This window comes from Euwallacea similis, chromosome 2, assembly GCF_039881205.1.
Source record: "Euwallacea similis isolate ESF13 chromosome 2, ESF131.1, whole genome shotgun sequence".
NCBI classification, from domain to species: domain Eukaryota; kingdom Metazoa; phylum Arthropoda; class Insecta; order Coleoptera; family Curculionidae; genus Euwallacea; species Euwallacea similis.
The window spans coordinates 3,046,018-3,169,753 of NC_089610.1; the positions used below are offsets into that span (position 1 = coordinate 3,046,018).

Here is a 123,736-nt window from a genome sequence, read left to right on the forward strand (position 1 = left end):
GCTCTATGGACAGTCGTTAAGACTTGCGATCCTGTAAGATTAAAGACAGCTCAGATACTAACGCAGAATTCATTAAGAATCTCCGGTAAAATATTTCAAATCTAGGATAATCATATGGATCAAGTTTTCCTACGAAGAGGGTATTACTATAGCCTCCTTATAGCAACAGCAATCTCACAACAAAAACCTGTATTGAGTAAAAAAGCGGTGCGACAGGACATAATTTATAATCTTTGCGTTTTTTCAAATTTACTTTCTAATTTTCCTCTGAAATTTTTTGAATTTTCAAAATTGGTATTGAAAAAAAATATATGGGATTTGTTATGGACAGCTACGGAGAGTATTCATTTCGTTCTAGTAGTCTAAAAAGAGGAAAACCCATGGCCATTTCATGTTTACATGACATGTTTTGTGTACTTTTTAATTAAAATGTATCTCTATCTTTGCTTATTAGTAATAAAAACATCCTCATTAGAGCATGTTTACTGCTTCATGGCAAAAATGCATTATAGATTTTATGCCATATTTTGCTTTCCCTATGAAAACATTTCAATAAAAAAATGCAGTTATCATGGTAAATACTGACGAAACATAAATTAATAGAGATGTTTATTTTGAGTGCTAAAAATGCCCCAAAAATAAATTAATACTCTCTTGAATCACGTGGCCGTTTTTCAATTAGCACTGTAGACTTTGTATCTTCTCTCTGTCAATCTTGTTATATTATTTTGAGCTAAACCTTGCAGAAGTTGGAACAGAAATTGTTACAAATTGTCTCGAATTGATGAAAAAAATGCATTTTGGACACATTCAGCCTCGGAAAAAAATGCGACTTTGCTATATGCACTATAATTCAAAAATGCTTTCTCAAAGAAATATAGAATGCCTAGAGACATTTAAATGCAATTTAGTGGATACCAATAGCGAGAGAATGCACATATTTTGCAGTTAAAAAGTATTTTGTAGGTCCTCCAGTGACGCGCGTACCGGCACGTCATTGAATATTTTTGAGGGAAATGCTACTGTGCCACCGGTTTCTCAGAAAATAAAAATTATTTCTGAATTTCCATTACTGAGGAAAAAAGCTCTCTTTTTCTATCAGAAATTAAATTTTTTTCGCATGATACTAAGTTTTCGGGTAAAAAAGCGCCAATTTTTTTCATGCGTAATTTTTTTACAAAAATCTATGCTTATTGTATGGAACTTAGCTATTTCATCGTTTTTGGAATTTAGTGTATATAGCAAGCTAGGGCTATTTTCGGGCGGAGAATTCGTGATTAAATTGTCGCCCTGCAATTTAGAACACTTTGTATAATTGCTGTATTTAGTTTTATATCTTGGTTCCAACAGATCGAGCCCTGAAACCTCAAACGATAACTGAATGACGCATATTATGAATTCTCTTGATCATAACTGAAATTCCAAAGTCCAAACTAAAGAAAAACATCCATCTATCTTTCTTCTGATTTTATTTTATTTATAATCTAAAAATAGTAAAAATCCATTGATACAATGATACCTTTTGACGTACTTATACTACGTTATATCGTACATCTTCGCAATAGAAAAATAACAATGATTTAAGTATTTTTACGACGAATTGCAAAATGTTTATTGCAAGAACATGCACTAGCCGATAAGTTTGGATGCAAAATAGCTTCTACCTAAGAGCATTATCAGCTTGTTTGCCTCGGAGAAAGTTCATAAAAATATTACATTATCCTTTAGCTACCCAACAGCAGATTTCTGTTCGTACTCAAAACAATATAATATAATTAATTACTATACCGATAATAAATTAACAGTAAAATCCAGTATTGTGATTCAAGTGTAAACGCACATTTCTACATATTATTATAGGACGGACTACATTCACTACCATGATACCTATAGGCATATACAAATGATTTGTCACAAATCTAAGGAAACATCCATCAAACAATGCTTACGAATTTAGTAACAACAACTCTGGTCTTTTATCTCTCTCCTAATTCTACGAGCATTAACGCACTGGGGACGTCAAAGTCCTGGGGAATTGATCCTGTCTCCTCCTCATGAACCCTAGCATATTTTTGAAGGGCAGCTGCATGTGATAGTAAGCACAATAGGGCAAAGGGTCCCAGATTGTAAACAAAGCCTCTCTTTTGTCCAAAACAGTCCCAATTAGTTTCGTGACAGTTTCCAGAGAAGGGTTTCTCAATGTGTTGAGAACAGTATCAGGCATCCTGTAAGTGCCACATTCGTTGACCAAAGGCCCAGAGTTTTGTCGACTAAAGTGCCTGCAAGGCCTCCATACTAATCTAGGATGCACGTTGGTATAGCAAATATACGGCAAAGACACCCCAATGCGGCTGCTCAAAGGTTTAATGGCGTTGGTATCCTTGGAGACCACGAATCTAAAGCTTATGTGACCAGTGATGGGCCTCAACAACTGCAATTTCCTGAAGAAATTGGTGAGCCACTGGTTGATTTCCGCATAGTCCACCGGCATTAATCCATTGTTCTGTTTGTCCAGCTTACAAGTAACATTAGCAATCACTTGAGACTCTTTTACAGTAGTGCAAGTGAGATAGTGATCGCCCTCTAGGTCCTGGACTACCACCCATGGCTTCTGCTGGCTGATATCACTAGGCAGCTTCAGCTCACTCCTCGAGAGAGGTAAAACTACTTTTGCTCTATCCCTCAACCCGCTGGGCCCTGCAGTAGACATAACATAATTCCCGATCCTGATAGAACCTGTATCATAGAGCCTATAAACATCCTCCTTGGAGGTCACTACGTAATAGTTGGGAGTGCTAATATTGTATTTCTCGCACCTCTTCAACACCTCTAAAGTGTCATCCAAGACCCAGACTTCCTTGATTCCAGGGCAAAAACAGGTGCACCCCAAAAGCTCCAAATGGGGCTTGGCCACTGCGTCGTAATAAGCGGAAGTAGTGGCACTTACCGGTATGTAATAAACTGCTCCTTCCTTATCTACAATCTCGCAAAGGGCTCTGACGTAGTTCTGAAGCTGATCGCTTGTAGGTTTAGGAACAGTGTAGAACTTGCTAACAGCAGTGGAGTACCGGGCAAGAGCGAAAATCCCTTGGACTTCACACACTACTACCCTAGCGCCTGCAGAATAAAAGTTGCGAGCCAAATGCAAGGCTTGAATGGTGCTACCGCCGCTGATGAGCACTGTTCTCTTCTTTTGCTTTTTAACGGTTTTAGAGTTAAAAACTACAGACAAAGTGAATTTAAATAGAGTCATTGGCAGCTGGAAAAGCTGGGAGAAGCACCAGAACCACATGGAAATCCAGAGCATTGGTAGGGCTAGAATCAGTTGTTTCCAAGTTTTCGGCAAAAGTCCCACGATAATTGCCTTAACGATTTTAATGAGGAACATGGGGTACCATCCGAAAATTGCTGATAATGGAGAGTACGTATCTTCCTCTTGAGGGCTATGCTGGGGCACAGGACTTTGACTTTGGCTTCGCAAATCCCTGGCGTCAGATTTAATCACAAAAGGTTCTCGAATGACGCTCCCCAAGGACGACGTCCTCCTGATCCTCCTTTTCCGTAAAGTGTTATCCGGGGAAGTTGATTCGGGGGTGAAACACCCCGGGGAGTTGGGGCTTTGCAATCCAGAGCCGCTGGAGGTGCTTCCGGCATGGATGCTCTCGTTGCTTGGCCACGACACTCGCGACAAACTTTCAGAGTTGCACGTCGGCATTTTAACTCACCAAATCATACAAGCTCTACAATTTAGTCTCGACGAAGTAAACGATTAATCAAGCGCTCCGAGATCTTATAGCCGGCGTTCTTGTACTATGACCGCCGGAATGATTTAGTTCCCCACTCTTCAATCGCTTATTGTGGAAGTCCTCTCTTAACAACTCTTATTATTTATTAAAATTATAAACGACTGTTATTACAAGGTGATAACGCGTTTTACGCCTTTCGGGCTAGAGGCAAAATGATGCCCGATCAAAGATGAAGTGATAGTGAATGAATGAGCCACTATGCTTAACAATTATTCAATTCATGTTCAAGTATAATACCTATTACTTTTTAGATTTATCGAGGGTATCGCAAAATCTGTATAAATAATATATGATTCTTGGGCGTGAGATTGCACAAGGAAAGTTGTTATTTTTAAGAAATTTAAAGGCGAGTTTTTGAGATATTCGTTCATTGTTTTATATTACAGTCGTAAGCACTGAGAATCAATTTGCACAAAATGCATTGTTAAAGGAAGTCACAGAAACGGAAAAAGTAACCGATTTTAGAATTATATACGTATCTGAGAAATTTTTGACATAGTCTACATGTTGGAAATGTGACGGAATAATACACTGTTTAGTAATAAAGCCGACCGAGCGAATCTTAAAACTATTGTCTCGCTTGGGTTGGGATGTATAACTTATTTCATTTCCGCAATAAGTAGGAATGAAATAGAGCTATACCCGAACTGTTCAAAGTTAAAATTCCAAGTAACGAAACGAGACCGCCGTGCGGACCATCGTTTTTTCATCGACTTCCAATTTTTGGAAATAAGTCCAAAAACCAGTATTTTTCTAATGATTCACTAATTTTCCAAAGAAATCTATTTTTAAAATACCTACCTTTATCCCACTACTATCCTACACATGTAAGTATAAATTACCCCCTTATTTTCCTTTACTTACCCAAAATAATATCATAAACTTACCCCTTAAAAACCCACGCTACACTGCACCCACCTCACATTCCCTGTACCTTCACTTAAATCCGACAATATCCTCATAGAAGAAAACGTCCTTTATGACCCTTTAATTACATTATTTCAATGAATCATTTTCAGATTTACTTGGATATTTGTAAATACAAACATAACTTTCTCTACCCTTTGTCTTTAGATGGAAAAAGGCGGTAAATTTAAAATATTTCAATGAACATGGAAGGCACTGCCTTTAAGTTGTATTCGGAAGCTGCAGAACTGTGCGAAAAAATCAATAAGAGTCCTTCAGACTTAAAGCTGCTGGAAAACTTCAGAATATTTGTTGAAGGGGCTCCAAATAGTTTTGCAAGTGGGGCTCAGAAGGTGTTAATTAGTTGTTTGTTTCCTTATATTGCTGCTATTTCAAAAGACAGGAACAGGTTAGTTTAAAGGTAGTTAATTATTTTTATTATGTCTTAAATTGAAAATTATTACACTCTTTTAAGCATTGCTAGCCAAGGAAAACATGTGTTGGTTCAAACTTTAGATGTACTTTTCCCCAAAATAACCATTGAAAATTCAAATGTTTTTAACAATTTGTACACATTCCTTCTTCTGGAGTTGTACGATTATAGACAACACAAAGGTAACTCAGTTTAAAGCTTTAAAAAAAAAAACACCTTAAATTTTTCAGTTCTTCCTATTTGTGAAGAATACAAAACATCACTACTTAAATGTATGACGAGCCTCATGAACTCAATTTCTTACAAACTAATTGAAGAAATTTATGTCAATGAATATATTCCTCAATTTTCCCAAATAATCTATGTATGTACTGAGCTTGCAAAGCATGAGCGTGCCAGAAATATTAGGTAAGAAACTAACTGCACTTGATTTCCAGAAGTTGTTCATGATACAAAAAATTTTAGATTGGAAGCAATTACCTGCATCATAGCCGTAGCTCGAGTAGAAAAGATTGAATCAGATCCAGTGTTTCTCAATCAATGTGCCAATATCTTCATGTTCTTCCTTCCAGGCTTATCTGCAGCATTCAGTGAAATTGCCTTGGAAGACCATAAAGCAGGGCACAAAATTATAATTGTAAGTTTTGAACAATTTTTTTCAAACTTATTACATTTGACTTCAGTTAGCACTCAGAGCCTATGGGAAAATTGTGTCGCTGGTAATGCGAGATTACAATGCCTCTGACCAAAAACTTAACATCACTGAAAGTTTAAATAGATTTACCTTAAAAGGGAAGCTTAAAGGTAAAAAGGAAATTGACCAATACCTGAAAAATACCATTAGAAATGGCGAGTGGTATCAGCACAATGACTCAAATTTGAATGTGAATTTGAAAAAATTATACAAATTAACTTATCATAGTGACGATAAAGTTCGGATAGAACTTTTTATGATGGCTAGTACTATTATCAGGGATTGTGCTGGGTGAGTGAGTAATTTTGTAACATTGAAATTGAAAAATTTGATTTAATTTTAGCACAATACCTCAATCAGTCAGTACTCTGTTAGAATACCTTATAATGCTTTCTCAAGACTCAGTAAATGACATCATAAATTCAAGCATTAAAGCAATACAATCTTTTTCTCAGACACTTTCAAGTTGTTATTTCCAATCCGTTTTTGAGCATTTAGAAGATGGATTTTATAAATCCCTCACAAGTTTACCAAGAACATTTAACAGCATAGGTATTCTCCTTCACATAACCTGTGATTTCTTTATTTAATAAATTTTTTTTTATCAACAGATGATGAAGAAAAAATTGCAAATTTAAACCTAATTATAGGTTACATTTATCTCTTTGGAAACAACAATTTAAATCAAATCGTGCTGTCTCCAGGCATATTGCAAACTTTGCTTGAGAACCTATTGCATATCATTGCATTGGAAGCATGCAATATTAGTTTATTGGAAGAGTACAATTTAAAAGGTTTGTGTTTGTTTGTTATGAGTGAAGGAAGCCTTTTTGTGACTTGAAATTGTTTCTATAGATCTAACATCTCAACACATATCTGGTAAACGCCCTTGGATCAATTTCCGTTATTTCAAAGATGACTGCATACAAGCCAAGTTGGTTTCTTTAGCTAAAAATCTTTCTAAACCTGAGAGTTTTGAAGTGATTTGTGATTGCTTGATGGGTAAATTCCGCTATGAAGAGGCTAAGAAAAAGGAAGTTATTTGTTTACTAAACACTTTTATATTTGGTCAGTTAATGAACAAAGTTTTATTGAGTATTTTATGAATTTAAAAATTTTTCCCTCAGGTTTAGAAGCAAATATTTCTTTAATAAAAAGCATTCTCAACTTGTACATGGAAGACCCTTTGAACGACTTAAATTATGTCCTTGACTCAGAGGAATTTACTTTAGAACAAATACAGAATAACGTTTTAATTGTTTGTTTGATAACAGAAGGTATTGGCAATATCAGTCAAGCCCTCAAACTCGATTTTCGCCCTTTTTTACTAAAGTCGTTATATTTGGTTTTAGAAAAAGCAGGTATTTATGCTACCATACATCCTAATTCCCTATTAAGTACAATAGTTTCAGGCAGTGGACATCCTCTAATAAAAGCGGCAGGTTTGCAAACCCTTCAGAAGTTAACATTAAATTGCGAGTATAACAACCTTACTCACTTAATAAACTCCAACTTTGATTTCTTTTCCTATCAAGTTCAAAGGAAACTGACCAAATTGGACGACAAAGAAGGCGTTTTAAACGTCCTCTCGATAGTCCTGCAGCATTGTAGCGAGGACCTTTTACTTCCAATGAAATACATTATTGAAGAGGTATCTTCACTTTAAACCCTTATCAAAAAGCCTTTTTAATGAGAACTTATTTCAGATTTTAGTGCTATCGTGCGACAAATTCAAAGACCAATATGCCAACAGCTACTTGACTGTGTTTAAAATGTTCGTTTTGAGTTTGTGCAGATGGTATAAAATCGAAGTTAAACAGGAAAACGTGAAGTCTAGAGCTGAGAAAGAAGAGGCAGAGGAAGAGAGTTTTAGGGTTACAGGAATTGATTATAATAGTGGATTTACTGATGATATAATGGAGGGTAAAAGTGGTGAGGAACTGTATTGGGAAGATGTTGAAAAGAAGGCTCAGGAAGAAAAGGATAATGATCATATCAAGGAAGGTAAGTATTGTTTCATATATGAGGGGATAAATTTGATGAATTTCACTCAAAAAAGTATCTTTCCTGCAATAGTATGTTTTACTCCTACAATTATTATCTTAATGTTGAGATTATGCTGTTTTATTATCCCTTAAAGGTGACTTCACAAAACCTCAACCGCCCATGCACGTAGAACTCGCCTCCATAATACTCAAAAGAAGTCTCCATTTCTTGCCCTCCAAAAACCAATCTCGAAGACTGTTGGTATTGGAGATTTTAGAAAACGGAATTGAACTCCTAAGAGATTGGGAGGACGAGCTTCTTCCTGTGGTCCATCAAATATGGTCTCCTTTAGTGAGGAGATTCCACGTCGATTCTGACCACGTAACTTTGAGAGTTTGTGTTCGGTTACTTACAGCTTTGGCACGATTGGCCAAAGATTTTATTCGTTTGAGAGTCGTAAAGTGAGTATGTTTATCTCGATTGAAGTTTGAAACGATAACTAGTTGTTTTATTAATTAAGGCATTTGCTGAAAAAGTTAATAGAGATTCTTGAGTACTCTGCACAAGCCAGTTATTTGCAAGATAAAGGGGCTGCTTATCGCTATAGTCAGCAGTACAAACTTCAGCTTGAATTATTGTCTTCTATGGGATATCTCTTGTATTATCTTGGAGTGGATAAAGTTGTTTTAAAGGAAGTTATTGGAGGAATTAAAATGTATTTGTCTGATAAGCATCCACTACAGCTTCAGGTATATAGGGGTTTGAAGATAGAGTTTTGACAATAAACACTAATGATTTTCTAGATCGGCGCTATTGAGTTCTTCAAAATGATGTTGATTTATGACGAGGAATCTATTAGAGAGGCAATTGCTGGCTTAAGGGGAAGCTTAAAGGGTGTGGAATTTGACAAAAATTTGAATTACTTACAAAGTCTGTGATAAAAAATACTATTGAAGTTACTCAATATTGTAATATATGTGTTTGTATTTACAATAGAAAAAAAAACATTGCACGCCTCTCTGACTTACCGACGATTACAACTATTTACAAGAAGAGTTTTAATACACTTATAAAAAAATAACAACAGAGTCTTACTCCGAATTACCGCTATCCCGAAGAGGGGCTACTAAAACAACGGTACAGTCTTAACAAACTACTACGCCCATTTGCATATGTCTAACTAAATTGTACTACAATGATTTTTACATTATTAAGAGAGGAAGTAGTTGCTTGTTCATAGGAATATTTAAAGGTATTTCTTTAACGAACTCCCTTTTTAGAGTCAAGATTGGACATGGCATCTTGACTGATTAACAATTTTACTGCCTAAAATTAAACCATATTTTAAGAAATAGCGATGCATATTAAAATTATGAGGCTGAACACATAAATATAAATTAGGTGTTATCACAATAAAGATATACTCAGAGTTGACCTTCAAAAGTCAACTAAAAATGGGAGGCTTGAAAAGCAATTTATTGTCGATATTGCTGTATTTAATAAAACTTTTAGGTCAGTAAATAATTATTCAATTACGTGTTATGTACAAAGAGTTGTAAAAAGTAAAATTACCACGTCAAAAAAATGAAATCTAGTAATGGCAAAAATGACCACGTATATTTTTTACACGATGGTGAAAGCACAAAAGATAAAGAAACTCTGAAATCTAATAGTAAGTTTTTGCATATGTCCTTCCCAAAATAACAAAAGCATAAAATAAAAGATAAACATTGCGTGTTCTAAAGAAGACTGTGTACAAACCAGAAGAGAATATTAATTAAAAACGAATACTTCGTATGCCAAATTAAAAGACATTAAAAGTGAATAAAATAAACCGGGTCAATAATATTATTTTAACTCAATGGATGCTTCCCGCGCTTTGAATAATACCAAAGTCACTTTAGTTTGGGTCTAAGTATCTCGAAAAAGCATTACAAAATGTAAACTCTTAGAAGATATTGCGGCGGGAAATACTCATCAGTCAAAATACGACTCCCCTTGTATACTATCCATCCAATCACACAAATCCCTATAAAACGATTTATCATTAGCTTAATTTTCAGTACTCACAGGTTCCCTGGCATGATGTATTTGCACGTGTTTGTTATGGTTCGATTTCGTGGTGGACGTCTTACCGCAAATGTGACAGGAATACGGCCGATCCCCGCTATGCACCCTCATGTGATCTTTCAAGTAATATGACCGATGAAACGACTTGCCGCACACGTTGCAGTTGTATGTTTTGACGTTTTCGTGCTCGCGCACATGTCGCTGACAATTTGACTTTCGAATAAACTGCGCACCGCAGTAATTGCACGTGTAGGGGCGCACGCTCTTGTGCGAGTGCATGTGCGAAGTGTAGTCGTTTTCGCGGATAAAGGCTGCCCTGCACAATTCGCACTTAAATGGTTTCTGAGTCCGCGAGGCGTGCGTCCATTTGTGCAGTTTCAAGTTCCACTTAGTTGTGAACTCCTTGTTGCATATGGAGCAGCTGAAAGGGCGCTGATTAGTGTGGGTTTTGAGGTGCGCGTCCAGAGAGGTTTTCAGGTAGATGCCCTTGCAGATATGGCATTCTGCGTTAGACTAAAAGAAAAGTAAAATTGATTGAAGCAAAATATTGATTAGATTAGACAAAGAAAAATCCTACCATCGAAGGATTTCTATTATCTGGCAAATACTCTGCATTATGCGCCCTTCGCATATGCCTTGTCAAACTAGCCATATGTATGAACTTTTCGCTGCATTGAGTGCAAGACTTCGGTTTCGCATCGTGAATTTCCTTATGCCACGCCAGTTTTTTCTTGGAGTGAAAAACTTCTCCGCAGAAGCAAATCAGGTCTTTAATTTTCCTCTTAATCTAGACAACAGACCCTGTCGACTTTTTGAGGAAATATACATATGTCATCCAAAATTTACCATAAAGTGGTGCTTATTGCGATGCTGCACCAGATTGGAATGCCGTCTAAAGGTCTCAGGGCACATGGAACATTTTATGGGCGAGTTTCCAGTATGGCAATTCCGATGCTCTTCTAGCTTTTGCTTCACCAAAAATGCTCTATCGCACAGCTCACATTTGAAGGGTTTGATGCCTAAATGTCTTGCTGTATGAAGCTTTAGTCCTTGTTTTCTGAAAATGAACATTTAATTGATATGCAATGTGCCAAATGGGAGAATAATAAAATGGTTAACAAAATTTTCTAAATTAATTTTCAATTTGGAGGTGTTAAAAAGGTAGATGTATTTTATTTTATTGCTTGCTTTTGTAGTTTTATTTGAATTTTTATTGATTGTTCTCAGTTTAATAAATGGAACAAGGCAGAGACTACCATTTTAAGAATGTTTATAAATGGTGAATCATCTCGATGATTATATTATGTCCAAACTGTTGAGCCACAGGAAAAGCTACGTAATTTTCTCTTTAAAAATTATTACTTGCTTCAGTTTGTTTAAGTTCTTAGCAATATAGAAACTGAATAATTTGATCAAAATATAATCATATTGCAGTGTGCGTCCTAAAATGGTTTGGCACTATATATAACATTATAGTTGTCGATTTTCATTTTTTTATCTCGACAATTTGGCGAGAAAGTAAAGCAAAAAACACATAATACAAACAAGTGTCACTGACCCAATGAAATATTTCCGAAATTTATTTTGCACTCTACTCACTCCATTACTTTTTAAATTTTACACCTGTTCCCTTATTTAACCAAAAACATCTATTGTCATTCCTAAGTTAAAATTAAGCGCTTACCTATAGAATAACTTGCCGCATATTCGACACTCCAAAGGATGGATTTTCAAATGTGCATTAAACTTGTGCTGCATGTCAAATGTTTCGTCGCATATCTGACACTTGGACACCTTTGTTTTCGGCCTATGTAAATCGGTATTATGCAATCTCAGCTCTTTCTTTGTTTTGAATACTGTGTCACAACTTCTACACATGTTTATGACTGAGGGTTTAACTTCCTCCTTTATTTCATCTTTGCTTTCTGCAAAAAAAGAAACAATGATACATGAATTAAAAGTTTAAAAGTGTTCTTACCCAGCCCTTCGTCATCCACTAGCTCTTCAGCATTCTCCACCTTAAGAATACTTGTAAAAACGCTTTCAAACTTTGGTGTTTCTTTCTTAGTTTTCTTGGGTTTGATCACCAGTTTTTTAACTTTTTTCCTGTTAATATCTAGACCAATTGGCTTTAATGAGGGTTTTTCCTTATCCATTGTTATGGTGCTCTCTTTGACTTCTTGTTTCAATGCCGACACGTCTACAGTGCTAATATGGTCTACAGAAACAAAAAAATATAAAATTGCATTGAGTTCATAGTTTTTAAAATCACCTTTCCTATCCCCTTCTTCCACATAGGGGTGCATCTCTTCACTACTGTCCCAAGAGTTGTTTTCATAGCACCCAACGCTACTTTGATCTTGATAGTGTTGGATGTGATTCCAAGTGATGTCACTTGAACTTCCCATGCTCTCTTGACCTAGAAAATCTTCCTTAAAAACATTAAACAAAAAATAATTATTGATTTACCCGAAAGTTCTCCTCTCGGGGGCATTTTTTCATCCGATCGAATGTTCACCCCTTCAACGCAACTGTCCTCCATCCCTCCCAAAATGCTGTGCTCAATAATTTCAATATTTCCATCATGGGGCCTTGGGGACACTACTGAGACCCCATTGATTGTCATTAAGATAGGGGGATTTTCTCCACTTAAACTTTCATGAGAGGCTATAAGAGGGGAATTTGAAAAATCCCCAATTATCACTTGCATTCCTTCAATCTCATCCATGCTCATAAACTCCAGCGCTTCAGTGTTATTGATTATTTTTGCAGAAGTATAAATGGGCTGTGACTTAAAAATCCAATCATTATCATCATCAACGTCAAAATCACCACTTAATACCTGCTCATAACCCTGATGATCCTCATGATTGTAAACCGTAGACATATTACTTCTCTGATCAACAAAAACGTAATCTGATCGAGACTCAGATTGATGTTCCTCATGATGCGACCTAAAAGATAGTTTTTACTATACATCCCTTAAGGTTATAAATTTTTTCTTGCCTTGGAGAAAGATTTGCGCATTGCTGCGTCTGACAAGCCTTGTTTAAATCTGGCGAAAACCACTCTGAATGCGAGGAATGTGAGGCAGGAGTACCAACGCATTCTTCATGATCTATGAGGTTACTAGTATGATACCGAGAATCTTGAGTTGTGTTTGAATGCTGGTCATGTTCAGTTGAATTCTCATTAGTTGAATAGGTCTGTTCTGTATTAATTTCATTTTTGTACACAGATTCAGAATCGCTGTCTATATTTAGAGGATCTGTTCAACAAAAAGGCGAATTTAGAGCAATGAGATAAAAATCTGGTCAAGATAAATCTCACCATCTTCCAGAGAAACTTCTTGATCTTTGAGAGAGACTTTAAGTATGTCTGAAGGTTCAGGAATGCTTTCATTGTTGGTCTCCTCTGGTAATTCCTCTTCATTTTCCACAGTTTTTTCTATTATTTCCTCTTTGTTAGATTCTTTTTCTTTTGAACTGGGGAGTGATAAATCAGTGGGCCTTGTAACTGCTGATGAATTATTCAGCTATGAAGAAAATTGAGATTATTTGAAATCTTTTGAATGAATAGAGTAGAGAAAATTGTGACATATTTGCGTGTACATATTATATTTAACTAATAAGTTTGATCTATCATACAATGAAAAATTGAAGAAAAAAACAAGTTTCTAAAGAAAGAGATACTAAAAGTTTAAAAAGCCACAAACACAATATGTATTGTGTTTTGAATACTGCTGCACTCTGTTACTTTACATTATTTTAATAAAATAAAGTATCTAATACCAAAATATACAAATATGCATTTCCTATAAAACAAAATTTTGACACTGCAATAAGATACCATGTAGTCTGTATTGACAAAAATGGAGCAAATATAATATGAACCTACCTGCCCTGAACTACCAGCCCCATCAAAAGGTAAAGCCCTCACTGAAGGTGGCATACCATTACTTGACATAATCAGCTGCTGTTGCTGGTAAAAATAGGGCATCATCTGTGCATTATAGACTGCAGGCACCAAGTACTGCTGAGCAAAAGGATTGAAGGGCATTGGAGCCACACTGGATTGATGTGGAGATGATGTGCTCATACTTTGTTGGTACATAAAAAAATGGTTGCCTGGTGTTGGTCCCATGTTGGCAGGGTGACCCAGAGCTACCTGGTTTGTCATATAAGGCCCCATTTGGGGTACTGGAGACTGAGTAATTGCTGAAGGAAATTTTGTGTTTTAAATCCCTTTACAAATATATAGCAATAAAATTTACCTTCAGCAAGATTTTCCTGGCTTTGAGATTGCTGTGAAAGCTGGGCTTGAGGTGCATCTTCTAATAGAGACAATTTAACTAGGGCGTCAATCACCTTTTGTTTGGGGTGACTGGCTAAATGTTGTTTCAAGGTAATGCCAGGTCTGAGATAGAGTGTGCATACAGGGCACATTGTTTCTGTGTTTTGCTGCATTGTGGCTTTTTTTAGTCAATTTTAAATTAAAATAAGCTTTATGTTGCCATGTCTGTAGATTTTTTGTCTACATTTCTTAAGACATTTCTATGTCTGATACACATATTAAAATACATCTTGCTGGAGGAACCTATAAGAAAATATATTCTTAAGGCTTGTAGACCACACATTAAGTTGCACATTAAAAATCAACAACTAACAGAGTAGAGCATATACAGAGAAATAAGCATTGTCATTTAAAATTGGGGCATAGAAAGTGGTCTGAAGTGAGAGTAAGAAGGCTTATTATAAAATAACTTATTTTCAAATAAGACATTTTATAATCTGTTGCTTAAAAGGTGTTTTTTAGAAGGTTTAGGTTAATTAATATCTAAATTGTAATATGTTGAAACCTTCCTTGTAGGCAAGTCTAAAATGGAGCCTGGCCATACAAAGTGTAGTATTGATTTGCTTGGTAAAATCAATGGGAGCCTGTAAAAGCAAATAGAAACATTTGATGCCACTCAAACGCCCTTTTCTTCAATAAATGAGACGAATTTATATTCGAATCTCTTAGGTAAAGAGCATTTGACAAAATCTGCTTCTTTGTAAACAAATGGGAGCTACTTACCTGCTCTTGATTGCCTGTGTTCAAGGTTAACTTTTACGTGGCCCCCAGACAAAGAAAAAGCCTTATTTCGTATATTATGAAATGCTCGTATCTTAAGGTAATTATCTAATAAAATACACTCTACAAACCTGTTAAAAGCGAAGGGTTTTCTACAGTTTTAAGGATAGAATTAAATCACTATTCCTTCGGGTTTGGATAATCAACCAAACTAGTGACTTTTTTTTACGTCAGTGACATGTCACTGAAAGATGACCAAATGACATGTTTCTGACATTTTTCAATTAAATTCGGTAGACTATGTAGAAAAACATTATTTGTGACATTTGAGAAAAAAATGCTGTTTTATATACATAGTATACATTGTTCATAAAAATTCCCGTCTCAAAAACGGTCAAATAGTCACTGAATTTTATTTCATTATTTTGAATTTTCTTATTAACATATTTAAATCATTTAGGATACACGTTTATCATGTCTAATTCACATTTATTTTTAAATTCAGCGTTTATCACCACCCCAGGGCAAAATGGGGTCGGTCGTTATGTGTGTCAATTGCAAAGAGTTGTGTTAAAATTCTGCATGAATCATGGGGATAGTCGGGGAATAAGGTAAGTAAATGCTCATTTTCTACCCTATTAAATATGTCTTGAGTTCTATTTTGTGCTCCTATAGGGATTTCATTGAAACAACATTAATAGACTTCACTAAAAATAGTCCAGAAGTTGCAGTGTACCTTAAACCTCGCAGACATAAAATACCTGTTATTAAGGCTGAATACTGCAAGTAGATGAATTTCAGGTCTATCAACATTTTTTTACTTTCATTTTTTATTAGTAAATGGTCATTCTCAATGGATAAATGCCAGACAGTTCACAGAAGACGAGGTATTGAAATGGCTGAAATTGCTTAAATCACAATCTAGTGATAGGACAGGAATAAGGATAAGGAAAATGCTTCACACTGAACATCCATCAATTCAAGGACCGTGGACTCCATACACTTTTAGGGACCCGAAATTAAATTTGGCAATTTTTCCTAATAAAAACTTATCAAAAGCTGAGAAGTTTAAAACAAGTGCTACTGAAGATCTTATGGAATTATTCAAGAAGCAACAAATTGACGACTTAGGACGCCACAGGGCAGAATAGTGTTGTAGACATTGTTTAGGAAGTAAATAACTAAATTAAAAAAATATAAAAAATTACTTATTTTTTATTTTCCATTACTGAAGTTAGAGCTTGATGCTAAATGCAGTTGAGGTAATAAAAATGTCTGTAATGAACCATAACAGCATTTGAGCAACCAAAACTTTCTCAGTTTTTAATAAAAGCAAAACTCATAAATTAATAATTTTCTTGCCAATAAATCAACCACACTCACATGAGTCATTATTTCTCTGTAACTATATGACATACAATTAACTTTAATTTATGCTCCCTGTTAAGAAACCAAAACATTCCCTCGTGATGAACATTCTCCTGTCTGTGCACTGACAGCCTCCTCTCCTTTCAGATTATCTAAACCCCTAAACCTGATATTGAATTTCTCCCTGTATTCATTTATCTCTTGTCCTTTTTTAGTAATTTGTTCATTGAGCTTTTCAATAACTTCCTTGAGCTTTTCAAAGTTTGTTATTAAAATGGGAAGTACGTCTTTTACTTTACGTTCAGCCAAAACTCCTCCAATAAGTCGGAAACACTTTCGTTCCTCATTTACATTTTTCAAAGTTTCAATAACCATTCTGAAATTGAATTTTGGTAATTTTATAAAGTTTTAATCAAAGAAGAGCTTTGAAATTGAAAGGGGATATTAGAAGTAGCCTAAACGGGGAGAAACTGCAACATTTGGGCTTACTTGTGTTCATTCTGGTCCACTTCTAGTTCGGATAGTTTGCTGGATAAACTTCGTTGCTCTGTACGGAGGGCCTGGAAGCCAGCTAATATTTCCTGAGGGTCTGGACCTTTTGCAGCCTTTTTGTCGGTCTTTTTGACTTCGCTTGCCATATTTGGTAAATATTGAATTGCAGATCTTCCAAAGGAAAATTTCACGTTTCGTTTCCTTTAGTTTTTTAATATATCACAAAATGGCAAATATGACATTGACAATTCAAAAAGACAATCAATCTTCAGTGTATATTTAAGATTTTTCTACGTCTCTATCTGGTCATATACATGAAACAAGGATAAAACATGTTCTCGTGGATTAACTGTTTCTTAAATAAGTTATCTTTCTCAAAGTCCTCCATATTGACATAACGGGAATAACTTCGGCAATTTGTTTTTTTCATTACAAGACTCTTCATTTACGACAATAAGATAAAAAAGGACGGGAACACCACATCACTGCGAGTTAAATACATACCACATTAGCCTCATATACGATTATATTTAACCATTCGTATTGACTATAGTTAACCAGTAGTGCCATTAACCCTACTTTCATGTTTTTATTATTTGAAATGTTGTATGAACATGTGTTAATTTAAATTTTTTCCTTTCCCTTTTAATTAGTGTTTGTACGCATTATTTTATCAAAAAACTATTATACTAAAGCTACTTTAGTACCTTATTTAAAGGAAAAACAATATGAAATTCTCTTACAAGGTAAAGATCAACATATATCAAAAAGCATGTACTCCAATAGATATACTTATAATTTTTTGTTAAAAAGAGTTCTAAAATAAACACTATTAGTACATAAAGAAAAAATACATATTTTTATTGCATTTTCCATCGCAAAAAGAAATTTTTTTGAAGCCAGCTCTATTTATCTCTTTGCTAAAAACTAAAATTGAACATCTATCATGAGAATTAAGGGACCTTAACCCTCTTAGTCAAAATATTTATAAAACAATTATAGCCATAAGCATCTAAAAGCCATTTCTTACTTCAGTTCAGCAATCTCCTGGGCACAGCCTATCGCAAAGGCAATATTCTTTTCACCCCCGATGGCAACTGCGTAATCAGTGCAGTGGGAAACCGAATCAGCATTTTTGATATCAGAAAGTAAGCTCCCTTATCTTAAAATAAAAACCAAAGACTTTCTAAGTCTTAACCTGAACTAATTATTGTTTCAGTAATAAATCCAACACCTTGCCTATAGAAAGTAGATTTAATTACATCGCTTTAGATTTAAGCCCTAATGGCTGTACATTAATAGCCATAAATGAGGAGGGAGAAGCACATTTGATTAGTTTGATATCACAGACTATAGTCCACCGTTATAGGTTTAAAGGCAAGTGTAGGGCTGTGAAATTCAGCCCTGATGGCAAGCATTTTGCAGTTTGCAAAGATAATAATGGTAGATATGTTTAATTTGAAAATTCTTTCATCTAGTAGTACATAAAATTATTTTTCAGTGTTTGTTTTTAAGGCTCCTGGCCCATTTTCTGGGGAATATAATGCCTTCATCATGAAACGGGTATTTCATGGGGCATATGATGAGACTACTTGTTTGGATTGGTCTTGTGATTCTAAGATTTTGGCTGTGGGCTCTAAAGATATGGCCACAAAGTTATATCCACTGGAAAAGTATTAAATTATATCATTATTAGAGACAAAAACTAACTGAAAATTGATTTAGATACAAAAACTTTAGAATAAACTCACTGGGGAGTCACACTGAAGGCATAGTGGGCTGTTTCTTTGAGAAGGACAGCTACGATCTTATTACAATTTCCAGAAATGGTCAGACTTGTGTTTGGGAGTGCACAATTGAGCCTGGTGCTTTGCAGACTTTAGATGAGATTTCCATTAAAAAAATTGTAGGTCATAATAATAGTTGTAAAAAATAATGTTTTCAAGAAATTGTTATTAGAAATCCTTTGATGATATTGAAGAAGATGATGTAAATACTGGGAAATCTTTGGAACAATCTCAAGCTGAGGCTGAAAAAGCTTTGGAGGAAATAAATGAATTAAAAGAGGAAGAAATACAGAGCAATAAGTTGATGTATAAGAGAGTTGCAAAACATTACTTAGCAGATGAAGTAAGGAAGGATAATAAAGAGGCCTTGCTTGTTTCATGTGCTTATAACAAATCTAGTAAAATTCTAGTTACTGGTAATTTACCTTTTTTTGTAAACCTTCAAATGTTTCATTATATTTCAAATATTCACATAGCATATTTTAGGCTTTTCCTCAGGGTCCTTTTTTATCTATGAAAGCCCAGACATGAACTTAATCCACTCATTGTCGATTTCTCAAGAAAAAATTTCCTCCCTAGCTTTAAATCAGACAAGTGACTGGATCGCTGTGGGTTGTACGGGAATTGGACAGTTATTAGTTTGGGAATGGCAAAGTATGTTTAAGATGTTTTTAGTTTGAGTGCTGAAAGTGTTGTATTTAAGGTGAGACTCATGTAATGAAGCAACAGGGCCATGCAAACAACATGTCTTGTGTGGCTTATTCTGGAGATGGGCAGCTGCTAGCCACTGGCGGTCAGGATGGAAAAGTTAAATTATGGAATATTGCTTCAGGATTTTGTTTTATAACTTTCAATGAGCACACAAGCTGCATTAGTGGGGTTTCATTTAGTGGGAACAAAAAGTTCATTGTTTCTTGTTCCTTTGATGGAACTGTGAGGGCCTATGATGTTATTAGGTATGTGAAATACATATTTTTGATGTTATTTCCATTTAAAAACGGTATTTTTAGATATCGAAATTTCAAAACTTTCACCTCTCCAAGACCAGTGCAATTCTCATGTGTGAGTGTGGATAGTAGCGGAGATTTTGTAGCTGCAGGAGCGCAGGATGTTTTTGAGATTTACCTTTGGTCAGTTAAAACAGGGAGATTGCTCGAAATTTTATCGGGCCATGAAGGACCAGTTGTAAGCGTTGAAGTGTGAAATAAAAGTAATTTACAAACGTTTCTTTTGAAGGCAAGTTTAACATTCAGTCCCAACTTAACGTCGACAATCATGGTCTCGGTCTCTTGGGACAAAACCTTGAAAATTTGGGACGCCTTAGAAAAAGGCTCAGCCCATGAAACTGTTCAATTAATAGCCGATGGCATGTTTGTAACTTTTAAGCCCGATGGTCAGGAAGTAGCCGTGGCCACTCTTGATGGACACATATCGGTTTTTAATGTAAAAACTGCCAATCAAGTGGTGTCTATTGAAGGTAGGAACGACTTGGGGAGTGGAAAGTCCGAAAGCGATTTAATTACTGCGAAGAAGAATCTAGAAGCCAAGCAAGTTGTAATCAAGATAATTGAAAAAGCAATAATAACGTGTTTGTTTGCAGATCGTTTACAACTCTATGTTACTCAGCAGATGGTGAACATATCTTAGCCGGAGGACAATCAAAGAATGTGTGCATATACAATGTAAAGGAGGTTTTGCTAGTGAAGAAATTTGAAATTACTCAAAACCGGTCATTAGATGCAGTGGATGTATGTTGTTGAACTATAATCAGAACCAGAAAAAAACTAACTTTTTTCTCTATAAGGACTTCATAAACAGACGCAAATTAACAGAATTCGGTAATATCTCTCTTGTAGAGGAAAGAGAGGAGCGTGAGGGTGGCAATGTTGCTATTAAATTGCCGGGAGTTCGAACTGGAGATATGTCAAGTAGAGCGATTAAACCTGAGGTGAGAGTATTATCTCTACAGTTCTCCCCCACTGGACAACAATGGGCATGCGCCTCCACAGAAGGACTGCTGATTTATTCCCTAAATTCGGGACTTGTTTTTGACCCTTGGGACCTGCAAATCGGAATTACCCCCGCCTCTCTTCGGCAAGCGCTTAACGACCAAGATTATCTTAATGGTTTGTAGTTTAAAATCCCTTTATAAGATTACAGTTTTTAAGGATGTTTTTCAGCTTTAACTATGGCAATAAAAATCAACGAGGCAGGACTTATTCAAGAAGTTATAGAGAGTGTTCCTGTTAAAGATGGTAAGGTGTTGAATGGATTATATAATAATATATCATTAAAATACATTTAAAAAAATAGTTCAACTGATAATATCTAGTCTACAAGAGAGATTTATCGAAAGATTGCTGTTAATTATTGCCAGTGCGTTAGACACTTCCAGGCATTTGGAATTTTATTTGTACTGGATGAAACACACACTGACCATTCACGGGCCGAAAATTAGCGGCCAAAGGAACATGCCCGCGCTCTTGGCATTGGAGAAAAGTCTGATCAGAAGATACGAACAAATTTCAAAGCTGTAAGTTGTTCAATTTGTTTCTGAAGTCCAGTATCTAGAGTTGATTTTAGGTGTGATTATAACAAATATACTATTGAATATGTGATTAATTTGGCGAAAACCATGAGTGAAAAACGCTTTAAAGAGGAGAAAATGGAGGAGGATATGAACGTTGTTAATTCAGACGATGACGTAAGCATGGAGAGTGAAGATAGTGATGAAAATGTTAGTTTTGAAGATTTATAAGATATTTCTTAATATTAAATTTTTTTAAAATGTGTTGAATGATTGCGTTTTAAAATTTTTAATTTGTAAGAAATTAAAAAAATGTAAGACTTATCTAGTTTAATTTTTTATGCATACAGAAGAATATTCACTTTTCCTGGTGTATTATGGGTGGAAGATGCTTTTTCAAAGTCTTGGTATCCTCTGAAAAATATTTTTTTTTATTCTAAATTGAGTTAATTAAAAATAGTCCTGCCAGTAGTTGCATATTCAAGCCCAATCTCCATAATGTTTATTGTTTGTTCCATAGCAAGACCCTAATCCATCTATAATTTATTTTTCTTAAAAAATAAAATAACATGAAGTATAGTATTTACCACAAAAGCGCAATTACTATTGGATACAATAAAATTATGCCTTTTGTGTTCATTTAATGCTCTTTGTGAGAGACTGTGCTGTTTGGAAAGCACTTTTACATTTATAGAAAAATTTCAAAAACTGATTAAGATTACACATTTGGAGGTTATAATTTTGCACATCATTGTCCGAGTTATTGGATTCTAGTTGTATCTTTTGCAATGACGATGAAATCTTCAGGCTTTAGTAGAAACGTGTCAGTATTACAGTTGTTTAGGTTAGGACTAGTAATAAAAATCCTCTAAATTTTCATATAAATAATTCACTTTATTTATTTTATATAGTTCTTTTGCTTTGTAATGCAGCCTATTTACTAAAAAACACAACATTAAACCTAACAATACTCCACTGAATACAACAAAAGAAATATTATATTTCAAGAGCAGCTAGAGCAGTAACAACTACATCAGCCTCAGTGTATTTAGTTTTTATTTCTTTTATACTCCAATCCACCAGTTTGGCTGCCTCTCTTTTCTTTTGAGCTGAACATTTGGATGATGTAGACAAAGCTGAGGCAACCAAATATAACCCATAAAGAGCTCTCATGTTTTTGGGATTGATCTTCAAGGCATAAGAATAATATGACCTTGCAGTTTCTAAATTTTCCACCCCCCCTTGAGTATACTTTATATCTGCATATCGTTGGTGCAGCAAATGGTTATGAGGGTTGTGCAATATAAGTTCCTCCACACAAAATGCTGCTTTATTAAAGTCCTGTTCCAAGATGTATAATTCAGACAACTCTTGCCATGCTTCAAAATCAGCCATAAATCTGAAATTATTATATTAATTTAATAATTAACATTAATAATTATTGAAGGTTTACATTTTCAAATAATCAGTCAATTCTTTAATTGCTTCTACAGTTCTTCCTTGAGCTTTCAAGACTGCAACCTTACGTTTCCTGGCAGTGCTATTAGTCTCATCTTTACTAATGATGGTATCCAAGAGATCACTTGCAGTCTCAAACTCCTCTTTAGCTTCGAAACACATTGCTTGGAGTTTTCTAACTCTGAGGCTGCTTGGAAATTCCTCTAATAAGCTGTTAATGCATTTTTCAGCTACTTTTATAACATGACAGTCTAAAGCAGCAATGCAGACTTGTTCAAGTATCAAAAATTCTGTAAAACAGAAGAAATGACAAGTGTATTTTTTTGTGGATTTTTCAGGTATTACTTTCATTTCCTAGATTGTTAATTTTGAGCCAGAGGCCGTTGAACCATATATCTAAAATTTCTCTGCTTTTTCTCTCGTTGTTTTCTCTCCAAGCTCGTAATTGTTCTATTTCTCCTGAAATGATTTTTTTCGTGAAATTTAAAACGTTAAGGAAATTCAGTTTTTTATACCCATGATAAGTGTTTCCTTTGATGGAGTTAATGGGAGTAATGCAGATGGTTTAGTAAAATTCTTCCCTAGTTTTTGAGGGAAATAAGTAGTTATATATTTTGATAAAAATTTAGGGAAAAACTAGGAAATTTTATTGCAATAGAGCAAAAACATAGAAAAGTCATTAACATAAAGAAATTATGTCGTTTGTGTCAGGATCACCTGACTAGACGTCAACTGTCAAGGAATAATTTATTTACATTCTTTACTAAAGTCAAATCTTCTACATTCTATTTTCAGACCTTTTTCTGTTAAGAGAATAAATGTCACACGTTTCTCTTGTTAAAAATGAATAAAAATATTTGAAAAAAATAAATTATTCTACAAATCTTTATTCTGTTCTTTTTACTTTTCTACCCCAGCTGAACACAAACTTGCAGATGGCACTGTAAAAATGTCACTTCACTCATGCATGACGTCACAGCATACGTCATCAATAGGTCATCAATACGCCGAATTTTTTCATTTGACGCTTCCTTTGCTATGAATGTCTAAAAATCGTATTATTTAAGTAATTACTATCGTGGGGCCCGTCGTCGAGTTAACTACTGAAATATCTGCTACTCGAGATTTCGAGAGGGGACTTAATGAAGCTGACGGAAACATAGCTTGATCAAGACCAACACTTCTAACCCCTCTATTCACACCAAAAATAGCAGTTAAGTTCTTCCCAAATGGCTGTTTTGGTGTTGGGGCTCTTGAATTTACTAGCTTCAGTTATTTTAGTCCCGTTTATGATGCTGCTTGTGGGCATTATGTTTTTGGCTTCAATAGGAAGGTCTTTGGGAGTGAGGCGACTTTATGTGAAAGTGCTATTGATGATTTTTGAGGTAAGTTGCTGTTGAGAAAGAGTAAATTTTTGTAAGGTGTGGCTAATGCTTCACGTAACATTAATCAACATTGAGGTCTGTAAGTGTCCTTATCAAAAGTGAGGCGTAAAATAATGTTTCGAGATCTGGCATTAGGGTGTTTAGTTTTTCAACAGGCCTAAATTTTATTTTAATATGAGCAGAGATTTTTAGTCTGAAGGCATTGAAGCAGAGTGGTGTTTTGTGTCTAAATTTATTCTTATGCATATACCTATATATCTATTTATGTTTAGCTTGATTTGTTGTTAATTTATTCTAAATTGAGGCTTTATATTTACTTATAAAAAGTAGTTACTGCCATTTGGCCTTTTTTGCATTCTTCTCTCTAATGACTATCATCTTTTTTTAGTTATTTTTTAAATGATATTTACTGTGTAAATATTAAGAAAATTCTCATAGTTATGTGAAGCTATTGTGTGTGTCTGCCTTTGTCATTTATTTATTTCAGATTTACCTAAGTAAACCCTGACAGACTTTGCCTGAAACTTTACATAATTTCTTTAATGCCCAATTACAATCAACACTCAGTTACATGATCAGTAACATGACCCATCACTAGACAATCAGGCTCTCCTTGAGTGTACTGAAAAATTATACCAAACTGGACTTTGATTTAGGCGGCAATCACATAAAGCTGTGATTTTTGAACTTTGAACTGCTTTCATTACCTATAAGTTTATTTCTTATTGTTGATGTGCAAAGCGGAGTTTTTAACAACAGGAAGTCTAAAACAATACGTTGAATTATCATCACATGCCCTGTTGTATCAAGAAATTGTCAGAAGTTGTTTACATTGAGGTATATTGTCTAGTCCTACTCTTTCTTAGAAGAACAAATCTGTTTATGAAAACTGCTGTGTACTTAAAAGATTCTGCAATTTCTAGCTATACAAAAGTTTATTCAATTTTGACTTGGTAGATTTTTTTTAAAAAGTGATCTTCAAAGTTTGTTATTCAAATCTGGATCACATTTATCATCAGTTGTTCAAAGAGTTTTATTACACACTGGTTATAGAGAATGACACGTGCTATGTAATATTTGAATCTACCTAAAATTCTTACTATTCAACAATTATTGTTTAGTGGGTCATAGAAATTTGGCATGTTACTTCTGTATAATATGACATCTCAAGAAATTATTTTAAGCTTAACTTTCCTCTTTTTGAAGATATCACTTTGTCTTTTGTGGACGTCAATCTACTCTAAAATTATGTAAATTCTTAACTTGTAACTTTTATCAACAATTTGACATCATTTGTGGATTTTTAATCTGGAATCTCCTAGCATGAAGGAAATAATCATTATTATTAAGCATACACATGTATATGACAGATAAAGATGATAGCATGTGATTTTTTGTTACCATTTAACCAGACAAACAGTGACTGGTATTTAAATGGTATGAACGCGACTCACTCATTGATCGATTACTTCATACTTATTTCATAGACATCTACTTAAACCACTATATAGAGTGTCTATTTAACAGCCCCTCAGACTCCTACGAGTTTATTTGTGATTTCATTAAAAACTAATTATGAGGATGTATATGAGCTCAATAAGGGTAAATTTTAAAATTAGTGACAACCCTACTGGACGTCTCAAAAGAGCGAGGCGTGATAAAGTGTTTTTGCTTTAAATGGGATCACTAGCATTTTTTCACCTGATAGAATCCTCTTTTGATCCTGTTTTACTTTCTAGTTTTCTTTTGTTCTAGGATGTAGTGACTCAAAGTTATAATGTATTAAAAGAAATTTTAGACGTTTACAGTGCCTTATAAAAACATTAATATTGCTTAAGTTAGATTTTGATCATTTTAGGATAAATTCTCATGTAAGATTCACCTTAGCAGACACGAATACTTACTTAACCAAAAACCCATACAGAGTGTTCACAATAACAACTTTAATCTCCATCGTTTCAACTTCAATTTTCTTGATTTTTTCAGTAGAATAGTGTGTTTTTTATGCCGTAGGACGAAAGAAAATTCAATTTTCTTCATTCTAGTATAAAATAATGTCATTTATCTTAAATGTTAATGGAATTATTATTTATTTCGAGAAAACCTGCATTGATGGCTAAGTACCTGAGTGTTTAGCATACTTTGCCATGGTTTCAATGCTTTTTTGTGTTAAGTTTTAACGGCTCATTAACGGTTTTCTGCCCTTTCAAAGTCTGTTTATTATAAAATTGACCATCAAAATGAAGTGATTGGTTTATATAATGAAAATTGTTTATTAACATGTAGGGGTATACGCACACCGATTTCCTAATAAACGACATCCTGATGTAAGAGGCTTAGAGAGTCTAAAGGGGCGTTTTGAATGGAAAGGAAATGTTAATTATGAAAAGAAAATGGTTTTAGCAGAAGAAAATGATTTGGACATCACCTTATTAGTAGTAGAAAACCTTAGAATTAGCACAAGAGAAATTAGTCGGGAGGTCAGTGAGTTGTCAAAACTCAAAACAAAGAACGACGAAACCATGACAATGTATGATTAACATTCAAGTACTTATACACATGAACAAATGATTTATACATATACAGTAGTGGAAAAATGTAAAGCAACTTTTAAAAAATTAATATAATTAGAGTTGTAATAGTTATAAATATTTAGGTATAGGTTCAATATGAAGCCAGTGTATGTCCAAATACTTTTACAAAAAAAAATCTTTATTTTTATTTTTTTGTGGAATTTTATATTAACAATAGTATTTTTTGGTGGAAAAAAGTAGAGCAACTTATCAACTTATAGCAAATATTTGCCTTAAAATTTATTTCATCCGTGGTATATCGTTGGTCAAAATGCCTCGAGGCAAACATTTATCAGTGGAAATAAAAGAACGTGTTGTTAATTTGTATAAAAGTGGCCAAAAGCAAGCAAATATTGCAAAAACATTTAATTGAAACAAATCCATTGCTTGTCGAATTATCCGACAATATCGAGTGTCCGGGAATATTGATGTAAAAAAGAAGTGTGACAGACCCAGAAAAACCAATCGTTATCAAGATAAACAACTTTTAAAAATTGCGAAGAATGAACCATTTCTAGGATCGAACAAAATTAAGGGCCGTATTTCTGATGAGCTCGGTGTTGAAGTAACATCTAAAACAGTAAGAAACAGGTTACTTGAAGGTAATTTATTTGGAAGAAGACCAGCCAAAAAACCGCTTTTATCCAAAAGAAATAGACGTGCCCGACTTAATTTTGCGCGACAACCTTGTCATTGGACAGAACAGGACTGGAAAAAAAGTAATCTGGAGTGACGAATCAAAGTTTTGCTTATTTAATAGTGATGGTATCACCTACGTGAGGAGTCCTAAAAATGAAAGACTCAATCCAAAGTACACCTGTCCCACAGTGAAGCACGGAGGTGGGTCGGTAATGGTATGGGGTTGTTTTTCCGGCTAAGGTATTGGCCCCTTTTATAAAATAGATGGTCATATGAATAGATTTGAATATAAGGAAATCTTAGAGAATCAAATGGTGCCATATGCGGACGATGTTATGCCCTTAAGACACATTTTCCAACAGGATTACGATCCAAAACATACGTCCAAATATGTGAAAGAATGGTTCAGGAGAGAAGGAATACGCGTTTTGGAATGGCCTTCGCAATCCCCCGATCTAAATCCTATTGAGAACCTCTGGAAAATCTTAGATCGGAAAATTAGAGATAGGACCTACAGGAATCAAGACGAACTGTTCACTGCTTTAAAAGACGCATGGACGAGCATGGATCCAGTCATCCTGACCAAATTAGTAAGGTCTATGGCAAAAAGATGCGATACTGTAATTAAAAATAATGGATATTTTCTAAAATATTAACATTTTTTAATGTAAATTGTTGTTTTGATAAATTTTAAGACAAATATTTGCTATAAGTTGATAAGTTGCTCTACTTTTTTCCACCAAAAAATACTATTGTTAATATAAAATTCCACAAAAAAATAAAAATAAAGATTTTTTTTGTAGAAGTATTTGGACATACACTGGCTTCATATTGAACCTATACCTAAATATTTATAACTATTACAACTCTAATTATATTAATTTTTCAAAAGTTGCTCTACATTTTTCCACTACTGTATCTATATAAATGCAGGTTTTCTCCAAATAATTAATCATTCCATTAACATTTAAGATATATACATTATTTTATACCAAAATGAAGAAAACTGATTTTTTTGTCCTACGCCATAAAAAACTATTTGAAAAAATAAAGAAAATTGAAGTTAATTGGTGAAAATTAAAGTTGTTATTGTAGACACCCTGTATAGATTTTTGGCTACGTGAGTGTTCATACCTGCTAAGGTGATCTTGCATGAGAATCTATCTTAAAATTATCAAAATCTTACTTAAACTAACTACGACATTAATGTTTTAACCGCATTTTTTTTACATTCTATAAAGAATATTGTTGGAAATCCCTTGATGTACAATTTTATTGAAATAGGACCGGCCTTCTTTGAAATATGAAATTTTAAGTGAAAATGCTTAATTTAATATACAAGTCATTTAAATTCTGTTGTTACTTTGGCAAAATGAAATAATCTTGACTAAATCAAAATTGTAATTTAAAAATACTCAAATGGTCTAAATAATTGCTTGATAAATAGTTAGCATTGAAATGTTTGTAAGGCCAAAAATGTCATGATGGCCATCTTCGCAATTACCATAAATTGTATGGACTATAGGAAAGGAAACAGGTAGTAAATTCACTGAGGTAGCAGGACGCCGTTGAGATGAGAAGATGTTTTAATATACAATAGTTTCTATTAAGATCTATTCAAAGATGTATCTTTGGCTTGGAAAATGTTTAACTTCCTTATTTTTAAACATAAACCTGTCGATATCTTACTGATTTTTAGCAATTTTTTCTCAGAACAACAATTGTCACTATTACTCTTGGAGTAGCAGTTAAACACTTTGAATTATTGTGACACGGCATATTCTATAAATTTATGTAGCCTGTATAGTTTTTTTCAAGTCTGGATAATTGGGAGTTAAATAGACTTAAAGGTGCACTGATCACTCATTGATTGTTATACAAATCTGAATCACATTTATCATTATTTATCCAAAGAACTTTATTGCTCGCGGGTTATAGAGGATGAAAATTGTTATGTAGTTTTTAAATGTAGATGTAATCTCAGTGATGTAGTAGAACGCAATTGAGATGAGAAGATGATTAATACAGCTTCTATGGAGTCCCATTAGAAGATTCATATTTGGCTTAATTGCAACATCTAAAGCGGATTTTGTGTCTAGATTAGAACAAAATCTGTCCCTTGTAGACGAAAATGGCTCATAATATTTTTAATATGTTATATTTTCCTTTATTGCTCTGTAAAAACGTTTTTTTTTTATTACTAAATTAACACGTACAAGTTGTTACCTGCCAGTTTTAGAAACTGATCATCACTATCTCTGCCATACCTATAGATAGGAAAATAAATGAATTTATATTGGCAACTTTCGACTTTGTCCTCGAACAACGTTGAAAGCAGGATGCCATTAACCACAAGGTGTCCAAAATCAATAAATTAAAACCTCAGTTTTAGCCCTTGTTATCATTCTAATTCCATTTTATTGCTGAATATACTTTAATTAATGCTATAAATCAATAAATTATCTGTTTTTGTTTTATTGACTAATTATTTGTAACTGACAGGCAATATATACTATTTGGTCTCCCTGGATATTGGACATTGAATCAACCGATTTAAAAAAAAATTCCTTTATTCGCTGACCGATATTTATAAGAAATTATGATTAAAAGTGTCCCTTTTCGGCCTGTACTACTGAATCATTGAATTGTGGTTAATGGATTCATAGAGAGAATGATGAACTTATGCAAATTAAGACCCGCATAAATAATAGAAAGTTAACGCATACGTTACTTAAATTAGTATGGAAGAAAAGACATTGAAACAGCCCAAAATGAGAAGCGAAAACACAAAATAGAATCCAATTTGGAGGATGAGGGCTACAGCGAACCTCCGGAGGTCCCTCATGAAACTCCCAAAAAGCCTCGACCAAAACCAGTATCCAATGGTCATGTAGCTAATGGAGGGAATAATCTTATTAGGTTAGTTCATTGCAATTTGCTAATGTATTTTCCTTTATGGTCAGTTTTATTACAGTCGAGAAGAGAGACACATTTTGCTGCCAGAAGCTGTAAACGTTCCAGTGGTACACGAAAATGCTCTGGAAGAGAGCTTGAAGGCCAATAATGTAAGAACCCTCAAAATTTGGTTTTTCAAATATTTCAGTTTTATTTTAGGATCAAATACTAAATTTCGAACTTAACACCATTCTGGACTACACTAAAGCCGGAATGGAGGCCATTATCGAGGACCAAGTTACCTCTAGATTCGAAGCCGAAGAATTAAAAAATTGGAACCTACTCATAAGGACCAACAGAGGATATGAATTCATATCATGGAAGTTAACCTTTATTTGGATGTGCGGTTTCTTTGTGCGCTATTTCTTCTTATTTCCTCTAAGAGTTATCATCTGTTTTTGCGGGGTAAAAACCGACCTCCATCTACTCTTCCTTACAAATATTTTACTGTAAATTTTCAGGTACTTTGGCTGACTATTTGCACAGCCCTAGTGGGTTACATACCGCAGAGAGATCTGAGACGTTTAGTCAACAAATATGTATCGATAATGTGCTTCGGAATTTTGTCTCGGGCCATATCAAGCGTGATCACATATCATAATTTGGAGAATAAGCCAAAGGAGGGTGGAATTTGTGTGGCCAATCATACATCCCCCATTGATGTACTGGTGCTAATGTGTGATGGATGTTATTCGTTGGTAAGTTTTGTTTATTTCGGTGTTTGAAAATGCATAAATAAAGGAAGTAGTGTGGAATAATTTGAGAGGTTATCAGGGGCACATTATTTATTGCATGAGATGCGATTAAATAACTCGTTTTTGTCATGCAAACAATCAGATTTAATTTGCACGCGGCGCTATTTTGAGGTGGACTTCGAATTACAGAGTATCAAAAAACTCTGGAATCTCGTTATTATTTCGACAACTGCTTGGCGTAATTTAATCAAATTTGGAGATTGTTATAAGTAAATATATCGAACCTGATGAAAAGTAGCCGTTCGAATTTTTATAGTAGGAATGGCAAAAAAGTAGTTTCTTGTAATAAAATTGAAATAACTGTTTTCATCAAGTTCGGTATAGTTATTTAAGATAATAAATTTTCAAAGTAATGATATTTCAGACTTCTAACACTAGATGTACTGTCTTATAAAAAAATTTAATTGAAAAAATGTTTTTGGGCATTTTTATTTCTACATGAATCCTTGTGCTATGTTCTGTTAGATAGTTGATTATTAATTATCTAAGTTTTCAAGTTTTATTTGAACACAAATTCATTGAAATTTTATTCTTACGGTTGTTGTTATAATCGCTTGTTTCTTCACATTTTTTGCCATTGGAATTCTAATTCTCAATTTAAAAAAAAATGGAAATTTCGAAATATTGCAATTTCCCTATGTTTAAAGATATACCCCTCGATATGCTACTCATTGTTGGATAGTTTTGTGTAAAAAACTGTCGATTTTGACATAACCAATACGAAATTTCATTCTATGGGACTCGATCAAATGGCTCTTTTATAGATCGATAATGGCGTCAATTTGATGAATGTAGATTTTTCTTTAAAATCGAACACATGGATTATGATTTTAAGTGGCCCTTTGATTATCTTGCATTAATTATCTCCTAATTAACGCTTGTCAAGTGTCATACTTGTTGATAGCATCGTGCCTAAGTACCTATTCAAGTGGTTTCACTATTTCCAGGTCCTCAAATCTTTAGAAATATAACACAGTTAATCGTTATTAATCGAAGTAAATCGAGAAAAATCCTTTGGTTTCATAGATCAAAGATCTAATGTTAAGAATACGGGATAACAATGAGGATATCAATTAAACTCAAAAAGGCTGCAATATTATGATCTTTTAAGTGTTATCTTAATAAAATAATAATCAGCTTAATTTTTATGCTTAATAATAAATTTCCTTGTTACCACAATTTTACCAGTTCCGATTCATTATTTACACACACTTAAATTTTTTAGATCGGACAAAGGCATGGCGGTTTCCTAGGGCTTCTCCAAAGAGCCCTAGCTAGAGCATCTCCACACATTTGGTTCGAAAGATCTGAAGCTAGAGATAAGAAATTCGTCCTGCAAAGGTAAAAATGTCACTCGCAACTGGTTACTGTTCGATTCATTATTTTTGTGAATAGATTAATTCAGCACACGTCCGATCCAAAAAATCCGCCGATCCTCATTTTCCCAGAGGGCACTTGTATCAACAACACGTCCGTTATGCAGTTCAAAAAGGGCAGTTTCGAGGTGGGAAGCGTAATCTATCCAGTAGCCATTAAGTACGACCCGAGGTGAGAATTGAATAATTATTTATAATACTAGAAAAAATATGTTGTTTTTTTTTAAATTTAAATTAAAACTTCTGTTTTTATTTGTTTAAAACAGTTCATTTTTATCTTACACTTTGCCAAAACAATAGTTTAAAAACAAATAAAATATAACCAAATTTTTTGCATGTCATATTTTGCTCAGTGTTCTGACAAATTTATCAGAAGGATAATTTACATAAGATGACCTAAATATGTTGGTTCATCATTTATTGATATATATGTTGATATGTCCTGGTAACTCCCTGTCGACAGCAATGTTTGATGTGTCGTCATATTAGGGCCGGTCATATAGAAATATTTTTTTCATGCGACGAAGGCAATGATTATTTAAACAGGCGATATCAAAATTTTCAGAAATTAATTAGTAGTTTTTAAGAGTAATTCTTCGAAATTTTATACCACCTTTTTAATCATTTTATTGAGAACTTACTGGTTTTTAAAGATTTGGAGATGCTTTCTGGAACTCCAACAAATACTCAATGCTGCAGTATTTGTACATGATGATGACCAGTTGGGCGATAGTCTGCGACGTATGGTACATGCCTCCAATGCATCAGAAAGAACACGAGAGTTCCATTGATTTTGCCAATAGGGTGAAGAGCGCCATCGCTAAGCAGGGAGGATTGGTCGATCTTGTTTGGTAAGTGTTTGGAAAAATATATTGTGAATCTCCCTTTCAAGGGAAACGTTTTTAGATCTGATGGAATATAGTTTCAGTTATTTAAGGGTTGTTTTTTTTTTTAGGGACGGTCAACTGAAACGATCGAAACCGAAGAAGGAATGGAAAGAGCGGCAGCAAGAAGAGTTCAGTAAAAGACTAAAAGTAGAGTAATTGTCTCTTTTAGATATCAAAGGTATTAAATTAAATAGTTTAATCTTTGAGCGTGAAATTTGGCAGAAAAAAATTATGAAAATCTATCATAATATTTTGTTACCATAGTTGTCTTCCTCATAAGACTATTTTTTAATTTTTATATGTGTAAGTGTAAGTATTGAATTCTCAATGTTTTTTTATGATTTTTCTTAGTTTTTTTATGCATCAAATTTGGGGTTTATTTATTTTCTATTAATGCGAAGGAAATAATGTTTTATCTGGTGAACTGCCTGAGAGATTAGAAAATGAAAGACTGGCTAACGTAAGGTTAAAAAGAAGCAGAAAATGGAAGAGATACAGAAAGAAACAACTCTAGTCATCGCGAGTTTTAGTCTATAAGTTTCCTTTGTGATATTCATCAGTCTTTGTGAAGATTACAATCCATCATTTCTTATTATTTTCATCCTATATCCCTTTATAAGTCTCATAAAATTAACTTTTGCCTTGATTTATAAATCGTTCCACACACAATTGACCCAAAAAGTATTGGAATAAATTCGTACACACATTAACATGTTGAGTGTTGATTGTGATGAGGCCTTTATATCACAGTAATTTAAGTAAAATTACAGCTATTTCTAAGTGCCCAGTTATTGTATCGCCCTGTAATATAGGAAAACATTTTTTGTATGATTATTTGGAAAAATAAAATTTTATGGAATACATTGGTCTTTTAGTCTTGGTTTAAAATAATTCTTAATTTATGCATGCTGCATCATCACATTTTATTTACAAACAACATGACAGTCTAAAACCTAAAAATATCCGACACAAAAGGAATGCTTATAAAGTATACGTGTATCATTAATATTCTATACTGCAACTTGAAAATTTGGTATTCAAATATTGTGAAATTGTGAAATAATTTAAAAAATTGGCTTTGAAACGTATAAGTAGATGACTTTCACAAATTTGATAATCAAAAAACCAGTGGCGTACAATTTTACGCTAAAAAATTAAGGGAAAATTGAGTGCTTTGATTTCAACGAGATTTGGTTCCGCAGTAGGCATACGATACAGTATTGATATGCCACGGTCAAAATTTCAATCGAATAACTTCGATTTTTTGGTCCAAAAAATACCATGGACTATACATCATGAAAATTTTTGGATCAAAAAATCAAAATTGTCCGATTCCAGTTTTGACCATGGCATATTAATGCTGTATCGTATGCCTACTGCGGAACCAAATCTCGTTGAAATCGAAGCACTCAATTTTTACTTAATTTTTTAGCCTAAAATTGTCATGTACGCCACTGATTTCTCGGGAATGAAATTTTCAAATTAATAATGACAATTTTAACCCGAAAAAATGTAATTATTCCAATTTTCAAAAACTACGACTTTGAAACACAAATACTACATTCTACATTGTTGGTAAATACATTATTTCTATACAAAGTAAATTAGAAAAATAATTAGATGACGATTAGTCTTTAACATTTTAATTACTTTTTACTGGTAATTTTAGGAAGATTGTTCTCCAGATAACGTAATAATTGAAGATAATAAAAAAACAACGATAATTTAATTAATTTATTTTTTAATTAAAAAGCTATAATTTTCTTCATTAAATGGAAAGAAAACGAAATTATTTAATATTGAGAAGCAATTATATTTTAAAGCATAATCTAAATTGTCCTGTAGCATTGCATGAGTGCAGTGGTGGGATCACGTGAAGGATTAATTCGATAAATATTCCTAGATTTCTTCTATCTTATAATACTTATTGTATAGATGGCGCCACATAAAAAAATAATATAGATTCCTTCACTTAAAAAATGCCTACTCAACTTAGTGTCATGTAAATGGCGCCACATTATAGATTTTTTTATTAAATGAGCCCCGCTCTCAAAAATTAATTTGTCACATGACTGTGACCGTATTTATTGGTGAAATTTCAAATTTTGTACTCGGTGATAATCTGAACGTTTAACTAGTTTCTACCTGAAAGTAGCGGTTATATTATGATCGAAAGCAAAAATTTAAGTTTCATTTTTCCATTTTGATACGTCTACAGTCTTAGCGTTTTTGTTCCGTTGCATGCGCCTTCACCATTTCTCCACAATTTAGACTCTGAAATAGTAGGGTGAGGATTGCTTATCAAATAAAACAAAAATATGATTTTTATTTTATTAGGAACCCTTTTATTACTTTAAAATTGTCACATTCATATAAATGAAGGAGATACATGCGAATAATTGGTTTTAAATAACCAAGTTTCTTTAAGTAAAATATTACTCACTCTTGTTTTCAAGTAATTCACCGCGCTTTAATTTTCGTTTTGTTTCAAAAACCTGCATCATCCATCCCAAATATAGCGCTCTTGATGGACAGAGCTGAAGGACGACAAAGTGGGGACCAACCTACTCAGTCTATATAAACCAAAGTGGCCGTGGTCTTGATATAATTCGCGATACTTTTGTACAAATTCAAAATGAAAACGTGCAAGGTTTGCTTGAAGATCCCTTTAGTTTTTGTTTGTTTGTTATGGAGCAATGAGGGTGCGTCAGTATATGAGAGAAATCCTTTCTTCCAAGCAGGTAAGAATTCTCCTTAATCAATCTTTTAGCAATTATATCGATTCAAAGGCCACCATCCTATATAATGTGGGAATTATACAATTATTGCGTTTTCAAGGACTTCAGGATTTTCACAGCTTTATACAGATGAAACCTGGGCCATTTATCTTCTTGATTGCAGATAAATGCAATTGCGTACTGCTTTATAAAAGTTTTAGCACACTGCATGTTAAAGGTTTTTTTTCTTTCCAACAGTTTTGAATATGAATGAAATTTATCTTCGTGAGGGTGAGCCTGCTGCAAACAAAATTCCAAATCGGACAATCATTTTGCGAATTTCATCTTTAATTTGAAACCTTTTTATCTTTTAATAGGATCAGTGGGAGATGCCACAAGATCTACCTTAAAATTGACCTTTATTGTATCATAACGGTAAAATGTAGGAAGCTTATAATATAGTATATGAGTTATTATTACTTAGATGGTTATTATTGTGTAAAAGAAGTCAAGTTCATGAAACTTACTTAGGTCACGAATTCTCTACAATTCAACCTTTAATCGTCTCCCCAATCACCGTCACCACCACCACCACATTACCATCAAGACAGACGCTCAACGAATCAGTATTCACCAATGAATCTTCGCAACTTAGTAAGCACCTATTGTAGTTCTTAACGAGAAATTTAAATTCGTCTTTTTCAGAAAATGATTTAACTAAGTTTTGCCTCCAACCCAAAGGGCAATTTCCAATTAATAACTCCTGTAATAAATACGTCAATTGCTGGAATGGAGTAGCAATCGAACAATCTTGTTCCAGTGGCTTCCATTTCAATCCAATTAAGCTTTACTGCGACTACCCTGCTAACGTTGACTGCAAAGGAGAAAAAAGTAAGCTTTATAGAGATACAAAAATTTCCTATAATTAAACTTTACATCTACCCACAGATCATGTACTAGAACTTCCTAATGATAAACTCTCTCAGAGATCCCTACAGAAATTTTGCTTAAAATCAAGAGGCCTCTTTCCAGGGAGCTCTTGTGGCAAGTTTGTCAATTGCTGGGAGGGCAATGCTGTAGAGCAAGACTGCCCTGTAGGACTGCATTTCTCCCCAGCGGGATTTTGCGACTATCCAGAAAAAGTGGCTTGTCAAGAACTGAATGACATCAATGGTATTGAATTCTTCTCGAGCAAAAATCTGCCCGCTCAAAATCAAGAGTGCCCATTAGAATTTGGAATGTTTAGGGACAGAACTAATTGTAGTCAATACTATACATGTTCTTTTTCCAATATTGTGGCAAGATATGCTTGTGCTAAAGGATTTAGCTTTAGTGATGTAAGACGAATTTGAAGAGTAATTATTGTTTGTTATAGGAACATTTTTCTTTGGCAGGTTTTAGGCCTCTGCGATTACTCTTATAGAGTCGACTGTACTAAGCACCCTCAAATCTATCAGCGTAAAAATTTCAGAGGTAGCGAGTACATCCTAGGCTTTATTAGGAATTTAGCTATACCATAAGTATTTTTTAGGGAATGAAGTTCTTTCAAATAATGTTTTTGCCCCGGATCTGGCTTATTCTAGTAAATATCTATATCATCCAATGCAAAATTGTAATATCTATGTTTATTTTTAGCTCTAATAGGAGATCCTCGCTGTACAGTACTTTTCGGGTATTCTCGGGATGCAAACGACTGTTCAATGTACCACGTATGCCAAAAAGGATTAGTAGTTGCTACTTATCGATGCCCTCAAGGATTTAGATTTAATAATGTCAGTAATGATCTAAAATATTACGTCACATGAATATCATAAAGTCTTTTCCAGAAAGACAACAGTTGTGACCATAGTGGAAATGTCCAGTGTGATTCAAGTTCCGTATTTTTCAATGGGGTTAGATCTGTGATATTACCTAATATTCCCAAAGGTATGAAATGGCTGGTGTATATTTAAGAAATGAAAATGCTGGACGAGGAAATTTGCAATAAACTAAACAAAATAAAAAATTGTATAGAAATTTCATTTATAAAAATCTTTCTTGATATAATGGTGAATGATAATTATTCTCTGGTAAAAAGAGTAGTTTAGAAGCTAAAACACTACTCCACAAGTTTTAAGCATAGATACATTAAATTTCATTACCTCTTCTACTGACATATAATTCCCATGTACGATTAGATACCTTTTTCTTGCAGAAATCTTCTACCAAGTGAGAAACTGTGTGCCAGGTACCATTTTCAGACTGAATCCTCAATGTACCAGCGCTTGTCGTTGTCAGACGAGATTGGCAGAAATTATTCAGTGTTCCGAAGGACTGGCTTATGATTCTCAGAAAGATAAATGTGTGCCCATTAATGTTGCTCGTTGGTAAAACCATTAGAACGTCATCATTTTAAATAACTTTATTAACAAATATTACATTTGTAGTTAAAACGAAGCATTTGGAAAAGTAACAAAGACTGACTGCCGTAATGACTCATTCTGATGTTGAGAACTTTCGATTTGATATTTACAAGCATAAGGAATAGAATCTATGTTCACATCTAAAATTGTTTAAAAATGTTAAATTAAAGGGATAAATATACGAATTTCAATACTAATTTCAATACTTTATTTATGTTTTATTTATAGAAAAAAATCCCCTTCACTATAATGCCAAAAATGTCTCTCGTTTTAAATATACCCAGAATTTTCAAAGAACTTAACTAACTGGACTAACTGGTTATTTTAAGTATTTTAAAACCACACACAGGGGCATGGTACTTCCAAAAATTAATTCAATAAAAACTTTCATTTAGAAGATTAATTAATTTTTATATCTATTCGTAATTCGTAGGTTTACTTACCTATAGTGGATTTATGAAGCCCCGATAATAACCAGTTGACTCGTATCTAAAACTACCTTAGAACATAATAAATTAAGTTCATATTATCAGTATTTCAAGCCTACTCACAAGTGTTGGTTATACTCAAAAATTCAACTGAGACTTTCATTTCTAAAATAAGAACTTTTACGTTACACAACAACGTAGACTTATTATGAACTTGGGCTGGGTCTCGAGAACTTTTTAAGAAGTCAATAAATTAAACTCATATTTTCCGTATTGCAAGGCCACACATAGGTTGTTGCCATGCTTAAAGAATAATCGTCTGGAACTTCCCATTTTCAAATTGAAAACAATGAGATTTTCTAGTTAATATACATATGTAGAGAGATAATCATTGATGTTCAAATCTTGGAACACAAAGAACACTCATCATGTTATTTACGTTTCGGATCTAATGAAGTAGAAAATCATATTTTCCATATTGACAAGAAATTGGTAGCTCCTGTTTTTGTTTGAAAAAGAATTTTTGCAAAATTATCAGGAAGTGTGATTTGACATTTATTGTCAACTAAAGATTAAAAAATAATTTATGTGAGTCAAAACCTTTACGTGTATATTAATTTGGAAAACTGCATTATATTAATATGAAAACTCGCCATCCTAGTACTAATAATTCTTGTAGTATGATTCGATACAATGAAGTAATTTTGTTCATCATATTTACCAGAAAATGGTAACTCATTTACCCTAATGTCAATTACAGATATTCCAGACAAGGACCAATAATTGTATCTTTGTATTTAGTCGAATATAGAGGTATAATCACATTCGGCAGATTTTGAAGAAGCGCGACATTATAGACAGGAATCCAACGTGCATTCATCGTTTTGTCAAAATATTGCATTATTGCCTCGAATTCTATTCAAATCAAGACAAATAATTGATTTAAAAAAAAAAAATGTTTTCTTAACTTCTTGAATAATCTTTCATGATGTTCCTGTTTCTGGAAACCAGAAGTACGGCTCTGTCCCGGGGGGAGTTCTCACCGAATCGACTGCCGCCGACTGGTTTGGTGTTATTTCTGGCCTGGCATCCTGTTTCGTTGCTGCACAGGGTCTGGCCGTTCCGGTCCGAGATTGTCGTATCGTGAGAGCTTTTCGAAATCCATAAGAAAAAACTGAAAACCAAATTTTGATGCGTGAAGCTTAAAGTGGGAAAAACGCATGAGATTTGTGAAGGTCAAGTGTTGTAAAGAATGATAGTGTCTTCTAAATCTGCAGCATCATGATGTATCTTTCTAAGGTAGGTATACAATACCATGTGTAAGCTTGCTTAATATCCCAAGAACAGCCAAAAATCGAGAATGTTGTTAGAGTTGGGTGCTAAATTAAAATATCCGTTTTAAGAATGAAGGGCTTAGAAGCAAAGTGCCATTAAGGTCCCCCAAGACTAGAAATTCATCGAGAGAGTGAGTGCCCTTTTAGTTTTAAAAGCTGCTTCAGACTTCCGCTCTATCTCGTCTCTCAAGAAGCTTTATTTCACTTTTTTTTCACCCTCAGGGCATATGCTTTTAAGATTACAATCCACCAAGAGTCGCTATGCGTAAGCACTGAATTCTCTTGAAAAAACGACAGTTGTGCAGTGAAGAAACTTAATCCTTGGATTGCGTGCTCGGTACTTAAACAACCAGCTTTATAATCCTGCCAGGTTCTTTTCGTAACTACACGGTACCCGTTAAACGTATTATGTTGTTTTAGTATTATTGACCGTGCAGAAAACTTGTTTCAAACACATTTTCGTTTCGCTTGAGCGAACTGAAATTCTTGAAAAAATCTGTTTTCATAATATATTTCTTGCACCATCGATATTGTCAACCTCTTTGGCAGATACATAATGGTACTACGGCATTTCAACCGACAGAGAGTGTTAAATGCCTCTGACGCTTCTGTTGTTAAACCTAATAAAGGGATATGAAATGGCAACAAAAGGGTGTTGAGTTTGAAAGGGTATATTTTATTAAAAACTGTCACGTCTAATTGGAGAGTCTTACCTAATGGAAAATTACTGGGTAAATTCGTTTCGACGGTATTGGAATTTCGGCTATTTGGTTTTATTTGATGGAACAGAAATGGATCCGTTTTTCTCCCTTAAAAACGTATGATTTGCCTGTACTTTACCCAAAGTTCAAATTCCGTCGAAGCTCGGATTAAAGCGCAGTCTAGTTGACGATCAATCAAGACTCGTTAACACAAAAACCCCAAAGCAAAGAGAACTTGATGAATGGCATTTATTTCAATTCAACTTTCCCAGTTCTTTCAGCCATTTAATTAGACCGAATCCACGTTCCTGGGCAAAAATTAATTTTATCCAGTAATTTTCTGTATTTTTTCTTTTTTCATCTCTGGTGCTCATTCAAAATGGAGAAACCCCTAAAAACCATAAGATACGAAAGGCATGACGACAAAGTTAATAATAAAGCTAGCAACGTTCTCTGTAAAATGAATAAGGGGTGTATATTGGGTTGTCTATGCAGCCTCCTTGAGAGTCCATTCATATGTTGTAATTAATGTTGTGTATGTTTTTTTCATGTTGTTATTTACTCCGATAGTCGCGTTACTTAGAAATTTTGAGTACATAAACTTTTAAAGAGAGATATGAAATAACCCAGATTTGTTGGATTTTGGTAATCATCAGTTTCCCGTGCCCAAAACTTAAAATTCGAAGATTGAAATTTTTAACTCTTAAAACAAAAGTAGGAACGTACCAGGATAAACTCAATGAGGCACAACAAATAGGTATTGTATACTAAGTTGCCTATACAGTCTCCTTAAAAGGCCATACATATGCATTAAGCAGCATTCTGTTTCTGTAAATTTAAAGGTCAATTTTCCTTGTGAATTAGTTTCAATCGTCAAATTTTCATGGAAACATATTTTCTGTCTCTCATGGAACTTTCCTAGATTTCTAATGTCATAATTATTTAACCTAGCTTTCATTCTTTCTCTCAGTAATTGCATCTCCACTTTTACTACAAACGTTGCCTTTTACTGAAAGTGTCTTAAAAGCCGAAGTAAAGGGAAACGTTTAAAAGGTTGTGATTGGCTTAGACAATTCGGACTAAAATCAATTGCAGTAAAAGTGGAAACGACTTCTTGAATGAACTGGGGTGGCTCCGATAAGTCCGGTAGAGTCGTAAATTTTTATTTCAGATTACCGAAATAGCCCTTTTATTCATATCTACAGTAATTTTCCCAAATTTCTTTGGAAAAGACGAAACATTAACTAGTAGTCTGTGTATTGATCTAAAGGCAATGGTAACTCTCCTATAAAGAGCAATGTTATTAAATTAATTATCAACTTCCGTTTCCTCACAGTAAACATTATCGTTGTCACTACGTGTATAGAGAAGATTAATTGCTGTCATTAATTACGTTCAGTGACATAAAAATTCATTAACATAATCTCGTTTGTTCAACTTGATATTTTATTATGTAAACATTTGAAAATGAGCATTGGTAGTATACACATCTTTGTCAGGATTTTTTGTGACACTTTTTCCTTGTAAAGCTCCCTTAAAAAATACATCAATACTACATATAAAATATCCAAGGAACGTATAACACCTGGGGTTATAAGTAGAAGGGCCCCGACAGGTGATTAATGATATTGAACCATCCTATGTAATCGAGTAAGTTATAAAATATTCAGAATAGTGTTGTCAATAATGTCAATAAACATAAAAGGGGATTGTGGTAATTTATCAATAACTTTGGATTCTTTGGCAGGACTAAATTTGAGTACACGAGGTCAGAGGACGAATCAGGCCGGTAAGGTCAGGTCAGTTGCAATATTAACAACTCTAACCTGAATTCTTCACTAAGTCAAATAAGTGGTCTGGTTTGTGCATATTTCATTGACGATTCACAGTAGTACTATTGATCTTGCAAAGCAATTATTAAAGAAACTCAAAGACCCTTATAGAAGAAATTTTGTGGCGGCAATGCTGTTTTTATATAGAATAGGGGATGTATGCGGGGCTGCCTACTTAGGATCCGTAGAAATGCGTGCTGACGCATCGAGTGGTGCTGCCGTCGTTAGTTTAAGTATTCCTAGATTAGTTTCGACCTAAAGGATATTAATGTTTAATAAACGACTTTAAAATGGATTAACTCCTAAATTAATTAAATTTACTTAAATTTTATACGATTGATTTGATATGATTTATATGTCAAGATTATAATTTCTTTTTGGATATATTTAATCTCTTTATGAATGGACTAAATCCGTCCTTGACACGATAATTTCAAGTCTAAGAACCTCGACAATAAAATTTTGATCATATGCCTTTCTCACCATATTGGATAATTAAATAAATTGCAGTTATTCGTCTGCTTACAACCGTAAAACCTAATTACTTACCCAATTAATCGAAACCGATCCAATTTGGGAACAATTGACTCATTTCCTCTATAAACAAATTTTAGCGCGTTCGCTCCGCACTCAATTTAATGGTAATTGTGAAGTAATTTCATTGTGGACGGCCTGAATTAAGCACCAAGAAAAATTAATAATAACTCTGGCTAAAAGTTCAAGGTTCTTCAAGGTTCAGGAATATTGAAGCTCAAATCGAATATTTTACCTTTGGGGTTTTTGTCAAAAATTATTATGAAAGTTTTTCCTTGTATAATAGTAACCAAAAATTTGAAAGAAGCGCCTAGGATCGCAATAATTTTATAGGAACACCGGTATTACGTTTTTGGTAACGTTTCTTAAAATATCAAGAAAAGGATGTATTGTAAGTTACGGATGTAAGGTACGTAAAAGTACGTTCTTGAGTAATGTCCGAAGTTGCCGGTTTTAGTGAATTGTTCTAGGCCACTGTTAAAATAGTGATTTTAATTTGAAACATTTCCCACTATCTATGAAGCATGATTTCCCAAGTAAAAAAAAGCTTTCTTGTAGTTCTTTATTATTTTTAACATTTACGTTGTATTTATGTACGATTAGAGAATGTAATCAATATATGATAAGGGACATCGAAAGGGGCTAGTAGGAGACAAGGAATAATAAGGGTTTAAAATGAAATAGCAAGTCATTTTTAAGTTTGAAATTTTTAGCGTTTACGCGGAAGAAGGAATAATGTAATGAAATGGAAAAATTTTCAAGCAAATTTACATTGCGGCTATTGTACTGGGTGCAATTGATCATTACACATACTATATAGAAAATTGAATTGAGTATTAAAACTTATAAAATAAAGCAAATAATTGAATAAATTAAAAAAAAAAAAGATTAGGTTTTGAAATGTGAGTCAAAGTTAACACAACATGCGGAAGGAACAGATTTTGGAAAGAGTGAGTGTAAAATCATTTTCTACATGGGCATAAGTGCATCTTCTTATTAAATATATTAACGCCATTTCTATGAATAAATTCGAATAGTAAAAACAATAAATAATTAAAAATGTTGATTAATTGCTTTTTAAAAGTAGACAATAAATTCTTTAAATTTCCATATGATACGTCCCTGATTTTATCCAGAAATTATACCAAATTTTAGAATTTGTTTAGATAACCTTGGACTTTAAAATGTTCATTCATCATTGTCGTATCGTGTCTAGAAAGGTTGAAAAAATAACAAAACTTGTATTATTTCAGTTTTAACACGTCTGGTACCACCCACGTAAATTTCTATGTGATTTAACACAGATCTTTGTATTTATGTCTAACTTCTAAATTTTGCAGTCTAGAAAAATAACTTTCTATATTTCATTGAAATTTTTTATTGAAACGCGAATATAGGACTAATTAAAAAATGTCGAGCTATAGCTTCAGGCACGCATGTATCTTTATTATATATCTGTATAATATATCTATATTATACATATATCTAGGTTATCTTTATATTATAATTCTTTCCTTAATCTTGGTTTTTCAAACTCTTGGTAACTTTGCCAATAAAACAATTTCCGTAGAAATAGTAGGTAATTGACCAATGTTCTACTCGATTTGATTGTTTCTATTGAAACTATTTCGCTGGCAAAGTTATCAGGAGTTAGAAAAATCGAGCTTTAAGAACCAAATTATTAATGCTGTTTATTTTAACATTCAGATAGTTTAAATAGAAACCAAAAATCTAACCAATACTTAGACTCTATTTCAAGGTGTCTATAGAAATTAGCTTGTAGTTGAAGTTGACAAAATAATAATTTGGTTTCAATAGTCAACAAATTCTACGTACATAAAGGTTCCAATCTATCCGATTGTTGTCAATCAGATTGACTCATGAAAGTAGCCAACCAATCCCATTTTGGAAAATTCAACCTACAGAGATGAATCTGTTCCAAGTCATAGTTTCGAAAAAGGCCATTTGCCCCTTCCGATTATATCGTCTCGAGTATTTTCGGCGACTTGAACATGAAAAGCACAATATTCGCTGAAATGTCAAACTGAAGCAAATTTTGAAAATGAAATTTTTAGCTGTTTACTACCCGACACGGTATCCTACGAATACTCACTACATTTCTGCGTAATTCAACTTCAATCTACCCGTAATCCTGTTAAAAATTTTTGGAATTTTCACATGAAATTTGATATTTTTCACGCGCGCGATGGCTAGAGAAGCCAAGATGTCATTAGCGGCATTGTTTTGTTTGAAAAGCCCACTTATCAGAATTGATGTCCTTGTAGGGACAAATTTTTAAGAAGAATTGACCAAGATTCCTTGAAGAATTGATTGTTATGAATCTAAAATTTAACTTTAGTTCACACTCTATATGGAAATTCACAATTAATGCAGAGTCTAAACTTTCCCAGGACTAATATAATGACATCACTGACAAGGCCGCCTATGCAAATAAAAAAGGAGTGTGGGTTATGAGGAGTGTATTTTGTCCCCCCACGGTGTTGTCAGCTTTTGCTAGAATTATTATTTTATTATTCGCCCTGGAGAAGGAATATGTAAACAATGTCGAAAAATAACGATTATGCCAAAGTGTTCTAGAATATCAAATAAATTTTATATGGAGTAGTACACAAAAATATTTTTAATGCATTACGCATGTTTCAAGATGCACGACTTTCGAATAAATTATGCCGTGTTTTCATAAGGAGGAGTAGCAACAAGATTACGCCCTGACATGCATTGTAACGTGCCAATAGCAATTTACTACCCTTCGTGACTCGAAACACGTCAAATTCGAAATATACACTAAACCTGCCCGTGTTAATCATTAATAACATTTTTTAAGCACAATTAACTAAATTACTTAGTTCCACCTAGAAGGATGTTCCACCTACCTTCATATACTCCAAAGCAGCCTTTTTAAGTCAAATTTTGGAGAGTAGACATCTCTGCAGTTGATGAAAGCCACTGCTAATTAGATTTCTTAACAAGTTTTTCACGTAAAAACGCGTCACTAATCGGAATTCATTAGTCTAGTTTGTTATTAGAACGGCGGAATTTAAATAAATAATCTATCTAATTTGATCGCCAACGAAATTTCCATGACGAGATGAGAAAGTGTTAGTAAATCAGGAACCATTTCCTAATTTAAACAAATTGGTTTCTACTTATATGTGTAGCCATAAATTGCTCAACCTAAACAAATTACTTTAAAGCGTATTGGAAGGTAGTATTGAGAAGGCAAAAATGGACTTAAATGTCAGAAGATGCTCTTTTAGTTAAAATATTACTCAAGATTTTAATATTATTTAGTATTGTGCCGAAGTAATTTGTTCAAATAATATTTCTATTGGGAAATTTACCGTAATTATAGTCAAGGGGATTTCTGTGGTAATAAAATAAATTCTTTCAAGTTCACCCACATAGTCATTGTTATTTCTTTAGGCTTCGTGTTCTTTTCATATCAACAAAATCCTGCGGGAAGTGATATTTATAAGTGCTCGTTGAATATTAAACATTACAAACAAACGTAATCCGATATGAGGGAATCCATACTGTGGTTTGATGTAAAACCATCCTAATGAATAATAAACTGGTGTCAAATTCTAAAGCTATTACTCCTTTCATTCTTTCAATGAATATGCCTATTAATAATGACCTATTTATAGCTAAAACATGGAATACATCAAGTATTTTGGGAGTGGAAATTTGAGCTGTTGAGGGCGTATTATGATTTTAAACGGGTTTAATTTTTATAAGTTTATTCTTAGTCCTACCCTGTCTTTTATAGCATACGCAGTCGCCACATTAGAGCATTGAACGTCTAAAGTTGGCTTCTGCTATCAAACATCTATCTAAACTGCAAGCCGATGTCATCAGATTGAGGACGATGCTGCCTCTCAATTCGAATACTAATAAAAGATGCATAAAAATTCTTATAAAAAAATTTGTTTAGAAGCATCCTTCAAAAAGTTCGTGCCATATAACTTGGACCATAAACTGGATCAAAAAGTTTTCCTCGGAGAGACTCGAAATGCGCTCTTTTACATAAAACATTAAGCTGCAGCAGACTGGGATTAAAGAAGGAAAGTTTCCTGCAATGAAACATGAACGTTTCCAGAAACAACATCTACACGTTTTGTGACTCTTGAGAGAGTTACCTTTTGTGTTAAAAAATTTACGAATTTGAAAAATTGGTCAATTTATGTCATTTTCTATATATTACAAACTCTAGAATGCATATTAGAGAAATAATAATTTTTAAAATAACCCGCAACACTGCTATCAGGATAATAACACCCACTATTCTAGTCCTGGATAGCCGACCCACAATCCACTCCCTACTCTTTGTATAAGCAGAGTTGTCAGTGATATCACTAAATTATTCCTATAACGTAAAATTTAGGATTTACTCTCTAATTTCGTTTAGAGGTAGGTCCAAACATCTTCTATTCCGGGATTTGAGTTGATAGGTATTGTTGAAAATCCTTGAAAAGGGCCTAGAGAAATACGAACTAATCGATGTGTAAAAAAAATGTTTCTTGATCTGACTTCAGACTCTTTAAAATATCTACATACAATTTGTCTGCTGAAGTCTCAGATGAAACTGATCCAGAATGATTATTGAAAATAGTTAAGAATGCTAAGAACTATGCTTGCATGCATACATTTTGATTATTTATGTATATAATTAATTGAGTCTTAACGTCGTTTATAAAACATTTTTCTTTCTTTGCAAGAAAATTGCTTGGTTTTTATTAGGTACTTGGTACAATTCTTTCATATTACAATCATCGTAGGCGATCCTTAAGTTAAATATTGCGTGATTTCTAACAACAAAGCGATTTTGGTTTCTCCTGCTAAGTCTTTTCGCATTGTTTCAAAAGGAATAGTTTATGGTCACTGCATTAGGACTTAAATTCTTGGGCTGGAGCCAGAACTCTGTCACCCTTAAAAATTCCTCAAGCCTTAGAAATTCCAACTATAACGAGATAAACGTACAGGCATGTTCAATAATACAACCTTGCTATTCTTAGAATGTCAAGTTCAGCCAGTTAGTTATTACCATTTCTTTGCCATGTATACGTATACGTATTGATTATGATTTGCGGTGTATTGAACGTGACAAGTCGAGCGGAGATTTGTTGGTATTAGTGAAATAAAAGGTAAGTCCAATTATTCATCCCTTAAGCCCTTCAGAGGTTACTAACCTCTTTAACAAATCACCCTCTTACTAATGAAATGATTATGATTAAATGAAAAGAAACATTTTCTCCAGTTTTCCTCAGTGTGGTAATGGGAACAACGTGCTTATTATAGAACAATCGGTGCGGGTCTGTGCCAGTCTGCGGACTTCCTTTATGTAACGTAAAAGGAATTTTACTTATGTTTTCGTCATAAAAATACGAAATATATTTCGAAAAATTGGTCCTAGCGTGTTTTTCGATAATCATAAATTTGCTTTTCAAGGCGACCAATCAGAAGTAGGCCTTAGTAAGTATTTTTTTAAATACGCAACTAAGTTCTCACATTTTTTTTACGTTTACTTGTTATGTTTTAAGTCATAAATAAATTAAATTTTTAATGCTTATGCTTAAAAGCAAAATTTAAAACTTGAAGAAAATATTACTGCGTTTCTATCAAGGTTTATTCGGATTTAATTAAATCTGTGTGTGACATTTTACTTTTTTTTACCTAACGTTTAGTCGAATTTTCCAGAATTTTTAAAGATTTCTCTACAAATAACTCAATAAATTGTTATAGAAGTTACATGTCACTTAAGCGCCAGCTGGGAAAATCGACGCTCAACTCGTCGAATTGCCAAGTGTAATTGCAAGTTTCGTCTCATGTCGATAAGATTACAGGTTCAAACCCCGTTATTTCTATTTTATATATATATTTTTTCGTTTCCTTTATACTTTTATGTTTCAGTTAATACTCATATTAATTATTAAACATTAAATTTTACTGTTAATTCTACAAATTATGCCATGATAAATCCCTTGAAAATAGTAAAAAAAGCGTTTTAATTGTGTTTTTCACTTTTTATAAGCTTGACCGTGAAATTTTTTTGAAAACTTTATTGTCGATGAGTAGTGTTTAAGTGTCTGGTTGAATAGACGCAAGAAAGTTAGCCGATGAAGAGTTGGCACGAGTTCGACCTTGCAATGGCGATGTCTTGTTCTTAATCCCCGAAATAGATTTTTTTATATATAATTTTCTTTTATATTTTATTTTTAATTAAAAAACCGCTGTTAATGATGAAATCAATTTATAAACTCAAATTCATTATCTAAAAATTTTTCGTTTGCTCACTCATCATCACGAGCCTATTTCCGTGTTTCCACGAAAGTTCCAATTCGTGCTTAATTTACGTCTACTTACTAACATTGTGCAAATACATTTATTTCCAGAGTTAGTACAAATTCTCATAAATTCCCATCAGCAAAAACTATGGGTAACGGTAGTCAAAACAATTTGGCATTCACGGCGTATATAATTTAAGGGGAAAGGCGTAACGATGATGGTAATAATGATGATACTTAAAAATTGCCGGTCCTAGATGTTCTTACTCATTAACTGTGACGGGAGAAATTACCATGGCCAGGCGTTGACCGCTGGGCAAACTAACTGTAACTCGATTTTGAATTTTAAGACGTTATTAGAAAAATATTAAATTGCTTTCCAGCGAATTTATGCAGAGGCGTAGTTGGGCTTTTAATGATTACTTAAGGCCCCTGCGTTAAGGTTTATGACGCTAGGTAATAGACGCACATAGTTGTTGAGATATTGCTCCAAGTGAGCGATCTACCAAACCAGTTTATGTATATTGGAATTTTAATGTTCTATGGGCTAAACATAGATTTCAAAGAAGGACAAGAAGAGTAGTCTAACTGACAACCTAGAAAATAAGACTAATTTGGCGCTAAACTATTTCAGCTTACAATACCATTTTATAATAGTTTATTCATACTTCGTTATTGAGATACATTAATTCTTAAATACACCTATAATAATTTTGGTCCTAAATATGATCTTGATAGTCCCAAATTTACATTTCAAAGAGTATGTTTTCTACCTTACCACTGCCTGGATACCCACGGTGTTCGATTTGATTCAATTTTCAGGTTCTCTTGACTGGAATTTCTCATGGTGTTCTTTCCAATCAGCCGTGAATATGCAGTATATTTTATAACCGTTACGTTTAATGAAACGAGTTAAAAGATTAAGTGCCTATAGCCGGTTTTTTACAACTTTCTCATACTTAGACATTGAAATTCGTATGCACAGGGTGTCAATACAAAAGTCCTTGAGCAGGGACGTTTCAGGTCTCCATTAATGACGAATTCTTAGCATTTGTGTAACTAATAAACAATCAAGTTATCACTCGTTATTAGAGTATATATATAGTCGCCGTTTTAACGACTTGTACACACATTGTAAGCTTAGTAGTTTTGGTGGTAATCGTCATTAAATTTTACACCGTAGATTTTATGTCATTTATAGTATCCAAGACATTAATTATTATTGCTACTTCCACATCCCATCAGCAAGGTCATCTCTATCTAATACTATCTTTTATTAACCGATAACACGGGATCGAGCTATAAAAGAATGTTTGCTCAATGTCTTCATTAGCTGCTTTTAGAGGTTAGCCGGTCTTAATGTTTATTCAATGCAAATAATCGTGATTGCTAAGAAACGTAAGATTACCAGCAATTAAAACTGTGAGGCATTGAGAACGTAGTTCCGATAAAAACTAGTGGAATTGATGTTGAGGAGTTTTTTTACAGTTGAGGGAGAGCCAGTCCTTTTCACCATGAAATTGTTTTTTATAGCAGAATTGTTGTGTATATTATACAGTTTAGTCGAATTTATTTCAGGGTTTTCTATATAAATGCACAATATAGTGCAATAGACGTACAGGTTTAATTGGAAATGTTTTGTTTGAGAAATGAATGGGATTGATTGAATTGGGATTGAATGAAATTGACCCGTATGGAGCTTTTTTTTAAATATCATTCGACGAGAAGCTCATTTGAAAAGTCTATTTATGAAAATTAATGACTCCCGATTCAAAACGTTGTGTAAACCTAATATTTTTGTATGCCAGCAGGAATTTTAAACTGACCAATCATAGCTCGTTTTTCATATCTTTCCGTGTTTTATCGTATTGACGTATGATTAAAGATTGGTTTATGGGAAATACAATAATTGTAAAGATTTCAAATGACTATTTAATGGACGATTAGAGTTTATAAATTCATAATGATAAATATGAAAATTCGACATTTTGATAAATAGTTTAATTATCTGCATGGAAAAGAGCAGGCTCATTGATCAGTGGAATAATGGCGCGAATTTTACCGCGCGATGCGAAGATCTCGAATTTATAACCTGGCTCAAAGGTTTTATTTATTTATTTATATATTTATTTTGATATTTATCTATTTTACATAGATTGTTAACTATTTTTCAAACAACAATTTCTAATAATAAAAAATGAGATTCATAGAGGGTGTTCATTTTTAAAAGGGAAGTGTTGCTGACACTGAGAATTTATTTTTAATTTATTGCATATAAATCTGAACCGCAACATTCTTTTTGGAACACTTTATACCAGCGTTGTCAGTTTTCTTCTATTGCACTAAGATTATTATACATGAAGTGCAATTTTATATTACACATGGTTCAGAAATAAATTTTCTTTAATGCTAAGAGTGCTATGAAGCGGCAAATGCGAAAAATAATTCACTATCTCGTTTTTGACAGTTTGGTTACACATTTCAGATTTTTCACATTTAAAATAAACAACTACATTTGCGAAGCAGTTACAAGATTTTTCAGCGAAAGGTAACAAATCTCCATTATTCATATGCCGTATTAATTCGTTCGTATAAGACATTTTGGGTTATCAAAATGTCTCAGACTGTCAAACGGACTGGGACATTCAGGTGATAGACTGTTAAACACTGAACAAGGAAACATTTTTCGATTTTGTTGTTTCATGGCACGTTGAGCAAAAAAGGAAAATCTTTGCTGTAATCAATTTGACACTATTAACTATGACGTGCGTTATATGGATGGAAAATAAGGTTACATAAATATGCAATATGGGGATCATAAGAAAAATGAAAGTTGCATTTAACGCCTAGAAAACGTGCAACTAAAGCAATGCTGTTAAAAGGTATTTTAAAAGTGTCCTTTAGAATGGTTTGTTTCTATCTTCTTATAATTACTCGTTTCCCATTTAGAAGTAAAAAATGTAATCTTATAACAAAAACGTACACTTAATAAGACTTAAATTGCGCAACGCAGCCCTAATTTAACCGGCTTCGTATCTTTAAGATACCTGAGGTTCCAATGGTGGTGGTTCGTATCACGTACGCCTTGTATAAAAATGTTTCGCTCTAATGAAATTAATTCTAAAAGATCGTTATTAAAGAAACACCTCTTCTAAGTGATGGCATATCAGAAATATGTCTTGGATAAATTCAGTTATTTTATTATTAGTCGTCAATCAGGTGTTTGATGCTAAATAGTAAATTGCTCAGTCAATGCTGTGCATGTTTCATAGCCTATTGTGAGCTTTGTTTTTAATAATCTCCCGTTATTTGCATATTATTCGTAACAAATTCTCGATTTTTTATTTCATTAACGCTAAATTTTTAGTTATTTTATTGAAAATATAATATTTGCTAGAGATTTTTATGATATTTTAATTTAATCATGACAATAAAATTGTAAATTCAAAGCTTCTTCAGTTGTTGAAGTTTAAGTGCCTGCGGAAAAATGTGGAGCTGGAGTAGTGGGTACCTTTCGAATGTCAAGTTTCTGGTTTAATACTTGGTTTGAAAGTTTTTTATTATTTTTATTTTTAATAATTCTTTCGTATAAGAGTTGTTAATAATTTAAAAAGTTTTTTTGTTAAAAAATCAATTATGCATATTATTAAAAATAATTCAATATTTAATTTTTTACACTATTAGCTCGAAGACACCATGAACGGGTGCGTTTTCTCGTTTTTTTTTTTAATCAGTTTAATAACAGGATAATAATGACATGCATATGATTCATTATTTACCTAGCTAGAGCTAATCTATGATTCTCTATTATGTTTTTGTTCGTAGTTGCTATGGAAATGAATGTCAAATGAAATGTAATCGTTGATGTTATGATTAAATCGCGTTGTTAATTTGTTTTTTCGATTTAATTTATGTGTAATTTAGGCAAGTTTATAGTAATTTTATGAAATCTAGTAGTACCAAAAAGTATGCACACCGCGATTGTGAAATACTTATGATCCTCACTTTTTACAATTAGATTCGCCAGCGCTTCCAGGTTCGAGATTTATAATTAACGTTCGAATTATAATAACGTCCATAATATTCGTGGTGTATATACATATTTATGTTTACACTATTACTGTTAAATAGGAGGATACAATAAGTTATTACCGTTTTTTTTTTAATTCAGTTATCACTCAATTATAAATAGCATAAAATGGTAAATTAAATTATTAAAACTTTATTGGTCGATAGCTCAATTAAAACTTTTTTGGTATCAGCAGTTGTTAGATGGTGGTTTTATTACATATTTATTATAGATATTTTTTGCTAGACAAGATCCCAGATTCAAAACGCAGTATTAATAGGCGTTTTTTAAATTGAATTCATTTTTTTAAAATATTTTATTTCCAACGCACATTTCTAAAAGTAACAATTTTTAAAACCTCCCTACATTACAAACAATAACTGAATTGTGCTGTATTTTGCTGCAACAAAATATGAGAGGTTCTTTTCAGTCGGTTTAAATTTTATTACCCTCGTTAAAAGAGATTTTTCCTAACGCAGTCGAAATGGAGCTCAATTATTATTATATTAGTCTCCAGGGCGTTTCAATTTTCTGTCAGATTTAGGATTTTCTAAATCGTAGATCAAACTGTTGTGATATAGTTTAATTTCCCACGTCCCACTAGCATTACTAATGTATGACTGGAGCTTTGCAAACAACGTTAACCTCCCACAGCCTACAGGTATGAGTATATTTTTAGACCGAAACTTCCAACACACTCACGTTGTTTGCAAAGTTTATTATACATTAACATAGTTAACAATGCTCAATGGGGAGAATGAATAACACCCTCCTAAAGACTGCAATATTATCTGCTAACATCAGAAAAACCCAAATTTTTCTGCTTAAAATAGAACTTAAATATTAGGAAAAGTAACGTTCTATAAACATTTATGAACTATACAAGGTCGTCGTTTTCACGCAAGCCGATCTTAATTGATCGGTATTTACTCATCGCTTAATTATACTTTCAATTACATATATCGGTAGTTAGAAACGAATTTATGGGATTTATGCGGAGATTTAAGAACGGCCTTGCCGAAAAGCCTTGGAGATTTTTTCCCCTAGATATCAGAGATATTTTCGTTCTTGACTCGTAACGAGGCAATAAAATTTGCATAAAATAAATTAGGAAATGATTAAAATTTTACTAATTTAGTAAGGACTTTATAGAACCTTCTTAGAGCAAAACAACTTTACTGGAGGGGCATATCCCGAACGGATGATGTCATAGTTGTATAAGAAAACGAGGGTTTGAAGCCCAAGCAGCGACTTATAAATGGGGCTCAAAAACTGCTATTAAAGAAGAAACCTCTTTGTAGGGCAAAATTGGGAGTTGATTTTGAGGGATAAAACAACATATTCCAGGTCGCCTTTTTGCTATTTGCCGACCTTCACCCTAAAAATCTCGTTAAGAGTATTCGTTAAGGGATCGCCAATGTTGTTTTTCTGCCACGACTAAGGACTTAGTTAATTTGCTTCTAGATACAAAACAACATATAAGACCAGAGCTAAATTATAAGTCTTCATTTTTATTTTCTACCTTGATTTGAAGCGGGTTCAAAAGAGGCAAGATGAAGACTTCACATAGGGCTAATTGAGCTGTAATCTTCTAATTGGAAGTTACTGCTGATCAAATTATACATTGCGAATGACGGCGGCCAAGAATAGCTCGCAGGATTCACGCGAACAATGTGTGAAATTGCGGAAGATTATAAAGTTTGTAGACGAACGTTTAGGTGTTGTAATTGGGCCGGTATTTAAATAAGAGTAGATCGAATTAATATAGTCTAAAGAAGGTTTAGATTACCAATAATTAAATTAGTTCAGGCCAGCTAATTCAAGCCAACTTCATGTGTGTAGAAGAGACCAATTGAAGCTTTAAAAATATTTATTCGTAGATGATATTTTCTTAAGATTTCTTTATTAATTTAAGGTGTTCCAAGTTCCGACATTCGCCAATGCCTTAGAAGTAGTTGAGTGTATATCATGTTAATTCAAATATTTGCCAATTGCTCAAAGAAATAAATTATGGGCATAGACAAGGGTTTTCAAAATGGTGAAACAAGATCTTCTAAAATAGAGAACCTTTGAACTTTTTTTCTATCCAGGTTCTTTAACCTACGCCATTATCTTCATGCAGTATAGTTTTCACGGTTTCAATAGTGTGAAGTGTTCTCTGTAAATTCAAATAATTGCCAATTGTGCCTAGAAATAAACCAGGGTTGTGGATAAGGGTTTTTAATTTAATAATAACAGTTTGAAGAGTTCTCTGTAAGCTCAAATACTTTTCGATTCTTTACTGCCTTGCGTAGATAGGGGGTTTTCAAAACTAAAGAAAAAGAGTGAAAACCCTCTAAAACAGCACTATTTTAATTGTTTTTATCTAAACCGCAGGATCTACAACAACGGTTTTGCTGTAATTTTACGACGATTTGAAACTCAATTATTTGTTAACTACTCCTAGAGAAAAACCCAAAATTTTACTAACTTGATCTAATTTTTATTAATTCAAATATACCTATATTAAACTCGTTTTGTAAAACTAAATTTTTCTCATCTATGTCTAAGGTAAAAATAAATCCTATTGCCAAAATTCGAGTAAGCGTATTCTTATTTCCATAAATATCCCTCAAAACACGAATTTTGAGTCAGCAGATTTGAAATGTAGGAAGAAATGCTTATGAGAATCGGCGGGGGCATTAGGTATAAACAAAAAGTGTACTTTTTACCCTTGGACCATTTTTGCATAGTTTTAATGATTTGCTACAAGATTAGCGTAGAGAAGCCACTTTTCAATATGCAGAGTGCTGAAACAACTCTGCTTGATACTTTATTATGAGATGCAAAAAAAATTCTTACATTTAAATAGTGGTCCATTCATCCTTCTAGGAAGGATTGTTTTATGGGCTGCAAGATTTGATTGCCTCATAGTTTTATATACTCAAAACGCAAATTCCTCGAAGGTTAATATACAAGAACCATGTTAAGGTTAAGCATACAATTGTTTCGAGCACACAAGCCAAATTTATACCCCACGAAGGCCGCACTAAATGGTTTATACGTCCTATTAAACAATCCGAATGTTGTTAGGGATCTTTTGTTTGTCCGATTGATTTATTCGACTGTTTTGGATCGTTTTGAGCCCGCTATATTCTTCGATATACCAGTAGCTATTTGCTTTGTCTTCTTTTGCTGTAATTGTGGTAATGGCGATGCAACGATGATACCAACGACCTTCCAGTGGCAGTTAAGCATTCGAGGAACGAATGATTCGAGAACGTGTCAATAATATCATTAAATGCCGGAGGAAATCCCGATTTAGACACATACGCCTGTTAGTCATTAAGTAGGAAACTTCGAAGTCAAAGTTCTTTCTCGCACAGTTAGCACAGTACGGTAATTGGCTGGTTATTAATACGAAAAGTGCCGCATACGGTACAGGCGTAATTAACATGGTTCTGCCAATCATCGGACATGTATGCGACATTTCCTCGATTGGAAAAGTCAACATTTTATGGCAATGTTCGTCCAACTGCGAAGGTATAGAAATTTACACCTTTTAGGCGCGTCGTATGAGTGCTTAGTATGCTATCTAAAGATCGTTTACGACTTTTCCCAGGAAACCGCAAATAAAGATATGTGAGAAACATCTTTAAACTATTATAAGTTTTAGTGCTTATTTGATCGCGAATTAAACGTATCTACCGGTTGGGGTCGACGAGATATCAACGAAAAATTATACCAATAAATTAAATTAATTGCTGGGAATTTTCTAATTCAAATTAAAAATTTAATATGTATTTTATGCTAAGACTATTCTAGCTTAAACTATCGCTCAACTAAAATAACCCCTTATTTAATACTATCTCTTATGAAGACTATTTATGCTCATCCACTGTATCCAGGCAAGCCTTGGAATATCTCCCGTCGAGTGACAGGACTAAGATTGTTTTTGTCTTTATCTAACTGTGGTAAACAAAGCTGGCTTCCTGATCAAAAAGTAGGTGACGTTGCATAATGAGTAAATATAGCACAGTGGTTGCAATTTCAAATTTTGATAAATAAAATTACTATTTAATTTTTGTTTGTCTTTTGGCTTAATTTGAGAGGCAAAAGACAGGCAGAAAGAAAGAGTTTTAGAAAATGTTGTCATTGAGTTGTACATATGACTGTGTTAGTTCAGGTTACATTAAACATTTGAATCTGTTGATAGGTGTATGATGACGGAGTAACTGTCATAGCATACAAGGACACATATGGAAAAGTGATTTTCAAAATTTGTAAGGGCAAACAAAATAGGTTTATTTATTTTTGTATTGAACCTATGAAGCTTGAGAGTAGTTCTATAGTAGTTGTTGGATCAACCTTTGGTTATTTCTCTATTCATTTTCATCAAGAAAAACATCGCAAACAACCTGTTTTTCGATTCTTCTTCAGACCACAGTGACATCACCACTGCGTCACGTTGGATACACAATGGTGGATCAGAACACGCGGAAATACATAAATCCCTTAATAATCATTAGGTAATGACCCAGCTTTTGCATTCATGCTGGTTCTTTTTGGAGCCCATCTGCGCACATCTTGAATGGTCTGAGGTTGAATCTTCGAGTTCGCGTGATTTGAAAGGCGACCATAAGTCGAAGAATAACTGGCCCCAGACCCCCGCTAGTAGCCTGGTGCTGGTCTGTGGTAGTCTGTGGTAGTACGTTGCAGACGGTTCTGACGATCGGGACAAGCGAAATTCGGTTGCCAAGTGACACCTGTGTGTTTATGCTTTTCCCTGTAGCATGAAAATGGAAATTTAGTGGCATTCCGTGAAGATTTCTTTTACCCAGTATTGGTGATAACGGTGGTTTACCGTGTGACAGCGATTCTTGGTATGTGAGTATGTATTATGGAATTTTCTAGTTACGTCTGAAGAATTTGGTTTTTGATTGATGTAAAGCCGAAAATTGGGTAAATTGTGCCTTTATGCGAGTCTTAATATGGGTCGATTTTAATGGTTTGTTTGTATACTAAAAGGCCACTAAGTTTGTCGGTGAAATATGTTTTGAAAGGAACATTGGAACACTCCTAGTTCCTAAAGTATATTTTAGATTAGTCAAGTGATTTATTTGATTTTCTGGAGTAACACGGCCATAGCAGGGCCATATTTAAGGTAGATTCCTATTCTGAGCTAAATTCCCCTAAGAGAATAAGAAGATTCTCAAAATTCCTAACCTGTATCGAAAAGACGAATTTCATCTTTAAAAAACTTCGAATTTCTCTATAAACCGAGTCATTTTTGTCCGTATTTGAGAAGTAGCAGAGTCGTAATAAAGTAGATTCAAAATATACTTTTTGAATTAAATTTAGTTACGGAGGGCAACAAGAAAAATTCCCACTTGCGTTAAACACATCAACTTTACGTATATCATTCGAAAGTTTGAAGTTTTCTCTCCTATTTAAATTATATACGTTTGAATTCTACAAATATCAGAATTGAATACAAGTTCAAATTCAAAACAGATTTCTATTTAGAGTAAAAGTTTCTCAAATGATTAATAAGAGTTTCAAATTTCCGAATATCCCTAAAACAGAAGAATTTCACATATGTACATTATTAGGAAATTGGAAACATCTATAAACTAAAAGGGCCGTAATAAGGAGTTAAATAGGTAATAAAAATACCCTCAAAGCAAAACATTACATGTGCTCATTAACCCTTCCAGTGCAGTTTTACCATTTACGACTTTTCTTGAAATTACCGTTTAACTGCAATGTTAATTCTTAATTTTATTACACTTTTTAGCCGCGATTTATTACATACATCAGGAACTAATCTAATGAACAATCGGCTGAGGTTGGAAAGACGATCGATGACTATTGAAATTTGTATATGCAAACGTCATTTATTTTCCTATTATTATAATATGTTTATTTCATTAGGTGTATACGTGAGTAATACTTCATTGCGCACTTAAATATTTGTCTATATTATAAATGTATCTTGTGCAAGATGCGCTCAAGGACCGTATTAATAAATAATGTCTGTGAATACAATCACACGTAATACGTGTATTTGTGAGTTTCAATCCCTGAAGGGTTTGCTTTTGCTCGAAGTCCTGTAGTAAATGTTTAATCAACAAAACTTCCCTTAATTACAATCCGACAAAACTCCCTGATGTTTTGTTTAATTTCCTTTTGGGTTTCTTTTCCAATTAAAAGTATTTCAGTCGGGCGAAATCTTCTTTTTTGCTATAGTGACGAAGCAAAGACCGCAGTATATAATATGATATGTAATAAAATATATTATAATAATTACATATATCCTGTTCAACTGTAGCCTGCTAAATGTACATAAATGATTATGATTGTCAAAATTTGTCATTTTCACTGCTTTGCTACTGAACAAGGTGAATTGTTTCCTAATCATGTAGCCATTTTCGTTAATTACGTAAGGTCGGATAAAGAGAAAAAATAAGATCGCTGAAAAAAAGCATTTTAGTCAAGCGAATATAACTTAGACTCAGCAGGGGTTTTCGCAGATTTTTCTAATTAATAAATTAATTAAATTGTTTGAGGATGTGTAAAATTTGCCTTAATATCAATGTTATAGCACGGCAAAGAAAGTAGGGGCGACAGCTTAGATACTCTCATCTAGATCCTTTGTATCCTTCTATCAAAACGGATAGTTACGCCACTAGTTTTGCAGTATTTCAATTGCCTTCAATATTATGCCACTCGGTCAAATTCGCCATTAAGGCCAAAGACAAAATCCGTATAATAATGTATTATGTAAAACTCCGGCATTTTTGCTAAAAGCTCAGCTTTCAGTCTTCTTAATTTTTGATACTGTTGTTACATTATTAACGTTGGCCGACATTCACTTTTTTTCACGCACCTATCTATCTATCAATAACGCAGAAAAAAATGGAAATATCGTTGTGTAATATGGTGGTTCGGGCGCTGACAGTTTTGAGACAATTTTGAGCTCTCCCTGTTGCTTTTATAGTAATTAAAATTTTCGTGGAATCTGCAATCACGATAAGGACAAAAACACATTTCCGAGCAGATTTCAAGGTCTGCTGAACTGTTCTCTTTCTTGTTTCAGGCCTCTTTCGCAGAAGATGAACTCGACCAGAACGCACGTCAACGCTTTTCATGACTTGTGACCAATGGGCCAGCAAAAAACCCACCGTTATCTAAATGTTAGACCACCTGGACGTAAAAAGAAGAGCTTTCGTCACTGAATTGGGCGAAAAATGATTAAGGAGTAATTTTTAGGTGAGGTTATTCACGGTTGTTCTTCGCTTCGTTATTCTCTAGTGCGGTAAAACCAAGTTTCACCTCTAAGTTCCCTTGACTTTATGTTGGCCATGTTGCTGTTACTTTATAGTTGTTATGAGATCATGGTATTGGAGTGATTGTGTGTAGAAATAACAAATTTTGTCTTTAACAACTCAGAATTAAAATTTTGGTTCCGCTACTGGAAAATCAGTACATAGCTGAACATTTTTCTCATGTACTTCAGTAGATACAATATATGCTTTAGCCAATTTCATTCCCGTAGATATTTTTTTAATTAAATTTTAATTAAATATTATTATAAAAACAACTCAAAATTAAAAATTTGATACAATAAAAAGTTGAATATTTTTTCTGTATATTCTTGTAGATGCTGTACGTGCCTTACCCAAATTCATAGGTATAGGTGGAATTTTCCTTAAGTTAAAAAGCTTTAAACTTAGAACTTCGAATTGGCTAAGATTTGTATTCACTCCATGACCACTAAACAGCTGATTTGTTTTGTATACTTTTATAGATGCTTCATAGGCTATGTATTAACTCTACTGACGTAGGTACTATTTTCCCAATTTTAGAAATATTTAAGTACTTTATATTTATTAAAACTCTTATCCTAAACCCCTAATCAATCAAAATAATAAAAAATGATACTGCTACTGGAATATTGTTAAAAAGGGGAATATTTTCTATGTTTCGCCATAAATTCCATTTGCGTGGGTGTCTTGTTCCTCATCTTAGATTAAAAAAATATTTTATTTCAAAAGGCGTGGCAACCCTCAATACAAAAATTGACAGTGGAACACTGCTAAAATACTAAATATTGTTCTCTAAAATTTATTCCACAGGACCTATACTTCACCCTAAATTCCATTGCCGTAAGTGTTCCTTTTCTCATTTTAGAAGTTTTTCAATACTTTATACAATACTTTGGACTTGACAACCTTGATTAAAAAAATTCCGTACTGCCACCGGAGCACTATTAAAAAACTGTTTTTTTTGCAGCAAAGTTTTTACATGACCTTAATTGTATCCCAAATTCCATTGGCGTAGGTGTTTTTTTGCTCAGCATAGAAAATGTTAAGTATGTACTATGAAATTGATCCTTAATATACATTCAAAGTTTAAAAAGGAAACTACATTTATACTTTCTGATTCGTAATTTTATTAATTTCTTCATATTCATAGCATCTACTTCTGGGTAAATGTCAAAATTTAAAAACTTAACTTAAAAACAACTAATTTCAACATTGCATTTGCAGTGTTAGCCTGTACAAATCTGAAACACGAAAAAAATTAAGGATAACCTAGCATCTTATCCTCAAGATAATCAACAAGTTATTACATATAACGAGCTGATGAAACAAAAGGATTTACATGTTTAACTAACTAATTACAGCCATTACCCTATTTATTTATCTTAAAACTTTTATAATTGCCGCAATGGATTTGCCAATGTACCTATCTTTTTCGCAAATATTTAATCAGCAAATAGGAAATAGAATATTGCTTGAAATAACTAAAATAGTTTCTTTCAGAAAGTCAGCCACGACTGCAAAAATCCTGCAAAATGTACAACAACAGGAAAACTTTCATTATCAAGATCTTGATCATTCTCTGCGTGATCTACCTGGCAGTTCACGTGATCTACAGCGGCGGTCCCGTCATTCGGGAATTGCAGCAATCTGGAAGAAGTCTGGCATCCCTGGATAACAACATCGAAACGGCCCCATTAGTACAAGATGGTAAGCTTTAAAATTTCTATTTTATGATTGCTTTGAAGCGTGTTTCAGGTCCAGTAATCCAGGTGACGACTAACACTACCAAGCAACAGTCGCCTCCAGCAGATCCAGTGGAGGAGGAGAAGATCATCCAGCCTTCCACTCCTTCTCCCAAGCCAGAGAAAACAGTCTTTGAGAAGGTGAAGGAAATCACGCAGTGTCTGGATAAACCAATCGTGCCAAAGACCCAGCAACGTGGCGATTACTGGGTGTTATACAATTACGTACGTGCCGAAAGGACGTTTAAGTGTGAAGAGACCATTACGTATACTACGCACGCTGACTATTCTTTCTTGGACAATTTAGTGCCATTATTGGAGAAGTGGAGAGCTCCTATTAGTATCGCTCTCCATGCTCCTGGGACCGATTTCGCCAGCACTGTCGAATCAGTGGCTCACCTGAGGGATTGTACCGGTGGTTTAGTGCGCGAGTTGGTTACCTTTCATATTTATTTCAGCACGAAACATGTTCCCAAAGAGGTGAGTAATAGTTACATTTATATTGTTATGTTAGAATGTGGTCAAAATGTTTTGTCAAACAAGAATCGTTTTGACTGCATTTCTCAGCAGCATATTTTGCTCTTCACATTTGAAATACATATTATAAAGAGAACATTACCTCTATAATGACGTTAGAATAACGTATTAAAAAGCGCTGTTTTTCACATTGCCCACAATTATAAATCATTGGTATTATTCATAGTGTTCATTTTGCTTCACATTAATGAAGTCCTCAAAGAGTTACATCATTACGACGATGATAACGTTATAAGTGCGATGACATAAATTCGATACTGCCGCCGAACTACTCAAAAGTTAAATATTCATTTACTGAATCTACCATATTGGGACTATACAAATTTCATGAACGTAGGTTTTTTCCCCAGTTCAAAAATATCTAAAATCTGGCGACGAACTGACAAAATGAAATCTCTAGGGTCTTCACGATGAAATTTTATCCTGTACTTCTGAAGATTGTAGAAATTTCAATCTCAACACTTTTTTTGTTCATAATTTTAATTTGCATCTGATTTTATATTAAGTCATAGAGTCCCAGTAAGATGTAAAATTCTGAATAGATAAAATTTGAATGGAGTTGCAAACCTAGATGTGCAATGACGGAAAACGTATTCTGGAAGAACATGCTTCCCCATTGGTTTTTGTGTTGAATCATCTTCTTCCATGAATTCCCAATTTTCAGACTAAAGTTCAACTTTTGATATTTGATATACTATTGAAAGTTAGTGACGTCTCAAGCTGCAATATCCATGAAGAGAAGAATGTTATATCTATTCTTCTAAATTGCGGAAAATTATACTTAGTCACCACAAAGTAGGCTTTAGCTTTACAATTCTTCCAAAACGACTTTTTAATTACTGATCCTTTGGTTTTGTGAAAAGTTTAGTTATTTGAATTAAATCGTTTTAATCGTTACTTTGAGACAGCTGAAAATCAGAGGTATCGCAATGCTTTACGGAATAAGTAGCTCTTTCTAATTGTCAACTTTTAAAGATAATTTTTAAATTGTCTTTAAAAATCGTGTTCCACCACTGATGTTTCTGCATAATTCGTCCCATTAAAATTCTAATATGTCGGAAAAAAATTACCTTTGAAACAACCAAAATCAAATATTAGTATACACAATATATACAGTATATACATCATACCTTCACCGCAACAACATAGCAATTACGAACACATCTGAAGTAAGAGAAAATCTACCCCTTACGCGAAATACTATCACTAAATGTGGCAACAGGGATTTTGTCGATTGATAGCGTCTTAGAATTGTATTCTCTCTTACACTCGCAGGACGGGCAGATATATCAGCTATAATCATTTGACAGGTGAATGTCGTAACGTTGCCATTTAGAGGTAACAGTAATGTATTTCGTTGAAGTACAATAATTTATACTTTTTGAATGATTGTGAATTAAATTTATGATTGATGAAAGGAAACATGGAAGTTTGAATCCGTACAGCGGCTTGTACGTCAATTTGCTATGCTCAGGAATGAAATTTGGCATTATTCTGTCGTATGGGAACTCAGTTCCATTAGAAATATTTCCAGAAAACGTAGAAGATACAAATTAGGGCTTCCTACTTACCAATTTACCTACCCTACTGAGTTCTCATCTTTAGATAAATAACATCAAATTAACGACAAAATGATTGTTGATGATTGTAACTTTTAACTCAATAGCAAATAACTGACACTAATTAAAAGAAATGCTTTATGCCGCAGTATAAAACACTAATTCGAACTCATTTTTAAAGACGAAAACTATAATTAATTAACCGTCGAGGCGTTGCCTAATAATAACTCTTGCTTTCCATTAGAAACACTAATAGCACCCCCTTTTTTAGCGTGAGTTCTCATATACATCTCTCATCATACATGATGTATAAATAAGTTTTTTGATCAATAAAATATGATTTTGTAGTACTATCTTAGAAACACCCACATTATGGGAGACATTTTAATTTCCATTGTAGTTTCCATCACCGTGTTAATTATCGGCAAAAGATGAAATAGCTAACTGTACAAGAATATGTTTAAATACAAGTGAAGATTCATAGAATTTCTTCAGTTCCTGCTCTCACAGCTTGCGATGGGTGGATTGGAATTTTAATTCGAGTTACCTCTTCATTTGTTAATGTCTGCAAGAACGTTAATGAAAACTAGAAGTAGAACTTTTTTTCCTTCATATGGTGGTTAAGTCAATGATGGATGATGTTGCGCATGAATAGGGTTATTAGCCATGGGGACCTGGATAAAAACCGTTATGGACCATAAAAGGTTTAGTAGACTCAATTCTCAAGTTAACGGTTAATAAACCTGAGACTTGTATTGGCTTTTTTGATAGTCGACTTAATTTTGCCTTTTAATTACATTTTCCATAGGAAATTTAGGTACACGAACGAACGACTTCGGACCTCCCCAATAGTGCAATTACTGGTAATTGGATGAAATTAAATTCGATTTGCTCGAATCTGTGATGGAAAAGCATTTTGTATAAGGGAGACTTTTTCTATCAATCATCATTATTATCAACATTCAACAAACCAATTTAAGTACATGAGTCATAAGTATGATGGTGGCTACTTACGTATAATGTAGTATAATAATTGTCCAGCAGGCTTTTGACCACCTCGAAGGTCAAATAGGAAATTGAATTAACCGGATCAACACATGGTTCCGAAACAATTAAACTGCCACGATAATGCGTAGGCACTGCAGATGGGTTTATTGAAGCGTTTAAATGCAAATCCACTGGATGCCTATTTTAATTAGGACGAGATTGGTGTTACTGGTAAAAGTTGTTGAATCAAGAGGAAGATATATATTTGGTGCATACCTTGAGTTGACATTGAGAAAGTGGGTTAAAAATGTAAATATATTCGTACTACAATGCGACTTGACATACCATCAATTATTTCCAAATTTACATTTGAATTACAAATAATTCAGAATGACATATTATTGCACTATGAAGAAATATCTTACAATTGCCACTAAATGACAACATTGCGATGCTCACTTGTCAGACTATTATGGCGGATATATCAGACAAAATTGAGAAAAGAAGAGAAATGGCGATTCGGAAATTTTATCAATGGCCTATTGACTTACTGTCGAATTTGAAAAAATCTTCATTGAGTTTTTTAAGGGTGAAATTTTCCGAGACGTACAAGAATTTTGGTTGATTCATAATTCATATAAAAACATCAGTGAGGGAGCCCGAAAAATTGTTTTTATTAATACTTTGTCAACAATGAAAGAACCAGGGGAAATATTGAAGAGGATGATGGGTCGCTGCTGATTTTCAGTTATTCCAAATATCATAATTTCCTTGATAACAAAACGGTCTTAAGAGAATAATTGATGTAAAAATCAATGCCTGAACATGGTTTGTTTCGGATAATACATATTTTCATAAAACTAAGTTATTAACTACCTTTCGGTAAATCATAAGTGAAAGAGAAATTGAATTTCGTTAATTACAGTGTTTTCTATCATGAATCGAAAAAATGCTTCGGACAAATTTTTCTTATTTTTAGCCGTATTATCTGAATCTATAAAAAATGAGGGTTGCCATTTGAAATTAAAAAGTTAACTCCCACCCCGCCCACACAGATGGTGGATGGGAATTAACTTTAGCACCAATACATTTTTCCCTCAGAGTGATTAAAATTTGATACTAAACGTTTTTTTACAAAATACCTAGTATTCGAGATATTTCGATATTCCAGGTTAAATGTTACACACTATATATCCCGGCAATTTTTGCATAACAAATTGTTATGCCTATGGCTTCTGATGATTTCAAATGCCTTTCGTATAACCAAAGATTAAAAACCATTGTTTTGCGTGAAAATTAATTAGCTTTATTAGAGAGGCAGGTAGTTTTCGTGTCATTAGAGATAGTTGTAATTATACTCTGAGTATTTGCCTTGAAGAATGCCAAGTGAAATGGAAATTTACATCAGAGAAATTAACAATGTTGACTTTTTTCAATAATTTCACTTCATAATTCAGTTTCACCTTATAAAGACCATCGTCCCCTGATGCTTTTCTTAAGATATATTTATTTTGTAGTAATTTTTGAGTTTCAGAGACAACTTACTTTTTGTAGTTTTAACTGTTTTCTCGATAACATACAAATTTGATGCACCTGGTACAAGTCGTAGGAATTCAAGGAAACCTGGCATGTGTCTTTCATGCCTTTAGATTTGTATATTTCCGTCTTTGTCACTATCGTATTATCCTTACGTATATTGACCATCACACTTGAATAAATGAACGATGTAAGGTTGCCTTTTTTAGGTAAACACAGGTATTGGTATTTTACTTGTGATGGAGACATGTTTTTGTCGCTTTTTGAAAGTTTGTATTTTTTTGTATAGGTTTTTAATAAGTCAAAAGAAGCTTAATTTGTTCCCCTATGCATTGGTGCGACCCGAAAGTTCGTAGCCGTTATCATTGCACTTTTGAGATATTATCGTTTAAATGTTAGTAATCGAAGAAAAGTGGTAATTTGAGTGCCTTTTGAGGGAATAGAGTATTTTTTTGCATTTTTTTTTGTAAGGCCTAATGATTCAATTGTTTTGGTGATTTCACTTGCACCAAGACATATTTTGTGTGCATAGAGATTTTTTTTTCTAAATTGCGTCCTTACAGATACTGATAACCTCGATTTTTTCATACATCAGTCAAAATGGGAAATGTGCAATTGATTTAATTTATTCCGAGCATGTTTGGTCAACAATTTTCACCTTGGCCAGTGCGTTTTGCTTAACCGTTTGCCAATTAAAAGACAAAGCCAATATCTCTTAAGACATGCTTTAAATGACCTAAAACAAAAGCGATAGTGGAAACTGTTACGTACGACTGTATGCATTAACCGGTAAAAGGGACAACATTCGAATGCTATTTGCATCGTATATTTCAAGGCAATTTCAGGTTCGAATCTGACCATTTTTGCAGGTTCCAAAACACAGCAACGTGTTCGAGGAACCGTACAATTGCTCACTAACCCCGCCCTACCTCAATGCATCCTCTGACCAGATGTACAAAGCTCAGAAGAAGCTGCTCTATCCTGTAAATGTGGGCAGGAATGTGGCCAGAGAGATGGCCCAGACTTATTACATCTTACCCTCAGACATCGAACTGTATCCTAGTCCTAACATTAGTTCTAAGTTCCTAGATCTGATAGCCAAGAACACGGGTCCTTTGCTCAGCAAAAACCCAAAGGTGTTTCCTCTGCACATTTTCGAGGTCAGTGCCAATTCGCAGGTGCCAGAAACCAAAACAGCGTTAAAGGAGTTGTTAACCAATGGTAAGTTCAAACTCGATTTATCATATAAACCCTCAAACCTATACATCATTTATGTGAGGCTTAATAGATCGGTAAAAACACTTAAGAGATGAGTTTATAGTTTCGTGGTAATTATTTTCGATAAAAGGAATTTTTCAGTGTGAGTGACAAATTTTTATAAAATATTGTTTTTATATTCACTGCGTATTTCAAAAATAGTCTACGCAAATAGACAATAATCTACGTGATTTGCAAATTTCTAGGCTGCACTTTTGTTTCGGTCCAATAACTGATTTGTAACGCCACTTTTTTAAATTCTTTACTATTTGCCCACTGACACTAAGTTGAAGTCAGGTAAGACGTGTAAGTACATAGTTAAATATACTAAGTTATATAATACGCGTTCAGCGTATGGATATGACCATAAAGTTTTGCTAAAATAATGATGAATATGGCTCGGAACTTACCACAATTCCACTATAAATTGCCTTTAGATGCAATTATTCAGTTATCCAATGTCTTTCATTTGCAGGAGGAATTTTTTTAAGATCCTTAAAGAAGTTTCATAAATGCGCACGGCCTGCGACACTTCAAGTCTTGATTAGCAATATCTAGCATAAATAAGATACGAATATTCTGGAGTTTCTGTAGAGAATACTCGAAATACTTTATATATATTAGGTGTACAACTTTGCTTCCGCCGTTTTTTTTCCGAATTTCGCGATTTTATTGTAAAAAACTAATTATACCTTTAGGATCCAAAGTATTGTCCATCGCTGGCCACTACTTTCTCCCATCTTTCGGGCAGCATACGAATCCCGTGTTGAAAAAATTGGACATCTTTTGAAGCGATCCACGATTCTATCCAATTTCTTACTTCTTCATAAGACCGGAAGTGTTGGTCAGCTAGCCCATGTGCCATGGATCGAAACAAGTGATAATCAGAAGGAGCTAGGTCAGGAGAATATGGCGGGTGGGGTAGGACTTCCCATTTCAATGTTTCCAAGTATTTCTTGACCACTTGCGCAACATGGGGTCGAGCATTATCGTGCTGCAAAATCACTTTATCATGTCTCTCGTTGTATTGCAGCCGTTTCTTTTTCAATGCTCGGCTCAAACGCATTAATTGGGTTCGATAAAGAGCACCTGTGATTGTTTCAGTTGGTTGTAACAGCTCATAATATATTACGCCGAGTTGATCCCACCAAATACAGAGCATGATTTTGGAACCATGAATAGACGGTTTGGCCGTCGACGTGGAAGCATGGCCGGGATATCCCCAAGTCTTTTTGCGTTTGGGATTATCGTAATGAACCCATTTCTCGTCCCCAGTCACAATACGATGCAGAAATCCCTTCCGTCTTTGCCTTGCAAGCAACTGTTCACAAGCGAACAGACGCCTGTCAATATCTCTTGGTTTCAACTCGTACGGCACCCAATATCCTTGCTTCTGAATCATTCCCATGTCTTTGAGGCGTTTTGAGATTGTTTGTTGAGTCACTCCCAATGATTGTGCCAATTCTTGTTGACTTTGACACGAGTCTTCGTCAAGTAATGCTTCCAAGTTCGCATCTTGGAAAACCTTCTTTCTTCCACCGCTATGTTGGTCTTCGACGTGAAAATCACCGTTCTTGAAGCGCTGAAACCACTCACGACATGTCCTTTCACTAATAGTGGCTTCCCCATAAGTATCTGAGAGCATTCGATGAGCCTCAGCAGCAGATTTCTTCATATTGAAGCAGAAAAGTAAAACCTCCCGCAAATGACGAGAATTTGGCTCGTACACTGACATTTTCAATTGCGAATAACTTTATGATGAAGACACAAATAGACTAATATTTTTATGAGGTTATGTTAACAGGTGCCCAAGGCTCCTGCATGCCCACATGGGGTTATTTATTTCGATCATTACTTACCGCTACATACATCTATTCAAAAACGGCGGAAGCAAAGTTGTACACCTAATATATACTATATATATTCATCAACTTGAATAGCTTTCCCGACATGACACTGCAATTAACACGTAAAACTGAAGACTAAAATTATAGATTGTTTATGTAAAAAACAACTGAATTCCAAAGCTGAGTAAAACGCGAGTAAGCGCATGCAAGGCTTACTTAATGCATTAATTCTTGAATATTCTTTTCCTTAATGACAAATCCCTAAACTGTATCCGATATTCGAATTTATGTCATTGTTGCCACATAAACTTCTTGTTACAGGTACAGCGTTGCCATTCCACAAGAAACTATGTCCAGGGTGCCATAATATACCGAAAGCTAAAGAATGGCAATTAGCACCAGAATCCGAAGGCCTTCACATATTCCACGTTGGAAAAAGAAATGGAAGGTTTATACATTGGGAGCCCATTTTCATTGGAACCCACAACGATCCCCTCTACGACGAAAGGCTCAGTTGGGAGGGCAAGAGTGATAAGATGACGCAGGTAGGTGTTGGTGGGCCTTTAGTCTATAAATCAACAGTGGCGCCACAGCACAGAAGTTTCATCAAGTAACCTTACTGTTATGCCTCTGGTTTTCAAACGATCAAAATCTCAATTTATCAGCTATGTTAACAAAAATTAAATTTTTAAATGCGTAACGAGAAACTCAAAATTACATTTTTAATAAATTTCAGTAGCGGAGTACTTTTATCATTTGAGACAGTTCTTCTCTTTTTTACTTTTTTTTTAATACATGTTCAGACTTAATACAACCCAGTTATAAAGCAACCAGTTTTCAGGCTGTTTCACCAACGGAACTTAAGCGTTAAAAATAAACATTTTTCTTGGATTTCAGAGAACCGTGGAATCATAATTTCAGATAAAAGCTAGTGATTCGTAATAGCGTGACCAAGAAAGTTGGCCGCCACATCCTCTAATTTCAATCAATTAAATTGATTTTTTTAAGGATCAAAATAGAACCCTAATAAGGTCCCATGGTAATAATGCAAATACAGTGGTGGACCACATTTCTCCAAAGTCAATTAAATTTCAAAATGGTTTATTTTTAGTCATTTTTGTAGGATAATGAACTATGAAAACTCATGGAGCTTTTCCTTTGACGTTTTTCTACTAAAAATGTAGATTATAAAGGTTAATGTGGGTAAATAATAAATGTGGTTCTGATGTTTCACAACTCCATAAAATGTGGGCTTTGAAACAAAAGCACGTGAGACCGCTCAGTCTTCCGGGAATGTTTATCCTTAGAAACTTAAATGCTTTATAGATACTAAAAGGAAAAATTGACTGAGCTCCCTCTGTGTATATCTTAATTAAAGGAAAAACCAATTTACACATAGCTATAATAGACCTTCACTTTTAACTAGGACAAACCAGTGGCGGAACTGCCCTCTTTGTAATAAATTTACTGGCACAACAGTGGCATGATTGAAGTGGCGTAATGAACAATCCACTAGTGAAAAAAGGCAAATTACAGTTCGAGGAAATATTAAAGCCCTATTTAATGACGCTTTCGTGCAAGTAAACACATCATCAGCTTCCTGCATTAGGCAGTCATTTTAGCATCCATTAAGTGCCTTTTAGTACTCTCATGATAAATTTATAATACGTATATCGACATATTGATAGATAAAATATTGGAACGTGCAAGATCAGAAATTTAAATAAATGCTGACAAGTTTGTTCTCATTTCAGGGTTACGCATTGTGCGTCCTGAACTATGACTTTCTGATCCTGGATAACGCCTTTCTGGTCCACAAACCCGGAATCAAGATGTACAAAAAGGATGCAAAAAGGGCCATGTTGGCGGGCAAAACGAACCAACTTATCAAGAAAATAATATTTCCGGAATTGAAAGTTTTGTATGGAGTCAGGAAGGGCTGTGCAGTCTAAGATGTCTGAAGGATGGCATCTTTGGGGGGTTATTAATGATGAAAACAAGTCTTAGGAAACAAAAAGACTCTCTTCATTATTATATGCAATTTGTGTTAAATCTCGATTCTCGCCTAAAGCCATAAACCTATTATTGAGAATAAAGGATAATTTAGCATGAAAAAAAACGAATTGTGATTACTCTCTTTTAGCTGTGTAAACACTTAAATAGGCTTAGTGATTATTCGTATAGATTAAACAGCATCAAATACCTACAGATTTTACCTGAATCTGCAACGAATTCATTCAAAATGCATCTTTCTTTCCGCATTCACTGTATAACGTTTTTAAAACTATAAATTCTAACTAATAGGTGATATTTATTATAATAATAGAGTAAGCTCTAGATTAGGCCCTATAAATGTACATGAAAGAGGCTCTATTTTTGGCAGGAGCGAAATTACAAAGCAGGGTATTATAGTTGTTACAATTACTATTTGCAACTTAAAAAGATAGTTAAGGAAGAGATTCGTTAAGGGTGGTTTATTCTTATTGAAACTATTTAATCCCCGCCTCAAAACTTGCTGTTAAGTTAGTAATTAGATAGCTCTTACTATGCAAATGTAATCCTTTATTTAAGTGAAGCCATGAGATGACGATTATTAAGCTGATTTGGGGCGGGTTGCAGTGAGTCCTGTGTCCTTTGTACTTTTCTTGTAATAGTAATCCTATTTTTGTATATAGAATAGACTGGTAGCAAACTTTTTTACTATTATTATTACTATACTCAACGTATATTTTTATGAGAAAAGTATCTACGGCTTCTGAAGCTTTAAGTGTTACTATTCAACTTTTAACGATTATTTATTTAAACGACGTTTATGGACCTCGAATGTTTACTTACATTCAAATACAATATTACTGAAGATCAACATCGTTGATTTTGTTCAGAAAGAAAACAAGACACCTTCTGGCAATTTCTTCTCTGCAGCTTGTTTACTCACCCTGTCCTATAACACAGAAGCTCAAGGAAGGTCGACAACGTGGTTTTTAAGACTTTCGACCTGATTCTCCCTAGTCTTGTCTTCGTTGCTCTCTTACTTCTCCTTGATATATTGGTTATGATGATTGAACAAATGAACGCTGCTACGATGCCATTTTTAAGCTACCGTTAAGAACTATGTTTGATGTATCTTTACATTTTTCCGATGTTTTTTAAAAATTCCTTTAAATTTTAATTTTTTTTTTCAAATATGTAACAGCTAAAAAAATATATTTTCGGGTTCTATTTATCAGTGCTTTATGGAAGACTGTAGGTTTTAATATTTTGGAGATTAGCTTTTAAATTATGGAGATGCAGGAAAAGTGGTATTTTAAATCTTTCTGGGGGAAGTATGTAAGGGAAATTCCTTGCTAAGGGGTGGGGTTTCGCATTTTTCTTATGTACTACGATGACATCTAAAAAAATCAATCCATCTGCTAATGATTTTAAAACAACTGATTGTTGAAGAAAATTTTTTCGAATTACTCCCTTAGAAACGTTTTTAACATGTAATTTTCGATCTATTGTTTCTGTAGACATGTATTGAAGGACCATAAGGGTCTTAAAAACTTCAATTTCGGCAAAAAATCCTAGATAATTACATTAATAGTATGTATAGAAATTTGGAATTAGCGTCTACCGAAACAAATGTTTCGTAAATGGGAGTTATAAAGGTATCAAAGACGAAATGTATCTTTCGAATTAAAATCGTCTTCAAAACGGTATCAATTGGCCATTAAATTTCCTGCAACTTTTCTCGTTCAATTATTTTTCTATCTCTTACAGTTTTAAGATACCCATACATGTAGGCCCAAAATGGGCCACGCGATATATACGATTTTTGGATAAGTACCAAGTTGTTACTCTCATGCCTAACATGTCAACATCTTAACTATTTTAAAATCCGAGTACTTGCTTGGTTAATTCGGAACTAGACATTCGAATTGAAAGAAATGCTATAATGATCTTAAATAAGTAAATCGCGATTCTACGACTCTACAGCCTTGGGAAAGCATTTTTTAGAGTTTTTATTTTACAACACTTTCAAAATGGCAAAAATAGATACTAACGTAAGCCCATATTTCAGAAACCAAAAGAGATGTTACAATTACATTTCTATGGGCTTATAGAGTGCATCGAGATGATTAATTTGAATTATCTTGTTAAAGCAGTTGCTTCAGTGATTCCCTAAATATTGGTGTTTAAAGTTTGAAGACTGACAAAAAATAGGTATCCATTTTGGAAATTTTCAAGAAAACTTGAAAATTTTGAGGTGTGTGTTTTTTAGTTTAACAGCGTGATATGGATCTTACATTCATCCTGGGCGCCTCAATCGAAGTCTTGGAGTCTTGGAAAACTCTGAGAATAATTCCCAATTCCCAATGTCGAAAAATCTTAAACATCCTGCAAAATGTAAACCAGTAACTTTCTTATAAGGCATATTTAACTAAATGTTTTTGACCCTCTAGCACACACTCATTTGTATTAATGGTTTTGGGGCATCCTATATGAATCTCATGAAGCTCTGCTTTTTAACAATAGCGACACATAGTATTTAAACTCAACTCGACTTCAGAATTCTTTAATTTCTCTAAGCAATTGACTGATCATCTTTATAATTTTCATTATGGTGATGTCCCAAGGGTATCCTTCCAGACCTTTGTTGTTATACATTAACATGCATCTTCATATGACACCACAAATCAAATAATGGGTACCCATCTAATCCCCCATATATATTTATGTGGACGTTCAACAAAGGTGAATTTAACTAGAGTTAAGTATCTGCACGAGACGTTATTATGCAACACAATGAACAGAACCACGAGAGCGACCTTGATGGTACTTAATGGATGGTGCTGGCGGTAGGCGCGAAAGATGCTACTTCACTTTGGTACTGAGGTCCAGACGGAACAGTGGGTGATCTTTTATTATCTAGTGACAAGAAAAAGTAGTGATTAGCGATGGATTTTTTCAGGAGGCTTCTGGTGGTTGGGACCACTTTGATAATTGGAGGTAAATTTTGAGTTTTGATTTAAAATTTTATGTGCCGCAATGCTTCAATTTTGAAATTTTGTTCCAGTACATAAAGCAAAATATATGTATTTTTCTCAGAAATATCAAAAAAAGCATGTTTTTTTTATATATTTAACTGTTTCTCGACCTTTCATTATGCATCTCCTCCATTTATCCGCATCCATTCGTATTTTATACCTGCTAAACCATCCACTAATTGCCCATAAAATCATGTAATACCATTTTACCTTATTTATAGAAATGTTAAGATTGACAGTAACTTTACCATATAATTATTTACCAATGGTATTTAACGTTTCATAACATGGCATGCAGAAGAACTTTTGTTTCAAACGAACGTGACATACACTAAAATGGGATTTAACCAGCCCGATAAATAATTCAACCAGCGATTTCTGGACAATATACGGAAATGAACAATGCTAATTATGTTATTAATTAGAAGAACAAGCTTCATTAAGCCTTGGCACTCGCATTGCAATTTAAGCTATTGATGGGCACCTTCCCAAGCATTAGATAAATTCAAGATATTAGCAAATTTGGTTACTTAACGGAATAATTGAGCAACACATGTTTATTCGTTTTGGTTTTATGTTTTAATCTTCTTCGCTTTCACTTCATAACCCAATGTTAAAATCCTGGAATTTTGGCCCAGAAATTAGAAGACAGCCATTGCATCACGTAAGTCCCTTGTTAGTCCTTCTAATTGGCGAATTATCACATTTAATACAATTTAAGAAAGGAAATGCCTAATTTATATTTTTAGCACAGTGTCCCAAAAACAAAATGACTTAGGTGCATATCAACACTATCGAACTTGACAGTGGTTTATGTTGGTTTTAGTGTACTCACAGTATAATGGACAAAGCAACAATTACTACAACAATCAAGGATACAAATCACAACAATATCAGGCTTCTGGAAGTTGCCCTTTGCCCAATGGGACGTTTCCAACAGACACATGTGATGGGTAAATATCGGAAATTGGCGGATCTATATATTTTGGAAATTTTTAGGGCCTATAAGGCACTCCCACTGGCTTAAAAGTTCAATAATTTTTCTAAAGTGAAATTAGTTTAATTGGTTCTAGGACTACTTATATGTCACTGGTATTCACTTAATTAAATTGAATATTTTTCTGAAAATTAAACACGTATAGAACTATATTCCGCAAAAAGTTTATTATCGTACTGTAGATATTTCAATTTTAAGAAATTTTCAAATATTCGCTTGTGTGTAATTAGTGGTAAAATTTAATTTTATTAAATTCCATTGAGCACTCTCTACGTCGCTGTTATTATTTCATTATTTTACAACAATTTAATCATATTTATGGTAATTCTCTGTTAAAGAAACCATTGGCGTACTGCAGATATTTTATGTTTTATTAGTTTGAAAATTTCGTTTTTGTTTAATTTTTCATTAATTTCATGTAGGTAGTAATAATTTTAGGACAGTTGGCACATCACTGATTCATTTGATGAATTAGAGCATTTGTCAGACAATTAATTGCATACACATATAATATAGAACTATTCCCTGCTGCCTGAAAAGTCACTAACATACAGAGATTATTTTTAGGAAAAACTAAACTTTATCCAGAAATCATTGGTGTATTGCAAATATTTTCGAAAGTAAAATAAATGCTTGACATTTTCAATGTTAACAATATTCTTGGAACGCCCAGTCAGAAATCCAGATTTTTCAAGAAAAAAAAACAAAGAATTTCCTACTAATCTAAACAAGCCCGAATTGACCTTATATGAAGTCAGCGAATTTTAAATTTTAAAAAATCCGCTTTGAGAGTAAATTTTCATATTTAAGGTCAATTAGTGGAGGTATAATTCAACATTATTCTCAATAAATCCGAATCAACCTTGACAACCTTGCATCGTTCATTTGTCTAAAGTGTCATGACCGACATAGTCGATGGGTACATAAGAGCGACAAAGACGGAAGTGTCGTATCATTGTCAGGGCTAGAAGAGCAGCGTTGACAGAATTCCACAATTTTCCAAAAATCTGAATAAAAACCTACGTTCGTTCTAGATGACTTTATATGAGAATATACAATTTCATTAATATTTGCAGATATATTCAGTGCCGGAATGGAGTCCCCGAGGAGAAACTATGCCCCGATGGGCTGCTCTTCAATGCTGAAGCTGGACATCAAGTTTTCCCTTGCCAGTACCCCATAGATGTAGATTGCACTGGAAGAGAAGCAACACGTAAGCAATTTTTCCTTCTTCCTCAAACAATATTCTAATAGGTTCCCATTAGAGCCCGCTCAGGCAACAGACGAATGCCCCCATCAATTTGGCTACTACAAAGTTGGAGACGATCGGAATTGCGGACAGTTCAAAAACTGCGTGGATGGTCGAGGATTTATCTTTGATTGTCCGGAGGGACTTGCTTGGAATGGCGACACTTACAGGTGTGATTGGCCTGATCAGGTGTCTGATTGCGATGCTGAAGGTGATTGGTCAGAAACGGCTTTTTCCGATTATAAAATTAAGTACAAATTTTAGCGTATTTGGGATTCACCTGTCCTCCTGACGCCAGACAGTTCGGCTTTGGAGCTGAAGAGTACAGATACTTCAGATCTCCCAATGATTGTCAGAGATACTTCATTTGCATCGATACCAAACCAAGATTGTACAATTGTGGAGAAGGGAAGGCTTTTAATGATATCACTAGTTCTTGTGATGATGCTGAGAATGTCACCGGGTGCGGGCTTTCGCCTTATGAAAACGAACGCCTGAGCAAACTGGCAAAGTCCTCGAATCAAAATGCTTATAATAAATTTAACAGTGCTTTCTAATTTTATAAATAAATGCTTATGATCTGAAATTTTCGTAGCGAGTTGCCTCCTCCAGACTTATATACTGCATTTTGGATTCTAAAAGCCTGTCGAAAGTTTCTCGAAGCTCCTTGAAGGTCGGTCTCAAACTTGGAGAGGTTTGCCAGCAGCTGTGCATTATTTGATATCTGAAACAACTAACTTTTGCATTTGGAGGGTGGCAAGGGGGATATAATGTACAAGTCCTCATTGCAATTTGAGGGCCTCTCCATGCGATAGCCACCCTTGAGCCAATTCACCAGTTCTTCAGTGTTGACCGTAGGATAAGGGTTGCCCCCAAGGGTTACAATCTCCCACAGGACTATTCCGAAGGACCAAACGTCGCTTTCAGTGGTATAGATCTGATGTGTTAACGACTCAAGGGCCATCCATCTGAAGGGCAACTTTCCTAAAATCCCCATTACCTGTTTAAAGCTAAATTTTTTTTTGTGATTATGTGAGTACCTCCAGTGATTTTTCTATAGACGTTATCAGTGTAGATATCTCTGCTGAGACCAAAATCCGATATTTTGAGGATATTGTTTTCTGTGATTAAAACATTTCTAGCTGCTAAATCTCTGTGAATTACTTTGAGGTTGCTCAAAAACTCCTAAAATGTCAAAATCAAGCTCTATGAAAGCTCTAAGAACTTTGAACCTTACCATCCCTAAAACAATCTGCCTGGCAAATGAGAGCAAGTCTTGAGGCTCTAAGACAAATTTTTCTCTACCATCTAAATCGTAGGATTTGTTGTTGAAGAACTTTATACTCTCATCTGAAGTTTGTACAGGACTGTTACAAGTAAGTGAAGGTCTTCTCAGAGAAATTGATGCAAGGTGGAACTTACCATACCTTTCTTGTAGGACGAATGCGACTTGCCTTAAAAAGGACTGTAAATCACCCTTGGCGCAATGTTCTACCAGCATCAAAGGGTTGCTCAGGCGATTTTTGGTCACTACCCCTATCAAGCGCACTATATGTGCGTGATAAGGAACTGACTTCATTATTTCGATTTCGTCGTAGAATTGTTTGATTTGCTCAGGGGTTGGGTTGGCTGTAAGGACCTTCAGATAATAAAGGTTTTTAATGGTATAGTTCTGAGCACCTTTAAGGGTCTTTATTGCTATCAAGAACTTCTTGTCAGGCTTTAGATAATAATATCCCTTCTGGACTATTCCAAAAGCACCGAATCCTATTATTTTGTCGATGATCAGCTTTGATTCGCTAAGCTCCCATTTCGCTTCAGAGTCTTCCTGATCTGTTGCTGAGTACTTGACTATTGTATTTTCGACTTTCTGACACATTCTTTAGTTTTCCTTTGGATAATTTTGGTCTTAAGTACTTACCTCCCTAACGAACCAATTCAACAAAAACGACAACTTCTTGCGGAAAAACCACCATGAAACTAAAAGAGATAAACAAGTTGAAGCCCCTACTATCGCCCATATCCAGAAAACAGTTTTGTGTTCCACGTGTTCATCCATAGGAAGGTAGTGGAGGTATCCAGGAAGACTTGCTCCAGCTTTGGAAAAAGCAGTGAGTTTTACCATGAAAGAACTAGTCGTTTTTACATTGTTGATTAGCATGGAAATTTTATCCTAAAACACTTCGATGTAATTTGACAACAATAACACTGTGCTAATTGGAAAGTCCGTCAAACGGGACACTTGGGGGAAAATCTAATTCAAGTACACTGTGTCCAATGGTGCTAACCATAGAGGGCAATTCTTTGTCTTATGTTATGGCTAAAAGTTCATATAAACATAGATCTGCAAACGTTACTTACCTACGGGGAGTTCAAATTTGAAACATTTTTCAGTTTTTTCTTTATAGCTCCCGCAGTTTTTGAGATATTTAACTAAAATTTGAAATATAGTTTACGCTATAGGACTTACATCATTGGGAATAGCAAATGTTTTTGATAATCTACAGGGAGATATTTTTTCAGGGATCATGCGCACTCTTCCCTTCCGAAACTTTTTCGCGGTACACCACTGGTAAAATCTAAAATACATAATGACTTTTTTATTTTGTTTAGAAACTTTTTGGCTTCTTGTACTTTTTTCGTATCTGTATCGGTTATTAAGAAAACAATAAAAACTATTTTCTGCAATTCGCCGGATGAAATTAAAATATTTAAAATAAATGTGAAAAAAATGTGGTAGGCTTTGTGTTTATTTGGCCAATGTTTTGTTTTTATTAATTCTGACAGTTTCCATTTGAAAATGTAATTTGTGTCTGCGTATCTCATATTTAAATTGTAGCCTCCTAAGTCCCCTTACTTAAATAGCGTAGTTTTTTCCTATGATGGCAACTAAAATCTTTAGCGTATACAACACTAGTAAATATCGTTGATGAGTTACGAAATCGAATATTAGATACATTTGAAACCGTTAGAAGTACTGCGAGGGTATTCGAAAGAGAACGGACATCAATGAAAAATGGAGCAAACATATGTATGTGTAAGGGTTGAAGGAGGTCACTTTCAATAGATACTGTAACATAATTTTTTTGTTAAGGTTATTATTATTATTTAAGGTCATCTAAATTTTAATTTCATTTGGCGAATTGCAGAAAGTCGTTTTCTTGAATATTTGGAATCAAAAATTTGGATTTCAAATATATCGAAAATAAGAACTAGAAAAATGGTTAGTTCAGGTTAGAATTCAGCGTATTCGAATTAAGTTTTCCCCAAGATGTCCAGCTTGATAGAAAAAAAAGTCTCTGATTCTAGCACAGTGGAATGAGCGGGTAACACCAATTCACCCCTGATATGTTATAATTAATAGGGTTGCTATAGTTGCCATCTCGGTCAGAGGTTATTAGACTCAGGCTGTAGAAATCAGGCTTTAAGGGTGGTAATTTCCATTGCAGCTTTAAGCTGGTTTCTTTACGAGAACTTGTAGCTAGTAGCAAAAATTTTGCGGTTAAATTTTTAGGTTTGCTTGGAGCTAAAATCGGCGAAATAATTGGAAATTTATTCAATTTCCTCAATGCTAAACTAACGACATATAGACAAATTCCTGAAAGTTTCCAGACAGCCAGGCACAGCGATCTTCAACCACTTCTTGGGGCTCTCCAAATCCCCTTTACTGTTAATTGAGGTTATTGCAAAGTGGTACTTTCTCCCAAACTCAAGATGAGTCAAGTTAAATTCAGTTCTGATTTGCTATAAAAAAATACATTTAAAACATGTTACTCACAGTTATCCACGGACCTTCTTGAGATTAATCCTCCTCTGGAGATAGTCCCCGGGCTCTTGCTTTTCATACCAGAGAACCTCATAATAGCAAGACAAATCTATAAAAATCCTGCATGAACTAAACACCACAAATCCTGAAATTACCTCTTCCAGGTTTCCACACCACTCTCCCGCCATAAGAACCATCCGAAACGCTCAAAGAGTAATTTAAACTGAAAACTGCAGTTTTCTTCTCAGTACTTCTCCAAGTTTTAGCCGCAACTTGAGGGCTTCTAGCCCCATCGGGATTAAAACTTATGAGGTAAATTTCATACTCTCTGCCAGAGCTTAAGTTGGTTAAAGCCATGTAGCTGCGCCTAGTCTAAAATAGCTGCGCCTAGTCTCTTTGAAACAACCTCAGTTCTGTGTCTTACAGAGGCGAAGTGATACTTTAGAGAGCTTCGCAGGGAATATGCAAGAAGGTATTTTGCTCCATGAGTGTAATTCCAGGAAAAAAATAGAGAAGTTTCATCCCTACAAAGCAATTGGGGGCTTTGCAGCCCGTGCCTAATCTTCTCAAAATCTGTCAAAGCACCCCTTTGAATCCCATTTTCACACATTATTCATCTAAACTCACCAGTGGTTCTCTCGCAATTTAATGAATTATCACATGAAGCTGGGTCACCAGATTCGTCCTACAAAGACACAGTTAGAGGTTTGTGCAACTGAAGTGAATTAAAACTCACTGGGATTTTCAATAAGCAGTCTAGGCACATTCCTTTAATGCAAATCACTCGATTTTCTCCGAGACATAAACTCACTATTATAATCATCAGACTTTTGATCGACATAGTGACGAAGGACTGTAAAACGTAGAATAATAGTAAATTTCCAGACTTCTGGGGTCATTAACTGTTGTTTACCCATAAGTTGATGCCATTGGATATTCCTCGATTTGCGATACATATATTTATGAGATATGCGAAAAGATAAATTGTCTCGTGTATAAATAATCTCACCCCTCTATCCGGTTACGAGATATATTATCATTGTAAAATAGATCTGGAAAACGAATATGTGTGAATTTTTCTTTGAAATTTACATGCATTTCGGGAGATTTGCTGTGAAGTACGTGCGGTCGTTTGGTAAGAGGTTCGATGTCGGTTCGGGAATAGATTTAATAAAAACCAGAGGCGTGACAGAATCTAGACTGGCAAAAATATACATACAGGGTGTTTTAGCATGAGTTTGCCAACCGTTTACCGTAGGTTTCCGTGACCGGAACAAGAAATAAAGATCATACCAACACGGATCTGTTTTTACTTCCTGTCTGAAATACAGCGTGATAAAAAAAATACTTTTTTCTTTTTTCCTAATAAGTTTGTTTCAGCTTTAAATATTGCTATCGAATTTGGAGAGCATAAAATAAGTAGAGACACATGTTTTAACGGAAAAAAATGTTTTAAATTTCACCAGTGGCGTCCTCATTGATGTTATCTCGAACAATTTAAATGAAAAACATAACACGTCGCTAGTTTAAAAAAAAGTAAAAATAATTTTCCGAATGTTTCATATTCCTGTAAAAAAAGGCGTTTTGAATATTTTTCATAATGTTAACCGTTTTCATGGAAAACAATAATACGCAATAATCTACAACTGAGAAATTGCATAACTTATTCGTTTAACATAATACAAAAAACGGCAGCAATTTATCAAACAGTGTGCGATAATATTCCAAAAAAGAGTCGAGGCATGCATTTTTACAAATGGAGAGCATTTTCAACGCCTTATTTAATCGTTGTTCTATAAGTAACGTAATGTACCTAACTTTAGGCGGATTAAGGGGAGCGTTGATTTATGGTGAAATTTTCGTATTTGCGAATTAACTTATTATACATGTTTATCCTATCGATTAAAACAATGGAAATTTACATCGAGTTATTGATTTTTTTTTACGTATGGCGTCATCTGTGAACTTGTGTGGCAAACATCTGCCAATTTCTTTTTTGTGCATGACAATAATGACATTCTTCAGTAATCGGACTGTGAGAGTTTTTCGTTTTATTATTTATATTAATTGAAATGTGGAAATTAACTTAAAAGGGTGCGTTTGAAAGGAAAATGTGGAAATAGAAATTAGGAGGTAAGAAGGAAAAGAAACCCATTGTACAAAGGAGTTTTCAGTAATTGTCCACTTTCAATAACTATTGTAGTACTCACAGATTAAATAAATTTGCCTTTTTTCTAACGCAACGAAAACTTATTTTGGGTACCGTCGTAAAGCAGCTTTTTGATAAAGATCATATTGTTTTGATTCAACTTGTACTTGTAATTTGAGGTTGTCTAGTGTGTGTTGCAAGATTGGTGAGATTCCAATACTCTTGTGTATAATTAATGATATCAAATATTACATTCTTCATGGAATGGTACGTACTATAGCTGCCTGTCTTCTTTTTAGCACAAAAACTGCAGCCAAAAGATATGAAATTGTCGTTCCAATCAGAACGCGGCGAAAAAGATTCTATCAGCCTCGATAGTGGAGGCATTCCTGAAGCTGATGTAAAAAGGTAAAAATTTGAATTTTTACAGTGCTAGACTTCAGTTAAAGTTATGCAACTGAAGAAACTTGTTATCGAATAAACAATTTATATATAAAATGAATTGAACCACTATTACAATACAGTATATTAATTTGAAAACGAACCTTTAGCGATTACAGAAAATACGTAAATATATCAAAACACGTCGATTTTATTTTCAAGGGGAATATTCTTTTAGGGTTCTTTAATAAATTGCATGCATCCACTAATGGAGTTTGAATTATACCCCACTTGAAAGGTGTTTTATTTACCTTTCCAAAAATATCGTTTCTTTCATTGAAAGATTTTTAAAAAATCACGTCCAAAGTATAAACAAGCTTTATTATCAATTGTATTGGAAAAAAATTGTTTATTAAGATCTTAATTATTCTAAATAGCGTTTATTATTTGTTAAATAAGGATAAAGTTAATCGCTTTTAAACTTTAATATTTATAGAAGCCTTTACTTAAATTTCCTTACACGCAGCTGTAATTCTTCCAAGTACGTTCAGTTAAGGTTTAACATGAATTATTAAACAGATTTCACGTTCATTTGTTCTTTTACTTTTTTGTGGTAGAACTTTAACAGTGGATAGAATAATTATAAAATAATATAGGCCCATAAACGCATCGTTTTAAAGATACCGGTGATATATTATTTTTTAAGGGGAAAATTAAGATACATTTCTGTACGTATTGATATTTAAGTTTTTAGATGATTTTAATATGTATATAAGAGTACATAATGGAAAGGTACTAACGATTTTTGTGACGATACAGGAGTTATGTGTATAACATGGAATTGTAAATTTGGAATTGTTGATGCATATGTTATGTGAAATAATTGTGTCAAGACAAGGTATTCATAGCGGGATCAATTTGGATTAAATGGTGGATGCGAAAGAAGAATTTTTAGGGGTGGCGCCATCTGGGAGCGTGGGTTATAAATTTTTTTCTTTGTGTATACTTGTAGATTTCTTTTTTCTGTGCTTTTACAGATTTCTGTTTCGTGTGCATTTGTAGATTTCTTGCTTATAGGAATTTTCTGTTCATCATGCATAACAATAATGACATTTTTCAGTAATTGTGCTGTGAGAGTTTTTCGTTTGTTCATATTAATTGAAATGTGAAAATTAACTTAAAAGTGTGCGTTTGAACGGAAAATGTGGAATTTAAACTTGAAAAGCAAAAAACAAAAGTGGTGTCATCTTAGTCGATCAATAGAATATCTGTGGAATTAGGAACTAGGAGGTAAGAAAGAAAAGAAACCCATTGCCGAAGGAGTTTTCAATAATTCTCCATTTCCAATACCTATTCTAATACTTACAGACCATACAAACTATTAATAAATATCCCTTTTTTCTAATGCAATCAAAACTTAATTTTGGTACCGTCCTAAAGAAGTTTTTTCATAAAGATCATTGTTTTGCCTCAAGTTGTACTTGTCATTACAGGTTATCTCGTGTGAGTTGCAAGATTAGTGGGATTCCAATACTTTTGTGGTTAACTAATGATATTGAATATTATATTTTTCGTAGAAACGTATGTACTATAGTTGCCTCTCTTTTCTTTTCAGGACAAGAATTACAGCCAAAGGATGTGAAATTGTGTGTGTGTGTCCATCCCGAATGCAGTGAAATGATTGTGCCATCTCGGAAAGTGGAAACTGTTTGCTACTGGAAGTATTGCAACGGCGACAGAAAAGGTAGGAATTTAAAATTTTTATAGTGTTAGATGTGAATGAGAGTTACAATGCAATGGATGAAAATAATTGTTATCAAAGAAACAATTTATATTCAAAATTAATTCAATGAATATTACAACAGTGAGTTAATTTGAAAACTCCCCACTTTTGATATTTCCGGGATTATAGAAAATGTGTTAATATACAAAAATAAGTGGATTTTATTTTCAAGAGGGATGTTTTTCTTTGGGATTTTTTTATTAAATTGGAAGTACTTTTTAGTAGGGGTGAAAAAAACCACTAAGATTTAAAATGGGTAGCAAAGTTGAGTGATACCCAATTTGAAAGGTTTTTTTAGGAAAAATAATGTTTAAAGCGTAAAGAAGCTTCATTATTAATAGTATCGAAGAAAAATTAGTTATTAAGATGTTAATTATTCTAAAGGGCATTTATTATTTGTCAAATAAGAATAAAGTGAATTGTTTTTACACTTTGATATTTATAGAAACTTACACTTGAATTTGCTTGCATGTAGTGGTAAGTTTACTTAAGCTTTGTTGTGAATTATCATATGGACGTCACTTTTAATTTGTTTTTTTCCTTTTTTATAGTAAGACCTTAAAAGTGAATAGAATAATTACTTTTAAGAACGTTTCATACCAATATAGGTTCATAAACGTTTTGTTTTAAAGATATCGGGTGTGGAAATCTTTAGGAGAAATTTTAATTATTTTTCATAACTTTTTTAAAATAAATTTACCTATGAACTATTAACGTTTTGTCGTAATTATTATTTAAGTGTTATGGATCAGGAATATGTAGTAATTTAAGATAGAAAATGAACTATATATTATTTTTAAGGAGACTCGGTAGGTATTAATATTTAATTTTTTAGATGATTTTAATATGTATATAAGATAAGAACACATAGTGCTAAGGTAAAAATGATTTTTATCACGATACAGGAGTTATGTGTATAAAATAGAATTGTAAATTTTGAATTGTTTGATGCGTACGTTATGTAAAATAATCGTGTCAAGACAATGGGTATTCATAGTAGAACGAATTAGGATTAAATGGTGGATGCGAAAGAAGATATTTTTATGTGTGGCGCCATCTGGGAGTCTGGGTTACAAGTTTCTTCTTTGTGTGTTTTTGCAGATTTCTTTTTGGTGTGTTTTTGCAGATTTCTTCTTCGTGTAAACTCGTAGATTTCTTGTTTGTGGTAATTTTCTGTACATCGTGCATGACAATAATGACATTTTTTTATAATTGTACTGTAAGAGTTTTTCGTTTGTTTATTTATATCGAAATGTGGAAATTAACAAATTAACTTAAAAGCGTGCGATTGAAAAGAAAATGTGGAATTTAAAATTGAAAAGCAAAATACAAAAGTGGTGTCATCTCAGTCGATCGACAGAACATCTGTAGAATTAGGAACTAGGAAGTAAGAAAGAGAAGAAACTCATTGTCAAAGGAGTTTTTAGTAATTGTCGACTTTCAATAACTATTGTAGTATTCGCAGATTAAATAAATTTGTCTTTTTTCTAACGCAAAGAAAACTTATTTTGGGTACCGCCGTAAAGCAGCTTTTTGATAAAGATCATACTGTTATGATTCAACTTGTACTTGTAATTTGAGGTTGTCTAGTGTTGAGTTGCAAGATTGGTGAGATCCCAATATTCTTGTGTTTAACTAATGCTATTGAATATTATATTCTTCGTGTAAAACGTATGTACTATAGTTGCCTCTCTTTTCTTTTCAGGACAAGAACCGCAGCAAAAGGATGTGAAATTGTGTGTGCGTGTGTGTGTCCACTCGAAATGCATTGAAATGATTGTGTCATCTCAGAAAGTGGAAACTGTTTGCTGGTGGAAGTATTGCTGATGGCGACAGAAAAAGGTAGGAATTTAAAATTTTTATGGTGTTAGATTTGAAGGAGAGTTACTATGCAACGAAAGAAAATAATTGTTATCAAAGAAGTAATTTATATCGAAAAGAATTGAACGAGTATTACAACAGTGTATTAATTTGGAAACGAACCACTTGATATTTCTGGGATTATAGAAAAGGTGTTAATATACAAAAATAAGAGGATTTTATTTCCAAGGGGGACTTTCTTTTGGGGTTTGGTATTAAATTGCAAATACTTTCTTGTAGGGATGGGAACAATCACTAAGATTTTAAATAGGTTGAGTGATATCTAATTTTTTTATTTATTTTTTTTCGTTTTATTGAAAGGTTTTGGGAAAAATGATGTTTAAACCGTAAAGAAACTTCGTTACTAAATGTTTTGGGAAAAATGATGTTTCCTTATTAAAGGTATTCAAGAAAAATTGTTTATTAAGAGGTTAATTATTCCAAAGGGTCTTTATTATTTGTCAAATAAGAATAAAGTGAATTGTTTTTAAACTTTGATATTTATCGAAGCTTTTACTTGAATTTGCTTGCATGCAGTTATAATTTTTGCAGGTAAGTTTGCTTAAGGTTTTTGTGATTTATGAAACAGCTTTTACCTCGATTTGTTCTTTTGCTTTTTTGTAGTAAGACTTTAAGAGTACATAGAATAATTACTTGGAAGAACATTTCAAACCAACATAGGCTCCTAAACGTTTTGTTTTGAAGATATCGGGTGTGGAAAATTTTAGAACAATGAGGTTATTTTCATAACGTTCTTAAATTAAAATGACCTATGTACTATTAACGTTTTGTTACAAAAAGGTGGGCCAGTGTATTTAGTATTTCATGGTGTGTTTTATTATTGCAAGTTCTAAAATTGAAGGAATTCTAACCTAGATGAGGATTCGCGGTTTTTTGCGACGTTGCCAGTTCCTCCCTTTTCTCCGAAAACGAAAATGGATTATTTAATTTTCATTTTATCTTTGAATTTGACGGTTAAATAGCACATTTAACAAATTGATTGCTCAGGGAAATTAATTATCATCCTATTTTAAATAGGAAAAACCATCCCCGAGGTGTTTCGGGCAGTAAACGTATTAAAAAACACCTAAGAAACCGAAGATGTATCAATTATTACTATTAGGTCATGAGTATTTGCATTTACTCGATTTAAATGGTTGTTTTAATAATTATTATGAAAATTTGGAAACAAAAACACGTGTAGTAAAGGATACCGAGGAAGGAATAGTAATAATTGATACATGATGGATTTATTAGTGGTTTTTTAACACATTTACTGCCCGAAACAACTCGGGGGTGGTTTTGTCTAATTGAGATATGATGAATGAATTTCCGGAACAGGGAATTTGGGGAAGGTGTGAAAATGATAATTTTTGAGAGAAAGGGGGGGAATGGGGGATATTTTTGCAGGGGAAACTGGGGATTTTCATCCGGGTTAGAATTTCTTGAGATTTTAGGATTTCTTGCACAAGCCGGCAACACTGTACGGCACCGGGCCCAAAGAGGGCCCGGACAAAGTGACGGACGCAACGCAAAGTTACGTGGAGGCGATTGGCCTCCAGGTAACCTGGCGAGGAGTCGGCCAGTTTGGCCGACCCCTCTTTGGGGGTCTTCTACCTCGTTTTTCGGATTCGGCAGAACGACAACGTCGACATATCGGAGTCATCCCCTTAGAGAGCGGGGGAACGCGGGAATTATTCATGGGGCCAGCATGAATAAGGCCTTTGTTCCCGGCGCTCTCCGAAAAGATGGCGGCGACATGCGCCGCTGCCGTTAACTGGTCTCGAATCCCGAGTAGATGAAGACGGTGGGAATCGGCAAAAGCGCGAATGTCTATACACTTGTTTCTTTGGAAGCGGTGGGTTTTTCGCGTGGCTCCATCTTTTAAGGGTTCGGAAAGGTAGTTAAAACGGTAAAAGACGAGAATGGGATAACCTCTCGGATCGTCAAGAGTGTCTGGAAAAAGTAAATGAAGATGGAAAATTTTGGAAGTTAATTATTAAAAAATAAAAGAATTGATTATCTACGGGATTCAAGATTAGAAGATTGCGATCCACAAATTTACAAAGTAAGAAGAAAGTAAAGAAATACTGGATTTTTCCATAAAATTTACTCTAACAGTGGAATTTGAAATGGTACCGTGGATGGAGAAATATTACAACAAAGAGGTAAATTAAGGATCTAAAAGCATACATTTCCAGGAAGCAAACGGAGGGACGTATTAAAAAAGGGAACACAGAAAGAGTGGGTCTGGAACAAATACTTTTTTGGTTAGGTTTACGAGCACGAGATTAGTAGTGAGGATTTTCAAGAGAAAACCTAAAAGGATGGACCGAACGTTTAACCTACACATTAGGAAGAAAGAAGGTCGGTTGCTCCTCAGATTTGATATAAATAAGATTAAACCATTAAGATTATAGAGGATTTCCTCGACAGATCAACAATGACCAAGGAGCCAGAGGTAGACACACTTAACTTTATCCAAAATTTGTAAGGAAAGTTGGATTATTGCTCATATTCATCGATAGGAAAGGCACATTTTTGAGTGGAGGACCGAAAAGAATATAGGTTAAGAGCAAAAAGATACCAAGGTAGTACATTGTAGCTTTATCGAAGAATAGTGTTTTATTTATTTCTTCTTAGCGAAAAGGATATGATTTATAAGGGAAGGAAAGAGGGTGGTTACTTGGATACATGGAATTTTGAAAGACAAAAATAGGAAATTACAAGAACAGCAAAAGTGAAAATGATCGAATAAGCTGACTGGGGCCGAGTAAAGGGAAAAAGAAAGGCAGCCAAAGTATTTTTTCATCAGGAAGGAGATATCGAGATTTGGAGGATTGCAAGTAAGTGGATTATTAGGAGAATGCTTTTTGTCTTAAGAGGAATAGGAATTTCTTAGTTATTTTGATGCATCAGAAGGACATTTGATTAATTTAAAAGGAATTGTGTGAAAAATTGTACCATAACTTATGGATTATTTTGGAATTGAATATTTGAGAAAATAGAGTATTTAATTGGAGCACCGTACTACCGGAAAGGGTAATTTTATTTTGAATTTGTATGTGAGTATAGTAGGTAGGGTGTTTCATGGATATTTGGAAAATTCACCATTATAAGTATTATTTGTCTTATTGGAAATAATTTATTTAAAAGGTAAGAGACAACAGAAGGTATTACACATTGAAGATTAAAATTGATTTATGTAGAAATGGTGAAAATATATTGTTACATTAGTAGATATTGTAGGAAATTAAATTGTGATTATTATTTAAGTGTTATAGGTAAGGAGGATGTAGTAATTTAAGATAGAAAATAGACTATGTGTTTAGTTTTTTAAGGAGACAAAATAGATACATTTCTGTAGCTATTGATATTTAATTTTTTAGACGATTTTAATATTTATATAAGATAAGAAAATATGGTGCAAAGGTATTAGCAATTTTTGTCAAGATACAGGAATTACGTGTATAAAATAGAATTATAAATTTGAAATTGTAGATGTATATGCTATGTGAAGTAATTTTGTTAAGATGTTAGGTATTCATAGTAAGTAAAAGTAGGGATATAGTACAGGATTTCTCAGGGTATTTTTCTTTTGAGGGAGGTAAAAGATACGGAGGGGAGGTAGGTGGAAAAATGTACGAGAAACATGCATATAGAATGTAAAACTTTAAAGAAACACTGGGTAGGATAGCAATTAGGAGTAAACGGTGGATGCGAAAGAAGATGAGAGATTTAAACACAAAAATAGGACTTTATTTGTTATATGGAGGGATAATATAAAGACATGTAAGAAGAACGGGAGGGAATGCAAATAGCTGCATAAAAGAAGAGAGAAATTTGTTAGTAGATTATTTGTTAACAGCAAAGATTATTTCTCCTGGATTTCAAGGATAAGACTAAGAAAGAACAATTATTTCAGAGGGAAGTAAGAAGAGCTTTCAGAAGGAACAAATGAGCAAGCATATTAAAATTAACGATATTAATAAAGGTATTAGGTAACTTATGGAAAACTTGTTTAGAACGATAGAATAAGGGAAGTTATATTATTTTTTTAATTATATTTTATTAGTGTTAGTATGTAGTCATTGTCAACTAGGAGCTTCCTAAAATTGTAGAGGAACTTTAGGGCTTAGAAAAGCCATTGGGGAGATTTTTCTCGGAAGATCTTTGAAAAAACACTGGTTTTTAAGGATAACTTGGGGATTCTGGGACAAAATGGTGAACGAGATATATTCACTGGAATCGTGAAGTTAGGAAAAGTAATTACAGGAAAAAACCGAAATTGTGAGGTCTAAGTGGAATTAGGGACGACGAATTTGGAAGATTTAGTGTTTTGATGTTTTTGAAAATTCCTAAAAAGCTCGGGAAGGGGGTCGGAGCTGGTCAGGGAAGATAAGATTTTTTTCTGAAAGATGAGGAAAATTGGAAAAAGATTTGGAGGAAAAAAGCACTCAAGTGGACCATTCAAGTGAGAAGTACAGATTGCACGGGGGTGCAGTATTCATTGGAGAAGATATAAGAGAGAAGGTGGAAAACAAGATTGGTTTATTTTGAGGAGGGTTTGAACAAGTGGAATCGTGTGTAAAATAAAGGGATGAATTTGGACGATATGGCAAATGAGGTTTTCTTTAAAAAATATTAAAAGGAAGATGGATTATAGAGCGTTATAGATTTGAAAGATTTTTAAAGAAATTATTTTAATTGTTTCTAAATTAACATTATGTATGATAATTTTTTATAGTGTTGTTTACGTATAAGTAGGATATTTATTAGTTTTTAACTTTTGTAATTGTAAACTAACGCAAAAGAGATAATAAGAGGGACAGAGGAGGGTAGGCTGACGTAGCCTTTTTAAGATAATAGGATGCTCCACATAATTTACACAGAAGTGGGCCAAGTGTGCAAATTATTGGGATAACATTAAACTGGCACCAACAGGTACTATCACGGTTCTAAAGGATTTATTAGAACTGGGAATTTGCTAGTCTGCTTTTTCGTGTTTTTACTACATTTTATGATTGATTAATATTTTATACTTTGTTTCCTACAGTAGTAGATTCTTTATGTAGTCTACACACTGTGCTGGTGAGATATAATTTGTATTATTTCAGAATTTTATTAGTGTTTTAGCCTTTTGTGAGATAGAAAAGTAGGACGTATGTTCTATTTTAATTATACAGGGTATAGGGAAATAACTTTGTGAAATTTAATCGAAGATCGAGAACATTATTTGGAACGAAGAGTTCTTTTGAACAGGAAAGAGAAACGTTTGTAAATTGACGAATTTTTATTTAGAATTAGAAAATTAGAATGGCTAACCCGAACTAACCAGGATTAGAATGGGAAGTACGAAGGTAGCAAAGTTATTTCCCTAACACTGTATATTATATTTACGGCGGGTGCGTGTAATCCTCGGCGGCGAGTTGGGATTGACGAAGCTAGAAACGTAACGTTGCTTTCGTATTTAATGAGAAAGTAAAGCAAATGGGGAAATTACCGTGATATTTGAGGAGATTTAATTTTTGGACGTCGTCGTAAAGAAGGGAACTATTAAACTGAGTCATTTAAAATGGCCATTCGAAGTTGAATCATTAGTAGTCAGCTGTGGAATTTTACACGAGAGAAATAGAAGATGAAAAGTAGGTCGCAGCGGGATCGTACGAATTTGAACGACAGGGCAGAGTGAGGTTATATTGCTTTATTTATTACTACTTTTAACTTTGAAGATTTCGATTAAACATTTAAGCAATTTTTTAAGAAAAGAGGTCGAATTGTTTAAAGAATGAACAATAATTGTCGAAAATGTCGTCCATTCACTTGAACGTACAAGTTTACCAGAACTTTGATACTTTTGAAGACAGTGTCGAAATTTCTGTGGTGATAATTGGTCACTGCCCAAATTCGTGCTTTGAGACTTTGATTACGTGTACTTACGGTGTAAAAGTGTTATTTTATAAAACTGGGAACAAGAAGCAACCCAGAGGTGTGATGTGCGGGGGCCAAGGTGGGTAGATATGCTTAGTGCACCAACTTATTAAACGATCGATTGACTTCTCGAAGGTAAACTAAGGTTATAAGAGCTGTGGTTATATTATGTTGAACATAACCGTGTGGTAATTTGTCTAAAATGTAAAGCAACTTTTTGATAAAGATGTGATTGTTTTGAGTTAATCGGTACTTGTACTCTGGGGTTATTTAATGTGAGTTGCAAAGATTCCAACGTTCTGGTGTTTAAGTAATGGTATTGAATATTATATTCTTCGTGGAAACCTATGTACTATAGCTGCCTCTCTTTTCTTTCCAGGACAAGAACTGCAGCCAAAGGATGTGAAATAGTGTGTGTGTGTGTGTGTGTGTGTCTGTGTTCGTCCTAAATGCAGTGAAATGATCGTGCCATCTCCGAAAGTGGAAGCTGTTTGCTGGTGGAAGTATAGCTGACGGCGACAGAAAAAGGTAGGAATTTAAAATTTTTATGCTGCTAGATTTGAGGGAGTGTTACTATGCAAAGGAAGAATATAATTGTTATCAAAGAAACAATTTATATTGAAAACGAATCGAAAGAGTATTAAAACAGTGAGTTAATTTGAGAACGAATCACATTTGATATTTCTGGGATTATAGAAAAAGTGTAAATATACAAAAATAAGGGGATTTTATTTTCAAGGGGGACATTCTTTTGGAGTTTTTTTATTAAATTGCAAGTACTTTCTAGTACGAAGGGAAAGAACCACTAAGAATAAAATTGGGAATTGTAAATAGGTAGCAAGATTGAGTGATACCTTATTTGAAAGGTTTTTTAAAAATTTTTTTGGTTTTCTGGAAAGGTTTTGGGAAAATTGAAGTTTAAGCCGTAAAGAAGTTTCGTTAAGAAAGGTTTTTGGGAAAAATGATGTTTAAACCTTAAAGAATCTTCGTTACTAAATGTTTTGGGAAAAAGGATGTTTCCTTATTAAAGGTATCAAAGAAAAATTGTTTATTAAGAGGTTAATTATTCCAAAGGGTCTTTATTATTTGTCGAATAAGAATAAAGTGAATTGTTTTTAAAGTTTGATATTTATCGAAGCTTTTACTTGAATTTGTTTGCAAGGAGTTGTAATTTTTGCAGGTAAGTTTGCTTAAGGTTTTTGTGATTTATGATACAGCTTTTACCTCGATTTGTTCTTTTGCTTTTTTGTAGCAGGACTTTAAGAGTGCATAGAATAATTACTTGGAAGAACATTTCATACCAACATAGGCTCGTAAACGTTTGGTTTTGAAGATATCGGGTGTGGAAAATTTTAGAACAATGAGGTTATTTTCATAACGTTCTTAAATTAAAATGACCTATGTACTATTAACGTTTTGTTACAAAAAGGTGGGCCAGTGTATTTAGTATTTCATGGTGTGTTTTATTATTGCAAGTTCTAAAATTGAAGGAATTCTAACCTAGATGAAGATTCGCGGTTTTTTTTGCAACGTTGCCAGTTCCTCCCTTTTCTCCGAAAACGAAAATGGATTATTTAATTTTCATTTTATCTTTGAATTTGACGGTTAAATAACACATTTAACAAATTGATTGCTCAGGGAAATTAATTATCATCCTATTTTAAATAGGAAAAACCATCCCCGAGGTGTTTCGGGCAGTAAACGTATTAAAAAACACCTAAGAAACCGAAGATGTATCAATTATTACTATTAGGTCATGAGTATTTGCATTTATTCGATTTAAATGGTTGTTTTAATAATTATTATGAAAATTTGGAAACAAAAACACGTGTAGTAAAGGATACCGAGGAAGGAATGGTAATAATTGATACATGATTGATTTATTAGTGGTTTTTTAACACATTGACATGACTGCCCGAAACAATTCGGGGGTGATTTTGTCTAATTGAGATATGATGATGAGTGAATTCCCGGTTTGGGGAAGGTGTGAAAATGATTTTGAGAGAAAAGGGGGAATTGGGAACTGTTGGCAGGGGAAACTGGGGATTTTGATCCGGGTTAGAATTTCTTAAATTTTTAGGATTTCTTGCACAAGCCGGCAACACTGTACGGCACCGGGCCCAAAGAGGGCCCGGACAAAGTGACGGACGCGACGCAAAGTTACGTGGAGGCGATTGGCCTCCAGGTAACTTGGCGAGGAGTCGGCCAGTTTGGCCGACCCCTCTTTGGGGGTCTTCAACCTCGTTTTTCGGATTCGGCAGAACGACAACGTCGACATATCGGAGTCATCCCCTTAGAGAACGGGGGAACGCGGGAATTATTCATGGGGCCAGCATGAATAAGGCCTTTGTTCCCGGCGCTCTCCGAAAAGATGGCGGCGACATGCGCCGCTGCCGTTAACTGGTCTCGAATCCCGAGTAGATGAAGACGGTGGGAATCGGCAAAAGCGCGAATGTCTATACACTTGTTTCTTTGGAAGCGGTGGGTTTTTCGCGTGGCTCCATCTTTTAAGGGTTCGGAAAGGTAGTTAAAACGGTAAAAGACGAGAATGGGATAACCTCTCAGATCGTCACGAGTATTCCGAAAAAGTAAATAAAGATGTAAAATTTTGGAAGTTAATTATTAAAAAATAAAAGAATTGATTATCTACGGGATTCAAGATTAGAAGATTGCGATCCACAAATTTACAAAGTAAGAAGAAAGTAAAGAAATACTGGATTTTTCCATAAAATTTACTCTAACAGTGGAATTTGAAATGGTACCGTGGATGGGAAAATATTACAACAAAAAGGTAAATTAAGGACTTAAAAGCATACATTTCCAGAAAGCAAACAGAGGGAGTTATTAAAAAACAGAACACAGAAAGAAATGGTCTGGAACAAGTAACTTTTTGGTTAGGTTTACGAGCAGGAGATTAGTAGTGAGGGTCCTCAAAGGAAAACCTAAGAGGATAGATGGAAAGTTTAACCTAGATATTAGAAAGAAAGAAGGTGGGTTGCTCCACAGATTTGATATAAATAAGATACACCATTAAGATTATAGTGGATTTCCTCGACAGATCAACAATGACGAAGGAGCCAGAGGTAGACACACTTAACTTTATCCAAAATTTATACGGAAAGTTGTATTATTGCCCATATTCATGGATAGGAAAGAAACATTTTTGAGTGGAGGACCGAAAAGAATCTAGGTTAAGAGCAAAAAGATACCAAGGTAGTACTTTGTAGCTTTATCGAAGAATAGTGCTTTATTTATTTCTTCTTAGCGAAAAGGATATGATTTATAAGGGAAGGAAAGAGAGTCGTTACTTGGATACATGGAAATTTGAAAGACAAAAATTGGAAATTACAAGAAGAGCAAAAGTGAAAATGATCGAAAAAGCTGACTGGGGCCGAGTAAAGGGAAAAAGAAAGGCAGCCAAAGTATTTTTTCACAAGGAAGGAGAAATACGAGATTTGGAGGATTGCAAGTAAGTGGATTATTAGGAGATTGCTTTTTGTCTTAAGAGGAATAGGAATTTCCCAGTTATTTTGATGCATCAGAAGGAAATTTGATTAATTTAAAAGGAATTGTGTGAAAAATTGTCCCACAACTTATGGATTATTTTGGAATTGAATATTTGGAAAAATAGAGTGTTTAATTAGAGCACCGTACTACCGTAAAGGGTAATTTTATTTTGAATTTGTATGTCAGTACAGGAGGTAGGGTGCTTCATGGATATTTGGAAAATTCACCATTATAAGTATTATTTGACATAATTTGTTTAAAAGGTGAGATAACAGGTGTTATTATAAATTGAAAATTAGAATTTATTTGTATACACATAGTGAAAGTATATTATTTTTGAATTAGTAAATAATTGTGAATTACATTATGATTATTATTTAAGTGTTAAGGATAGAAAGTAAACTGGATATATTATTTTTTATAGGAAAAAACTAGGTACATTTTTGTAAGTGTTGATATTTAATTTTTTAGATGATTTGAATATTTATAGAAGATAGGAAATGATAGTGGTAAGGTACTAATAATTTTTGTGAGGATATAGAAATTATGTGTATAAACTCGAATTGTAAATTTGAAATTGTAAATGTATATGCTAAGTGAAGTAATTGTATTAAAATATTAGGTATTCATAGTAAGTAAAGGTAGGGACATAGTACTGGATTTCTTAGGGTATTTTTCTTTTGAGGGAGTGGAAAAATGTACGAGAAACATGCATACAGAACGTAAAACTTCAAAGAAACTGGATAGGATAGCAATTAGGTGTGAAGGGTGGATGCGAAAGAAGAGTAGGGATTTAAACGTAAGAATAGGACTTTATTTATTATATGGAAGGATAATACGAGCATTTGTAAGAAAAATGGGAATGAATGAGAAAGAATGTATATTAGAAAAGTAGAATTTGCCATCAGATCATTTATGTATTTATAGTTCATAAGAAAGTAAAGATTATTACTTTTGAATTGTAACAGTAGAGGTGAGGAAGAATTTATGTATATTTTAGAGGTAAATAAGAGGAGCTTTTAGAAGGAACAAATGAACACGTACATTAAAATTAGAGATAATTTATGGAAAACCTATTTGGAATGATAGAATAAGGGAAGTTATTACTTTATTATATTTTATTAGTATTAGTAAGTAGTGATTGTGAACTGGGAGCTTCTTAAAATTCCAGAAGAGCTTTTGCAGGAGCTAGAAAAGCTATTTGGGCAATTTTTCCTGGAAGATCTTTGGAAAAACACTGTTTTTTCAGGATAACTTGGGGAGTTTTGGACAAAATGGTGAACGGGATGTATTGACTGAAATTGTGGAGTCAGGAAAATTGACTATGGGAAAAAACCGAGATTGTGGAGTCCTAAAAGGGGTCTAACTGGAACTTGGGATGATTAATTTAGAGGATTTAGGGATTCGGTGCTTTTAAAAATTTGTAAGAAGTTCAGGAAGGAAGGGAAATGGTCAGTGGAGATAAGATTTTTTCCTGAAAGAGGAGAACTGGAAAAAGACTTGGAGGAAAAAAGCATTAGGCAAGTGAAGCGAGAAGTAGAGATTGGAGTACGAAGGTGCAGTAGTCATTGTATAAGACACGAGAGAAAAGACAACTAACAAGATTGGTTTATTTCGAGGAGAGTGGGGAAAGTGATAGGATGAATTTGAACGATAAGGGGAAAGAGGTCTTCTTAAGAAGACATTAAAAGGAAGATGGATTATAGAACATTAGAGATTTTAAGGATTTTTAAAGAAATTGTCTTAATTATTTCTAAATTAGAAAACTATTTAGGGATAAGTAGGATATTTATTAGTTTTTAACTTTTGTAATTGTAAACTAAGGTAAAAGAGATAATAGGATGCTCCACATAATTTGCACACAAGTGGGCCAAGTGTGCAAATTATTGGGGTAACATTAAACTGGCACTAGCAGGTATTTTCACGGTTCTAAAGGGTTTATTAGAACTGGGAAAGTTGCGACGGTAGAGACAAAAACAGGTGGCGAATTTGCTAGTTTGTGTTTCTATTCTTTTTTTATATATTTGCTTTTGAAGAAACACGGAAAAGTATTTTATATTTGTGCGTTTTACACATTATTTTTAAATTGAAGAATTTTTCACGAGTGCTGTAGTCTTTCGTTAGAGAGACTATCATTTTATTTTAATTATACATCGTGTCGGGGAAATAACTTCGGAATAGGAAAGAGGAAGAAGATTCGTAAACGTAACTATTTTGATTTCTTTGGAAAAAGAGAGACACATTTAAAGAATTGGCAATGTGTCTTTTAGTTTGTTTCATTTGGATGCTTCTTTAGAATAAGAGAAATTAAAGTAGGAAAGTTATTTCCCTAACACTCCGTACATTTAGGATAAGTGGGTGTCATCGTTGGTCATTATAAGTAACGAGACGAGGAAGTAACGAAAAGAAAGAGGACGGGGTGATTACCGCGCATTTTCGGAAGTTATCGTACCGAGGGAACCATCAGAACCGACATCTGCACCGAAAATTGACGTTCGAAGTTTGCACGAGAGAAACGGAAGACGAAAAGTAGGTCGCGAGGAACGCATCGCGTAGCTCGACCATTTTCTGTCAAAAAGAACTTTTTGACAGAGCGGAGAGAGGTTACATCGCCATATTTACTTTGTATTTCGAAGACGTTAAGGCGTATGACTAATTTTTAACAAAATTAGTCTAATCGTTCGACAAATGAACAATAATTGTAGAAAATGTCGTCCATTCACTTGAAACGTACAAATTTACCAGAACTACGATAATTTCGAAGACATCGCGGAGAACCGGTGGGGTGATAACTGCACACTGCTCAAATTCGTCCTTTGAGACTTTGATTAGGTGTGCTTACGGTGTAAAAGTGTTATTTTATAAAACTGGGAACAAGAAGCAACCCACCCAGGGGCGTCAGGCGTGAGGGCCGAGGTGGGTAAATATGCTCGGTACTGGAACTTAGCAAAGGAATGACTACATTCTCGAAGACAAACTAAGGTTATTCGAGCTGTGGATGAAGGAATTTGTCTAACAAGTAAAGCAGCTTTTTGATAAAGATTTAATTGTTTTGAGTCAAACGGTACTCGTATTCTGAGGTCATGTAGTGTGATTTGCCAAGATGAAATGTAAAGATTCCAAAGTTCTCCTGTTTAAGGATATTGAATATTAAATTCTTCGTGGAAACTTAAGTGCTACAGTAGCCTCTCTTTTCCTTCCAGGACAAGAACTGCAGCCAAAGGATGTGAAATTGTGTGTGTGTGTGTCTACCTCGAATGCAGCGATAAAGATGGTGTGATCTGGGAAAGTGCAAGGTGTCCAGTAAAGAAAGTATTCCCGAAGGCAACAGAAAAGGTAGGAATTTAAAATTTTTATTGTGTCAGATTTGAGGGTTAAGCAGTTGAAGAAAATAATATTGAAAAGAATTGGAAAGAGTATTCTAACAGGGTGTTAATATGAAAACGAACCACCTCTGATATTTCTGGGGTTATAGGAAAAGTGTAAATATACAAAAATAAGTGGATTTTATTTTCAAAAGGACTTTCTTTTGGGGTTTTGTATTAAATTGCAAGTACTTTTTAGCAGAGGTGGAAACAACCACTAAGATTTTAAATAGGTGAAGTGATACCTAATTTTTTAAAGAATTTTTTGTCTTTTTATTAAAAGTTTTGGGGAGAAATGATATTTAAACAGTAAAGAAGCTTCGTTACTAAATGTTTTGGGAAAATTGATGTGTAAACAGTAAAGCAGTTTCGTTAAGAAAGGTTTTTGGGAAAAATGATATCTAAAGAGTAAAGAAGCTTCGTTACTAAATGTTTTGGGAAAAAGATGTTTTCTTATTAAGGGTATCCAAGAAAAATTGTTTATTAAGGTGTTAATTATTCCAAAGGGCCTTTATTATTTGTGGAATAAGAATAAAGTGAATTGTTTTTAAACTTTGATATTTATCGAAGCTTTCACTGGAATTTGCTTGCATGCAGTTATAATTTTTGCAGGTAAGTTTGCTTAAGGTTTTTGTGATTTATTCTACAGCTTTTACCTCGATTTGTTCTTTTGCTTTTTTGTAGCAGAACTTTAAGAGTACATAGAATAATTACTTGGAAGAAAATTTCATACCAACATAGGGTCGTAAAGGTTTGGTTTTGAAGATATCGGGTGTGGAAAATTTTAGAACAATGAGGTTATTTTTATTTATAACCTTCTTAAATTAAAATGACCTAAGTACGTTTAAAGTTTTGTTACAAAAAAGTGGGCCAAAGTATTTAGTTTAGTATTGCATGGATGTGTTTTATTATTGCAAGTTCTAAAATTGAAGGAATTCTAACCTAGATGAGGATTCGCGGTTTTTTTTGCGACGTTGCCAGTTCCTCCCTTTTCTCCCAAAACGAAAATGAACGATTTAATTTTCATTTGATTTTTGAATTTCACGGTTAAATAGCACATTTAACAAATTAATTGCTCAGGGAAATTATTTATCATTCTATTTTAAATAGGAAAAACCATCCCCGATGTGTTTCGGGCAGTAAACGTGTTAAAAAACACCTAATAAACCGAAGATGTATCAATTGTTACTTTTGGGTCATGAATATTTGTATTTACTCGATTTAAATAGATCTTTTGACAATTATTATGAAAATTTCGAAACAGAAACACGTGTAGTAAAGGATACCGATGAAGGAACGGTAATAATTGATACACGATCGATTTATTAGTGGTTTTTTAACACATTTACTGCCCGAAACACCTCTGGGGTGGTTTTGTCTATTTGAGATATGATGATAAATGAATTCCCGGAACAGGGAATTTGGGGAAGGTTTGAAAAACATGATTTTTTATTTTGAGAGAAAAGGGGGGAATTGGGAACTGTTGGCAGAGGAAACTGGGGATTTCGATCCGGGTTAGAATTTCTTAAAATTTTAGGATTTCTTGCACAAGCCGGCAACACTGTACGACACCGGGCCCAAAGAGGGCCCGGCAAAGTGACAGACGCGACGCAAAGTTACGTGGAGGCGATTGGCCTCCAGGTAACCTGGCGAGGAGTCGGCCACTTTGGACCGACCCCTCTTTGGGGGTCTTCACCCTCGTTTTTCGGATTCGGCAGAACGACACCGTCGAGAACACATCGGAGCCATCCCCTAGAAAGCGGGGGAACGCGGGAATCTTTCATGGGGCCAGCATGAAAGATGCCTTAGTTCCCGGCACTTTCCGATAAGATGGCGGCGACATGCGTCGTTGCCGTTAACTGGTCTCGAATCCCGAGTAGATGAAGACGGTGGGAATCGGCAAAAACGCGAATGTCTATACACTTGTTTCTTTGGAAGCGGTGGGTTTTTCGCGTGGCTCCATCTTTTAAGGGTTCGGAAAGGAAGTTAAAACGGTAAAAGACGAGAACGGGATAACCTCTCGGATCGTCACGAGTATTCCGAAAAAGTAAATAAAGATTGAAAATTTTGGACGTTAATTTATTAAAAAATAAAAGAATCGATGATCTACGGGATTCAAGATGAGAAGATTGGGATCCAGAAATTTACAGAGTAAGAAAAAGTAAAGAAATACCGGAATTTTGGATAATATTTACTGGAACAGTGGAATTCGAAATGGGATCGTGGATGGAGAAATATTACAACAAAGAGGTAAATTAAGGATCTAAAAGCATAAATTTCCAGGAAGCAAACGGAGGGGCTCATCGAAAAACAGAACACAGAAAGAAAGGGTCTGGAGCAAATACCTTTTAGGTTAGGTTTACGAGCACCAGATTAGTAGTGAGGTTCTTCAACAGAAAACCCAGCAGGAAGGATCGAACATTTAACCTACAAATTAGGAAGAAAGAAGGTGGGTTGCCCCACAGTTTTGACATAAAATGATGGAACCATTAAGATCATAGTGGATTTCCTCGACAGATCACCAATGACGGAGGGGCCAGAGATATAGACAAGGAACTTTACCAAAAACTTGTATCGAAAGTTGGATTATTGCCCAAATTCAAGGATAGGAAGGATAGATTTTTCACCGGAGTAGTCGGATTCAAAAGAACTTAAGTTAAGGGCAAAAAGATAGCAAGGTAGTACTTTGTAGTTTTATCGAAGGACAGTGGTTTATTTATTTCCTCTTAGCAAAAAGAATAAGATTTATAAGGGAAGGAAAGAGGAAGCTCACCAGATGGATACATGGAACTTTGGCAAGAGAGAAGTAGGAAATTACGAGAACAGCAAAAGTGAAAATGATCGAAGAAGCTGACTGGGGCCCAGGAAAGGGAAAAAGATAAGGGCCAAAGTATTTTTTCACAAGGAAGGAGATTGTGAGATTTGGAGGATTGCAAATAAGTGGATTATTACGAGATTGCTTTCTTATGTTAAGAAGAATAGGAATTTGCTTGTAGTTAATAAGTAATTTGTGAGTTTAATTTTGAAAGTTAATTAAGAATTTTCTAGTGTCTAGTGATGTATCAGAAAGATATTTGATTAATTTAAAAGGAAATGTGTGAAAAATTGTACCATAACTAATGGATTGACTTGTGGAATTGTAATTTGAGAAAGTAGAGTATTTAATTGGGGCACCATATTACTGTAAAGGGTGATTTTATAAGTTAGTACAGTAGGTAGGGTGTTTGATTGGTATTTGGAAGTGTAAGGTGAAAGATTCACCATTATAAGTATTATTAGAAATAATTGAGGATTAGATTTTATTTATATAAACATAGGAAAAGTATATTATTTTTAAATTAGTAGATATTGTAGGAATTGTGAATTACATTGTGATTATTATTTAAGTGTTAGGGATAAAGATGTAGTACTTTAGAATAGAAAGTAAATTGGATGTATTATTTTTTATAGGAAAAACTAGGTACATGATTTGTAATTGTTTAGATGATTTGAATATTTATATCAGATAGGAAAGCTTAGTGTAAAGGTACTGATGATTTTTGTGAAGGTACAGGAATTATGTATTTGAAATTGTCGATGCATATGTTAGGTGAAGTAATTCGGTTAAGACATTAGGGGTATTCATAGTAAGTTTAAGTAGGTAGGGACATAGGAAAGGACTTTTTAGGCAATTTTTCTTTTGAGGGAGGAGATGTAGGTGGAAAAATGTAACAGAAACATGTACATAGAATGCAAAACTGGAGAGAAATTGGAAAAGATAGGAATTAGAAGTAAATGGTGGGTGCGAAAGAAGAGGAGGGATTTAAACATAAGAATAGGACATTATTTATTATATGGAAGGATAACTTGAGCATATGTAAGAAAAGTGGGAAGGAATGTATATTGGAAAAGTAGAATTTGCCAGTAGGTCATTTATGTATTTATAGTTAATAAGAAAGTAAAGATTATTTCTTGTGAATTTCAAGGATAAGAGTAAGAAAGTACATGTATTTCAGAGGGAAGTAATTAGAGCTTTTAGAAGGAACATGTAAATTAAAATTAGTGATATTTATAAGGGTATTAGGTAACTTGTGAGAAACACGTTTGGAGGGATAGAATAAGGGAAGTTGCATTATTATATTTCATTAGTGTTAGTATGTAGTCATTAGATATGTGTCAGCTAGGAGCTTCCTAAAATTGTAGAGGAACTTTAGGGCGTAGAAAAGCCATTTGAGGAATTTTTCCCGGAGGATATTTGGAAAAAAGTCTGTTTTTAAGCAATACTTGGGGATCCTTGGACAAAATGGTGAACGAAATTTATTCACCGAAATTGTGAGGTCTTAGAAAGGATGTAACTGGAACTAAGGACAAAGGGGAAGATTTGAAAGAGGCTTAGGAAGGGGCCGGAACTGGTGAATGGAGATAAGATTTATTCTGAAAGATGAGGAAAAAGACTTGGAAGGAAAAAGACTTGGAAGAAAAAAGCATTTCCAGCAGTGGACAAGTCAAGTGAGAAGTAGAGATTGGAGCACTGTGGTGCAGTATTCATTGGAGAAGAGAAGAGATAAGAAAAAAGGTGGAAAATATGATTGGTTTATTTTGAGTATAGTGGGCAAAGTGATAGGATGAATTTAAACGATATAGCGAATAAGGTCTTCTTAAGAAAGCATTGAAAGGAAGATGAATTTGAACGATTTTTAAAGAAATGGTCTTAATTGTTTTTAAATTAAGATATTGTGTATATACGATAATATTTTTATAGCGTTAATTATGTATAAGTAGGATATTTATGTAGACTGAAGGGGCCTTTTTAGGACGCCCCACATAATTTGCACACAAGTGGGCCACGTGTGCAAATTATTGGGGTATTATTAAACTGGCACTACTAGTAGGTACTTTTACGGTTCTAAAGGATTTATTAGAACTGGGAAAGTTAAGAAAAAGAGAGGTAGGGAATTGTTCGTTTACTTTTCCAAATTTGTACTACATTTTAGGATTGATTAGTATTTTATACTGCGTTTCCTATAGTAGTAGATTCTTTGTGTAGTTCACGTACTGTGTGGGTGAGATATAACTTGTATTATTTTAGAAATTTATTAGTGCTTTAGTCTTGTGTGAAATAGACTGTTAGGACGTAGGTTCTATGTGAATTGTACAGGGTATAGGGAAATAACTTTGTCAAATTTAACCGACGATCGAGAACTTTATTTGGAAAGAAGAGAAAGGGAAAAAGCAAAGTTTGTAAATTGAGGAATTATTATTTAGAATTAGAAAATTAGAAAGGCTAACCGGAACTAACCACGATTAAAATAGGTAGTAGAAAAGTAGCAAAGTTATTTCCCCAACACTGTACATTTACTGTAGGTGTATAATTCTTGGCGGGTTTCGATTGACGAATTTTAGGTTAGCATTAGCAGTCAGCTGTGGTAATTTACACGAGAGAAATAGAAGATGAGAAGTAAGTCGCAATTCGATCATGCGATTTGGAATGACAGAGTAGAGTGAGGTTATATTAATTTATTTATTACTATTTTTAAGTTTGAAGATTTCGATTGAAAATTTAGACAATTTTTTAAGAAAAGCGGTCTAATTGTTTAAAACATTGATAATAATTGTGGAAAATGCGGTCCACTAATTTGAAAGTTGAAGTTTACCAGAACTTTGATACTTTTGAAGACATTGTCGAGAACTTGTGTGGGGTGATAATTGCACACTGTCCCAATTCGTTTCTTGGGGCTTTGATTACGTGTGTCGATTGTCTCGGAAGTAATTTTTGAAAACTGGGGACAAGAAGTAACCCATTGGTGTAAATTGGAATTGGTCGAAGGATTCCACATAACATTCTCGAAGATAAACTGAGGTTATACGAGCCATGGCTCCATCACCTCGGACATAACCCCAATATACTTTGTCAGGGTGTGGGGATGAAGGTATTTGTGGAACAAGTAAAGGTGCTTTTGGAAGTATTTGAGGATTATTTGTATTTTAGATTTGCATAGTTTGAGAATTTGCACATTCCGAGCTATGAAAGTAGGTATTATGACTAAGGAATGATGGAAATTATAGAAATGATGGATTCAGAAGGTTATTATATGTATTATGTGGTGTCTCATGGGACTAGGTGCAATGAATTGTTATTGTTTCAGATTCCGAAGGATGAAGTACTCGGAACACTTGCATTTGGTGATAGGTGCCATGAGATAAGTCGAGGGGACAATGTCTTCAAGAAAGCATTGGAGGTTTGAAGCTCCTTAATTAATTTTGTGAGAAAACAGATGAAATGCATACAGTAACTGAGAAAGGAAAAGGGAGAAATGGAAGGATCCAATGGTAGGTAAGTGATAGAAATAAGAAGTAGTGATAGGTGGAGGGATTTGAGAAGAAGAGTATTTTGTGAGGAACGAAAAGTGAATTGTACTTTTTCCTCTAAATTTGAGAGTCGAGTAGATGTGTAATTGGTACTCGAGCAGTACAGTTTGTGATATTGTGTGGTTCTTTAGCATTGCTCATGACTCGTGTAACAAGAAATGGTGGATTCTTTTGAATTGTAAAAGGGGTTAAGGGATAAATAAATGGAAAGATTTGAAAGTACATTGAAGAGTACTAGTTTCTTAATGAATTTTTGAGAGAAACATATGAATTTAGTAAAAGTGCAAGGAAACTTTTCGTTCCTAGATAGGAAATGAGTGTGTTTTCGATTTAATGATTATGAAAAGTGTTATTTTTGATAAAAGATGAAATTTAAAATTGAAACAACTAATTTTCTATGGTATATGTATTATTTAACTGATTTTTGATAACATTTCTGTTTGTATTCTACTAACTGGATATTATATTTATTAAATTTGTGACTCTTTTTGTATTACTTTTGATGAGTCGAAAGAGTACTTGTCGAGGTGATACATTGGAGTGGTGGTATATTTGGTAACTGTATATTATTTATTATTATTATTATTTTTGAAGAAGCTTTTAGAACTAAAAGAAGGGTGTTTCTTCTGACTGCAAATAATAAAAGCAGAATTGAAGGATTTTGTGTGAGATTATTTCTAAACCTGTTACCCGATGAATAGGAAAGTGGTCTTTTGGGATTGGGGAGAGGATTGTCTTATTTTGTGGAAATGTAGTAACTTTTTATAGGTATTGTCTATATTTTTGGAAACATTCCCCGCAGTATTATGACTGATTTAGAGCTTGTATTTTGTAAATTTAGTATATTTAGTATTTATTGATGAATATTATTGGTGTTTCTATGAATGAAGAAGAGATACATGGTCTGCATTATATTGAGAGATGAGTAAAGTGTTTCTAAAGACATGTACTCTTATTTATTTATAATTAGAGGATAGTTTAGATATTTAAAAAAAAGTGACACATTAAAGGGTGGTATATATTGATTATTAAATTGTATTGTGAGGGTCAGGATGCACTGTGGAAATTTGGGGATGTAGGGAAGATAGAGAAACTAAAGTAATTTGTATTCTGAAGATTTGACTGTCTATTGGGAAATTGAATAACTTTGAATTTTGAAGTAAAGGGGAGATTATTTTTTGGGAAAGGCCAACAAGTGATTTAGATTTTTTGACTTAGAGTGTGTAGTAGATTTAGGGGGACATTTCCAGTGTGATTTTGAATTTTTTAGATTTTCACGGGTGTTAGTATTAATTTGTAATTATTTAGATAGAATTATTGAGATAATTTTTGTATTTCTTTATTGCTGAGATGATGTATTACTTTATTTATTTGTCTGATACTGCGGGGAAAGAGATTAGATGATTTGGAAAGTATTTAAAAAAAAAAAGGGACATTTTGGGGGAAGATGAGATATAAGAGGGGAAACTGAGGATATTAGAAAACGGGAATAGAAGGAGATGGAAGGATTAAGGGACATTATGGAGGGAAATTGGGGGTTTTACTTATAAAGGGGGATGAGGGATAAGGGACAGGAGTATTTGGATATTATAAAAAAAGGATGAGGGACAGGAGTACGGGAACATTAAAAAAAAGGGATGAGGGAGAGGAGTATGGGAACATTATAAAAAGGGATGAGGGAGAGGAGTATTTGGATATTATAGAAGAGGGATAAGGGGCAGGAGTATGGGAACATTTTAGAAAAGGGATGAGGGATGGGAGTACACGGAATAAGGATGAAGGATAAGAGTGTACTAAAAGGGGATGGAAGAGATTAAGAGGAAGGATAAAGGGGGGACTAGAAAGGGATGAGAGATAAGGTGAGTATTATGAAGGAGCAGAGAGGATTGGCAGGATAGGAGAAGAAGAAGACGACGATGCTGAAGCAGAAAAGGGGGACTAGAGAGGATATAGATTTTAAGAAGGAGGGGGAATGGGGGCTTATATGAGGGATGAAGGAAAGGGAAGGAAGGCTAGAAGGTGAGTATTTTAGAAGGGATGAAGGATAAGAAGAGCTTGGGAAAAGGGAGGATAAGAGAGAGAGGGGGATTGAAGGCTTTTGGAAGGAAGGTGGGATTATGAAGAGGATGGAAAAGGATGGGGGAATGGGATGAGAAGAGAGGGGACTAGGAAGGGAGCTAAGGAGGTGCGAGAGGGGAAAGGGGATTATAGGGATGAGGGAAAGGAGTATTTGAACTTTTACGGGAATGGGATGAAGGATAGGAATTTGTGAACATTAGGGAAAGGAGTATTGATATTACAGTGAGGGAAGAAAGTATTGATACAATCGGGGACGAACGATGAGGGACAGGAGTACTAGAACATTGGGGGAAAGAAGTATTGCTATAATTTGTGTGGGAAGAGAGTATTGATACAATGGGGGACGAACGACAAGGGATAGGAGTAGGCTAACTAGAGATTGAGAAAGGATGGGATTTAGAAGCGACGGGGGGACTAGGGATGAGGGACAGGAGTGTGTAGATATTATTAGAAGGGATGATGAATAGGGGACTAGTGAGAAGGGGATTATAGTGCTTTAGTGGGGATAAGAGATGGGCTGGAAAGGGTGGAGGGGAGAGATTGGAAAGAAGGGATGTGAACTGATGGGGGATTAGGGAAGGAAGTATTGATATTACTAGAGAACTGGGGTGTAGTAGGAGGATATAGGGAAGGATTCGGAGATATTTCCAAGGGAACTCGCAAGCGGGGGATTGTAGGGATTAGAGAGAGTGAAGAGAACTAGGAAAGGGATGGATAGAGAGATATTAGAAGCTGTGAGAGAGAGAGAGAGACACTGAAGGAACTATTATTGTAGGGATAGGAGACGGAGATGATTGAAGGAAGTAACTGAACTTTGATAGTAAGAGGGCTATTTCTGAAGGATTTAAAGGAGAGCTACTATGAGTAACTTTGAGAGAAGACTCTTTGGATGATTTACTGAGCTTTGAGAGGATAGCTATGAGAGATATTTTAGGAAGAAGAGAACTAGATTAGGGATTTATATGAACTGTAGAGAAGGAACTACTAGAAGAGACACTGATGGGATATTATTATGAGATTATATTCCTGACGGATAGGGAATTACTGAGAGACGGATGATTTAGGGGAGATGAGAAGCGGATGGATTATTAAAAGAACTGTGAGATTTATAGAGGATGGTGAAGTATTAGATAAATGAGAGAGAGATATGAGTGTGTATTGATAGCTAGATGATGGATTATTAAGAGAACTATGAGGACATTGATATTTTACTAGATTAGAAGGATATATTGATGATTATCGAGAAGGATTATAGGTCTGATGACTATATTATAAGAAGACTGTAGATATTACAGCGTGGGGAATGAGGAGATACTAGTATTGAATTTGAGAGAGATATTAGGCGATCAGGATAACTAAACTAACTTATGAGAACATAGGGAAAGATGAACGAACTATGGATATTAGAGGAAAGTAACGGATGATATGGATATTATATGAAATGTAGGATATTTGAGGAACTATTTGGAAGTAGCTAGAGAGAAGTATTGATTAGAAAGGATGTGATTTTAGGAGAAGAGATGGGATTTGAAAGGAAGGATGGATATCAGTGTATTTCTTTGGATTTGATGGAAAGGGGGGAAGTATCGAAACGTACAGAAGATATTATGAAGGGATTAGATTGATATAGGATAGTGTGAAATCACTGGAAGATATGAGATGGTGGAAATAAGTACTAGTATTGATGATTGAATCGGACATTTCGGACTTATTGAAATAGAAAGAAAACAAGGAGATCTGAACTAACTATCTAAAACAGTAACTTTTAGTGCTCTTAGGAATTAACAAGAAACTTGGGCAATTGTGTGACTTCTAGGATTATTGGAGAAACTGGAACTAATTGATTAAAACATTCCTTCGAAGGAATATACAGATACTTGAACATTTGTGTGATTTCTAGGACTTCTGAAGAAACTGCATAATTTGGAACTAGATGATTAAAATATCATTTCGAAGGAATTTACAAAAACTTGAGCTTTCTAGGATTCTGAAAAAGAAACACAATAAACCCTAACTAACCGATTATACAACTTTAGAAGATAACAGCTATTTTTGAAGAGTGTGAATCAACTGATTAAAACAAAGTAATTATAGGAACTTGCATAATTTAATGAAAACATAGAAAACTGAACTAAACCCGAGCTAACAAACTAAAACAACAAATTGTAAAAGAAGATAGATTTAGACTATTTCTAGCATTTTAGGAATTTATAGTGATTCAACATTATTTTAGGATATTTGAAGAAAACTGGATTAACGGACTAAAACAGCACTTTTTGAAACTTCTTAGGAATGTACGGAAACTACCTTTTAGACACTTTTCACGACTTCTACGATTCTCAAAGGAGATTGAATCAACTGACTAAATGAAGATAAATTGCGACTATTTCTTGCAATTTTAGGATTCATAGTAACTTTGCTATTTTTCATACTTTTCAGTATCTCTTCGTGATGACTAGATTTGAAACGAGACATGATTAATCGACTAAAACAACACTTTTTGGGAATTTCATAGTAACTTGTAACTGAATATTTTCTAGGAATTAACAGATACGTACAGGATTTGATTATTTAATTTATTTCTTTGAAATTTTAAGGGATTTCTGGAATTGATGATATTTCTTAGAAAAGACAAAATTGACTCGAAGTGAACAATTTACAGAAACATACTTTTTGTACAATTTAAGGGATGGATGGATTAAAGGATAATTTCTCAGGTGAGCTAGGATTTGATTATTTCTTCGTAACTTGATGATTTTCTAGGATTCTCAAAGGAAATTGAATTAACTGACTGAAACGGTACGACTAGGAATTTACAGGAACACACTTTTTGTACAATTTGAAGGAATTCTCAGGTTAGCTAGGATTTGCTTATTTTATTTCCTCGTGATTTTATAAGAACATAGGAAACCTTAACTAATCGACTATTCTTGAGAAGAAGGGAGAAGAGACGAATTTGGAAGTTTTAAAAGAAAAGAAGGGAAACATAACTAACAACACTTTTCGAGTAACTTGATGATTTTCTAGGATTCTTCACACTTCTTATAAATTTGGAAGTATAGGGATTTTACAGTATTTAGACGATTCTTCATAATTTTGGTAACTTTAACACTTTTCTAGGATTCTTAAAGAGAACTGCACTTTTAGACATTTCTTAGGAATTCACGGTAACTTTGTCATTTCTTGTACTTTTCATAGTTTGTAACATTTTTCACACTTTGTCGATTTAGCTAGGATAAGACACTTTTTTCGATTTTCGCGTATTTTGAAAAGAAATGAAACTAACCGGACTTGTAACAAAAGAATACTTTTCTGTGATTTTAGGAATTTACTATGATTTGGACATTTTACAGAGATTTGAACTTTCTGCAATTTATATGGATTTTGTAGGATTCATGGGAACTTTGTACTTTTTAAGGATTTCTAGAATTGGACTCTTTTTGCATTTTGTATGATTTTGATAGGAACTTGAACTTTTTAGACTTGTGATTATAAACGACTTTTCGGATAACTGTGCTTTTCACGGTACTATTTAGATATATTCTATGATTTCCACTTTTTGTAATTTTGAAGAGACAAAGGAAACCCGAACTAACTAACTAAAACAACACTTTTCTAGGATTCTTCACACTTCTTATAGATTTAGGAATTTTATAGCACTTTAGACATTTCCTATGATTCTTCGTACTTTTAAAAACTTAGTAATTTTTGAGACTTTTAGGGATTTTACGGTACTTGTAGAATTTCTACGATTCTTCGTAAATTTAGATCCTTTTCGTCTTTTGTAGAGAATTTCACACTTTTCGACTATTTGTACATTTTCGTGATTCTTAGTAATCGAGATGATTTTCGGATTTGCTAGGATATTTAGACGCTTTCTTATATTTCTAGGAATTTACAGGAACTTGCACTTTTGTAACTTTTGATATTTTTTAAGGATTTCTAGAATTAGACACTTTTCGACATTTCGTGTGATTTCTTATAGAACAAAAGAAACCCGAACTAACCGAGAATAAACAACTTTTGGAGTAATTGTACTTTTCATAGTACTTTTGATATTTTCTGTGATTAATAATTTTAAACATTTTCAGTGCTTCTTCGTGATTTAGGATACTTTTTCGAGTAACTACATTTGTGCTCTTATGGGACTTGATGGATTTGCTGTGATTCTTCGAATATTTTGAATTTCTAGAGTAACTTTACAAGACAAGACTTTCTTTGGATTTTAGAAGGATTAAGATACTTTAGTATATTTGTACTTTTATGGGATAATTAGATATTTCTTGGATTTGCTACAATTCTTAGAGTACTTAATGAATTGAGATACTTTTCAGTGCTTCTTCGTGATTTAGTACTTTTATGTGATTTCTCGGATTCTTAGTAATTTAGATGCTTTTATTGCATTTTACGTGTCAGCTAGGATATTTGGATTTCTTATAGAACACGCGAGATCTATACTAACCGACGATAAACACTATTTTTGATTCTTTGTGCATTTATAAGACTAGCAAACCTAACCGACTAAAACATACTTTTTCGTCTTTATTTAAAATTAGACACTTTGTGAAGTTTCTTGTATTATGGGATATTTGCATACTTTTTCACATTTCTTGTGTTTCCTAGGATTCTTAGATATTTCTAGATTTCTTGTGCTTTTTATAGAACAAGGGAAATCTGAACTAACCGAGTATAAACGACTTTTTTCGGTATCTTCGTAAATTTAGATACTTTTCGTCTTTTTTAGAGATTTTTATAATTTTCGATATTTCTAGGAATTTCCAGAAACTTGCACTTTTGTAATTTTAGACGCTTTTCTTCGTACTTTTAGGAATTTCTAGGATTAGATACTTTTTGTCTTTTCTTGTATTTTAGTAAATTATGACTCTTTCGAGCGTTTCTTATAACTTCAGAGTCGGATTATACAGGATTAGGATATTTAGATACTTGGACATTTTTTGTGTTTCTTAAATATGACAAAGGAGACCTAAACTAACCGATTATAAACAAAAGAAAGAACTCTTTTGTGTGATTTGAGATACTTTCGTGTTTTCTATTATTTTACAGAAACTTATACTTATTATTATCTTGTGGATTTTACACGATCACACATTATTTTCGACATTTCTCGTATTTTCTTAAAGGACGACACTAACCGATAACGAAGAAAAGAACTCTTTTTCTGTGTTTCTTAGTGACTTGGATACTTTATTCACTTTTTCCAGTAACTTGTCAGGATTGTACTGATACTTTTCGTGTTTCCTCGTATAATTAGAGTAGTTTTCTAGGATTTCTAGTGTACTTTACGGAACTTTCGATCGGATTTGCTAGGATATTGAGATACTTTTCACTTTCCTAGTGTTTTTTAAAAAATGACAAAGGAGATCCGAACTAACCGAGTACAAACACTTTTTTGTAATTTGAGATATTTCTTTGAGTAACTGTACTTTTAGACATTTTTGTGCTTTTCTTGGATTTGTAACGATTCGTGGAGACTTTTACATTTCTTGTGTTTTCTTAAAGACTAAAGAGAGATCTGAACTAATCGAGTAAAAACAACTTTTCTGTAACTTCGTAGATTTAGACACTTTTGTATGTTTCTTGTATTCTGATAGGATTTTTTTTTTATGTTTCTTAAAGACTAAAGAGAAATCTGAACTAACCGAGTATAAACTAGAAAAAGGATTTAGGATACTTCGTACATTCTTTGTGCTTTTATATGACTTCGCGTTAGCTAGGATATTTAGAGATCATTTCGGATTAAGACAACAAAGGAGACCTAAACTAACCGAGTATAGACACTTGATTTTTTGTAGATTTCTTGTACTTTTCTATGCTTCTCTCTCTCTCTCGGGTTTGTACTGATTTTGAGAGACTTGTCGAGTTTTCTAGTGATTTTTAACAACATAATTTAGTATTTCTTGAAGGATTAGGATACTTTTGTGTTTCCTCGTACTTTTCTAGGACTTGCTAGGATAATTAGATACTTGACTGTTTTTGACATTTTTTCTTAAAGAACAAAACTAACCGGTACTAACCGATTATAAACACTCTTTCTTTCTTCGTATGATTTTCCTGTGTTAGCTAGGATTCGTAGACTTTTTTTTTACTTTTTCTGGCGTCCCTCGGATTTGCTATGATTCTTATGATACTTTTCGGATTTTATATATTTCGAGTAGGATTTGGGTATTTCTAGTGTTTCTTAGAACTTCGGTGTCGGATTATTACGAATTAGGATATTTTTATGCGTCTTTGTACTTTTTTTTACGTCTTCTAGTATATCTCTCAAGTTAGCTAGGATTCTTATAACACTTTCTTGACGAATCGAGATACTTTACTGTGTTTCTTAGATTCTTACGATCCGTGGAGACTTTTTTCCCTTTTCTAGTAAGTCTCTCGGGTTTGCTTAGATTAGAGAGACTATTTCTTATTTTTTTTCGAGTGTTTTCACAACATATTTAGGTATTTCATAAAGGATCAGGATATTTAGATACTTTTACATTTCTTGTGTTTCTTAAAAGAATGACAAAGGAGACACGAACTTTTTCAGTAACTTCGTAGATTTAGATACTTTTCGGTGTTTCTTTATATTCTTCTATGACTCTTTCGGGTGGCTTAGGATATCTATGTATTTCTTTGTATTCTTATGATTCGTAGGGCTTATTTCTTATTTTCTACTAACTTCTCGGGTTTGTTACTATTTGAGATTATTATTTCTTATAAGACAAAGGAGATCCGAACTAACCGAGTACAAACAACTTTTTCTGTAATTTCGTAAATTTAGATGCTTTTGTACGTTTCTCGTATTCTTCTAGAATTTTGACATTTTGAATTATTTTAGAAGGATTAGGATATTTTCGTACTTTTCTATGCTTCTCTCGGGTTTGCTAGGATATTAAGACACACTTTTCCCTTTTCTAGCGTTTCTTATAGAACAAGGGAGATCTGAACTAACCGAGTACAAACACTTTTTCTGTTTCTTCGTAGATTTAGGTACTTTTGTATATTTCTTGTAGTTTGCTATGATTCGTAGACTATTTCGGATTTTGACATTTTTCTTAAAGAACAAGACTAACCGACTGTAACATACTTTTTCGAGCTTCTAGGAAATTTGAGATACTTTTCGGTGTGTGATTCGTAGAGACTTGAACATTTTCTAGTTTCTGAGATTTTTGAGGGATTATTTAACATTTTTCTAGTAAGTCTCTCGGAATTGTAACGATTTTGGGATACTTTTATTACTTTTTCTAGTAACTTCTCGGGTTTGCTAGTATTTTCAAAGTAGTTTTAACTGTGTTTTCATACAACTTTAGAGTGTTTCATAAAGGATGAGGATATTTAGATACTTCTACATTTCTTGTGTTTCTTAAAAAATAACAAAGGAGATCCGAACTAACCGAGTGTAAACTAGAAAAAAAAAAAAAGGACTCTTTTCTGTGTTTCTTGGTAATTTTAGAAACTTGGTACATTAGAGATTATTTCGGATTAAGACACTTTTGTGTGTTTCTTGTACTTTTCTAGGATTCTCTCGGGTGTGTTAGGATATTGAGATTATTTCGGATTTAGACACTTTTGTGTTTCTTTGTACTTTTCTAGGATTTTGTAGATTTTCTCGAGTTTGCTTATATTTTCATAATTTCCTACTTTTCTTGTTTCTGAAAATGACAAAGGAGATCTGAACTAACCGAGTACAAACAACTTTTCTGTTTCTTCGTATATTTCTTGTACTTTTCTATGCTTCTCTCGGGTGTGTTAGGATATTGAGATTATTTCGGATTTAGACACTTTTGTGTTTCTTTGTACTTTTCTAGGATTTTGTAGATTTTCTCGAGTTTGCTTATATTTTCATAATTTCCTACTTTTCTTGTTTCTGAAAATGACAAAGGAGATCTGAACTAACCGGGTACAAACAACTTTTCTGTTTCTTCGTATATTTCTTGTACTATTCTATGCTTCTCTCGGGTGTGTTAGGATATTGAGATTATTTCGGATTTAGACACTTTTGTGTTTCTTTGTACTTTTCTAGGATTTTGTAGATTTTCTCGAGTTTGCTTATATTTTCATAATTTCCTACTTTTCTTGTTTCTGAAAATGACAAAGGAGATCTGAACTAACCGGGTACAAACAACTTTTCTGTTTCTTCGTATATTTCTTGTACTATTCTATGCTTCTCTCGGGTGTGTTAGGATATTGAGATACTTTTCACTTTTTCTTGTTTTTTAAAAGAATGACAAAGGAGATCTGAACTAACCGAGTATAAACTTCGTAAATTTAGATACTTTTCGGTGTTTCTTTACTTTATACGATTCTCTCGGGTTTGTTAGGATACTTAAGACACTTTTCGAGTTTTCTAGTAATTTCAGAGTAGTTTTCTAGTGTTTTTAACAACATCATAGAGTATTTTTATAAAGAATTAGGATATTTTGTAGTATTCTCTCGGGTTTGTTACTGATTCTAGAGATACTTCTCGGGTTTTCTCATACTTTCAAAGTAGTTTTCTAGTGTTTCTGATACAACTTGAGAGTATTTCATAAAGAATTAGGATATTTTGTAGTATTCTCTCGGGTTTGTTACTGATTTCAGAGATACTTCTCGGGTTTTCTAGGAATTTCAGAGTGGTTTTCTAGTGTTTTTAACAACATATTTCGGTATCATATAAAGGATTAGTTCAGGTTAGTTCAGGTTAGTTCAGGTTAGTTCAGGTTAGTTCAGGTTAGTTCAGGTTAGTTCAGGTTAGTTCAGGTTAGTTCAGGTTAGTTCAGGTTAGTTCAGGTTAGTTCAGGTTAGTTCAGGTTAGTTCAGGTTAGTTCAGGTTAGTTCAGGTTAGTTCAGGTTAGTTCAGGTTAGTTCAGGTTAGTTCAGGTTAGTTCAGGTTAGTTCAGGTTAGTTCAGGTTAGTTCAGGTTAGTTCAGGTTAGTTCAGGTTAGTTCAGGTTAGTTCAGGTTAGTTCAGGTTAGTTCAGGTTAGTTCAGGTTAGTTCAGGTTAGTTCAGGTTAGTTCAGGTTAGTTCAGGTTAGTTCAGGTTAGTTCAGGTTAGTTCAGGTTAGTTCAGGTTAGTTCAGGTTAGTTCAGGTTAGTTCAGGTTAGTTCAGGTTAGTTCAGGTTAGTTCAGGTTAGTTCAGGTTAGTTCAGGTTAGTTCAGGTTAGTTCAGGTTAGTTCAGGTTAGTTCAGGTTAGTTCAGGTTAGTTCAGGTTAGTTCAGGTTAGTTCAGGTTAGTTCAGGTTAGTTCAGGTTAGTTCAGGTTAGTTCAGGTTAGTTCAGGTTAGTTCAGGTTAGTTCAGGTTAGTTCAGGTTAGTTCAGGTTAGTTCAGGTTAGTTCAGGTTAGTTCAGGTTAGTTCAGGTTAGTTCAGGTTAGTTCAGGTTAGTTCAGGTTAGTTCAGGTTAGTTCAGGTTAGTTCAGGTTAGTTCAGGTTAGTTCAGGTTAGTTCAGGTTAGTTCAGGTTAGTTCAGGTTAGTTCAGGTTAGTTCAGGTTAGTTCAGGTTAGTTCAGGTTAGTTCAGGTTAGTTCAGGTTAGTTCAGGTTAGTTCAGGTTAGTTCAGGTTAGTTCAGGTTAGTTCAGGTTAGTTCAGGTTAGTTCAGGTTAGTTCAGGTTAGTTCAGGTTAGTTCAGGTTAGTTCAGGTTAGTTCAGGTTAGTTCAGGTTAGTTCAGGTTAGTTCAGGTTAGTTCAGGTTAGTTCAGGTTAGTTCAGGTTAGTTCAGGTTAGTTCAGGTTAGTTCAGGTTAGTTCAGGTTAGTTCAGGTTAGTTCAGGTTAGTTCAGGTTAGTTCAGGTTAGTTCAGGTTAGTTCAGGTTAGTTCAGGTTAGTTCAGGTTAGTTCAGGTTAGTTCAGGTTAGTTCAGGTTAGTTCAGGTTAGTTCAGGTTAGTTCAGGTTAGTTCAGGTTAGTTCAGGTTAGTTCAGGTTAGTTCAGGTTAGTTCAGGTTAGTTCAGGTTAGTTCAGGTTAGTTCAGGTTAGTTCAGGTTAGTTCAGGTTAGTTCAGGTTAGTTCAGGTTAGTTCAGGTTAGTTCAGGTTAGTTCAGGTTAGTTCAGGTTAGTTCAGGTTAGTTCAGGTTAGTTCAGGTTAGTTCAGGTTAGTTCAGGTTAGTTCAGGTTAGTTCAGGTTAGTTCAGGTTAGTTCAGGTTAGTTCAGGTTAGTTCAGGTTAGTTCAGGTTAGTTCAGGTTAGTTCAGGTTAGTTCAGGTTAGTTCAGGTTAGTTCAGGTTAGTTCAGGTTAGTTCAGGTTAGTTCAGGTTAGTTCAGGTTAGTTCAGGTTAGTTCAGGTTAGTTCAGGTTAGTTCAGGTTAGTTCAGGTTAGTTCAGGTTAGTTCAGGTTAGTTCAGGTTAGTTCAGGTTAGTTCAGGTTAGTTCAGGTTAGTTCAGGTTAGTTCAGGTTAGTTCAGGTTAGTTCAGGTTAGTTCAGGTTAGTTCAGGTTAGTTCAGGTTAGTTCAGGTTAGTTCAGGTTAGTTCAGGTTAGTTCAGGTTAGTTCAGGTTAGTTCAGGTTAGTTCAGGTTAGTTCAGGTTAGTTCAGGTTAGTTCAGGTTAGTTCAGGTTAGTTCAGGTTAGTTCAGGTTAGTTCAGGTTAGTTCAGGTTAGTTCAGGTTAGTTCAGGTTAGTTCAGGTTAGTTCAGGTTAGTTCAGGTTAGTTCAGGTTAGTTCAGGTTAGTTCAGGTTAGTTCAGGTTAGTTCAGGTTAGTTCAGGTTAGTTCAGGTTAGTTCAGGTTAGTTCAGGTTAGTTCAGGTTAGTTCAGGTTAGTTCAGGTTAGTTCAGGTTAGTTCAGGTTAGTTCAGGTTAGTTCAGGTTAGTTCAGGTTAGTTCAGGTTAGTTCAGGTTAGTTCAGGTTAGTTCAGGTTAGTTCAGGTTAGTTCAGGTTAGTTCAGGTTAGTTCAGGTTAGTTCAGGTTAGTTCAGGTTAGTTCAGGTTAGTTCAGGTTAGTTCAGGTTAGTTCAGGTTAGTTCAGGTTAGTTCAGGTTAGTTCAGGTTAGTTCAGGTTAGTTCAGGTTAGTTCAGGTTAGTTCAGGTTAGTTCAGGTTAGTTCAGGTTAGTTCAGGTTAGTTCAGGTTAGTTCAGGTTAGTTCAGGTTAGTTCAGGTTAGTTCAGGTTAGTTCAGGTTAGTTCAGGTTAGTTCAGGTTAGTTCAGGTTAGTTCAGGTTAGTTCAGGTTAGTTCAGGTTAGTTCAGGTTAGTTCAGGTTAGTTCAGGTTAGTTCAGGTTAGTTCAGGTTAGTTCAGGTTAGTTCAGGTTAGTTCAGGTTAGTTCAGGTTAGTTCAGGTTAGTTCAGGTTAGTTCAGGTTAGTTCAGGTTAGTTCAGGTTAGTTCAGGTTAGTTCAGGTTAGTTCAGGTTAGTTCAGGTTAGTTCAGGTTAGTTCAGGTTAGTTCAGGTTAGTTCAGGTTAGTTCAGGTTAGTTCAGGTTAGTTCAGGTTAGTTCAGGTTAGTTCAGGTTAGTTCAGGTTAGTTCAGGTTAGTTCAGGTTAGTTCAGGTTAGTTCAGGTTAGTTCAGGTTAGTTCAGGTTAGTTCAGGTTAGTTCAGGTTAGTTCAGGTTAGTTCAGGTTAGTTCAGGTTAGTTCAGGTTAGTTCAGGTTAGTTCAGGTTAGTTCAGGTTAGTTCAGGTTAGTTCAGGTTAGTTCAGGTTAGTTCAGGTTAGTTCAGGTTAGTTCAGGTTAGTTCAGGTTAGTTCAGGTTAGTTCAGGTTAGTTCAGGTTAGTTCAGGTTAGTTCAGGTTAGTTCAGGTTAGTTCAGGTTAGTTCAGGTTAGTTCAGGTTAGTTCAGGTTAGTTCAGGTTAGTTCAGGTTAGTTCAGGTTAGTTCAGGTTAGTTCAGGTTAGTTCAGGTTAGTTCAGGTTAGTTCAGGTTAGTTCAGGTTAGTTCAGGTTAGTTCAGGTTAGTTCAGGTTAGTTCAGGTTAGTTCAGGTTAGTTCAGGTTAGTTCAGGTTAGTTCAGGTTAGTTCAGGTTAGTTCAGGTTAGTTCAGGTTAGTTCAGGTTAGTTCAGGTTAGTTCAGGTTAGTTCAGGTTAGTTCAGGTTAGTTCAGGTTAGTTCAGGTTAGTTCAGGTTAGTTCAGGTTAGTTCAGGTTAGTTCAGGTTAGTTCAGGTTAGTTCAGGTTAGTTCAGGTTAGTTCAGGTTAGTTCAGGTTAGTTCAGGTTAGTTCAGGTTAGTTCAGGTTAGTTCAGGTTAGTTCAGGTTAGTTCAGGTTAGTTCAGGTTAGTTCAGGTTAGTTCAGGTTAGTTCAGGTTAGTTCAGGTTAGTTCAGGTTAGTTCAGGTTAGTTCAGGTTAGTTCAGGTTAGTTCAGGTTAGTTCAGGTTAGTTCAGGTTAGTTCAGGTTAGTTCAGGTTAGTTCAGGTTAGTTCAGGTTAGTTCAGGTTAGTTCAGGTTAGTTCAGGTTAGTTCAGGTTAGTTCAGGTTAGTTCAGGTTAGTTCAGGTTAGTTCAGGTTAGTTCAGGTTAGTTCAGGTTAGTTCAGGTTAGTTCAGGTTAGTTCAGGTTAGTTCAGGTTAGTTCAGGTTAGTTCAGGTTAGTTCAGGTTAGTTCAGGTTAGTTCAGGTTAGTTCAGGTTAGTTCAGGTTAGTTCAGGTTAGTTCAGGTTAGTTCAGGTTAGTTCAGGTTAGTTCAGGTTAGTTCAGGTTAGTTCAGGTTAGTTCAGGTTAGTTCAGGTTAGTTCAGGTTAGTTCAGGTTAGTTCAGGTTAGTTCAGGTTAGTTCAGGTTAGTTCAGGTTAGTTCAGGTTAGTTCAGGTTAGTTCAGGTTAGTTCAGGTTAGTTCAGGTTAGTTCAGGTTAGTTCAGGTTAGTTCAGGTTAGTTCAGGTTAGTTCAGGTTAGTTCAGGTTAGTTCAGGTTAGTTCAGGTTAGTTCAGGTTAGTTCAGGTTAGTTCAGGTTAGTTCAGGTTAGTTCAGGTTAGTTCAGGTTAGTTCAGGTTAGTTCAGGTTAGTTCAGGTTAGTTCAGGTTAGTTCAGGTTAGTTCAGGTTAGTTCAGGTTAGTTCAGGTTAGTTCAGGTTAGTTCAGGTTAGTTCAGGTTAGTTCAGGTTAGTTCAGGTTAGTTCAGGTTAGTTCAGGTTAGTTCAGGTTAGTTCAGGTTAGTTCAGGTTAGTTCAGGTTAGTTCAGGTTAGTTCAGGTTAGTTCAGGTTAGTTCAGGTTAGTTCAGGTTAGTTCAGGTTAGTTCAGGTTAGTTCAGGTTAGTTCAGGTTAGTTCAGGTTAGTTCAGGTTAGTTCAGGTTAGTTCAGGTTAGTTCAGGTTAGTTCAGGTTAGTTCAGGTTAGTTCAGGTTAGTTCAGGTTAGTTCAGGTTAGTTCAGGTTAGTTCAGGTTAGTTCAGGTTAGTTCAGGTTAGTTCAGGTTAGTTCAGGTTAGTTCAGGTTAGTTCAGGTTAGTTCAGGTTAGTTCAGGTTAGTTCAGGTTAGTTCAGGTTAGTTCAGGTTAGTTCAGGTTAGTTCAGGTTAGTTCAGGTTAGTTCAGGTTAGTTCAGGTTAGTTCAGGTTAGTTCAGGTTAGTTCAGGTTAGTTCAGGTTAGTTCAGGTTAGTTCAGGTTAGTTCAGGTTAGTTCAGGTTAGTTCAGGTTAGTTCAGGTTAGTTCAGGTTAGTTCAGGTTAGTTCAGGTTAGTTCAGGTTAGTTCAGGTTAGTTCAGGTTAGTTCAGGTTAGTTCAGGTTAGTTCAGGTTAGTTCAGGTTAGTTCAGGTTAGTTCAGGTTAGTTCAGGTTAGTTCAGGTTAGTTCAGGTTAGTTCAGGTTAGTTCAGGTTAGTTCAGGTTAGTTCAGGTTAGTTCAGGTTAGTTCAGGTTAGTTCAGGTTAGTTCAGGTTAGTTCAGGTTAGTTCAGGTTAGTTCAGGTTAGTTCAGGTTAGTTCAGGTTAGTTCAGGTTAGTTCAGGTTAGTTCAGGTTAGTTCAGGTTAGTTCAGGTTAGTTCAGGTTAGTTCAGGTTAGTTCAGGTTAGTTCAGGTTAGTTCAGGTTAGTTCAGGTTAGTTCAGGTTAGTTCAGGTTAGTTCAGGTTAGTTCAGGTTAGTTCAGGTTAGTTCAGGTTAGTTCAGGTTAGTTCAGGTTAGTTCAGGTTAGTTCAGGTTAGTTCAGGTTAGTTCAGGTTAGTTCAGGTTAGTTCAGGTTAGTTCAGGTTAGTTCAGGTTAGTTCAGGTTAGTTCAGGTTAGTTCAGGTTAGTTCAGGTTAGTTCAGGTTAGTTCAGGTTAGTTCAGGTTAGTTCAGGTTAGTTCAGGTTAGTTCAGGTTAGTTCAGGTTAGTTCAGGTTAGTTCAGGTTAGTTCAGGTTAGTTCAGGTTAGTTCAGGTTAGTTCAGGTTAGTTCAGGTTAGTTCAGGTTAGTTCAGGTTAGTTCAGGTTAGTTCAGGTTAGTTCAGGTTAGTTCAGGTTAGTTCAGGTTAGTTCAGGTTAGTTCAGGTTAGTTCAGGTTAGTTCAGGTTAGTTCAGGTTAGTTCAGGTTAGTTCAGGTTAGTTCAGGTTAGTTCAGGTTAGTTCAGGTTAGTTCAGGTTAGTTCAGGTTAGTTCAGGTTAGTTCAGGTTAGTTCAGGTTAGTTCAGGTTAGTTCAGGTTAGTTCAGGTTAGTTCAGGTTAGTTCAGGTTAGTTCAGGTTAGTTCAGGTTAGTTCAGGTTAGTTCAGGTTAGTTCAGGTTAGTTCAGGTTAGTTCAGGTTAGTTCAGGTTAGTTCAGGTTAGTTCAGGTTAGTTCAGGTTAGTTCAGGTTAGTTCAGGTTAGTTCAGGTTAGTTCAGGTTAGTTCAGGTTAGTTCAGGTTAGTTCAGGTTAGTTCAGGTTAGTTCAGGTTAGTTCATTCAGGTTAGTTCAGGTTAGTTCAGGTTAGTTCAGGTTAGTTCAGGTTAGTTCAGGTTAGTTCAGGTTAGTTCAGGTTAGTTCAGGTTAGTTCAGGTTAGTTCAGGTTAGTTCAGGTTAGTTCAGGTTAGTTCAGGTTAGTTCAGGTTAGTTCAGGTTAGTTCAGGTTAGTTCAGGTTAGTTCAGGTTAGTTCAGGTTAGTTCAGGTTAGTTCAGGTTAGTTCAGGTTAGTTCAGGTTAGTTCAGGTTAGTTCAGGTTAGTTCAGGTTAGTTCAGGTTAGTA

At 34.2% G+C, this 123,736-nt stretch overlaps 13 protein-coding genes across 31 annotated transcripts; 8 read left to right on the forward strand and 5 right to left on the reverse strand.

Moving 5' to 3' along the window:
* Positions 1-1,454: 1,454 nt before the first annotated feature.
* On the reverse strand, positions 1,455-3,909 carry LOC136418224 (uncharacterized). The gene has a single exon (XM_066404215.1). It carries the CDS (start codon positions 3,713-3,715, stop codon positions 2,003-2,005), a length of 1,713 nt encoding a protein of 570 aa, XP_066260312.1. The 5' UTR covers positions 3,716-3,909; the 3' UTR covers positions 1,455-2,002.
* Positions 3,910-4,675: 766 nt separating this feature from the next.
* Tti1 (Telo2 interacting protein 1) lies at positions 4,676-8,834 on the forward strand. Of its 3 annotated transcripts, none has more exons than XM_066405369.1 (14): positions 4,676-5,121; positions 5,188-5,327; positions 5,376-5,553; positions 5,611-5,782; positions 5,829-6,130; positions 6,183-6,391; positions 6,451-6,633; positions 6,695-6,907; positions 6,967-7,200; positions 7,252-7,490; positions 7,546-7,843; positions 7,980-8,286; positions 8,346-8,574; positions 8,629-8,834. In XM_066405369.1, exons 1-14 carry the CDS (start codon positions 4,913-4,915, stop codon positions 8,761-8,763), a joined length of 3,048 nt encoding a protein of 1,015 aa, XP_066261466.1. In that variant the 5' UTR covers positions 4,676-4,912; the 3' UTR covers positions 8,764-8,834. The 3 variants fall into 3 exon arrangements, with proteins under 3 accessions (XP_066261466.1, XP_066261467.1, XP_066261465.1); XM_066405370.1 differs by having other exon boundaries at positions 5,197-5,327; positions 5,611-5,786; positions 5,833-6,130; XM_066405368.1 differs by having other exon boundaries at positions 4,677-5,121; positions 5,611-5,786; positions 5,833-6,130.
* On the reverse strand, positions 8,776-15,204 carry LOC136419179 (uncharacterized). 2 transcript variants are annotated; one of them, XM_066405371.1, is made up of 14 exons: positions 15,100-15,204; positions 14,169-14,491; positions 13,793-14,112; positions 13,226-13,430; positions 12,902-13,163; positions 12,738-12,849; positions 12,365-12,686; positions 12,168-12,314; positions 11,874-12,113; positions 11,580-11,820; positions 10,742-10,952; positions 10,473-10,682; positions 9,896-10,408; positions 8,776-9,151 (listed from the first exon to the last, which is right to left on the reverse strand). In XM_066405371.1, the coding sequence occupies exons 2-14, from the start codon at positions 14,359-14,361 to the stop codon at positions 9,086-9,088; spliced, it is 3,042 nt and encodes a 1,013-aa protein (XP_066261468.1). In that variant the 5' UTR covers positions 14,362-14,491; positions 15,100-15,204; the 3' UTR covers positions 8,776-9,085. The 2 variants fall into 2 exon arrangements, with proteins under 2 accessions (XP_066261468.1, XP_066261469.1); XM_066405372.1 differs by having other exon boundaries at positions 8,776-10,408.
* Positions 15,205-15,362: 158 nt separating this feature from the next.
* Positions 15,363-16,292, forward strand: mRpL43 (mitochondrial ribosomal protein L43). Its single transcript, XM_066405409.1, has 3 exons — positions 15,363-15,579; positions 15,644-15,750; positions 15,806-16,292. Exons 1-3 carry the CDS (start codon positions 15,443-15,445, stop codon positions 16,117-16,119), a joined length of 558 nt encoding a protein of 185 aa, XP_066261506.1. The 5' UTR covers positions 15,363-15,442; the 3' UTR covers positions 16,120-16,292.
* Positions 16,166-17,042, reverse strand: Pfdn2 (prefoldin 2). The gene is made up of 2 exons (XM_066405410.1): positions 16,826-17,042; positions 16,166-16,712 (listed from the first exon to the last, which is right to left on the reverse strand). The coding sequence occupies exons 1-2, from the start codon at positions 16,972-16,974 to the stop codon at positions 16,412-16,414; spliced, it is 450 nt and encodes a 149-aa protein (XP_066261507.1). The 5' UTR covers positions 16,975-17,042; the 3' UTR covers positions 16,166-16,411.
* A 376-nt stretch (positions 17,043-17,418) lies between these two features.
* On the forward strand, positions 17,419-21,403 carry LOC136419146 (periodic tryptophan protein 2 homolog). The gene is made up of 15 exons (XM_066405323.1): positions 17,419-17,574; positions 17,864-17,976; positions 18,048-18,271; positions 18,330-18,501; positions 18,554-18,734; positions 18,788-19,031; positions 19,102-19,269; positions 19,319-19,571; positions 19,626-19,800; positions 19,852-20,162; positions 20,216-20,363; positions 20,420-20,741; positions 20,796-20,870; positions 20,929-21,148; positions 21,199-21,403. Exons 1-15 carry the CDS (start codon positions 17,557-17,559, stop codon positions 21,371-21,373), a joined length of 2,799 nt encoding a protein of 932 aa, XP_066261420.1. The 5' UTR covers positions 17,419-17,556; the 3' UTR covers positions 21,374-21,403.
* Positions 21,404-22,035: 632 nt separating this feature from the next.
* LOC136416537 (ER membrane protein complex subunit 2-like) lies at positions 22,036-23,259 on the reverse strand. Its single transcript, XM_066401760.1, has 4 exons — positions 23,116-23,259; positions 22,946-23,059; positions 22,596-22,890; positions 22,036-22,541 (listed from the first exon to the last, which is right to left on the reverse strand). Exons 1-4 carry the CDS (start codon positions 23,117-23,119, stop codon positions 22,139-22,141), a joined length of 816 nt encoding a protein of 271 aa, XP_066257857.1. The 5' UTR covers positions 23,120-23,259; the 3' UTR covers positions 22,036-22,138.
* Positions 23,260-23,644: 385 nt separating this feature from the next.
* On the forward strand, positions 23,645-34,030 carry Gpat4 (Glycerol-3-phosphate acyltransferase 4). Its single transcript, XM_066403292.1, has 9 exons — positions 23,645-23,985; positions 29,938-30,116; positions 30,172-30,262; positions 30,312-30,557; positions 30,614-30,850; positions 32,133-32,248; positions 32,303-32,455; positions 32,937-33,134; positions 33,239-34,030. Exons 1-9 carry the CDS (start codon positions 23,830-23,832, stop codon positions 33,324-33,326), a joined length of 1,464 nt encoding a protein of 487 aa, XP_066259389.1. The 5' UTR covers positions 23,645-23,829; the 3' UTR covers positions 33,327-34,030.
* Positions 34,031-35,633: 1,603 nt separating this feature from the next.
* On the forward strand, positions 35,634-38,436 carry LOC136419379 (chondroitin proteoglycan-2-like). The gene is made up of 8 exons (XM_066405663.1): positions 35,634-35,911; positions 36,593-36,778; positions 36,836-37,224; positions 37,282-37,360; positions 37,523-37,659; positions 37,714-37,829; positions 38,065-38,253; positions 38,314-38,436. Exons 1-8 carry the CDS (start codon positions 35,806-35,808, stop codon positions 38,315-38,317), a joined length of 1,206 nt encoding a protein of 401 aa, XP_066261760.1. The 5' UTR covers positions 35,634-35,805; the 3' UTR covers positions 38,318-38,436.
* Positions 38,437-39,775: 1,339 nt separating this feature from the next.
* Positions 39,776-73,127, forward strand: LOC136419181 (beta-1,4-glucuronyltransferase 1-like). 5 transcript variants are annotated; one of them, XM_066405375.1, is made up of 7 exons: positions 39,776-40,016; positions 60,571-60,748; positions 62,304-62,506; positions 62,555-63,021; positions 68,030-68,381; positions 70,586-70,809; positions 72,019-73,127. In XM_066405375.1, the coding sequence occupies exons 3-7, from the start codon at positions 62,332-62,334 to the stop codon at positions 72,214-72,216; spliced, it is 1,416 nt and encodes a 471-aa protein (XP_066261472.1). In that variant the 5' UTR covers positions 39,776-40,016; positions 60,571-60,748; positions 62,304-62,331; the 3' UTR covers positions 72,217-73,127. The 5 variants fall into 5 exon arrangements, with proteins under 5 accessions (XP_066261472.1, XP_066261475.1, XP_066261473.1 ...); XM_066405378.1 differs by lacking the exon at positions 39,776-40,016 and adding an exon at positions 48,164-48,283; XM_066405376.1 differs by lacking the exon at positions 39,776-40,016 and adding an exon at positions 58,126-58,362.
* A 1,991-nt stretch (positions 73,128-75,118) lies between these two features.
* On the forward strand, positions 75,119-78,123 carry LOC136419238 (protein obstructor-E-like). Its single transcript, XM_066405445.1, has 5 exons — positions 75,119-75,253; positions 76,118-76,244; positions 77,365-77,501; positions 77,554-77,748; positions 77,802-78,123. The coding sequence occupies exons 1-5, from the start codon at positions 75,202-75,204 to the stop codon at positions 78,092-78,094; spliced, it is 804 nt and encodes a 267-aa protein (XP_066261542.1). The 5' UTR covers positions 75,119-75,201; the 3' UTR covers positions 78,095-78,123.
* LOC136419380 (tyrosine-protein kinase receptor torso-like) lies at positions 78,111-82,144 on the reverse strand. Its single transcript, XM_066405664.1, has 14 exons — positions 82,040-82,144; positions 81,931-81,988; positions 81,728-81,876; positions 81,459-81,675; positions 81,330-81,412; positions 81,119-81,281; positions 80,879-81,063; positions 79,459-79,710; positions 79,218-79,407; positions 78,965-79,166; positions 78,775-78,904; positions 78,578-78,722; positions 78,314-78,521; positions 78,111-78,261 (listed from the first exon to the last, which is right to left on the reverse strand). Exons 1-14 carry the CDS (start codon positions 82,142-82,144, stop codon positions 78,111-78,113), a joined length of 2,238 nt encoding a protein of 745 aa, XP_066261761.1.
* Positions 82,145-83,340: 1,196 nt separating this feature from the next.
* On the forward strand, positions 83,341-107,248 carry LOC136419340 (uncharacterized). 12 transcript variants are annotated; one of them, XR_010753095.1, is made up of 10 exons: positions 83,341-83,436; positions 83,752-83,860; positions 85,449-85,577; positions 87,322-87,458; positions 93,787-93,935; positions 100,118-100,250; positions 102,563-102,728; positions 102,797-102,957; positions 103,010-106,188; positions 106,248-107,248. XR_010753095.1 is itself a non-coding variant. In XM_066405586.1 (6 exons), the coding sequence occupies exons 4-6, from the start codon at positions 96,683-96,685 to the stop codon at positions 106,501-106,503; spliced, it is 426 nt and encodes a 141-aa protein (XP_066261683.1). In that variant the 5' UTR covers positions 94,761-96,098; positions 96,232-96,397; positions 96,450-96,620; positions 96,673-96,682; the 3' UTR covers positions 106,504-107,248. The 12 variants fall into 12 exon arrangements, 4 of the variants coding, with proteins under 4 accessions (XP_066261683.1, XP_066261686.1, XP_066261682.1 ...); XR_010753098.1 differs by lacking the exon at positions 93,787-93,935; XR_010753096.1 differs by lacking the exons at positions 83,341-83,436; positions 83,752-83,860 and adding an exon at positions 84,972-85,123.
* The last annotated feature ends 16,488 nt before the right edge of the window (positions 107,249-123,736 follow it).

What these genes read in the sequence shown, in the direction of transcription:
- LOC136418224 (XM_066404215.1), bottom strand. Translation starts at nt 3,715, where the DNA reads ATGCCGACGTGCAACTCTGAAAGTTTGTCGCGAGTGTCGTGGCCAAGC.
- Tti1 (XM_066405369.1), top strand. Translation starts at nt 4,913, where the DNA reads ATGAACATGGAAGGCACTGCCTTTAAGTTGTATTCGGAAGCTGCAGAA. An exon ending in GGAAGAGTACAATTTAAAAG is followed by an intron (nt 6,634 to 6,694) that starts GTTTGTGTTTGT and finishes TTGTTTCTATAG; the next exon opens with ATCTAACATCTCAACACATA. An exon ending in ATTCGTTTGAGAGTCGTAAA is followed by an intron (nt 8,287 to 8,345) that starts GTGAGTATGTTT and finishes TTATTAATTAAG; the next exon opens with GCATTTGCTGAAAAAGTTAA.
- LOC136419179 (XM_066405371.1), bottom strand. Translation starts at nt 14,361, where the DNA reads ATGCAGCAAAACACAGAAACAATGTGCCCTGTATGCACACTCTATCTC. An exon ending in GGAAGAAGGGGATAGGAAAG is followed by an intron (nt 12,114 to 12,167) that starts GTGATTTTAAAA and finishes TTGTTTCTGTAG; the next exon opens with ACCATATTAGCACTGTAGAC. An exon ending in TACATCATGCCAGGGAACCT is followed by an intron (nt 9,152 to 9,895) that starts GTGAGTACTGAA and finishes GTTTAATTTTAG; the next exon opens with GCAGTAAAATTGTTAATCAG.
- mRpL43 (XM_066405409.1), top strand. Translation starts at nt 15,443, where the DNA reads ATGTCTAATTCACATTTATTTTTAAATTCAGCGTTTATCACCACCCCA. An exon ending in GGGGATAGTCGGGGAATAAG is followed by an intron (nt 15,580 to 15,643) that starts GTAAGTAAATGC and finishes GTGCTCCTATAG; the next exon opens with GGATTTCATTGAAACAACAT. An exon ending in TGTTATTAAGGCTGAATACT is followed by an intron (nt 15,751 to 15,805) that starts GCAAGTAGATGA and finishes ATTTTTTATTAG; the next exon opens with TAAATGGTCATTCTCAATGG.
- Pfdn2 (XM_066405410.1), bottom strand. Translation starts at nt 16,974, where the DNA reads ATGGCAAGCGAAGTCAAAAAGACCGACAAAAAGGCTGCAAAAGGTCCA. An exon ending in GTGGACCAGAATGAACACAA is followed by an intron (nt 16,713 to 16,825) that starts GTAAGCCCAAAT and finishes ATTCAATTTCAG; the next exon opens with AATGGTTATTGAAACTTTGA.
- LOC136419146 (XM_066405323.1), top strand. An exon ending in AAGTTATATCCACTGGAAAA is followed by an intron (nt 18,502 to 18,553) that starts GTATTAAATTAT and finishes AAATTGATTTAG; the next exon opens with ATACAAAAACTTTAGAATAA. An exon ending in CGACCAAGATTATCTTAATG is followed by an intron (nt 20,742 to 20,795) that starts GTTTGTAGTTTA and finishes GATGTTTTTCAG; the next exon opens with CTTTAACTATGGCAATAAAA.
- LOC136416537 (XM_066401760.1), bottom strand. An exon ending in TAACAATCTAGGAAATGAAA is followed by an intron (nt 22,891 to 22,945) that starts GTAATACCTGAA and finishes TCTGTTTTACAG; the next exon opens with AATTTTTGATACTTGAACAA. An exon ending in TTGACTGATTATTTGAAAAT is followed by an intron (nt 22,542 to 22,595) that starts GTAAACCTTCAA and finishes TAATAATTTCAG; the next exon opens with ATTTATGGCTGATTTTGAAG.
- Gpat4 (XM_066403292.1), top strand. Translation starts at nt 23,830, where the DNA reads ATGGCTGTTTTGGTGTTGGGGCTCTTGAATTTACTAGCTTCAGTTATT. An exon ending in GCCATTAAGTACGACCCGAG is followed by an intron (nt 32,456 to 32,936) that starts GTGAGAATTGAA and finishes TGGTTTTTAAAG; the next exon opens with ATTTGGAGATGCTTTCTGGA. An exon ending in GGATTGGTCGATCTTGTTTG is followed by an intron (nt 33,135 to 33,238) that starts GTAAGTGTTTGG and finishes TTTTTTTTTTAG; the next exon opens with GGACGGTCAACTGAAACGAT.
- LOC136419379 (XM_066405663.1), top strand. Translation starts at nt 35,806, where the DNA reads ATGAAAACGTGCAAGGTTTGCTTGAAGATCCCTTTAGTTTTTGTTTGT. An exon ending in TGACTGCAAAGGAGAAAAAA is followed by an intron (nt 36,779 to 36,835) that starts GTAAGCTTTATA and finishes ATCTACCCACAG; the next exon opens with ATCATGTACTAGAACTTCCT. An exon ending in AAGGATTTAGATTTAATAAT is followed by an intron (nt 37,660 to 37,713) that starts GTCAGTAATGAT and finishes AGTCTTTTCCAG; the next exon opens with AAAGACAACAGTTGTGACCA.
- LOC136419181 (XM_066405375.1), top strand. Translation starts at nt 62,332, where the DNA reads ATGTACAACAACAGGAAAACTTTCATTATCAAGATCTTGATCATTCTC. An exon ending in GGCCCCATTAGTACAAGATG is followed by an intron (nt 62,507 to 62,554) that starts GTAAGCTTTAAA and finishes AGCGTGTTTCAG; the next exon opens with GTCCAGTAATCCAGGTGACG. An exon ending in AGAGTGATAAGATGACGCAG is followed by an intron (nt 70,810 to 72,018) that starts GTAGGTGTTGGT and finishes TTCTCATTTCAG; the next exon opens with GGTTACGCATTGTGCGTCCT.
- LOC136419238 (XM_066405445.1), top strand. Translation starts at nt 75,202, where the DNA reads ATGGATTTTTTCAGGAGGCTTCTGGTGGTTGGGACCACTTTGATAATT. An exon ending in CCAACAGACACATGTGATGG is followed by an intron (nt 76,245 to 77,364) that starts GTAAATATCGGA and finishes TAATATTTGCAG; the next exon opens with ATATATTCAGTGCCGGAATG. An exon ending in CACTGGAAGAGAAGCAACAC is followed by an intron (nt 77,502 to 77,553) that starts GTAAGCAATTTT and finishes GGTTCCCATTAG; the next exon opens with AGCCCGCTCAGGCAACAGAC.
- LOC136419380 (XM_066405664.1), bottom strand. Translation starts at nt 82,144, where the DNA reads ATGTCGATCAAAAGTCTGATGATTATAATAGTGAGTTTATGTCTCGGA. An exon ending in TTAATTATAACATATCAGGG is followed by an intron (nt 79,711 to 80,878) that starts GTGAATTGGTGT and finishes GAAGTGTTTTAG; the next exon opens with GATAAAATTTCCATGCTAAT. An exon ending in GGCAGATTGTTTTAGGGATG is followed by an intron (nt 78,723 to 78,774) that starts GTAAGGTTCAAA and finishes TTGACATTTTAG; the next exon opens with GAGTTTTTGAGCAACCTCAA.
- LOC136419340 (XM_066405589.1), top strand. Translation starts at nt 96,683, where the DNA reads ATGATTTATAAGGGAAGGAAAGAGAGTCGTTACTTGGATACATGGAAA. An exon ending in CGAGATTTGGAGGATTGCAA is followed by an intron (nt 96,877 to 100,117) that starts GTAAGTGGATTA and finishes TTTTCCTTCCAG; the next exon opens with GACAAGAACTGCAGCCAAAG. An exon ending in TCCCGAAGGCAACAGAAAAG is followed by an intron (nt 100,251 to 106,404) that starts GTAGGAATTTAA and finishes TTATTGTTTCAG; the next exon opens with ATTCCGAAGGATGAAGTACT.